The 142,933-nt window shown below is 48.1% G+C and overlaps 1 protein-coding gene across 13 annotated transcripts; it reads left to right on the forward strand.

The window, feature by feature from the left end:
• The first annotated feature begins 20,529 nt into the window (after positions 1-20,529).
• Positions 20,530-89,853, forward strand: BIN1 (bridging integrator 1). 13 transcript variants are annotated; one of them, XM_064287356.1, is made up of 19 exons: positions 20,530-20,666; positions 60,779-60,859; positions 66,032-66,086; positions 66,364-66,458; positions 66,896-66,991; positions 68,440-68,547; positions 69,317-69,409; positions 72,898-72,983; positions 73,841-73,916; positions 75,512-75,594; positions 79,276-79,423; positions 80,350-80,478; positions 83,632-83,739; positions 84,226-84,249; positions 85,403-85,504; positions 86,435-86,524; positions 86,755-86,865; positions 87,009-87,110; positions 89,203-89,853. In XM_064287356.1, the coding sequence occupies exons 1-19, from the start codon at positions 20,583-20,585 to the stop codon at positions 89,308-89,310; spliced, it is 1,779 nt and encodes a 592-aa protein (XP_064143426.1). In that variant the 5' UTR covers positions 20,530-20,582; the 3' UTR covers positions 89,311-89,853. The 13 variants fall into 13 exon arrangements, with proteins under 13 accessions (XP_064143426.1, XP_064143428.1, XP_064143429.1 ...); XM_064287357.1 differs by lacking the exon at positions 69,317-69,409 and having other exon boundaries at positions 20,533-20,666; XM_064287358.1 differs by lacking the exons at positions 83,632-83,739; positions 84,226-84,249; positions 85,403-85,504 and having other exon boundaries at positions 20,532-20,666.
• The last annotated feature ends 53,080 nt before the right edge of the window (positions 89,854-142,933 follow it).

Below are 142,933 nucleotides of genomic sequence, written 5' to 3' on the forward strand. Positions count from 1 at the left end.
TTCCTTACGTCTGCCCACCACCTGAGAGAACCACCAGGGCTGAGTATCCTAAAGCCGAACTCATGAGGGACATAAACTGTTTCTTTCATGCCCTGGAACAGATTTAGGTGCAGCTGTCACTGCCCTGAGCCCAGACCGAAGAGAGGAAGGAAGGAGCATGCCGTCGCATATGAACCGGCTGGAAGACAAAGCCAAGGACCAGATCCCCTCCTTCACAGAGCTGTGGTCTCTGGGAGTCTGGAGAGATGGGAGGAGGGGCAGGAGGGTCCTGCTGGTGAGAGAAGTGAGGGGAGTCAAGTATTCCTTGCACACCTAGGACTGTGGATTGAGACCTGTCCCCATACCTACGAACGCACGTATTTTCAGCCTTTTTTTTAAGGAAGTCTTGTTGTGTTTTGGAGGCAGAATCCATTGAATTGGACATTGTCAGATGTTTACTTAGAATGAACAAAAACTGTTATGTTCTGTGTCCTACTCTGTAAAATAGCAAATGCAAGAACATGAGTTCATTGGGAGAGTGGTGCTGGCCACCTGCATTTAGTGAATGTGCGTCAGTGTCTGCATGGCCGCCTGAGGCCTGAGACCATCCCATCAACTCAGCCAAATCCTGGGGCCAGCAACCGGGCTGGGGTGGCTGCAGCTGGCTTTAGAAGAAACATGGGTCAGCAGAAAAAAATGAATCACGCACGGCCAATAACTTATAACACCATAAGGCCATGCCCATTACTAACACAGCAAATATCACTAAGAGAGGAAGAAAAAAAAGCCATTTGCCATCAAGTCATCTCTGACCCCTGGCGACCCCATGTGTGTCAAAGTAGAACTGTGTTCCATAAGGCTTTCAATGGCTGATTTTTCAGAAGTAGATTGCCAGGCCTTTTTTCTGAGGTGTCTCTGGGTGGACTCGAATCTCCAGTCTTTCAGTTAGCAGCCGAGCATGTTAATCCCATTTGCACTACCCAGGGACTTCAAGAGAGACAGAAAAGTACATATGAAAAGACAAAAAGGCAGGTGACTTTGGGTGACCACAGCTTGCCCATTTATGAGTCACAGTTCCAGGTAGGTCTCCACCCTCCCAGTACTGAGTGCCGGCCCTGATTCATGGGTGGACCACACCATAGCCAGGCTTGGTGCAATCTCTCCTACACATTTGTTGAGTACCTGATTTGTGCCCGGCCTTGTAGAGGGCAGTGGAGGGATCAGCGCTAACAGACCCAGTCCCTGCTCCCCAGGAGGCCACAGTTGAAGGCCATGGTTCTGAAACTTGAGTATCGCATTTACTTAGGGAGCAACTAAATTCTGCACAGACGGCTATCATTTCTTCAATTAGAGTTTGAGCAGGTAATTATTCTTCCCCCCACAATGAATGCACCCTCCTCCTCCATCTCTGACCATTACAAGGCATAGGGCATCACAGATTTCCGGACTCAGTGAGCCCTCAGTAGCTGTCAGAGTTAAGAATTGGCTCCCAGAGTGGCATTATCCCCCTCTGGGTGTGTGAGAAAGGCAAGCAAAGGCGTATTCTGGAGGAGTACAGAGGAGGGTCACTTAACCCTGCTGAGTCAGATGACTCAAGGAAGGCTCCCTGGAGGAAATGACACCTGAGCTGAGTCTTTAAGGGTGAATAAGGGTGCAATGAGTAGAGGGGTCGCCAAATAGCCAGGTAAAGAAATGAGGGGAGAAGAGTTAGTTATGCCAGATACAGGTCTTCAGGAAGGAGATTTAAAGCCTTTGTTGTATGTATTGAGGGCCTATCTGGGCAAAGATGAGATATACCTCCTCTGAACTTGGGCAACCCCTCTCCTCCCAGGTATCTATTTGCAGCCATAAAGGATTCAGGGGGTAAAACACTCAACTGGGCTCACAATTAGTTTTCAGATGTATGTGGAGCCTGGGTGGCAAAGTGGTTAAGAGCTCAGGCAGCTAACCAAAATATCAGCAGCTCAAATCCACCAGCCACTCCTTGGGAGCCCTATGGGGGCAGTTCTACTCTGTCCTATAGGGTTGCTATGAGTCAGAATCAGCACACAACAACAACATCATGACAAACTTAGAATAGAAGAGATGAGAGAAAAAGGTAAAGCTAAAAAAAAAAAAAATTGCAAGGAGCCTCTGAGAAAGAATTCATCATAAGGAAGGAGGAGGAATCTGGTATGAAGGGAGAAGTTGCTCTAGGTAGAGTTCCAGTTGCTCCAAATTCTCGCCAACATTTCGTGTTGTCAGTCTTCTTAATTTTAGCCATTTTTGTGTGTGTGTGTATGTATGTAGTGTTAGCTCATTGTGGTTAAGTGTCTTCCCGTGTGTGTGTTGAGTATTCATAAATCTTCTTTGGCAAAGGGTCTCTTTAAATCATTTGCCTGTTTTCTTTTTTTTCTTATTATTTTTTAATTGGATTCTCTGTGGATTGCCTCTTCATTTCATAATTGTGCTTTTGGAAGAGTACACTTTTTAAATTTTGAAGAAGTCCTTTATTAGTTTTTAATGGTAGTGTCATATTTTCCAAGAAATTTGGAAGACAGCTACCCAGCCAACAGACTGGAAGAGATCCATATTTATGCCTATTCCCAAGAAAGGTGATCCATCCGAATGCAGAAATTATTGAATATCATTAATATCACACACAAGCAAAATTTTGCTGAAGATCATTCAAAAGTGGCTACAGCAGTATATTGACAGGGAACTGCCAGAAGTTCAGGCTGGTTTCAGAAGAGGACGTCGAACCAGTTATATCATTGCTGATGTCAGATGGATCCTGGCTGAAAGCAGAGAATATCAGAAAGATGTTTACCTGTGTTTTATTGACTATGCAAAGGCATTTGACTGTGTGGATCATAACAAATTGTGGGTAAAATTGCAAAGAATGGGAATTCCAGAACACTTAATTGTGCTCATAAGGAACCTGTACATAGATCAAAAGGCAGTTATTTGGACAGAACAAGGAGATACTGATTGTTTTAAAGTCAGGAAAGGTGTGCATCAGTGTTGTATCCTTTTGCCATACCTGTTCAGTCTGTATGCTAAGAAAATAAGAAGCTGGACTATATGAAGAATAATGCGGCATCAGGACTGGAGGAAGACTCATTAACAACCTGTGTTATGCAAATTACACAACCTTGCTTGCTGAAAGTGAAAAGGACTTGAAGCACTTCTGAAGATCAAAGACTATAGCCTTCACTATGGATTACACCTCAACATAAAGAAAACAAAAGTCCTCACAAGTGGACCAGTAAACCACAGCATGATAAATGGAGAAAAGATTGAAGTTGTCCAGGATTTCATTTTACTTGGATCCACAATCAACACTCACAGAAGCAGCAGTCAAGAAATCAAAAGACGCATTGCATTGGACAAATCTGCTGCAGAGGACCTCTTTAAAGTGTTGAAAAGCACAGAAGTCACCTTGAAGACTAAGGTGTGCCTGATCCAAGCTGTGGTATTTTCAATCGTATCATATACATGTGAAAGCTGGACAATGAATAAGGAAGACCGAAGAAGAATTGATGCCTTTGAATTGTGGTGTTGGCGAAGAATATTGAATATACTATGGACTGCCCCAAAAGAATGAACAAATCTGTCTTTGAAGCAGTACAACCAGAATGCTCCTTAGAAGCAAGGATGGCGAGACTTGGTCTTATACACTTTCGACATGTTATCAGGAGAGATCAGTCCCTGGAGAAGGACATCAAGCTTGGTAAAATACAGGGTCAGTGGAAAAGAGGAAGACTCTCAACAAGATGGATTGACATGGCGGCTGCAACAATGGGCTGAAGCATAACAAGGAATTTAAGGATGGTGCAGAACTGGGCAGTGTTTCGTTCTGTGGTACATAGGGTCGCTATGCGTTGGAACCAATTCGATGGCACCTAACAACAACAACAACATTTGACATATACACAATATAGGTACACCAAAATCTAGAAACTCATGTACCTAATCAACCCATGCTTGGACATTTGGGCTGTTTCCAGCTTTTCAGTATTTCATGCACTGTTGTGAAGAGCATGATTGTACTCACGACAGTGTTCTAAGTAGAGAGTCTCAGAGGCATCTGAGGATGCAAAGGTTTGTAGGGCTTTCGTGCACACCACGGAATTCTTTGTTTCCTAAGCGCCCTGGTTGTACGTCTGCACGGCCTTCAGCAACGGTCTACAGTAACTTGCAAATGAAGTCCAGTTTCAAGAAACCAACCAGTTCTCTTAGCAGTGCCCATAGCCTGTTAAAGGAAGCTTAGAGATGCCTAAAAATGTACATGTGCGATCTTGTTTAGTAAACCCTTTTTTTCATAGATAATTATAGTAATTTCCCAGTGAGCAAGTCCCAAGAATGGAATCTTACTTCTTTAGGAACTCAGCAGTGACTGGTGGGAGTGCTAGGCAAAGGGCTGTTTGCTTTTCTGCACCTTGACCCATCTGTGACACTTGTCTCCTGTGTCTCACCAGCAATGAGGGGTGCTGTTACAGATCGAACTGGATCCTCTCAAAATATATCTTGGTGTCCTAACCCCTATACCGCTGGATGGTATCCTGTTTGGAAATAGGGGTTTCTTTGTAATGTCAGTAAGGCCATATCAGCATAGGGTGTGTCCTAAACCTAATCACATCTGAGTTACAAAAAAAGCAGATTAGGCACAGAAGAAAAACAGGAATTCCAAGGATTCTGGGCTATTAGAAGCTAAAATAGACAAAGGTGTCCAGAGCTACACTCTGAATTTGGACGTCTAGACTCCTGAATTGTGAGGAAATAAACTTCTGTTCTTTCAAACCACCTACTCGTGGTATTTCTGTTACAGCAGCACTAGCTAAGACAGGCACATGCCAGATTAACTAAGAAAGACTGTTCCTGATCATCAGGACTACCATTTACCGAGACCAGCGCATATGAAGCCTTGGGCCAGTGGCTTCCCTATGTTACCTCTAATCCTCAACAGCAAGGACTGGTGAGTATTACTGCTCCATTTAAAAGATGATGGGCAGTGGCTGGTCCAAGGTCATACAGCTAATAATGACAGAGACAGGGCCTTCAGGATCCAAAGCCTATGTTGTTTTCTCTGCCTACTATCTTCTAGTCAAGTCATTGACCAGACAGAGGTCAACATGGGTTTAAATATGTAGAGGAGAAGCACAAGAAAGCTGATTAACTTAAGAAAACAAAACAAAACAAAAAACTGCTCTCTAAGACTTTAGTTGGTGGCAAAAGGGAGTAACTGGTTTACCTATTGCTGGAAGCCTTGTTTCCTGGAAGCCTCTGAAATACCTTGGGGCTAGTTGGGGTAGGACCATTAACTGGCCTAGCCACAGGCCTCTCCCCTGGAGGCTGGTCAGATTGGATCAAGATTGGAGCTGAACACCTGGGTCAGTAGGTTTGGAGGTCAGGAGGTGATGACTAGGGAGAGATCTCCTTTCAGAAGGTCCTTTGGAGGGTTGCCTTCCCATGTCTCCAAGGATTGCCTCAAGGAAAGGTAGACCTGTCTGGGAAAGACAGAAATTAGTGTTCAGCACAGATTGTGAACTGCATTCCATTTGCCCTTAGCGTTCTTTGCCAACTTGCAACTTAACTTCTACACCTTAACCCAGGGCACTGGTGGTTCAGTGGTAGCATACTCACCCGGGTTCGAGTTCTGGCCAACGCACCATATGTGCAGCCATCACCTGTCTGTCAGTGGAGGCCTGTGTGTTGCTTTGATGCAACAAGTTTCAGCAGAGCTTCTAGCCGATGAAAGAAGCCCTATGGATCACAACGGTCAGATCTGCAAGAGAGCATGGGGGGAGAGGGTGTCGGGCACAGGAGTGAGCAGTATCTTGTTCCATTCCTTTGTGTATGGGGTTTCCATGACATGAGTCTGGGGCCAATTCAGCACCAGCTAACATGAACAACAACAGCAACATGCCCTAACCTAGGTACTCCTATGGCCTGGCTTATGCCTACTGTTCAGGGGTAATTACCTCCCCACCCCCTTTCACTCTCAAAGCTGTCCAGGTATAGACACATTCTATTGTCATTCCAATGAACAGGTAAAATGCACTCAACAGAGACTCTAAGCTGAAGAAACCTGTAGCACTAGGAATTCATTAGGGTTGTCTCTCAGAGAACATTATTATTTTGAGGGCTTTTTAGTCTTGGCTCTTTTGGTTGAAAGTGATCTCAAACTGGCTTCAGCAAGAAGAGAATGTATTGGTTCATGTAGGTAGATAGTGGTGAGGGGTGAAGGTGGGGTGCCAGGATTCAGGCCTGGTTGGAACCACGTTCCCAAATAATATTATTAACTCTCTCTTTTCCTCTTTGTCCCTATCTCTCCATCTCTCAACTGTTGTTGACTTCATCTTCTAGGCAGGATTTTTCCAAGTGGTGGGCAAGCTGGCCACTGGCAACTCTAGACTCACAGCCTCCCAACATAACAAGCCTAGAAGAAAGAAGAACTTGCGCCTCCTGCAAGCATATATCAGTCCAGAGAAGACGCTTATGGGCTCTGCTTGGGTCAGGTGCTCATCCCTGAACCACGTGCTATGGCCTGGGTGAATGGTCCACCTGGGGTATGTGCACATCTTGTGGCAGGGGACAAAGCATCAAAATGACTGCCTCATAAAACCATACCAAATATACCTAAAGAAGCCAGGGTAATCAGCTGGGCAGACCAATTTACAGTGTCTGCCATCCACTGTATAGCCCCCATATACAGTCACTTCTAATATTCCAGGGACTTTGTATATTAAAAAAAAAAAAAAATTTTTTTTTTTATCATATATATTATTCATAACCTCTGCAGTAACTCAAAGATTGCAATTTATCCCCGTAGCACGGATGAGGCTTGAGCACTGCAAGTAACATACCCAAGGATGGAAAAGTAGTAAGCAGAGGAGATGATTTTTTTTTATTGTGGTAAAATATATATAATAGAACATTTGTCATTTCAACCATTTTTTAGGTGTACAGTTCGGTGACATCAGTTACATTCACCATGTTGTATAACCAACACCACTATCTGTTTCCAATTTTTTTCATCACCTTTGACAGAAAGTCAGCGCCCCTAAGCAATGATTCCCCCTCCCCAGCCCCTCTGCTCCTGGTAATCACCAGTAAACTTTGGTCTCTGTGCCATTGCCTATTCTGGGTATTTCATATAAGTGGGATCATATAATATTTGTTCTTTTGTGTCTGGCTTATTTTACTCAGCATCATGTTTTCAAGGTTCATCCATGTGGTGGCATGTGTCAGAGCTTCATTTCTCTTTACAATTGAGTGAAATTCCATTGTATGTATCATATTTTGTTTATCCAATTATTTCTACATTTTGGCTGTCGTGAATAATATTTTCCATACAGGCTGCATCCTTTTACGATCCCACCAACAATGGATAAGGGTTTCATTTTCTCCACATCCTCATCAAAACTTGTTTTCCATTTCTTCTGGTAATAGCTGTCCTAACAGGTAGGAAATGATATCTCATTGTGGTTTTGATTTGCATTTCCCCAAGGACTAAGGGGAGCCCTGGTTTCCCAGTGGTTAAGAGTTCAGCTGCTAAAGAAAAGGTCAGCAGTTTGAATCTACCAGCTGCTCCTTGGAAACCCTATGGGGCAGACTCAACGGCTATGGGTTTGGTTTTTTTTTTTTTTTGAATGACTAATGTGATTGAGCATCTTTTCATGTACTTTTTGGTCATTTGTATATTTCTTTCATGAAATGCCTATTCAAGCCCTTTGCCCTTTTTTTAATTGGGTTGTTTGTCTTTTTGTTGTTCAGTTGTACGTGTTGTTTATATATTTTGGATATTAAGCTCTTACTGGATGTATGGTTCCCAAGTATTTTCTCCCATTTTGTGGGTTTTCTTTTTGCTTTGTTAGTAAAATTCTTTGATGCACAGAAGTTTTTAATTTTCATGAAGTCCAATTCATTTATTTTGTCTTTTGTTGTTTGTGCTTTTGGTGACATATCAAAGAATCCCTGAAGATTTTTTTTTTAATAACTTTTATTGAGCTCCAAGTGAACATTTACAAATCAAGTCAGACTGTCACATATAAGTTTATATACCCTTACTCCGTACTCCCACTTGCTCTCCCCCTAATGAGTCAACCCTTCCAGTCTCTCCTTTCATGACAATTTTACCAGCTTCCCACTCTCTCTATCCTCCCATCCCCTCTCCAGACAGGAGATGCCAACACAGTCTGAAGTGACCACTTGATATAATTAGCTCACTCTTCATCAGCATCTCTCTCCTACCCACTGTCCAGTCCCTTTCATGTCTGATGAGTTGTCTTTGGGGATGGTTCCTGTCCTGTGCCAACAGAAGGTTTGGGGACCATGACCGCCAGGATTCCTCTAGTCTCAGTCAGACCATTAAGTATGGTCTTTTTATGAGAATTTGGGATCTGCATCCCACTGATCTCCTGCTCCCTCAGGGGTTCTCTGTTGTGCTCCCTGTCAGGGCAGTCATCGATTGTGGCCAGGCACCAACTAGTTCTTCTGGTCTGAGGATGATGTAGGTCTCTGGTTCATGTGGCCCTTTCTGTCTTTTGGGCTCTTAGTTGTCGTGTGACCTTGGTGTTCTTCATTCTCCTTTGATCCAGGTGGGTTGAGACCAATTGATGCATCTTAGATGGCCGCTTGTTAGCATTTAAGACCCCAGACGCCGCATTTCAAAGTGGGATGCAGAATGTTTTCATAATAGAATTATTTTGCCAACTGACTTAGAAGTCCCCTTAAACCATGGTCCCCAAACCCCCGCCCTTGCTCCGCTGACCTTTGAAGCATTCAGTTTACCCCGGAAACTTCTTTGCTTTTGGTCCAGTCCAGTTGAGCTGACCTTCCATGTATTGAGTATTGTCCTTCCCTTCACCTAAAGCAGTTCTTATCTACTAATTCATCAGTAAAAAACCCTCTCCCACCTTCCCTCCCTCCCCTCCTCGTAACCGCAAAAGTATGTGTTCTTCTCAGTTTATACTGTTTCTCAAGATCTTATAATAGTGGTCTTATACAATAATTGTCCTTTTGCCTCTGACTAATTTCACTCAGCATAATGCCTTCCAGGTTCCTCCATGTTATGAAATGTTTCACAGATTCGTCACTGTTCTTTATCGATGCGTAGTATTCCATTGTGTGAATATACTACAATTTATCCATTCATCCGTTGATGGACACCTTGGTTGCTTCCAGCTTTTTGCTATTGGAAACAGAGCTGCAATAAACATGGGTGTGCATATATCTGTTTGTGTGAAGGCTCTTATTTCTCTAGGGTATATTCCGAGGAGTGGGATTTCTGGGTTGTATGGTAGTTCTATTTCTAACTGTTTAAGATAATGCCAGATAGATTTCCAAAGTGGTTGTACCATTTTACATTCCCACCAGCAGTGTATAAGAGTTCCAATCTCTCCGCAGCCTCTCCAACATTTATCATTTTGTGTTTTTTGGATTAATGCCAGCCTTGTCGGAGTGAGATGGAATCTAATCGTGGTTTTAATTTGCATTTCTCTAATGGCTAATGATCGAGAGCATTTTCTCATGTATCTGTTAGCTGCCTGAATATCTTCTTTAGTGAAGTGTGTGTTCATATCCTTTGCCCAGTTCTTGATTGGCTTGTTTGTCTTTTTGTGGTTGAGTTTTGACAGAATCATATAGATTTTAGAGATCAGGCGCTGGTCGGAGATGTCATAGCTGAAAATTCTTTCCCAGTCTGTAGGTGGTCTTTTTACTCTTTTGGTGAAGTCTTTAGATGAGCATAGGTGTTTGATTTTTAGGAGCTCCCAGTTATCTGGTTTCTCTTCATCATTTTTGGTAATGTTTTGTATTCTGTTTATGCCTTGTATTAGGGCTCCTAGGGTTGTCCCTATTTTTTCTTCCATGATCTTTATCGTTTTAGTCTTTATGTTTAGGTCTTTGATCCACTTGGAGTTAGTTTTTGTGCTTGGTGTGAGGTATGGGTCCTGTTTCATTTTTTTTGCAAATGGATATCCAGTTATGCCCGCACCATTTGTTAAAAAGACTATCTTTTCCCCAATTAACTGACACTGGGCCTTTGTCAAATATCAGCTGCTCATATGTGGATGGATTTATATCTGGGTTCTCAATTCTGTTCCACTGGTCTATGTGCCTGTTGTTGTACCAATACCAGGCTGTTTTGACTACTGTGGCTGTATAATAGGTTCTGAAATCAGGTAGAGTGAGGCCTCCCACTTTCTTCTTCTTTTTCAGTAATGCTTTGCTTATCCGAGGCTTCTTTCCCTTCCATATGAAGTTGGTGATTTGTTTCTCTATCACCTTAAAAAATGACATTGGAATTTGGATCGGAAGTGCATCGGCTTTTGGTAGAATAGACGTTTTTACTATGTTAAGTCTTCCTATCCATGAGCAAGGTATGTTTTTCCACTTAAGTATGTCCTTTTGAATTTCTTGTAGTAGAGCTTTGTAGTTTTCTTTGTATAGGTCTTTTACATCCTTGGTAAGATTTATTCCTAAGTATTTTATCTTCTTGGGGGCTACTGTGAATGGTATTGATTTGTTTATTTCTTCTTCGATGTTCTTTTTGTTGATGTAGAGGAATCCAAGTGATTTTTGTATGTTTATCTTATAACCTAAGACTCTGCCAAACTCTCCTATTAGTTTCAGTAGTTTTCTGGAGGATTCCTTAGGGTTTTCTGTGTATAAGATCATGTCATCTGCAAATAGAGATAATTTTACTTCCTCTTTGCCAATCCGAATGCCCTTTATTTCTTTGTCTGGCCTAATTGCTCTGGCTAGGACTTCTAGCACAATGTTGAATAAGAGTGGTGATAAAGGGCATCCTTGTCTGGTTCCCGTTTTCAAGGGAAATGCTTTCAGGTTCTCTCCATTTAGAGTGATGTTTGCTGTTGGCTTTGCATAGATGGCCTTTATTATGTTGAGGAATTTTCCTTCAATTCCTATTTTGGTTAGAGTTTTTATCATGAATGGGTGTTGGACTGTGTCAAATGCATTTTCTGCATCAATTGATAAGATCATGTGGTTTTTGTCTTTTGTTTTATTTATGTGGTGGATTACATTAATGGTTTTTCTAATATTAAACCAGCCTTGCATACCTGGTATAAATCCCACTTGGTCATGGTGAATTATTTTTTTGATATGTTGTTGAATTCTATTGGCTAGAATTTTGTTGAGGATTTTTGCATCTATGTTCATGAGGGATATAGGTCTGTAATTTTCTTTTTTTGTAATGTCCTTACCTGGTTTTGGTATCAGGGAGATGGTGGCTTCATAGAATGAGTTGGGTAGTATTCAGTCATTTTCTATGCTTTGAAGTACCTTTAGTAGTAGTGGTGTTAACTCTTCTCTGAAAGTTTGGTAGAACTCTGCAGTGAAGCCGTCCGGGCCAGGGCTTTTTTTTGTTGGGAGTTTTTTGATTAGCGTTTCAATCTCTTTCACTTCTGAATGTGTTAGTTTAGGTAGGTAGTGTTTTTCCAGGAATTCATCCATTTCTTCTAGGTTTGCAAATTTGTTAGAGTACAATTTTTCGTAATAATCTGATATGATTCTTTTAATTTCAGTTGGGTCTGTTGTGATGTGGTCCTTCTTGTTTCTTATTCGGGTTATTTGTTTCCTTTCCTGTATTTCTTTAGTCAGTCTAGCCAATGGTTTATCAATTTTGTTAATTTTTTCAAAGAACCAGCTTTTCGTTTTGTTAATTCTTTCAATTGTTTTTCTGTTCTCTAATTCATTTAGTTGAACTGCTCTAATTTTTATTAATTGTTTTCTTCTGGTGCCTGATGGATTCTTTTGTTGCTCACTTTCTATTTGTTCAAGTTGTAGGGACAGTTCTCTGATTTTGGCTCTTTCTTCTTTTTGTATGTGTGCATTTATCGATATAAATTGACCTCTGAGCACTGCTTTTGCTGTGTCCCAGAGGTTTTGATAGGAAGTATTTTCATTCTCGTTGCAGTCTATGAATTTCCTTATTCCCTCCTTGATGTCTTCTATAACCCAGTCTTTTTTCAGGGGGGTATTATTCATTTTCCAAGTATTTGATTTCTTTTCCCTAGTTTTTCTGTTATTGATTTCTAGTTTTATTGCCTTGTGGTCTGAGAAGATGCTTTGCAATATTTCGATGTTTTGGACTCTGCAAAGGTTTGTTTTATGACCTAATATGTGGTCTATTCTAGAGAATGTTCCATGTGCACTAGAAAAAAAAGTATACTTTGCAGCAGTTGGGTGGAGAGTTCTGTATAAGTCAATGAGGTCAAGTTGGTTGATTGTTGTAAGTAGGTCTTCCGTGTCTCTATTGAGCTTCTTACTGGATGTCCTGTCCTTCTCCGAAAGTGGTGTGTTGAAGTCTCCTACTATAATTGTGGAGGTGTCTATCTCACTTTTCAGTTCTGTTAAAATTTGGTTTATGTATCTTGCAGCCCTGTCATTGGGTGCATAAATATTTAATATGGTTATATCTTCCTGATCAATTGTCCCTTTTATCATTATGTAGTGTCCTTCTTTATCCTTTGTGGTGGATTTAAGTCTAAAGTCTATTTTGTCAGAAATTAATATTGCTACTCCTCTTATTTTTTGCTTATTGTTTGCTTGATATGTTTTTTTCCATCCTTTGAGTTTTAGTTTGTTTGTGTCTCTAAGTCTAATGTGTGTCTCTTGTAGGCAGCATATAGACGGATCGTGTTTCTTTATCCAGTCCGAGACTCTCTGTCTCTTTATTGGTGCATTTAGTCCATTTACATTCAGCGTAATTATAGATAAATAAGTGTTTAGTGTAGTCATTTTGATGCCTTTTTATGTCTGTTGTTGACAATTTCATTTTTCCACTTACTTTTTTGTGCTGAGACGTTTTTCTTAGTAAATTGTGAGATCCTCATTTTCATAGTGTTTGACTTTATGTTTGTTGAGTTGTTATGTTTTTCTTGGCTTTTATCTTGAGTTATGGAGTTGTTATACCTCTTTGTGGTTACCTTAATATTTACCCCGATTTTTCTAAGTAAAAACCTTACTTGTATTGTCCTATATCACCTTGTATCACTCTCCATATGGCAGTTCTGTGCCACCTGTATTTAGTCCGTCTTTTTGCTTATTGTGATCTTTTACGTATTGACTTCAATGATTCCCTGTTATGAGCATTTTTTTTTAATTAATCTTAATTTGTTTTTGTGATTTCCCTATTTGAGCTGATATCAGGATGTTTTGTTTCGTGACCTTGTGTTGTGCTGGTATCTGATATTATTGGTTTTCTGACCAATTTCCTTTAGTATTTCTTGTAGCTTTGGTTTGGTTTTTGCAAATTCTCTAAGCTTGTGTTTATCTGTAAATATCTTAATTTCGCCTTCATATTTCAGAGAGAGTTTTGCTGGATATATGATCCTTGGCTGGCCGTTTTTCTCCTTCAGTGCTCTGTATATGTCATCCCATTGCCTTCTTGCCTGCATGGTTTCTGCTGCGTAGTCTGAACTTATTCTTATTGATTCTCCCTTGAAGGAGACCTTTCTTTTATCCCTGGCTGCTTTTAAAATTTTCTGTTTATCTTTGGTTTTGGCAAGTTTGATGATAATATGTCTTGGTGTTTTTCTTTTTGGATCAGTCTTAAATGGGGTTCGATGAGCATCTTGGATAGATATCCTTTCGTCTTTCATGATGTCAGGGAAGTTTTCTGTCAGGAGTTCTTCAACTATTTTCTCTGTGTTTTCTGTCCTCCCTCCCTGTTCTGGGACTCCAATCACACGTAAGTTATCCTTCTTGATAGAGTCCCACATGATTCTTAGGGTTTCTTCATTTTTTTTAATTCTTTTATCTGATTTTTTTTCAGCTATGTTAGTGTTAATTCCCTGGTCCTCCAGATTTCCCAGTCTGCATTCTAATTGCTCGAGTCTGCTCCTCTGACTTCCTATTGCGTTGTCTAATTCTGTAATTTTATTGTTAATCTTTTGGATTTCTACATGCTGTCTCTCTATGGATTCTTGCAACTTATTAATTTTTCCACTATGTTCTTGAATAATCTTTTTGAGTTCTTCAACAGTTTTATCAGTGTGTTCCTTGGCTTTTTCTGCAGTTTGCCTTATTTTGTTTCTGAGGTCGTCCCTGATGTCTTGAAGCATTCTGTAAATTAGTTTTTTATATTCTGTATCTGATAATTCCTGGATTGTATCTTCATTTGGGAAAGATTTTGATTCTTTTGTTTGGGGGGTTATAGAAGCTGTCATGGTCTGCTTCTTTATGTGGTTTGATATCGACTGCTGTCTCCGAGCCATCGCTAAGATATTTCTAGTGTGGTTTATTCTATAATTGCTCACTGAGTCTTATCTTGTTTTGTTTTCTTTCAATATACGTGGATGGGCTACTAGATTGTGCTGTCTTGTTTGTTGTAGCCCTTGACTTACTTATGACCTATTACCAGCTGGTTTAGGCTGTTGCCAGATATATATGCCTGAGTCTATTCACTATTCTTGAGTAGAATCTGATTTTGGGTCATCAAGTGTGTGCTGCACCCTAACACCTATCCACCTTGAGAAGTAGTGGTGATAGTTGTGTGCACCAGAGAATCCCTGAAGATTTTTATGGTTTTAGTTCTTACATTTAGGTCCCCGATTCATTTGGAGTTAAGTTTTCGTATACAGGGTGAGGTATGGGTCCAGCTTCATTCTTCTGCATGTAGAAATCCAGCTGTCCCAATACCATTTGTTGAAGAGACTATTCCTTCTCCGTTGAATGGACTTAGCACGGTTGTTGAAAAATCAGTTGACCATAGATGTATGGGTTTATGTCTGGACTCACAATTCTAGCCCATTGGTTTATATGTGTATCATTATCCCTGTACCAGACTATTTTGGTTACTGTAGCTTTATAATACCTTTTGAAATTGAGAAGGTGAGTGCCCCTACTTGGTTTTCTTTTTCCAGGTTGCTTTGGCTGTCTGGGGTCCCTTGCAATTCCATATAAATTTGAGGTTTGGCTTTCCTATAACTGCAAAGAAGGCTGTTGGAATTTTCATAGGGATTTCATCAAATCTATAGATTGCTTTGGGTAGTATTGACATTTTAACAGTATTGTCTTCTAATCCATGGACCTGGAATGTCCTTGTATTTATTTAGGACTTCATTGATTTCTTTCAGCAATGCTTTACAGTTGTCCATGCACAAGTCTTTTACTCCCTGGTTAAATTTATTCTTAGGTAATTTATGGGGCTGACTTCTGACCCCAGGTCTGTCTGCTCCCCACCCACCTCTCCCACCCGCTCCCCCCCCCCAAATGTGATTAGTGGAGCAAGATTAGAGTCAGGGACCTTTCCTAGATACCATATCACATGCATATTGTCTTGAAATGATGCCTCTGGAAAGTCAAATTTCTCCTGGTTCTGTCTGTAGATGTTTCTGGATCCTGAGCAAGACAGTCCCCTGCCTGTCTCTGTAGCTGAAGTTGCTGTCCCAGGAGGGAGGTAGGAAGCCTGTCTGTTCTAGACATGGGTGATGGCTGGGCGCTATCTGATCTCAGTGTGAGCCTTTGGGTAAGCCTATCTTCTTTGAGTCTCACTTTTTCCACCAATAAAAGGATGGCAAAAATTAAAGAGAAAAAGTAAAATCTCACTTTGTAAGATAAAATGCTGATGAGGGTGAAGATAGTCATGAAGATAAGAATGCTAGCCCAGGGCCTCTTTTGTGTCTTGAATTACTGAAGGAAAACCTGGGGGCATGCCTTTTTTTTTTCTCTCTCACGGGAAAAGGACTGCCTCTTTGCTTGTCTGTGTTCTTCATGGTTCAAAAATCATTTCTTCAAAACCTCTTTCAAATGTGACAGGTCAGCGGCACAGCTGGGGGCTTGCTCTGCCTCTGTGCCTTCTTTCTACTCTCCCATATTGTGGTTTCCCAACTCTCCTCATTCCAATTAGTATTCCTAATAGCATTTCCTTCGGATTACAAAAATAGTACCTGTACAAAATTTGGAAATCAAAAAAGGAGCAGGAAAAAACCCGGAAAACCAAAACCCTGAATTGCTCCAACCAGAGATATCAGCCTCGCTTTGGAGAGCAGTAGGCATCATCCTGCGTATATAATTTAATATCCTTTAATTTTTTTTTTTTAATATCTATCAGCATCACATTACAGGCATTTCCCCAACCACAAAAACTTAATGTGCATTATTATTTCAGTAAGAAACCCTGGTGGCATAGTGGTTAAGAGCTCCGCTGCTAGACAAAAGGTGGGCAGTTCGAATCCACCAGCTGCCCCTTGGAAACCCTATGGGGCAGTTCTACTCTTGTCCTATAGGGCCCCTATGAGTCAGAACTGACTCAACTGCAGTGGGGTTGGGTTTTTGGTATTATCCTGGTCAACATTTAATGTATGGCTATATCAGAGTTTAGTTTATCATTTAGGTGGTAGTTTTTAGGATGTTCTCAGTTTTGCACTATTATGAGATGAACATCTGAAGCTTTGTTAAAATTTTGAATTATTTCCTTGACTTGCAATTATAGAGTTGAAGAATATGAATATTTTGGTGATTCTTAATGCATATTGCAAGACTGTTTTCCAGAAATTTTGTATACATTTATGCTCCTAATAGCAGTACGTGAGAGTGTCTGTCTCTCTGGTTTCATGAAGTAACAGAATTTAAAAATCGATTTGCTGATTGATGAGAGTGGGAGTAGGTACAGTATCTCATTGATTTAATAAACATTTCTTTTACTTCCGGTAATAACGAACTTCTCAAAGTTGTTTGTCTACCATTTGCATGTCCAATTTTGTGAATTGTTCATTTATGCCATTTGCCTGTTTATATACAGGGATCTTAATGTTCTCCTTATGAATATATGAGAATTTTGTCTTATTTTTGACCTATTTTCCCCCGTTTCTTACACTTTAATTTTACGTGTCAATTTTCTTTTAAAAATGGAAATAGCTTTATTTTTTTTTTCTGATAATAATGCACTATCTTGGTTAAAAAAATCAACTACTATAGAAAATTAAAAAGAAGAAAGTAAAAATTCAATTGCACTTAACTTGTATTACCATTTTTGGAGCATTTTCTTTCAAATTTTATCTTATGTGTTTATGGTATTTTTTGATGTTCAAAAAAATATTTTAATTTTTGTGCCCCATTAAACTAGTGCTTTTTATTTCAATCTATCCTTCAATGCTTAGAAGTCTTTCTTGTCTAGAGATTGGATAGACTTACCTTCTTGTTGTTAGTTGCAATGTCTGACCACTTCTAACTTCGAGAAAAGGAGATGGAAAATCAAGAGCAACAGCCCAAGGCTGTTTCCTATGAGGCAGGGATCAGACATGCCTCCTCTCTCTGCTATCTTTACCAATTCTGACACCAACCGTCCCTCCCACAGCATTCTCTAGTTCTCCACTCGGTTTGATAATTCATTGCTATGGCTGCAGAGAACTCACGGACAATACTCACGATTATGGGGTTTATTAGGGAAGTAACAGGTTACAATTCAGGCACAGGAACACTCAGGATACAGTTCGTCCATCAGGACAGCCTCTTTTCAGCTGTGCTCGCAGGCACCCCTCTCTCTCGCCCTAGGTCTCTGCCCTGCTCAGGCAGGTGTTACAAAGCTCTTTTAGCCTCTGGCAAGAAGTCACCAGAGGCACCCCAGGCACTCAACTTTCTTGCTCTGTGGGCCGGGAAGCCCACTGTGCAGTCTTCTGCCACCGAGTCTTATCATCTTCAGGGTTACAGCTCAGTCTCCTGGTTCCAGGAGCTTCTCAGTGCAGAGATCCTGGGTCTAAAGGACACGCTTTCTGCTCCTGGCAATTCTTCCTTGGTGGTGGTGGAATCTTCTCTCTCTCACCTCTGGGATGGCTCACCTCAAGCCCAGCGGAATGGCAAAACTGACCAATCCCGTTGGTAGGCCACAGACCCACCCAGTCACTTGGTGAGAAAGGCCACACAAAAGCGATCCATTGATCCATCGTACTGCAGGTGCCACTGAGTCAATATAGTGATCCCATGTGACAGAATAGAGCTGCTCCATAGGATTTTCTAGGCTATAATCTTTATGGGGAGGCCTGGTGGTACAGTGGTTAGAAGCTTCGCTGCTAACCAAAAGGTTTGCAGTTTGAATCCACCAGCCACTCCTTGGAAGCCCCATGGGGTAGTTCTACTCTCTCCTATAGGGTTGCTGTGAGCCAGAATTGGCTTGACAGCAGTTTTTTTTTTTTTTTTTTTTTAATCTTTGCAGGAGCAGATTGCCAGGTCTTTCTCCTGAGGAGCTGCTGGGTGGGCTCGAACTGCCAACCTTATGGTTAACAGTCAAGCGCTTAACCATTGTACCACAAGGGCTCCTTCCCTGGAGCCTAACAAATCTGTTCTCCTTTATGCATTGTTCTTTCCAGCCCCGCATCATGAGCATTTGCATTTATTTTTATGTGGTTACCACTACAGTGCATGCACAGTTTCCCTCCTTTTCCTTTTCACTCATGACTATACCATAAGCATTATTTTCGTATTGTTACATAATCTCTGGAACGGTTGTCAAAATCCTTGCCAAAAGCCCCTCCTACCACTGTGCTGTCACACAGCTGACCCTGTCCTGCTGATGAACATTTAAGTTCCTTCCAATTTTTTTTGTCAAGCAATACTTTAAAACACCAATGTCCAGCACAGCAGAATCTCCCACTGTTCCCAGAGGCTGACTCTAAAAGGATTTGACTTCTTGCTTTCTCCTTTCCTCTGAGGAAGAAATCACTCCTAGAGGATGCTCAGAAAGACGGCAAACACAAAAACAGGGGGAAAGGGGCCAGGAAGTGAAAGCATGTTGAGCTTTTAGGAAGGAAAGTGCTTGAGAAACTCAAGCCGCTGCTGTTTAGGTTTTGTTTTTGTAACTCATGAATTGGGCATGAGTTTACAGTAATAACTATGACAAAACACTCTCCCCTCGCGCAGTGCTTGGTGCTTTGTTCTGGGAGACACTTCAGTGCAGCTCTGAGGATTTCGCGCAGGAGTGCCTGTGTCTGGATCTTTGCTGTTATTTGCTTTCTGTGTGACCTGTCGTATGAATGAAGCAGCTGCTGAACCTCAGCCTGTCTGCAAAATTGGGACAATAATAGACCAAGAGGGAGGACTGAACAAGAGCACAGCACTGGGCGCTGAGTGGTGACAAGAAGAGCCAGTAAGAATAGCCAAAGAAAGCACAGAAAGACGTCCTAAGCAGAGAGAGGAGAGGACTGGCTATGCGAACCCAGGCTGAACCTTGTTTTCCCAGGCCTCTGTTTCCCTACTTTCTTGATGGGCTTGGTGTGTGGTCTCCAAGAGCCCTTCTTATTCTGGATTTTGGGGCTGAAGGCCTCCTCCAGGAAGCCTCCAGGGAAACCCTCTCCCAGGAGAGGGCTGTGTGGTCCTGCAGGTACCACCCTGGCTTCTGTACCCACAGTGAACATGCGTCTGGGTCTCCTCGGCAGGGCCTTGACTGCTCAACTCAGCCCACATCGCTGAGAGAGCTTCGAGGGCCAGGCCTGTGCCGGGCATGAATCAGCCATGCCGGTGGCTTCCGGGGCAGCAGTATAGCATCCTTCATGTTGGGAGGGGGGAGGAATCAGCAGACTCAAAACATAGTCATTAATTTAGAATCTCGAGATAGGTCTCTGGACAAAGCCAGTTAACAATAATCTCATCTTGACTATGAATAGTGATCACCGATCTTTTTTCTTCTAGCACCCAATAGGAGAACACCCAGTGTGTAGTGATTAAGGGCCTGGAATGTGGAGTCAGAGACCTGGTTCCAGGCCACTTGGAGCCTCATTTGTAAAGTGGGAATAATAATAGTATCTGCCTCATAGGACTGTTGTGAGGAAGCAAAAGACAGTGCTCATCAAGGCACTTAGCACAATGCCTAGCACATACTAAGCGCTCAGTAATGCTATTGTTATTTTAACAATTATTACCAAACTGAAGATGCATGCCTGGCTGCACAAGACTAGGCGCCAGGGGCAGAAACGTTACGATGTCCCAGAGAGCCCAGAAAACCCAGGTGAAGACCGGTGAGTACATAGGCCGGGAGGAGGCGGAGCGACGCGCGCAGGGCCAGAGGTGAGCAGGGAAGGTGAGGGGCCCCGGCAGCCCCCCCACCCCGGCCCCGGCACCCGATTGCAGGGGTGCGTACCAACCGCCGCTCTGTATCTTTGATTTTTAAAAGCCCGCCGCTAGCCCCAACCTGTTTACTTTCCTGGGCTGCGGGAAGGGCTTGTGAGGACGAAGGCGCCAGGCCCACGGCGGCGCTGGACCGAGGACTGTCGTGTTAATCCCCGCCCCGGGGCGGTGTCACCGGGGCGTCGCAGGAGTCCCGCTCGCCGCAGCCCCCCGGCTCCAGTGCCAGCCGCCGCCTCCTGGCCGAGCGTGAGGCTCCTGCGCGGGCGGTGGCCCTTTAAAAGGCCGTGTCTTGTCCGGAGGGGGCGGGCGGGGGGCGCCGACCGTCGCCCGAGGCCCGGCCCCTCCCCAGCGCCCCTCCCCCGGTCCTCGCGTCGCTCGCGGGCGGGCGCACGTTCAGCCTCCGTCAGTCCGGGTGCTCGCCGAGTGCGCGGCGTGGAGCGGAGCCCGAGCCCGACGCGCGGTTGGGGCTGCGGCGCGGCGCTCACGGCCTCCCTGCGAGTGAAGGGCCCGCCACGGGCGAGGCCCGCGCGGCGATGGCAGAGCTGGGCAGCAAGGGGGTGACGGCAGGGAAGATCGCCAGCAACGTGCAGAAGAAGCTCACCCGCGCGCAGGAGAAGGTGAGCGAGCAGGAACCCCGGCCACCTGCCCTTCACCGCCGCCCACCTGACTGGTCTTCACCCGGGTTTGGGCACTGTCACGCTCGGGCGACCGCGGACGAGGCCTTTGGGGACCCCCAGGCTGCACCCCCTGCGTTCTGGGCGCCCTCTCTTGCCCGCGTCGTCCGTCTCCCCACTCCCTGCGGGGGTGGGAGAGGGAGCAGCTGTCCCTCCCCACCCCCCGGCTCCTTCCCCTCCCATTGCTTTATGCTTTCTCCGCACCTGGGTGGAGAAGGGGCTCTTCCCGCCGGCCCGAGCTCCCGCCTCACCCTCCCCCGGAGGTCGAGGGCTGTGAGCTGGAGACGACGTGGGACCCCAGCGCTCCAGGCCTACGCCGGAGCCGGACGGAGCCGGCGCGGTGGAGGGGGAAAGCCCTGCTCCCCACCCCGACCACTTTACCCGGGACTTAAGGGCTGCCTCCGGGGCCTGCGGGTCGCCGGCGCGCGAGGTTCCCGGCTCCCAGTTGCTCCCTGCGCCCGCGGTCCCCCTCCTTTACACCCGCCTCTCCACCTTCTCTCCCCGCGGGCCGAAGGAGGGATCGGGTTTCGTCTCTGGAGCGGCGCTGGCGGCCTGGAGCTCCGGCCCGGCCGGGTCGGGTGCAGAGGGCCGCGCGCCCTTCGGGGAGGTGCCCGCGACAGAGCAGGGGCTTCGGGTTTCCAACGCCCGAGGATCCGGTGGCGGCCCCGGCGTTGGGAGCTGGCCCAGGGGAGGGCGGCGGGCCGGGGAGGGGTGCGGAGGGCTCCACGGGCCCCTCTCGGCATCGCCGCCCTTCGACCCTGGGTCCGCAGGAAACCCTACCCCTCCGCGCCGATCGTGACTCCGGGCTGGCGGAACGTGCAGCCGGGGGCTTCCTGGGGCACTTGGATAGTGCAGGAAATGCAGGGACTGGGGGCGGGGGTCGCCTGCCTTGCCTTCTCTCCCTAGCCGCTTCTGGCTTATTGAATTGGATCACACTAGCTGCTGACGCCACTTCCCCTGCTGGCTCTGACTGAAATCTGAGATTGCAGGACCTGGTGCTTCAGCCTGTGTGGCCCCCCAGTGCCGTGCGGCGGGGCCTGCTGCCTCCCCCGCGCGGCCAAGAGGGGATCCGGGAACGCCAGGCCTTCCTCAGTCAGGCCTGTGGCTGTTTATAAACAATGACTTTTGCAGCTGGGACCTGCGGGCTCCCTGAGGATGCAACCTCGTGATGGTGGTGGTGGTGGTGGTGGTGGGGGCGGCAAGAGGTTCTCTTGCACCTCCCTGAGTCCCGCCGCTCATCCCTGTGGTTGCCCATAAGGAGGTGGGGGTATGCGGTGGAGGGAAGGGCCTTCAGCCAAACTCCAGATCTGGTCAGCACCAATTCTCTTCCCCAGGGGAGAGGGCGGAATTAGAGCCCCCAGGATGCCTGGCTGGTGGCTGGGAAGACTGGGAAGCGCCAGGTGGGGGTAGTGGTGCCTGTCTTGGGCTCTTGCCCTCTTGGCCAGGTGCGGCTCCCTGGTCTCCCATGACTGGGCCATCCCTGTAGGTGCCTGGAGCAGGCAGCCCCTGGGACCAAGGCTTCCTCCTACTTCTCAGGGGCCTAGGACAATGAATGGGAGGCCAAGGAGACAAATGTCTTGCCACTACCACTGATGTCTTGTGCCTCCCTGGCTCCTGATTGATCTTTTTGTGTCCCCTTTGGCCTAGCTGCCTTTTCTAGGCAGCATCATCTTTGATGTTGTTCTGGGGGCAGCAGGCATGAGCTGTGTCCCCTCCATGTAAACGGCCTTGTGTCATCACTGACCCCACTGAACTGCTATCTCTCCTCAGCTCCCATTCTGTTGCCACAGGTGGTTGGCTGACAGCCACTTAGCTATGGATACTGGCTTTGGCCAAGGGCTGGCCCTGCCTGAGCCTCCTGGCTGAGTCCCTTAACAGTAACCTTCTTTCCATCCTCTCTCTTCTTGGCCCAGTTGCAGGCACCCCTCCCAGGAAGCCTGATACCTCAACCCGCACCAGCCTCTCCCCTTTGCCCACTAACTGGGCTGCTGGCTCATGTCTAACTTGGGCATTGTTCATGTAACTGTGATCCCCTGTGTTGTCCCAGCATCCCCCACAGTGCACCCAGCTTGCCCTGTCAATTCCAGTTTCCCTGGGGCCATTGGAGGCATTTCCTGACAGACAAGCAGGATCTTTGATAGAGGGCCTAACCTCTCATCTTCCCCTCTTCCGCTCTCAGGGCAATCATCCACAGAGACACAGGGCAGCAGTGGGGTCAAGGGACGCCTACCCTCTGGTGCTGTTCCCCAGCTCAAGTGGCGTCTCTCCATGGAATCCTGGATCACACTTCTTTGTTACTACCTTTTGACCGTCCTGTCTCTGTCTGGGTACTCCTGGGCAGGGGCAGATCCTTTGTGTCCACCACCAGCATTCACCTAACCCCCAGTAGGTGCTTAGCATCTTGGGGCTTGGCTTATGAGCCTTCATGCAGGCCTGTAGGTAGGCTAGTTGGTGCTGTGAGCTACTTCCACCTTCATTCAAGTGTTGCTTGGACATGTGCTGTATGCCTGTTTTGTGCCAAGTCTTATGATGCCTTACGATAGCCTGTGTGTAGCTGATTGTTATAGGCCCTGCGGCCTCTGGCCCGGGTGTGAGTTGGATATAAGGATGAATTAGAAGGGTCACCTGGGCCTGCCAGCACTGCTCTGCTCAGTCCCTGCCTCCAGCCACTGCCATGGTGCTGAGCACAGAGTGGTGCCTATAGCCAGCGAGTGGGCGCCATGAGGTCATCTTCTCATTGCATCGGGCTAGTCGGACTCTCTATAAATGACTGTGTCCATTTTTGGACCTCAGAAGTGTGGCTGGGCAGAGCAGACTTAGGGTGGAGCTGGGGTCAGATGACAGAGAGGATTAGAGGTTGGCGGGCTGAGCACCTTGGGGGATGGGGTGGCTGGGGAGAAGGAACAGCTGGCAGGGGGGTGGCTGGAGTCTGGCCTGCTCGCCTCTGAAGGTCCACCACCGAGAAGTGCTAATGGAGCATGCAGAGAAGGCTGAGCCTTGTTCAGGCAGAGCCTTGTTCAGGCAGAGCCTTGTTCAGGCAGAGCCTTGTTCAGGCAGAGCCTTGTTCAGGCTGAGCCTTGTTCAGGCAGAGCCTTGTTCAGGCAGAGCCTTGTTCAGGCAGAGCCTTGTTCAGGCAGAGCCTTGTTCAGGCAGAGCCTTGTTCAGGCAGAGCTTGGACAGTGATGAGCACAAGAAGGCCCTGGCCAACGGTGGGAGTGTGCACGTTGTCTGTTCCTCCTGGCCAGCCCTGGAGCACGCGGCGAGGAGTATAGAGAGGGTTGTGGTGGGGACCAGCTGGGCAGGACAGGGGCCTGGGGCTGCCTGTGAACAGCACAGTGCCTCGCTCACGGAAGGGAAGGTGAAAGGGTAATTATTTATAGAACCTTGACAAGCGGTCATGTATCTCACAGAATTGCACGATTATCATTTGGGTGGGCACCGTTCCTTCTGCAGGAGCCATATTAGCTGTGCATCTGGGAGGCTGACATGGCCTAGAATGAGCCAGACCTCTCCTTGAGCCAACTTTTATCTTCAGCTATAAGAGTAGCCCCGCTCCACCTAGAAGGAGGTGCTCTCATCAGCTTTAACAGAAGAGGGATGGGGTCTTGGGTAGGCCTACCACTTGCCTAAGTTGCAGAGTGCTAAGTGACAGAGCTGGGGTCCCAGCAGGTTGGCTGGAGGTTCTGGGAAGCCCCAGGTTACTTCTACCTTGTCCTTAGCCCCTGGCGCTTCTCTCCGCCTAGAAGCTCTGTCCCCTGATTTTTGCGTGTGGGACCTCCTCCCCATTCCCAGGCGGGATTCAGAAGCTGCTCCTTTCGCTTGCATTCTCTGACCTCCACCTGTCTCTCTTTATCTGTGTCTCTGGGTGTCTGCAGTGGTTGTCCTACTCCTCTCCCTTATAACCACCCCCATGGCGTTCCTTCCTTCTGTCCCTCTCTGTGTCTCGCTGCTCTGTCTCTCTCTCCTCTGACCTTGCACAGGCTTTCACTGTACATTTCTCCAGCTTCAGACAAGGGCCAGCTTCCCCCAAACCCAGTGATTTATGTGGTGGCCCCTCTCGCCTGCTGGAGGAAGGCCCTCGAGTTGGCTTCATCTTGGGTGGGTGTTTGTGGGTGCTTGTGGACATTGACTAAGGAATGTGGGCATGGAGAAGTGGAAACGTGACCCCCAGGCTTCTCTGAGCCCCAGTGGGCCCTGGGGGCAGATGGGCCTGGGGATGAGCTGTGTCCCTGCTCAGTGGCCTGCTGGCTCAGACCAAAGCTGCAAGTGAGGAAAGACTGTTTTGCTCAGGGCATCACAGGAAGGTGAGCCGCTGGGCTGCACGGGGCATGGTGGAAGGATAAGGTGTTCTAAGGAGGGCCAGGGAGTGGGCCACGGTGCGTTGGTGGGACTGAGGGCAGTGAGGACACCACATTAGCTCAAGAGAAGGGGTGGTGAGGTGTAGCTGGGGCAGTCAATTGAATGCTGTGGAAATCTTCGAGCCATATGGCTTCATGGAGAAGCCGAGGCGTCTCCTCCCTCTCTTCATAGATAACCTGCCAGAGTCACCTTCACTCTTTTCTTACTTCACTCTCTGGGCCTCTGACTGTGTTCTTGCCCCCTGGACTAGGAGGCATGTCACACCTCATGAGGTGTGTGACTTGGACAAAGTGAGGAGATGCTTCTGTTCTGCCCTAACCCAGGGCCACACCTTGGATGGTTCTTCCATGTGGTTCTAGAATCCCTGGGTTCCGCCACGTGAGAGAAGGCCACAAAGGCCCACCGCTACTATGAGGGACAGCAGAGGGGACATGGGCTCTGCAGGCAGACAGCCATGGTTTCCCTGGCCCGCTGCGGGGCCCTGGGCAGTGGCAGGACCTTCCTGAGCACAGTTTCTTCATGAATAAAATGTATAATTCCTCTGCACAGTTGTTGTGAGGAGTAAGCCCTTGACAAAGACCTGTTACATAGTAAACCCAAAAGAACCAAACCCACTGCTGTTGAGTTGATTCCAACTCATAGCGACCTTATAGGACAGAGTAGAACTGCTCCATAGAGTTTCCAAGGAGTGCCTGGCGGATTTGAACTGCCAACCTCTTGGTTAGCAGCTGTAGCACTTAACCACTGCGCCACCAGGGTTTCCGTAAGTGCTCATTAAATGCCGACTCTGTGGGCAGGAATATGGTGAGCCCACACTGGGATTCCCCCTCTGTCCTCCTTCCTCCCAACCCTGCTCCCTGGGAGTGTCTGTTACAGGCCTCTGTAGACCACTAATCCCTGCTGAGCCTGAGCTGATCAGAGTCTATGATGTTGTCACACCCCGTGTGTGTGTGTGTGTGTGTGTGTATGCGTGCGTGCATGTGTGCGCGCGTGTGCATGCGTACCTGTGGGAGGGGGAGGACTTGGACTCTGGAATCGGACGGTTTTGGGGTGAATCTTGATTCTCTTACACACAAACTGCACGACCCAGGTAAGACCTGTCTGGCCTTAACTTTCACCATTAGTGAAATAACAGGGTTTGTTCATTCATTCATTCACTCACTCATGTAACAGATGTTGAGCACCCACTATGTGCTAGGCATGTGTAGGGACTGAGGGTATGGGGGTGAGCAAAACCCAGCTCCTGGGTTCTAGCTTGTCAAGACAGGCAGTAAACAAGCCAACCACCATAGTTTTTCCTCAGTGGAGACTGACTGACTGACTGACCGACCGGTGCAGCATTTACTCAGCAGCTCCTGGATGTGAGCCCTCTGCTGGTGTGGAGGATTCAGGACTGCCGTTAGGTCACAGAGGTGGATTGGGTGTGGCTGGTCTCCAGGTGAGAGGGCACCTAGGGAAGGAGTGCATCTTCTTGGATGCTACCCTGGTATGCTGGGTTTTTCTAAGCTGCCTCTTTGGCAGATCTGTTTTGGGGATTCAAAGTACAAAGAAAAGAAGACCAACCCTAAAAGACTCAGTAGGGCTATGGCAGCAGGCAGGCCTGGGCACACATGCAGCGCTGGTAGCTGTCTGTGCAGGGCCAGGTGGGCAGGGACTCTCGGGCTCACTGTTACCTTCTCGCCCCAGATCTGCAGATGGGGAAGCAGGAGGGCCTGCTAAAACAGGAGGAAGGCACCAGAGATGCCCCCAGACTCTAAGGTTTTCATGCACTTAGCCCTCCTTGTCGTGGAAACCATCAGGCTGGGCCTGAGTCCCTCCCTACTCATCACTACCAGCTTGTGCCCTTGGAAAGTCATGCTGACTTCTTAGCCTCAATTTAGGCTGAAATACAGGGTGATGATTCCTGCAGGTTAAATGGACAGGATGGAGCTCCAAGCACGGGCAGGGCTCATGGTTGTCTGCCCACTAGTAGGGTTTATCGTTCTTCTTGTGCCATGAAATCCTTTTGCCTCCTGGGAACTGGCTGACCCCAGGCTCCTGAGGCCATCTCCTGAAGAATCCACAGGGTCTGTCTGGACTAGGCAGTGGAGCTGGCCTCATACCAAGGGCTGAAAAGGGGTCAGGGCTGGGGAGTTGAGGAAGTCTGGCTTTTCCTGCCCCAAGGGGAGCCTTTGTCAAATATTACTGATAACAGACACGGTTTATTGCTCACCTGCTGATCGCCAGGCGGTTGGTGAGATTTCTCAAGCCCCTGAAACCCTGGGAGGTGGTTATGGTTCCCAAGCAGCAAATGGAGGATCTGAGGCTCAGAGCAGTGATGTGCCTTGACCAGCGGTCACCCAGGCCTGACTTTGTAACTTGGGCTGTCTTGGTCAAAGTTCTGGGCTGCCTCCTCTACAGGGGTCAGTGAGTGGGCCAGGCATGTGGGAGGCTGTGGAGAGATCCAAATGTACAGCAGGGCGCAATGGGAGAATGTGACAGGGCATCATTTTTGGCAGACTGTGGTCCCTAAGACCCTTTCAATCCTCCATTAAACTGGAAAGCCCTTGTCTTCTCCCAGCAGTCTTAGTTGGGTGTCTAAGCCTACTCTTGGTGATGTGGTCTGTCTACTTTTGGGTATGTGGTGGGCTCGGGGCTACAGTTTTCAGATGCAGGTCCATAGACTGGGGTTCATGTGTTCAGATGAGGGTGAACAAGCACAGTGTGTGTATTTATGCTGTGTGTGTGCCTGCGTTTCAAAGAGCTATATGCAGTATTAAGATACTGTCCTTATTCAGAGATTATATCCTACTTTTGTAATTGCTAAAGTGCTTTTTTTGTGAAACAATAGTAATACTAATATTCTTGGGGGGGATAGTCAAGGCTACACACACATCCCACATATGCCCCACACTGGGAAAACTTCCTGATGTGGAATTCAGAAGTCTGGGGCCCACTGTACTGATTCCTGGTTGCCCACCCGGTAGGGCCGTGGGGAGTAGGGACTGGACAGGCAGCTCTCCTGGTGCGCAGGCTTCAGGCAGGCCTATGACGGCAAGGGGCAAGGTCTCTGTGATGTCTGCTCCCTGAGGGCGGGGTCACTGTGACACCCCCAGCTTGGCATACCTCCTATGGCCTCGATCTTGTACCCCTTGCCTCAGCCCAGAGCTGCAGGCCCACCTCACAGAGGCAGGCTGGGACAGGGTTCTGGGAGGCCCTTCTGTTGGCACTGATAGCTGGCAGATACCCGGGAGGCTCGCTGTGGGTTTTGGGATGCAGATCTCGCCCCACCATCAGCCGGGAGAGGTATGGCCCAGATATCACTTCACCACCTTGTCCCACAGTAACTGTCGGTGAGAAAACTGCTCGGGGCTTTTGTAAGGCTTATCCTGAGCCAGTGGCTGCAGCGCTTGGTGCCTGGGGACTGGGGATTCTCCAGAGTTGGGGGGCCATGTGGGGATTCCTGCCAGCTCTACCCACGATGCCCAGTGTGGCTTGGCTTTGAGCCCCTGCCAAAGGGTGCTCACGGGAATCCACACGGCACCTGAGAAGGTTTTGAGGTGACCGGGGTTGGGGAGTGCTGGCCTGGGCCAGTGTGATTTGGGGAATATGGGACTTCACAGTTAGGGCCAGCCAGGCTCAGACCTCTTGCTGCCGTTCTCAGACACATTTATGCTCGCTCTTTCCCAGGCCTCTTCCTGGCTTCTGGGACCTGCACTGGCTGCAGTCTGACCTAGACCCCAAGGGAGGTAGAAGATGGGGTGGGATTGAGGTCACAGCATGGGGCTGGGATTTGGGCTGTGATCCTGGGGGTGCAGTGGTGCCCCGGGAGTGGGCATTCAAGCCCCCATGCTGTGGCCCAAGCCCGAGGCCACGGCCTTGATGGCTGCCTCCGCTTCTTGGAAAGGTGGCCGCTGCAGGCCCCGCTGCCCCTGCAGTGTGTGTACCATGGAGGGTGGCTGGCTGAGCAGGTGCACAGGGAGGGGGCAGTGACTGGTGGCGCAGCAGCTGCCATAGTCCTTGGGGTGGGGAGGGACTCATCACTGCCAGGCCTCCCCTCCCCAGAGCTCCTAGGGTACCTCTGTCAGGACACCCCTCTGGCTGAGTCTGCCTGATGGGATTGTGGCTCGCTTAGGGGACGGGCTGCGATGACCTTTCTGTTTGTCAGCTGTAGCTCTTCATTTATGGTGTGCCTGTTGTGGGGGAGCTCTCCACTGGCCTGGGCAGTCAGGGAAGGCTCCTTGGAGGAGGGGGTGCCAGAGCCAAGTTCTGAGGGTGAAGGAGGCAGGTTGTGGGTAGGAGGAATGCTTCTGGCGGTGGGAACAGCCCTTGCAAAGGCCTGCTCAGGGTGGCTGGAGTGTGGAGGTGTGGGTGGGGTGAGTCTTGAGTTGGAAAGACAGGTGGGGCAGGCCTGGGGAGGGCCCTGAAGGCTGGTGCAGCCATGGGCTCTGGAAGAGGCTGCCTTTGCCCGGAGACCCGTAAGTGCTCTCGGCTGGTCAGGCTCCTTCCTTGGGTGTTGTTTGGGCTCACAGGAGCCCCGAGATCTGTCCCCCATCTTCCTGGGTGGCTGGTATACAACATCCTGTGCCCCCCATCATATTTTAGGCCCCAGACTCTTGGTGACATGAGGAGGGGACACTGGCCATACGGGACTGGAGAGCTCAAGCAGTTTTCCTGACTGCCCAGGAGGTAACCCTGTCAGGGCCCTGCTGTAGGCACTGCCATGCAGGGCTGGGCCTTTGACCCAGCTGCCACATGGGGCCCACAGCCTTGTGCCTGGGCTGGAGCGGGGGAGGTCGTCAGAGGAGACGCCGTGGCGGATGGCTGCCATAACAGTGACAACACCAGCAGCCGCTGTGTGTGGGTGGAGGCTCAGGGGAGAAGCTTTGCTGAGGCTGCTGTACTGGAAGAGGAGATGGAGTGATGGAGGGGCATTTGCCAGCCCTCTCCCGGTCTCCCTCCCCCGGACCCCTTTTCCAACAGCTGCTGCTGCTTTCTTTGGATGTTTGCTCAACTCACCCTCTCCCTGGGACTATAGCCAAGATGCCTGGGCCCTGGGTGGGCCTGGACCTACCATTGGGCACTGGAGGGACCTAGCCTGGAGAGGTCCCCCTCCCCCAGCCAGCTGTGGCTCCTCACTTCTGTGAGGTGGCATCAGTTAAGATCATGTCATCCAGCCCCAGCCCATCAATAACAATCTCAAGGGGCAGATGCATGCAATGGGGTGGTTGGGGGCTAACCTGGGCCCAGGCAGGCAAGGAGAGACAAGGGATCGAATGGGGAAGGGGCACGAAGAAAATCCGGGGATGTGGAAGGAGGAACATAGATGGGAACAGGGGCTTTAATCTGCAGAGAGGGGAAGGGGCTTGGCCCAGGACGGCCCCTTGCCTGCTCTGTGGCCCTGGGCAAGTCAGTTGCCCTATCTGAGCCTGTTTCCTCCTTGGTAAAATGGGGTCCAAGTACTCCTGTACCACAGGCCTGCAGAGGGCCCAGGAGAATGTGAATGCCTGCAGTGCTGTGCCTGCTCCCTGGCAGGAGCACCTCGGGAATGCCCAGAAGAGCCCACTGCGTTGGCAGTTCTGGCTTTTGCATTTTGAGCTGTTTGTCTTTGCTGTAAAGGGACTCTTGGAGGTGACTGCAGTGCACATTTTTTTCCGGTATAGGCTGCCAGAGCTAAATTGGGAGATGGTGGTATCACCTCCTCAAGGAGAGAAGTCAGAACTCCCCACCCCAGAGCCAGAGCCTGACTGAATGAGGGGGTGAGATGAGGGGCCAGGGCTGGAGGCAGAGGTGTGAGGTCTCCCATCATTCATTCATTCATTCCCTCAGTAGAGGAACCTGATGTATAGCAGAAGAGCACAGGCTTGAGAGGCCTGGGCCAGTCCTGGCTTGGCCACGGAGCCTCAGTGTTTGCCGCCTGGGAACGGGGAAGCCTGAGTTGTCCCCCACCTCCCCTGCCCCCAGTGAAATCTGGTGAACTCACACATCCTGTAAGTGATAGTAGGGGCACCCGGTCCAGGCCCAGCCTGGATGCTCAGGAGGGGAGGTCAGTCTTAGATCTCTGTTGTGTTTAGTAATTTACTTGGAGCTGCCGTCACACCCAGCATTTCTCATTTGTTTCTTCTAGTGACCTATGAGGTTGGCGGGACTGGGTTGTAGTCCCATTTGACAGATGGGAACACTGAGGCTTAGGGAAGCCCTGAGAGTTCCTCCCTCTTTGGTCCTCAAAGATGTTTCCTGGGAAGTAGCACTTGACCCCAGGTGACTTTTCCCAGGTGCTGCCCCTCCTCCAGCCAGGTCAAGCCAGAGTGGTGGTGAGGGGTGCTGGTGTGACTATTGAAGTGCAAACATGAGCTCTAAAGTGCTTACAAATGAAAATCAGTGTGGGAGCACCTTTGTCAGACATGCACATAGGTGTGTGTGGGAGACTGCAAAGGAGATGAGAAAGCTATGGAACTGGGGCTTTCCTTCCATGTGGCCCAGGACCCTCCAATGATTCCTGGAGGGTGACCAGGAGCATCAAGGGGCCCCAGAAAGCAAGGGGTCTGACTTGAACGAAGCTGGCCTGGCCCCAAAGCCCTGGGGTCCTCAGGATGGGAGACAGCTGGGTACAGATACCATACCTCCCACAAAGAAAGAGCTGGAGGGACCAAGAGGATGGCAGGGGCATTGGGGGAGACTCAAGGACGAGTTAACGGCAGGGAATGAGCCGAGTCGTGATCTAAACTGGGAAACAGAATCCCCAATTAATTGGATGCATTTGTTGAACCTGGGACAGGACCCAAATATTGCTATATATATATTTTTTTCCTCCTGAAATATAAACTAAGTCAGAAGTTGTTTTGTTTTGATCTATTGCGTGTCCCTTCCTTAAGGACTCAGTGTCTGTCCTGGAAGCAGGCCTGGCAGGGCTGGAGTGTCACCACCTTCTCCAAGTTCACAGCCTGCCCGTCCCTCCTGTTGGGGTGGACCATGGGGCTGGTGGAGGCTGCTGAAGGGCCTGGGCCCTTCCTGAGGATGTGGGGGCAGCGTTGCCCTGCCTCTGCTGGCCTGGGCACACTGGGGGCAGGCTGGCAGGGAAAGCTGAGTCAGCGTGTGGATGGAACCTGATGCCACGGCCTGACTTTGTGCTGATCTTCTTGCCGCCACCCTGCCGGCTGTGGGCCGGGGCTAAGGGAGGCCATCCCTAACCTGTGTGGCAGGCTCAGTGCCCTTCCTGTGTGAGTGTGACCTGGCCTCCTGGAGTTCCTCAGGCACACCCAGGAGACCCTGAGACCCTCGTTCCTTCTTCTTGTCCCCTTCCGTACGGGACCTTGGCTCACCCCTCAAATCCCAGCTCTGCTCCTCCTAAGCCCTTTGACCTTGGGGAAGTTACTATGCTCACTGAGCCTGGGTCATCTTGTTTGTGAAGTGGGTACAGCATCCTACATGGAAGGGTTGTCATGAGGATGAAGTGAAAGAGCAGGTGTCTCCACTTCAGATGAGAAACTGAAGGCTGGGTGCCAGCTCATGGACCCCAGCCTTGCCCCAGGGTGGGGGTGGCTGAGGTGCTGTAGCTGTATGCTTGTGTGTGTCCCAGCTGGGCCATGCTGCCCATCCAGGTATGTGGTCCAGGCCTGGCCCACCAGCTTGGGATCTAGTTGGTGGGGCCTGAGGCTTCGGGGAGGGGGGCGGTAAAGGAGAGGACTGTGAGGAACACCATGTTCCCTTCCACTTCCCATCCCCCTCAGCCCTCCTACCCTAACCCTTCTCCCTGGAGCAGGAGGGACCCCTCCCAGCTTCTATACATCTCAGTTTTCAGGGCCCCAGAGTTGGATGGGCTTCCCCTACCCCCACCAGGATCTCTGGGTCAGACAGGGTGTCCACGCCTTGCTCGCATTCCACTCCTTTCTGCCCCTCCTTGGGTGCATCCCAGCATTTAGTTCCTTCCTCCCTTCCTCCTTCCCTCTTTCCTCCCTACTTCCTTCCCTCTCTGGCTAACTGGCTGCTCATCTTCCTCTTACAGCTCTGTTTGTCTGGGTGAGGAGAGGCAGGAGGGTCCTTGGAGGATTGTTGGGCATGAGCCCAGGAGGGGCCAGCCTGTCATAACTCTGCAGAACCTGGGAGGGCATGCTGGTGTTTGCTGGGATTTCTGGGGACCTCTGCCCTCTCATGGGGGATCCCTGCAGAGTGCCCCTTCTGCCGCTTGTCATTGCTACCTCGTCTCTTCTGGAACTTTTGGAGGAAGCCTGGGTGTACTGAGTGGAAGGTGGGAGTTGGACGCCTGGGGAGCCTGGGACAGGGCTCCTTGTGGAGTGTTCTTCAGGAGCTGGGAAAGCAGAGCCAAGTGCTTACCTGTTTGCACCCCCCAGGAACTCCTTAGAGAGGAACATACGCAAAGGGCTGAGGGCTTCCAGAGGGACAAGCCTGTCCTCTGCCTGGGGTAGACCCTGGGAGGTGGTGTGGGGGCCAGCATGGCAGGGCACTGATAGGGAAGCAGTGCTCTTGATGAAGGACTGGGGGTGCCTGTGGCCCTGCTGGCCCTTGTAGCCACTGCCCCAGCCCCCAGTGCTCTCTGGCTTGGGTGTGGCTGGGCCCATGCTCAGCTCCTCCCACCCCTCAGAGGTTGTTCCAGCCACCTAGCTCAGGAAGCAGGTGATGAGAGGCTGGCAGGGGGCCTTCGGGCTGCAGGAGCTGAGATTTCACCCTTTGTTTATGGCTGGTGTCCTGGAGCCCTGGGCTGAGAATAGCACCCACACTTGTGTGGAGGGGACAGGTGTTGGGTGGGCGGAATTGGGGCCTCCGGGGTCCTGGTGTAGTCATGCTGACATCTCTGAACAGGTGGTGAGAGGCCAGGCTGGGGTGGGGTACATGCCTGCAGAAAAGGGCTGGCCTCAGTGCCCCGCCCAAGAGAGGAGGGAGAGACATCTTGACCTGGCCTCTCTGAACTTCTCCTTGGGTGGGCTTGCAGCACGGACCCCCCCCTCCCCTGCCCCCGGCTCCTTGCTGGTGTGTCATGCAAAGGTTGTGGGGCTGAAGTCCCTGAGAGGTTCAGCTACTGTTTGATTTCTACCTGGCTTTCTCCTCTGTGCCATTTCACCCTTTTATCAGTGGTGACCAGGGCAATGGGGGCTGGGGGGCCTGTAGGGTCCCTGCAGAGCTGTGGTGCGAGGGGGCTACTGAGAGGGGCTTGGCTTAGGAAAGGACGGTGGCTGGGCTGGTGTTTGCTCTCCATGAGGAATGCGTGTGTGCTTGTGAATGAGTCATGTGGAGCAGGTGCGCTGGGCGGCTGGCACCAGCAAAGGTGTGTCTGTGCTGGGGGGGTGGGGCCCCGGGGGGAGTAAGTGGGAGAGCTTGTCAGAGTTTTCTGGCCTGGGTACGTGGAATACCCAGATCAGGTTAGGGGTAAGGGGCCAGGAAGAACACCAGCTACTACTTTTGGGTTGGGCCCTCTTTTCTACACAGTCCCATCTTGTCCTTAAAACCACCTTGGCTCTATTTTACTGATGAGGCTTAGGCATAGAGAGGTTAAGTTACCTGCCCAGGGTTGCACAGCCTGGGCTGCTCCTTGCTCCTCCCCCCGCCCGTGGGGCCTCTCCCACAAGAAGACCCCCAGCAGGAATTGTGCTCCTCCCTCTGTCGCCTCTCAGCCAGCCCTCCAGACCAGAAGCCCCAAGCCGATCATCCTTCTGTGCTGCCACCACCCTGACCTGTCATCGGCTTGAGCTGTCACCATCCTGAGCTGCTCACCAGGAGTGGGAGGGACTGCAGGTGTGTGTGGGGGGAGGGTGGGGAGTGGCAGGAGCCCCATGATGGGGTCTTCCTGCCCAAGTATCTCACGTGCCTCCTGACATCTCCCTTAGGTGTCTAAGGACACCTCAGACTCAGTGTGACACTCTGTTGCTCTCCCACAGGCCCCACATCTCGGGTGGTGGCTCCTTCCCTCTGGTTGCTCAGGCCCTGGGGTCCCTTTACTCTCCTCTGTGTCACCCTGTGTTTTGGTCATTTCTCACAATTTCCTTTGCCGCCGCCCCGCCCAAGCCACCAGCATCTCTCACCTGGGTCCTTGCAGTCACCTGCTACACACCCCCTGCCCCAAGGCTCCTGCAGTCTGTCCTTGTCTTTTTTTTTTTTTTTTTTTAACATGTTATTGTTTCGGTGAAAGTCTACGGAGCAAATCAATTTCCCATTCAACAGTTTATACACAGCTGGTTTTGTGATGTTGGTTGCAAACCCCTGAATGTGTCAGCACTCTCCCCGCTTCCTCCCTGGGTTTCCCATGCCCACTTGCCCAGTTTTCCTGTTCCTGCCCAGCTTTCCTGGTCCTACTATCCTCCCCGACATGTTTGTCAGTTTGTTGTACTGTGGGGGCTTGCGCGTTGCTGTGGTGCTGGAAGCTATGCCACCAGTATTCAGATACCAGCAGGGTCACCCATGCTGGACAGGTTTCAGCTGAGCTTCCAGACTAAGACAGACTAGGAAGAAGAACCCGGTAGTCTACTTCTGAAAAGCATTAGCCAGTGAAAACCTTATGAATAGCAGTGGAACATTGTCTGATACAGTGCTGGAAGATGAGCCCCCCAGGTTGGAAGGCACCCAAAAGACGACTAGGGAAGAGCTGCCTCCTCAAAGTAGAGTTGACCTTAATGACATGGATGGAGTCATGCTTTCAGGACCTTTATTTGCTGATGTGGCACGACTCAAAATGAGAAGAAACAGCTGCAAACATCCATTAATAATTAGAACCCGGAACGTACGAAGTATGAATCTAGGGAAATCGGAAATCATCAGAAATGAAATGGAATGCATAAACATTGATATCCTAGTGTCTTAGGCTTGGTTCTCTAGAGAAGCAAAACCAGTAAAGTGTATAAATATATCAGGATAGAGGCTTCTCTCAATTCACGTAGCCCCAGGGGCTGGAGAACCCGAGATTGGCAGTTCGGAGAGCGGGGAGAGGGGGGCCCTGCTCTCAGGCTGTGAAGATCGACAGATTCCAAGGTCTGCAGATAAGCTGATAAACTCAAGTCCCAAGAGCCAGAGGTCATATGACGAGGAAGCAGCATAGGATCCAGAGTGAGCAAAAAAGCCAGAACGTCTGCTTATATTTGAATGCAGGCCACACCTCCAAGGAAACTCCCTTTCAACTGATTGGCTACTCACAGCAGATTCAATAATGGGAGTGATCACACACAAACACTGAGAATCATGGCCCAGCCAAGTTGACACACAGTCTTAACCATCACAGTCCACCCTTTGTCAACCTGGCACATGTACACATCTCCTTGAACCATACATAATCTGTGAATAAAAACAATTATAAAGTTATACTTGTGCCTAATGTGATACAACTAAACTAACATGTACAACAGAAAACATACTAGCCCTGTTTATATCTTATATTTTATAAGTGAAGAAGACAAAAATATTTGATGTACACCTACAAAGCAGAAATGTGCATAACAGTTACAGTCCTCGTTTCTGCAACTGGGCATGTGGCTGTAACTGATACTTAGAACTACCTTCTTCCACCACCCATTCCGTATTCCCTTTCACCTCAGGAAGCACCTTAGCTCGTCGTGGTTCTTTGCCTGGTGAGGTGACCCAAACCATTCCTGAAAGGTCTGGATCATTAGTAGTCATGTCGGAATTGGGTTGCTGTAATATTCCATTGACTTTAATCACAGGGCATGGCAGTATGCTAAGTGATCTCCTGCATTCCAGACATACGCTTCTTTACCACCGTTATGTAATATCAATTGGATTTCCGCTTGGTAATCAGGATCAATCACACCAGCCAGTATGGTAACTCCCTTCCTTGCCTGTTGATCCAGAGGCATAAGGAGCCCAAAGTGGCCAGGCGGCATTCTTAGCTTCCCGTTCAATGGAATCAGTGATGTGTCTCCAGGTGGGAGCATTCCCCCCCTCGGAGCTAAGATCCTACTCTTGGTACCAAATTCTGTGTTGGTCAACTAGTGCTGCTATAACAGAAATACCACAAGTGGATGGCTTTAACAAAGAAAAATTAGTTTCTCACAGTCTAGTAGGTTACACGTCCAAATTCAGGGTGTCAGCTCCAGGGGAAGGCTTTCTCTCTCTGTCGGCTCTAGAGGAAGATTCCTTCATCAGTCTTCCCTTGATCAAGGAACTTCTCAGGCACAGGGACCCGCTCTACTCCTGGTGCTGCTTTCTTGGTGGTATGAGGTCCCCTCATCCCTCTGCTCACTTCTCTCTTTTGTATCTCAAAAGAGATTGGCTTAAGACACTATTTAATCTTGTAGACCTCATCAATATAATTGCTGTTAATCCATCTTATTACATCATAGTGATGGGATTTATAACACATAGGGAAATCACATCAGATGATAAAATGGTAGGCAATCATACAATCAACAAGAGAATCACGATCTAGCCAAGCTGACAGATATTTTTGGGGGACACAATTCGATCCATGACATTCTACCCTTTGGCCCCCAAATTCATGTCCTTCCCACATGTAAAACTTATTCACCCCATCGTATTATAGCAGAAGTCTTAAATCAACTCGAAGTCCAAAATCCAAAAGTTCTTCTTCATCTGTGAAACCCAGAATACAAGTTATCTGCTTTCAAAGGTACAATGGCAGAATAGGCACAAGCTAGACATTTCCATTACAAATGGGAGAAATTGGAGGGAAAGAAGGAGCAACAGGCACCAAGCAAGTTAGCAGAACACATTACATTAGCCCTCAAGGCATGAAAGTAATCCTTTGTTTTCTGAGGCCCTTTACACAATAGCCCTGCCCTCCAGACTCTAGGTATTGGCCACACTCTCTGGATTCTGAGTGGAGGCCCCTCGGCCCTGGGCTTTAGCTCTGCCTTCCAGGCCCGATGGGACAGCAACTCTGCTCCCTTGGCTTTACTTTAGGTGCACCAGTCTCCTAGTCCATCTGAGTGGCAACTCCACCCTTAGGAACCCCAGAGGTCATGGCTATACCTTTTGAGATTGAGGCAGCACAGCTTCCTCTGTTCCTTGTCTCTTCAGCTTCTGCTTCCTGGTTTCTTGGCCTCTTGGCTCTCGGACCTCATGCCCACATTTGCCCTGCTGAGGCAAGTGTTCCAAAGCTCTGTAGCTCCACTGATAAGTGCCTGTAGGCACCTCACTCTGCCGGGAAGCCTGTACACAGGCACTCAGCTCTCTTGCTCCATGGGTCAGCAAGTCTAGCTCCACTGATAAGTTCCTGTAGGCACCCCACTCCGCCAGGAAGCCTCCTGCACACAGGCACTCTGCTTTTTCACTCTGTGGGTCAGCTTCAATGCCATCTGACACAGGTCTCCTGGTTCTGCTGCTGCCAGTCCGCCGCTGGTTCTCTGCCACTGCCGATTCTCTACCATTGCAGGTTCTCTGCTGCTGCTGGTCCTCTGCCGCTGCTGCAACTCTATCTGTTCATGGTTTGAAAACTGCTTCCACATTTTAGGTATCTGTTAGAGCAGCACCCGACTCTTGGTACCAAATGTCTTAGGCTAGTTTCTCCAGAGAAGCAAAACCAGTAAAGCATATAAATATATATAGACAGAGATTTATATCAAGGAAACAGCTCACAAAATTGTAGAGGCTGAAACATCCCAAGTCCACGGATCAGGATAGAGGCTTCTCTCAATTCACATACCTGCAGGGGCCGGTGAACCCAAGATTGGCAGGGTAGAGAGCGGAGCTCCTGCTCTCAGGCTGTGAAGATCTATGAATTCCAAGATCTGCAGATAAGCTGATAACTGAAGTCTCAAGAGCCAGAGGTCATATGAACAGGAGGCAGCACGGGAGCCAGAGTGAGCAATAAAGCAAGAACATCTGCTTATATTTGGGTGCAGGCCACACCCCAAGGAAACTTCCTTTCAACTGATTGGCTACTCACAGCAGATTTAATTATGGGAGTGATCACATATGAACACTGAGAATCATGGCCCAGCCAAGTCGACACACAATCTTAACCATCACACCGAGGCATTAGTGAGCTGAAATGAACTGGTATTGGTCATTTCAAATTGAACAATCATATGGCCTACTATGCTGGGAATGACAACTTGAAGAGGAATTGCGTTGCATTCATTGTCAGAAAGAACATTTCAAGATTTCTCCTAAAGTACAAGGCTGTCAGTGATAGGATAGTGTCCATACGCCTACAAGGAAGACCAGCTAATATGACTACTATTCAGATTTACTCACCAACCACTAGGGTCACAGATGAAGAAACTGAAGATTTTTATCAGCTTCTGCAGTCTGAAATTGATTATACAGGTGATTGGAATGCGAAAGTTGGAAACAAAGCAGAAGGATTGGTAGTTGGAAAATATGGCCTTGGTGATAGAAACAATGCCAGAGATTGCATGATGGAATTTTGCAAGGCCAACAACTTCATTGCAAGTACCTTTTTTCACCAACATAAATGGTGACAATACGTATGGCCCTTGCCAGATGGAATACATAGGAGTCAAATTGACTACATCTGTGGAAAGAGAGGAGGGAAAAGCCCAATATCATCAGTCAGAACAAGGCCAGGGTCTGACTGGGGAACAGACTATCAATTGCTCACATGCAAGTTCAAGTTGAAACTGAAGAAAATTAGAACGAGTCCACGAGAGCCAAAGTATGACCTTGAGTATATCCCGTCTGAATTTAGAGACCATCTTAAGAATAGATTAGACACGTTGAACACTGATGACTGAAGACCAGCCAAGTTGTGGAATGACATCAAGGACATCATCCATGGAGAGAGCAAAAGGTCATTAAAAATTACAAGAAAGAAAGAAAAGACCAAAATGGTTGTCAGAAGAGAATTGTCTGAAAATTGCTTTTGAACATCGAGTAGCTAAAGCAAAAGGAAGAAATGATGAAGTAAAAGAACTGAATGGAAGATTTCAAAAGATGACTTGAGAAGACAAAGTAAAGTATTATAATGACATGTGCAAAGAGCTGAAGATAGAAAACCAAAATGGAAGAACACACTTGGCATTTCTCAAGCTGAAAGAACTGAGGAAAAAATTCAAGCCTCGAGTTGCAGCAGTGAAGGATTCCATGGGAAAAATATTAAGCAACACAGGAAGCATCAGAAGAAGAGGGAAGGAACACACAGAGTCATTTTACTGAAAAGACTTGGTTGATGTTCAACCATTTCAAGAGGTAGGATATGATTAAGAACTGATGATACTGAAGGAAGAAGCCCAAGCTGCACTGAAGGCATTGGCAAAAAACAAGGCTCCAGGAATTGATGGGATACCAATTGAGATGTTTCAACAAACGGATGCAGCGCTGGAAACACTTACTCTTCTATGCCAGGAGATTTGGAAGACAGCTACCTGGCCAACTGACTGGAAGACATCCGTATTTATGCCTATTCTCAAGTGTCATGGATTGAATTATGTCCCCCCAAAAATGTGTTTATCAATTGGGTTGGGACATTATTCCTGGTATTGTATGATTTTCCTATGTCATAAATCCTGCCTCCAGGATGTTAATGAGGGAGGAAGGGCAAAGTTGTATTAGTGAGGCAGGACTCAACCTACAGGATTAGATTGTGTCTTGAGGCACTCTCTTGAGATATAAAAGATAAAAGCAAGTAGAGAGACAAGGGGATCTCATACCACCAAGAAAGAAGCACCGGGAGCAGAGCGGTGAATCCTTTGGACTCAGGGTCCCCTGCATGAAGAAGCTCCTCGTCTGGGGGAACGTTGATGAGAAGGCTGACAGAGAATGTCTTCCTTTGGAGCTGACACGCTGAATTTGGACTTGTAACCTACTAGACTATGAGAGAATAAACTTCTCTTCGTTGAAGCCATCCACTTGTGGTATTTTTGTTATAGCAGCACTAGATGACTAACACATTCCAGCCAAATGTGGAAATATTGAACAATATCATTAATGTCACATGCAAGTAAAATTTTGCTGAAGATCATTCAAAAGCAGCTGCAGCAGTATATTGACAAGGAACTGCCAAAAATTCAAGCTGGATTCAGAAGAGGACATGGAACCAGGAATATCATTGCTGAATGTAAGATGGATTCTGGCTGAAAGCAGAGAATACCAGAAGGATGTTTACCTGTGTTTTATTGACCATGCAAAGGCATTCAACTGTGTGGATCATAACAAATTGTGGATAACATTGTGAAGAATGGGAGTTCCAGGACACTTAATTGTGCTCCTGAAGAACCTGTACGTAGATCAAGAGGCAGTTGTTCGGACAGAACAAGGGGATATTGTGTGGTTTAAAGTCAGGAAAGGTGTGCGTCAGTGTTGTATCCTTTCACCATACCTATTCAATCTGTATGCTGAGCAGATGATCTGAGAGGCTGGACTGTATGAAGAAGAACATAACAGCAGGATTGGAGGAAGACTCATTAACAACCTGCATTATGCAGATGACACAACCTTGCCTGCTGAAAGTGAAGAGGACTTGAAGAACTTACTGATGAAGATCAAAGACCACAGCCTTCAGTATGGATTATAGCTCAACATAAAGAAAACAAAAACCCTCACAACTGGACCAATAAGCAGCATCATGATAAATGGGGAGAATATTGAATTTGTCAAGGATTTCATTTTACTTGGATCTACAATCAATGCCCATGGAAGCAGCAGTCAGGAAATCAAGAGACCCTTTGCGTTGGGCAAATCTGCTGCGAAAGACCTCTTTAGAGTGTTGAAAAGCAAAGATTTCACCTTGAAGACTAAGGTGCACCTGACCCAAGCCATGGTATTTTCAGTTGCATCTTATGCATGTGAAAGCTGGACAATGAATAAGGAAGACCGAAGAAGAATTGATGCCTTTGAATTGTGGTATTGGCAAAGAGTATTAAATATACTGTCAACTGCCGAAAGAATGAACAAATGTGTCTTGGAAGAAGTACAAGCAGAATATTCCTTAGAAGCAAGGATGGCGTGACTGTGTCTTAAATACCTTGGACATGTTATCAGGAGGGACTAGTCCCTGAAGGAGGACATCATGCTTGGTAGAGTACAGGGTCAGCGAAAAAGAGGAAGACCCTCAATGAGATGGATTGACACAGTGGCTGCAACAGTGGGCTTAAGCATAACAATAATTGTGAGCATGGTTTTGTTTTGTTTTGTTCTGTAGTATGTAGGGTCGCTATGAGCCAGAACTGACTTGATGGCACCTGACAATAACAACAACAAGAGCACTGTCCTTCTGAACTTTGCTTTTGGGCAAGTACTGCCCTATTAGTTAGTTGTTAGGTGCCGTCGAGTCAGTTCCAACTCATAGCGACCCTATGTACGACAGAACGAAACACTGCCCTGTCCTGAGCCATCCTTACGATCATTGTTATGCTTGAGCTCATTGTTGCAGCCACTGTGTCAATCCAACTCGTTGAGGGTCTTCCTCTCTTCTGCTGACCCTCTACTCTACCAAGCATGATGTCCTTCTCCAGGGACCGATCCCTCCTGATAACATGTCCAAAGTATGTAAGACACAGTCTCGCCATCCTTGCTTCTAAGGAGCATTCTGGTTGTACTTCTTCTAAGACAGACTTGTTTGTTCTTTTGGCAGTCCATGGTATATTCAATATTCTTCCCCAGCACCACAATTCAAAGGTGTCAATTCTTCTTCGGTCTTCCTTATTCATTGTCCAGTTTTCACATGGGTATGATGCGATTCAAAATACCGTGGCATGGGTCAGGTGCACCTTAGTCTTCAGGGTGACATCTTTGCTCTTCAACACTTTGAAGAGGTCCTTTGCAGCAGATTTACCCAATGCAATGCATCATTTGATTTCTTGACTGCTGCTTCCATGGGTGTTGATTGTGGATCCAATTAAAATGAAATCCTTGACAACTTCAATCTTTTCTCTGTTTATCATGATTGTTGCTCATTGGTCCAGTTGTGAGGATTTTTGTTTTCTTTATGTTGAGGTGCAATCCATACTGAAGGCTGTGGTCTTTGATCTTTATTAGCAAGTGCTTCAAGTCCTCTTCACTTTCAGCAAGCAAGATTGTGTCATCTGCATTAACGCAGGTTGCTAATGAGCCTTCCTCCAAAGCTGCTGTTACGTTCTTCTTCATATAGTCCAGCTTCTCGTATAATTTGCTCAGCATACAGATTAAATAGGTATGGTGAAAGAATACAACCCTGACACACACCTTTCCTGACTTTAAACCAATCAGTATCCCCTTGTTCTGTCCGAAAGACTGCCTCTTGATCTATGTAAACGTTCCTCGTGAGCACAATTAAGTGTTCTGGAATTCCCATTCTTCTCAATGTTATCCGTAGTTTGTTATCATCCACACAGTCGAATGCCTTTGCATAGTCAATAAAACAGAGGTAAACATCCTTCTGGTCTTCTCTGCTTTCAGCCAGGATCCATCTGACATCAGCAATGATATCCCTGGTTCCACATTCTCTTCTGAAACTGGCCTGAATTTCTGGCAGTTCCCTGTCAATATACTGCTGCAGCCATTTTGGAATGATCTTCAGCACAATTTCGCTTGCTTGTGATATTAATGATAATGTTCTATAATTTCCACATTTTGTTGGATCACCTTTCTTGGGAAAAGGCATAAATATGGATCTCTTCCAGTGAGTCGGCCAGGAAGCTGTCTTCCATATTTCTTGGCATAGACGAGTGAGCACCTCCAGCGCTGCATCTGTTTGTTGAAACATCTCAATTGATATTCCTTTAATTCCTGGAGCCTTGTTTTTCACCAATGCCTTCAGAGCAGCTTGGACTTCTTCCTTCAGTACCATCAGTTCTGATCATATGCCACCTCTGGAAATGGTTGAACATCGAATAATTCTTCTTGGTATAACAACTGTGTATTCCTTCCATCTTCTTTTGATGTTTCCTGCGTCATTTAATATTTTCCCCATGGAATCCTTCACTACTGCAACTTGAGGCTTGAATTTTTTCTTCAGTTCTTGCAGCTCGAGAAACGCCGAGTGTGCTCTCCCCTTTTGGTTTTCCATCTCCAGCTCTTTGCACATGTCGTTATAATACTTTACTTTGTCTTCTTGAGCTTTCCTTTGAAATCTTCCATTCAGTTCTTTCACTTCATCAGTTCTTCCTTTTGCTTTAGCTGCTTGACGTTCGAGAGCAAGTTTCAGAGTCTCCTGTGACATCCATCTTGGTCTTTTCTTTCTTTCCTGTCTTTTCAGTGACCTCTTGCTTTCTTCATGTATGATATCCTTGCACAACTTGTTTGGTCTTCGGTCACTAGTGTTCAATGCATCAAATCTATTCTTGAGATGGTCTCTAAATTCAGGTGGGAAGTACTCAAGGTCATATTTTGGCTCTCGTGGACTTGCTCTGATTTTCTTCAGTTTCAGCTTGAACTTGCATGTGAGTGATTGTTCCACAATCGGCCCTTGGCCTTGTTCTGACTGATGATATTGAGCTTTTCCATCATCTCTTTCCACAGATGTACTCAATTTGATTTCTTTGTGTTCCATCGGGCGAGGTCCATGTGTATAGTTGCCGTTCATGTTGGTGAAGGAAGGTATTTGTAATGAAGAAGTCGTTGGTCTTGCAAAATTCTGTCATTCGATCTCCAGTGTTGTTTCTATCACCAAGGCCATACTTTCCAACTACCAGTCCTTCTTCTTTGTTTCTAACTTTCATGTTCCAATTGCCAGTAATTATCAATGCATCTCGATTGCATGTTTGATCAATTTCAGACTGCAGCAGCTGATAAAAATCTTCTGTTTCTTCATCTTTAGCCCTAGTGGTTGGTGTGTAAATTTGCCCTATAGGTCTGGTATAATTGATTGTTCTGAGGGCTACGTTCGTCACTGGTGCTATTGTTTTCTTAATAGGCCTGTCTATCATATGGCTATAATGTGATCTCTGGGAGCAATTTCAGTTCCAAGTTTCAAGGGTTGTCCTCATCTTTTAAAAGTCTAAGTCATATCAAAATTCTGCTGGAAGCTCTCCAGTGGTTTCTACCCCATCTGTTTCCCAGTTTTCGTCAAATTGACTCCAACCCGTGCAATCCCATGTGTGTCAGAGTAGAAACTGTGCTCCGGAGGATTTTCAGTGGTTCAGTTTTGGGATGTAGATCGCCAGTCCTTTCTTCTGAGGTGTGTCTGGGGTACTCGAACTCCAATCTTTTGGTTAGCAGCTGAGCACATTAACCATTTGCAGCACCCAGGGGTTTTAGAAGCCTGAGTCTTCCAGGGGATGGTCTGGCCCTGGCTGCCAAGACAGTCTAGCTGGTGGTTAAAACACTAGACTCTGGAGTCAGACCTGGGGTTTGGATCCTGGTCACTCCACCTGCTGGCTCCATGACCCTGGGAGTTTCTTAATGCCTCAGTTTCCTCATCTGCAAAGTGGGTGTGATAATAGTATCTCCCTGGTGAGGTTACTGAGGGCATTGATTAATTACTCATGCCAAGGGCTCAGCACAGAACCTGGCACGCGGTGTTTCAGGGCATCCTCCTATACCCACCCTCCAGCCGTCTCTTCAGCCACAGTGGTCTCCTCGCTGTTCTGTGGAATCCCCAGCCTGTGTCCACCTCAGAGCCTTTGCACAAGCTGCACCTTCTCTCCTCCAGGTGGCCTGCTTCTTGTTTCTTCATCAGGTCGCTCCTCCCCGCTCCTGTGTCCTGCTGTCTTTTTTGTTCAGAGACTGACATCATTAAGCACATGGCTGCTTGAGGGCAGGGAGCAGGGCCTGGCCCATGGCAGTGCTGAGCTACATCTGCTGCATCACTGAATGCCTGTCGCGGGTGAGGGAGCAGGGCCTGACCCATGGCAGCGCTGAGGCTCCATGTGCTGTGTCACCGAATGTCCATTGTGAGGGCAGGGAGCAGGGCCTGGCCCGTGGCAGCGCTGAGGCTCCCTGTGCTGTGTCACCGAATGTCCATTGTGAGGGCAGGGACCAGGGCCTGGCCCGTGGCAGTGCTGAGCTACATCTGCGGCGTCACTGAACGTCCTTCTTGAGGGCAGGGAGCAGGGCAGGGAAGGAGCACAGGTGGGAGCTGGGCTGGGCAATCCCTGGTTTGGCCCCTGGCCTCTGACCTGATCTTAGACTTCTTCCTGGGAGCCTGAGTTTTGGGGGAATTTGGTCAGCTCACCCAGAATGTGCCAAGCCTGGGGGGGGGGGGCAACGATGAGCTGGATCCCCCACCTGTAGCCCTCCCAGGCCAGGGGTCTGAGTCCGGCTGGTAGAGGTGGGTCTTCTTGCTGTGGAGGGTGGTGTGAGCATGACGTCAAGTGGGGCCACTGAGGATGGAGCAGCTTGGACCTAGGTGGGAGGTTGTGGAAAGACTCCTCTCACCCATTGAAGTGTTGGCTGGGTGGGGTGGAGGGGCGAGTGGGGGTCTGGATAGTGGGTGGTTTCCTGATTGTGGAATGGGGACACCAACCTGGGTCTGGCAGTCCTGGCCTGTCCAGAAGCCTTCCCCCAAATGTCTCCTTTTAGCTTTCACACCTCTTTCGTGATGTCCCTCCTTTCCCCCATACCTTTGAAGGCCCTTGAGGAAGGTGACTGGGTGGCCGTTAGGAGCCATGGGTTTGGGAGCGGTTGGACCCAAAATCAAATTCCAGCTCCCTGCTTCCTTAATGATGAGGCGTTGAGCCTCAGCTTCCTCACCTGTGAATGCCTCACTCTCCTCACTGGATTTTGACGACACTTGCGAAGCTTCAGAGGCAAGGTGCGCAATCCAGAATGAGCGGCTGCAGCGCTCTATCCTCTCGGTCCTCCCCCGAGCCTAGCCCAGCCCAGCTGGGCCCCCTGAGCGGGGCCCAGACACCCTCCTCCCTCATTCCCGCCCCTGCTTCTTTTCACTCTGTCCTGGTTCTGGGCTGTCCGGGCTCCCTGTACTGGCTTCCAGCCACTGGCTTATCTGCTGAATTGGGCTGGAATTTTAGGCACTTGCAGGGACGGATTATCCAATGGGAAAGGTAAGCACGGTGCTTACCTTGTTTACCAGATGATCTGTAGGGAACAATTTCACATTTTTTTTCACCACATCAAAGATTCTGCTTCTAGGTATGGCTGGGGTCTGTCTCCCAGCCCTACAGAACCTTCCTAGAGAATCAAAGCCTCTTTTCAGTTTACAGTCCCTGACAGGTGAATGACACAGTAAGCAAGGTAAGCATGGGCTTACTTGTGCTTGCTTATTAATCTGTAGTGAACAATTTCACATCTTTGATGTGAAGCCCATGTGAAAATTTTCACTACAGATTAGTACGTAAGTACAAGTAAGCCCATGCTTACCTTGCTTGTTGGATAATCCACCCCTGGGCTCCTGGGAGGGAAGAGGGAAGGAGATCACAGAGGGGAGGCAGGTATGGCTTCGTAGCCTGGGAGCCCACTGGAAACACTTTACCTGGGGCTGAGGCTTTCCTTCCACCTGGAGGAAGGGGCTGAGGCCTTTTTCAGGCTGGGATTAGGCTTCCAGCCCCAGGGAGCCCACTGGAAACACCTTACCTGGGGCTGAGGCTTTCCTTCCACCTGGAGGAAGGGGCTGAGGCCTTTTTCAGGCTGGGATTAGGCTTCCAGCCCCAGGACAGGGTGGTCAGGGCAGAAAGGGCTGTCAGGGCTAGGCTGGTGGGGGAGGGCTGGGCTGGTCTGGGGGGGCTGCCTGGTCTCTCTGCCTTGGATTTAACCGGCTAGTCACACTTCAAGGCATTGTTTTGGGGCTGATACAGGTGGCCAACATTTTATTTAGCCAATTGTTGTTGTTAAAAAAAAGTTGTTGTTAGGTGCCATCAAGTCAGTTCTGACTCATAGTGACTATGCACAGCAGAACAAAACACTACCTGGTCCCGTGTCATCCTCATGAGCATTGTTATGCCTGAGCCCATTGTTGCAGCCACTGTGTCGAGCCATCTCATTGAGGGTTTTCCCCTTTTTTGCTGACCCTCTACTTTACCAAGCATGATGTCCTTCTCCAGGGATTGATCTCTCCTGATAACATGTCCAAAGTATGTGAGAAGTAGTCTCCCATCCTTGCCTCTAAGGAGCATTCCGGCTATACTTCTTCCAAGACAGATTTGGCAGTCCGTGGTGTGTATCAGTATTCTTCGCCAACACCATAATTCAAAGGCGTCAATTCTTCTGTCTTCCTTATTCATTGCCCAGCTTCCACATTCATATGAGGTGATTGAAAAAACCATGACTTGGGTCAGGTTCACCTTAGTCCTTAGAGTGATGTCTTTGCTTTTTAACACTTCAAAGAGGTCTTTTGGAGCAGATTTGCCCAATGCAGTTCGTCATTCGATTTCTTGACTGCTGCTTCCACAGGCATTGATTGTGAATCCAAGTAAAATGAAATCCTTGACAACTTCGGTCTTTTCTCCATTTATCGTGATGTTGCTTATCGGTAGAGTTGTGAGGATTTTTGTTTTCTTTACGTTGAGCTGTAATCCATACTGAAGGCTGTAGTCTCTGATCTTCATTAGTAAGTGCTTCAAGTCCTCTTCATTTTCAGCAAGCAAGGTTGTGTCATCTACATAACGCAGGTTGTTACTGAGTCTTCCTTCAATCCTGATGCCCCATTCTTCTTAAGCTTCTTGGATTATTTGCTCAGCAAACAGATTGAAAAGGTATGGTAAAAGAATACAACCCTGATGTATACCTTTCCTGACTTTAAACCACGGAGTAACCCCTTGTTCTGTCCGAACAACTGCCTCTTGATCTATGTACAGGTTCCTTATGAGGACAATTAAGCATTCGTGAATTCCCATCCTTCGTAATGTTATCCATAATTTGTTATGATCCACACAGTCGAATGCCTTTGCATAGTCGATAAAACACAGGTAAACATTTTTCCGGAATTCTCTCCTTTCAGCCAGGATCCATCTGACATCAGCAAGGATATCCCTCATTTTGCGTCCTTTTCTGAATCCAGCTTGAATTTCTGGCAGTTCCCTGTCGATGTACTATCTTCCTGTTATACAAGTCCTTGACCCGTGGCCCAGTCCACAAAACTCAGTATACTTTTCCATGGGTCCCTGAGGAAGCTACTGGCCTCTCTTGGTGTTTTCGTTGGTTTTTATGTCTTTAATTGGCTAAAAAGTCATAAAAAATAAAACCAAGGATTTTTTTACCCTCACCAGTATTTCATAAGCAAAAGGGAAAATCACTAGAAGCAGAAGGCACTGACCGTTTCAGAGTGAGAAGCTTCCCCGAAAGGCCAGTGGCTTCCTCAGGGACCCATGGAAAAGTATAGTGAGTTTTGTGACTGGGTCAGGGGTCAGGGACTTCTACAACAGGAAGACGTGTTCAAGATAGCGCGCCAGGCTTCCTTGTAGACTAACTGGTGAATCATTTATTGGGTGGGTAGGCAGTGGGGGTGAGGCTTGGGAGCTTTCTGGGACGAGGAACCTGGAAATGCTTTTCTAGTTTTGTATTTCATTGCAAAAATCCTCTTAGCCTTAGCATTCTCATCCACAATCTATATTAGTTATATTACAGAAGTGTTTTATTTACTGGTGAAATCGTTGGAACACAGCAAAATGCAGGGTGAATCTTCTGCAGTAACCTCCAAGCCTGCTCACTGCCCATTACTCCAATTTGAAAATCGTAAATTAAATTTGGGCTTTGGAAACAGTCTGGTTTGGGGTCCTGGCTCTGCCAGTCGTTAGCCGAATGACCTCTCTGAACCTCAGTTTCTTTATCTGTAAAATGGAACAGTTATCACCTCAAGGAGTCATAGTGATATGAGCCCAAGTGTGAGAGGTATCAAGGGTTGTAGGGCTCCCTCAAGGTGGGTCCTTGGTCCAGCGGCTCCCTGATATTTGTGGAACTTGGAGGGGCTGATGCAGTGCCCTCAGCTGAATCGGTGGGGCAGTTTGGTTAGGTGGGCGCAAGGTATGAAATCACCTTGCAGAAAGCCATCTGGTCTTTGGTCTTGGTTCCTGAGAGCTGTACCAACACCTGAGGCCAATGAGTGGGGACTGAGCCGCTCAAGAGGGACCGCCTGAGGGCCCGATGCGAAGCCTTGTGGGGCATGATGTAAGGCCAGTGAAAGCACTGAGCCCTAAGGCTCAGATGAGGCTTCCTAGTTGTGACTGTGTACAGGAGAGGGCAGTGTGTCCCTCTTCGGGATGTGGAAACTCTGTGCTGTGACCGCTCCAGGCCTCACCCATGTGTCTCTTGTTTGTATCCATTTCTGTTATATTAAAGTTGTTATGGCAGACATGGAGTCTCCCATGAGCTCAGATCCAAAGGAGCAGGAGGAGCTGGCTGGCCTGAACTGGAAGGAGCCAGGTAGATGCCTGGGCTTGTGGCTGGTACCCTGAGCCAGTAGAGGAAAACCCTAAATATGGGGCTGGCTGTTCTGAAGCAGGGGTGTCATCTGGACTGCCAAGTTTGTGGCTAGTACCTTTTACCCACTGATCCATCCCTGGGTGGCAAGGGAAGGGAAGGGCTGTGTGGGCAACTGGGGTCTGAACTGAAAGGGAAGCTGAGATCTCCACAGGATGCAGTTGGTGTATGGAGTGGGATTTGTTATCCACCATACAATTTTGTGTCAGAAGTGGGAAATCTTAGTCTCCCGGGGTTGGTTTGCACAATTGGCATAGCTGGCAGGATTCACTAGGGCAGCCCTGACTTCACAGTGGGCGTGTGGCTGAAAGAGGGAAATCTGTTGGATTTGTGAGTCAAGTACAGCACCTCCCTTGAGGAGGAAGGCAGATAGGTAGCCAGCCCCACCCCCAGAGCCAGTCCCTCCAGCCAGGGCCTGGGGAAATGGAGGTCCTGAGGAAGGAGGGCAGAGAGGCCCAGGGAAGTGAGAGGGAGAGAGTGTGTGTGTGTGCGCACGCGTGCGCGCACTGGGCAGGGACAGGAAGCTGCAGTAGGGAGGCCCAGTCTTCTCTCAAGAGCCCAGCCTGCTGCCCGGGGCTCTGTTGGTTTTCTTCCTTGGTTTCTCTGTCTCTCTCCCTCTGGTTCTTTCCCTAGCTCCTTCCTCCTGGGTTCTTCACGGTCTTTCTGGCCTCTACTCTGCCTCTTTCCTGGCTCCTTTGGCTTCCTCGTGGGAAAGTGACTGAAGGGCGGTGGGCAGGGAGTTCCTGGTTGTCTGAGGCATGTCAGGGAGGGTGTGTGAGCGTGTGCACAAATAGGTAAGCATCAGCAGAGGCCACATGACCACAGGGTGAGTGTGTGTGCCACTGACACCTGTGAGCACATGCTGTGTGTGTGTGGGCGTGTGTGCACGCAAGTGTGGATGGTGGCTAAGCTGGCTCCCCAGGGGGAGGCTGAGAGCTCAGCTGTTTCTCGCCCCCTCGGTGTGGAATGCTGTCCCTGGCTCCTGCCCAAGGCCAGAGTTTCAAGATTTCTCTTTCTTAAAATGTCATCATGCCTTTGCGTAAGGCAGAGCCTGTGTGTGGCCAGCCTGGCGCTATGGGAGGCATGAGGCGCTCTGGACTTGAGCAGAGAAAGTGTGAGATGAACCTGGAGTGCCTTGCTGTGCAGAAAGCAAGGAAGTGCTTACAGACTAACGGACACATTCAGAAGGGTCCCACTGGCCAAATGTGGGACAATTTGAGTGTCAAAAAGAAGAATGGCAGTAACAAATCATAACCTGTTGAATAAAAACGAGCCACGAGTCCACGGTGATCCCTTTTCCCAAAAAGGCAGGACTGGGGAGAGCTCTTCTTGGTAGAAGGAAAAAAACCCAGTGTTGTCGAGTCGATTCTGACTCATAGTGACCCCATAGGGTTTCCGAGGCTGTAAATCAGTATGGAAGTAGACTGCCACATCTTTCTCCCGCAGAGCTGCTGGTGGTTTTGAACTGCCGACCTTTCAGTTCGCAGTCCGTTGCTTTAACCACTGCGCCACCAGGGCTCCTTTTCTTCATAGAAGAATGCCAGGGAATGAAAATGAGAGGACTATGGAGGTCACAATTTAGTAAGCCCTAAAGGTGGCATAGTGGTTAATTGCTATAGCTGCTAATCAAAGGGTCAGCAGTTCAAATCCACCAGGCTGTCCTTGGAAACTATGGGGCAGTTCTACTCTGTCCTATAGGGTCGCTATGAGTCGGAATCGATTCTATGGCACTGGGTTTTTAAGCCCTGGTGGCACAGTGGTGAAGAGCTCAGGCCGCTAACCAAAAGGTCAGCAGTTTGAATTCACCAGTCACTCCTTAGAAGCCCTATGGGACAGTTCTGCTCTGTCCTGTAGGGTCGCTATGAGTCGGAATTGACTTGAGGGCACCGGGTTTGGTTTTTTTTTTTTGTTTTTGGTGGAATAGTTGGTTCCTCAGTGACCACAGAGGAGTATCTCAGACCTCTGTGTTCATACAGAGGACCTGGGGCGTTGTCCTGATGCGAAGTCTGATTCGAGGGTCTAAGACAGCAGGCTCAGAGCAGGGCCAGAAGTTCTTCATTTCTACCAGGCTTCCAGATGACCACGGGCCTGGTCTTCTGTGGCTAGCAAAGTATTAACGGATGCTAAAAGCACTGATGAGTTCCTGCCTGGTGCAAATGGCTAACATGTTCAAGAGGCTGGCGGTTCCAGTCCACCCAGAGGTGCTTTGGAAGAAAGGCCTGGGGGTCTGCTTCTGAAAAATCAGCTACTGAAGACCATATGAAGTGCAGGTCTACCGTGACACACGTGGGGTTGCCTTGAGTCGAAGCTGACTCCGTGACAGCTGGCTAAAAGTGCTGGTAAGAAGTTGGTGGACATTTACACAGTAACAAAACGTACAAAGTAATCACCAAGGAAAACATTACTGCAGAGGTCTGCACTCATTTCTCTGACCAAGTGATCAACCAATAACGGGGCAAAATGACCTCACATCCCTCCAGTGTCATGCAGTTGGAAGAATTCAACACACTTTCTGTAGCACTTTTGCAAAATAATGTATAACCTGAATTTAATCACAAGGAAAATGTGAATCAGATGAATTCAGAATGTGGGACATTCTCTAAGGTTTGCATTTAAAAAAATGTCAATGTCATGAAAGACCAAAAATAAATAAATTAAAAAATACAAAAATAAATAATTTGGGGGGCAGGGGGATATTCTGGATTAAAGGAGAGAAGAGCTACAACAAAAGCAATGTGTGAACCATGACGACTGTAGATTAAAAACAACCAACCCAGACATAAGGGACATTTTGGGGACAACTAGGGATATTTGAATATGCAATGTATCTTAGATAATATTATCAAATATTAAGTATTACTGGTATTTAGTAGAATTTTCTTGTTCTTAGGGAAAATGCTGAAGTATTTAGGGGTGGAGTATTTTGGGGTAAAGGGCCATGATATCTATAACTTGCTTTCCAGTGGTTTGGCAAGACATAAAGCAAATATGACAAGTGGTAACAATTGGGGTATACCAGTGAAAGGTATGTGGCAATTTGTCATGTTATTCTTTCAACCTTTTTTGAAGTTTACGGTTTCAAAATAAGGAATTGGGAGAGGCATGTTAAACAAGGCACCGAGGAGTGCTGGGCCTGGAGGGACTGATTTTCTTCTGTCCCTCTCCTCTGGCCTGGGCTACTGTGGCGCTGCCTGCATGGTGCTTAGCACATTGGAGGCCACCCGGACCCTCTACATGGCTGTGTGGAGCAGGCTGAGATAGCTCAGTGTGGGACACCTCACAGAGGGAGCAGCCCCTCATTGCCCAGGGCAGGGAGGGTAGCACCAGCAGCCAGGAGAGAAGGCTTCTTTTCTCTGGGAGCAGGGGCAGCTGGCATTTGGAAGAGGAGCCTGGAGGAGGGCTGGGAACTTGAGGGGTAGTCTGGGCCCTCACGAAGTGCCTGCAGGACTGTCCCAGGCCAGAGGCCCCTTCTGTCCCCAGTGATTCCAGACTTCCCTTGCTCAGTGATGGCACCATCTTCCCCCATGCTTGTGGTCCGGACAGTGGGAGGCCACTGGGCAGGACAGGAAGGTGGGCGGGCCTCTAACCCCTTCCTCTGCCTGGGTGCCCACCTCTGCCTCCCCAACCGGACCCTGGTCTTGGTACAGGCTTGCCTCCCAGGGGTGGGGTCCTCGAGACCTCCAGTGTCACCAGAACGTCCAGGAGTCTCCTTGCCTCCAGTGGCGGCTGCAGGTCTCTGGAGCTCCGTGATGAGGCCAGGCCAAGGCTGGTCCCCTTCCTCTCTGTTCCTGGGCACTGCAGATGAGGCCACCCAGGGCCATTAGGCATCAGGGCAGGAAGAGCAGGGAGGTTGTCTGCTGTCAGCCACAGCTTTCTCAGCCCTGTGGAAGAGAAGGTAGAAGGAGGCGGATGGAGGGCGCCAGTGAAGAGAACGCAGTCAGCCAGTCAGCCAGTCTGCCAGCCAGAGACACAGGGCAGGTGGGCAGAGGGGGCTGTAGGGACACAGGGGCTGCACTCTGGGTTCCCCCTCCTCACTGTGACCTCTTGGGCTGTCTCCCTCAGAGCAGGGCCAGCTGCCTGGTCCATGGGAAAGCCTGGCTGAGTGTCTCATGGTGGCCTCTGCCTGTGTGTTTTGTGTGCCCCCGCCCACCTGGGGAGCACAGGCCGAGGGTGCTCGTGCTTGCATCCTGTCTCCCCCAGCCGCAGGCTGTGCTGGGGAGGAAGAGGTGGGGTGATGACACTCAGCCAGCCTGCGGAGCTCCACCGCTTCTGACCCTTCCTGAGCCAGCTGGGCAGGTGCTGAGGAGATGCTGAGGAAGGTGAAGGTGAGATGCACTGTCTGGGGTCTCAGTGTCTGGGGGGTGAGTACCTTGAGAGGGATGAGGTAGATGCGGCCGTCTGGGTTCAGGCCAGGGTCTGTGTGAGGGGTATGGTGGTGGGAGTGCTGGGCACTGAGCTGAGTGGAGGGTGGGGTGGGTCCTGCCGCCCAGGGCAGAGCCATGGCCGGCACTCGGGCCCTGGTGGAGAAGCCCCCAGTGCATCTTGCTGTCCCGGGCTACTGGGAATGTGGGTCTTTGTGGTCAATACTGAGGCCCAAGCTTAGGGGAGTGGCTGTGGTGGGTGGGCTCCCAGGACCCTTGTCCTTGGCCTCCTATGTGACCCTGCACAGCTCCCCCCTCTCCCCATCCTCTCTTTGTTAACAAAGGCATTTCCATTCTGGTCAAGAGCCCCTTTTTGAGGCCCAAAGAAATGAAGTTAGTGCTGGAATCAGGCCTGGGGTGGCGGGGGGTGGTCTTTGGGCCAGTCAGTTTTCCCACTGCCTCTCACATCCATCCTGGGCCCATGCCCACCTGGCCCCTGCCTCCCTTGGAGCTCCACCCTGGGCCCTAGTCTTGGCTCTTCCTGAAGGCTGGCGCCCAACAGGATTGGTCCTGGGTTCTAGAAAGTGCTTATCCCTGCCCTGTGTAGTACCGATGTGCAGGTGTGTGGTCACAGATGCAGGGGGGCTGCAGGGGCCCCCAGGAGGGCATTGTCCTGAGCTCAGGGTCAGGAAGGTGAACACACGCTGGCCTCCTTTCCTGATGTGGGGCTGCTCAGAGCAGGCACTCCTCACCACGTGGTCTTAGGGTCAGGGTCCTGATTCACCTGGGCTCACCTGCCTCCTGCCACATGTGACACCTCATGTCTGTAAAGTGCCGGAACTCCAAGTGGTAACAACTCTTGGTTCAAACAAGACTGCTTGGGGTGGGGGTGGGGTATTTCCTACCGCTTGAGTTGGCCAGCTGCACCCACGCAGGCTGTACCTGTATAAAAAACCCCTTGCTGTTGAGCCAGTTCCGACTCATAGTGACCCTATAGGACAGCGTAGAACTGCCCCATTGGGTTTCCAAGGAGTGCCTGGTGGATTTGAACTACCGACCTTTTGGTTAGCAGCCATAGCTCTTAACCACTATGCCACCAAGGTTTCCAGTATGAGAGGTCCTGGGTGTTCTGCCCCGGGGGCTTGCCTGGCCCATCCTTACATCTGTAGTGAGCTGGGCTGACTCCAGAGCCTTCCCCTAGGGCTCTGGGGCTGTGAGAGGCAGGCATCCTGAGAGGCAGGGAAGGGCACTCTTCCTCCTCGCCCCCAGCCATGGGAAGCTCTCTGCCAGCATCCCTCAACCCAAGTCTCTCTCTTGCAGTAAGAGGCCTAATGTGGTCCCCCCCGCCATCCTTCCAGGGAGGGGCTGTCATCACACCTGAGGCTCAGAGAGGCTGAACTGTGGCACTGCTTAGGAGGCTCTGGAGCCTGCCAGGTGGGCAGACACGTTGTCACTCCTGCCACCAGACAGACGCTCCTCTCTGCCCTGCCCTGGAAATATCCCCTTCTGAGGCACTTCAGCCTGCTCAGATCTGGCCACTCTTGGAGGATGTGGTGAGAGGAAACTGATAGGATTGACCCCAAGTGGCACTGATAAGGCTTCCTGGACTGTTGGCTATGTGGGCCTGCCCAACCCACCTGCCTGGCGGCCCCACCCCAGGCCTGCCTTGGCCTCCTGCACTGACACAGATGTGGTGGGACTTGTGCTTGTCCTCTGGCTGTGTGGCTAGAAAGCCTGCTCTTTGTTACAAAGTGATACGTGCACGATAAGTGTGAGTGTCTTGGCTTCTCCTTCCCGTCCCCTGCCCCCAGAGTAACCTGGACAGACAGTGCTAATCCTGTCCCTGTGCCACCAGGCTCTCCTCCTCACCCAGCTCTTGCTCACCCTTCAGAACCCAGCTTGCTGTCCTGCCTCCCATGACCCTGCTGGGCCAGGCTCCTCCTGGATACCCAGAGGCCCCATCCCTCTGTGGCCGTCTGTGATCTCATCCTGCCCAGAGCTCAGCACAGAGCAGGCCACTGCCGACTGTGCTCTGAGTGGGTGCTCTGCAAGTAGACAACTCTGTGTGTGTGTGTGTGTGTGTGTGTGTGTGTGTGTGTATGAGTGCATGTGTCTGCTCCTAGGTAAGTTGGCTGCTCTGAGAAGACACTGGTGGGAGCTGAGAGAACAGCCTGTCACCTCCCCTGGAGGTGGGGACAGACCCCTGTGTGGCTGACAGCCCCTAGGTAACAGGGAGGGTAACTCCAGGGCCTCAGAAAGGCCTCTTCTCCACCCAGCAGGCATTCTCCTCCAGAGTGCAGGCAGAGTGCCTTGTCCTGGTCCCCTGTGCAGGGGCAGGCAGCACCTGGAGCCTGCTTGTTTTCCTGCTCTCAGGAGCTCCTGGGGACCAGCTTGGACCTCGCATCCTCATCACGTCCTGTGTTTGTGCAGTCCCGTGTATGTGACATGCAGGCTAGCTGAGGCCAAGGCTGACACCAACTTACTGAGCGCTCCTCTGAGCCTGCACGACAGTGGTTTCAGAATAAGGAGTTGAGAGGGGGCAGGTTAAACAAGGCAGCGAGCAGTGCTGGGCCTGGAGGGACTGACTTTTCTCCTGCACCTCTCCTCTGGCCTGGGCTGCTGTGGCTCTGCCTGCGTGGTACTTTTACTTGGACACCCAGAGGCGCACCCTCTTATCATCCCATTTCCAAGGTGGGGACACTGAGGCACAGGGAGGCTAAGCAGTTAGCCCAAGGTCACACAGCTGGTAAGTCATAGGCTGGATACTCACTGCCTTCTCAGGGCTGGGGAAGTCTTTAAAAGGGACCCAGCCCTTATGTTAGTGGTATACTAGCTCTAACCCTAATTCTGATGACTCAGGCTTACAGAATGCTTCCTGTGTGCCAGGCACTCTGCTAAGTACTTTAGGCTCATAACCAAAAACCAAACCCATTGCCGTTGAGTTGGTTCCGACTCAGCAACCCTATAGGACAGAGTAGAACTGCCACAAAGGGTTTCCAAGGAGCAGCTGGTGGATTTAAACTGCCGACCTTTTGGCTAGCAGCCGAACTCTTAACCACTATGCCACCAGGGCTCCTTTAGGCCACTAGTTTTCCCATTTTGCCTAAGAGGAGACTGAGGCTGAGAGACGGGGCGTTCCTCAAGCCCATGGCTGTAATGAGCCCCCGACCACCAGGAATATTCTGTGTATCTGCCCTGTGCCCAGCCCTCTGTGGAGCTGGGGACACAGAAATGGCTGGGATGTTGTTCTGACCACAGGCTGTCATGGGTGGAGCAGGGTGAGAGGCAGACACTCACACATATCACACAGCAATGAGGAAATTAGGTCCCAGGCCCTAAGTTGTACAGAGTGGTTTGTGGAGAGATCAGAGAACTTCACAGAGGAGGTGTCCCTTGAGCAAGGTTTCGAAGGATGAATAGGAGTTTGCTGTGTGCACGTGCACACCTTGTATAGTGTGTGTACATGGCTTCTGTCTTGTGTCTTGACCAGGCCCAGCTCCCAGCTGTGTGAAAGTTGCTCTGAAGGCCTTTTAGGGCATCGACGTTATCTGAGTACCTCTGCCGGGTGCTAGTATTATCTTCATTTGCAGACAAGAAGCTTGAGGCTCCAAGAGGTAGGAGAGGTTAAGAGGCTGATGAGAGTGGGAGTCCCGTTTCTCAGGGGCCTTCCCACTGCCTGGAGGGGTCTCCTTCCCAGGCCACTCTCACACTGGGCTGGCCTCTCTTTCTCAGGACCTGGGGATCTCCTCAGCGGCTTCAGCTGTCAGGGAACAGGTGTTCAGCTGGGCGCCCTGGCGACAGGGCGGGGACTGGGGACCTCTGCTCTCGGAGCCCACCTCCTCAGGAAGAAGACATGGTCATGCTTTGAGGCCCTGCCCTGCCCTCTGGTGGACTCTGGCTCCTTTGGGTGGCCCCTGCTGTCTGGTCGTGGGCCCACAGCTCCCCCCACAGACTTCTGGAGTTCTTTCCCACCTAGTGGTCCATTCGTCTGTGGAGGAGGGCTGGAAGCGGGGGAGGCTGTGGGATGGTGTCTGGCATGTGGGGGTGAGTCACCCACCCAAGCTTAGTGCTGAGCCGGGCCAGTACCTCCCAGGCTTCACCTCCTTCCGCAGACCCAGCGGACATGGCCATCAGGGGGTGAGGTCTGAGGAGGGGTGTGGATTGAGGGAAGTGCTGATACTCTGCACTTGGTTCCCTCCTCTCACCCCAGTGTCCTGGAGTGTCAGCCTTTGCCAGCTGCGCTTGCCTGGACAGATGTGTCCTGACCATTGCAGCTCACCATTGTTTGTGGGTCCGCCTCTCCTGTGCCCAGCCCACCCCTCCCACTGTTCTCACCCTCCCTCAACATTCTGTATGACCTCTGGTCACCTGGAGCAATTCAGAATCCCCTACTCTGGTCTCCTCACCTTTGCTGCAAGCTCTCCCCTCCGTCTGGGCAACCACCTCCCCCAGGAAGTCTTCCCAGGTCAGGTCTGAGGCCACAGTTCCAGGAACTTCCCTCTGTCTCTGGGCTGGGCCTGTGTCTGGTTCATTGCTTGGGGGCCAGGGTGAACACAGAGCGGGCGCCTGGTGAGAGAGGGCCAGATGCCCTGAAAGGTGAGAAAGAGGTCCTGAGAGGGGCTGGCCACACCGTGCATCTGGGCTGGGCTTCCCAGAGGAGTCATGGATGGGAAGGGTCTGGGCATCCCTCACACAGGAGCTGGATGCGCCTCAGGGGCTTTAAAAGGCGGACGTATCTGAGGGCGGTACTGGTGATGACCCGGGGCCTTGGGCAGCCACTGGGTATCCCTATTGCTCATGGGTTGTCTGTGCACTGGGCCCAGCCCCACCTATACCGCCTTGCCCTGGGCCTACCGCCCCCTTCCACCCCTCACCTATTTCCTTCATCCTTCATGTTGGGTTTTGACCACTTCCTCTGGAGAGACCTCTGACAGTCTTGCAGCTGTACCTTCTGCTTCCCCATGGGAGATGGCTCTGTGTCTCTACCCTCGTCTCCGCCCCCCTCTGTATGACCCCACTCCATCTCTGCTTTAGCATTCCTTTTCTGTGAGCCCCCCATCTCTTTGTCTTTCTCTCCTCTGTTCTCACTGTCACCCTCGCCTCCATCATCTCTATTTTACTGCCCCACCGCTCTCTCCTCATATATTGCTATGGGGCTGGAGGGGCAGAGAGAGGGAAACCTGGGAGGACCTGGTGGGCCAGCCCATCTGGTTAGGGCTCTGGCTACTGGTCCAGCTCCTCCTTTTTTCTAGCCCTTTCCCCCCTTCTGGTTTCGGGTCTCCCTCTCTGCCTTTACTTACCCATCTCCCCCTCCTGCCCTCTGTTCCTTCTCCCTGCCACAGCTGAGAAGGGACAGCTGTGACCCATCAGAGGGGAGAGTCCACCTCTGAGAGTTCCAGTTGGGAGTAAGCGCGTGTGGCTGTGAGTCCATGTGTATGCCTTTATTTGCCTGAGTGTCTATGTGTACGCTTGTGTGAGTGTGCTGAAGGGTGGGCTCAGGATTGTCTGCTGGACCGTGGAAGGTGAGAGAAGGTGGCTAAACAGGTCACATCTGAAAAATCAGATTGCTGGATTGGGAGCTGCCCCTTGGGCTCTGCTGTCTGTGTCCTTGTTGTGGAGTGTTCCCTCCAAGGCTAGGACTGCTCTGCTTTTCTCTGTGGTAACACGGGCCTTGGGCCCAGAAGATGGAGTCATGTAGGGAGGTGTGGCTCCCCCAGCCTGGCCCCCTCTCATGCTCAGATTGCTCTCAGCAGCCAGAGTAGGGGTGGAGCCCCATGAGTGCAGTGTGAGATCAGCAAGGAGGGGCACCCTTGCCCCTCATGCTGTCTTGGAAGCCTCCCTCCTCCTGGTTTCAGTCCCACATCGAGCCTGTCCTAAGTGCCTCCTCTTGGCTGAGCCCTGGATAGAGGGCAGGGGTTTCAAGACTTGGTGTACTCAGCCTTGCCCTTGGGGATGCCAGCAGCCAGGAGACTTACTGATGGTTGGGATGATACTGGCTGTAGGCCTCCCAGGCCCTGGGTTAGGGGGTGGGGAGGGGTCTGTGGTCTGGTGAGTGGCCACTCAGTTTTGACACTCCTTCCCTCAAGGTAATGTTCTCTCCTCTTACCTCTGCCGCGGCAGGTCCTCCAGAAGCTGGGCAAGGCGGATGAGACTAAGGATGAGCAGTTTGAACAGTGTGTCCAGAATTTCAACAAGCAGCTGGTGAGTGTGGGCAGCCCCGGGCCTTAGGGAACTTGGGAAAATGGAACAGTGGTGGCCAGATGGGTGATGTCAAGAGCCAGCCTTATGGAGTTGGGAGACTAGAGAAGAGAGGGGTCAGTGTACGCTGTTGAGGTCATGGAAGTCTTCTTGGAGGAGGGGTACTGACATAAAAAGGGGAAATGGGAGGTGCACTTTAGGTCCTTGTAGGACATAGGAGGGGTGGCAGTGGGCGGGAGCAGGCAGTTGATGGTGGCCAGCCCCTGGAAAGCTTCGTGTCAAGGCAGGGGGGCTGCAGGAGTTCTAGCCAGGAGAGTGGCCTCTGTGGGGTTTAGGATGGGGTGGGCTGCTGGGTTGGCTTGGGCATCATCCCCATCTGTGACTGACCGTGTGGAGGCTCAAGGCCAGGCCATTTGTAGATGGTCTTTAGACACCTCCCTACTCCACTGTAAGGCAGACGGTATCATCGTTCCTCTTTTGTAGATGAAGCAGTTGAGACTCAGGGAAGTTGGGTAATTTTCCCATTGCCATTCAGCCTAGGAAGTGGATTCAGGCCCATAATTGTCTGACTTCAGGTCCTGGAAGGGACTTTAAGGGCATTGTTACCAAGACCAGGGGCCAGTGGCAGAAGGAGCTTGCTCATGGTGGCAGCCTGGGGGCAGTGGTTAGATACAAGGGAGGGCTTCCAAGCCAAAGGACTCCGAGTACACTGCCTGGGCTGCCCCTGAAGCCTTTCCCCACAGAGATCGCTAAGTCTGGAATGATCCACTTCTGTGGCCGTGTCTGAGCACAGTGGAAGGGGGAGTGAGATGACCCTGGAATTCCCCCTCCTGGGAAGCGCCAAGGTAGCAGGGAGCGAGGGGTTACTTGGCCACTGGCTTTGGGCCTTTTGCAGGCCAGCCCTGGTGAGGGTGAGTAAACGATGGGGAGCAAGGCCAGAGGAGGAGCCATAGGAATGGGAACAGGGAAGGGAGTGAGGCCAGGTTCTAAGCTCTGCTCGGAAACAGGACGGGGAAGGCCCAGGCCGGGGGCTGGGTGAGACTAGGCTTCTGTACTCGTCCATATTGGAGGCCTCAGCAAGCACGGAAGTGCCCACCAAAGCCTCTGCCACTGAACTGGAACCTGGGGCAGAGCCCGTGGTAAACCTTGAGAGTACACTGGCTAGGGCTGGGAGCCGTGCTGGGAAAGGGCCAGGGGGCATGCTGGGAAAGGGCCAGGGGGCATGCTGGGAAAGGGCCAGGGGGCATGCTGGGAAAGGCCCAGGGGGCAAGCTGGGAAAGGCCCAGGGGGCATGCTGGGAAAGTCCACCTGGCCTGCCAGAAGGACTTAGCCAGAGACGCTCCCAGGGCAGGGGTGGGGCCACCAATGCTCCTTGTCCTGCAGGCCAGTAACAGGAGACATTTCCAGGCCTAGGTAATGGCAGGACATCTGCCTTGGTGGCCCTGGGCAAGCCCCTGCCCCTTGGGCCTCAGCTTCCTCACCTGGAAAATGATGGAAACCCAAAATCTTGGCTTCTGATCTGTCCCTTGGAAGCCCCGGGGTGTGTACCTCCCCCAGCTGGCTTCTGTGGGCTGAAGGCTGCTCTGAGAGCCTTCTAGGGCATTGGTATTACTTATACTCGTTTCACAGACATGATCCTGTAGTGCTGGAGGTGGGTGCTAATAGGGTCTTCATTTTGCAGATGAGGACCTTGAGACTTAGAGTTAAGTGACTCTTCGAAGGCCACTCAGCTGGTGCAGGGGTTTGAGTATTTAAATCCAATCTGCCTTCTCTAGTTCCCTCATGGAGCTAACTCCCTGGTCCTGAGGGTGGCTCTCTGGGCTGGGGAGAGACCTGAGCAGCAGTCCTTCCTGGTCCTGGGCTCCAGCCCTTGGATGGTGGTGGTGGACCTCCCCAGAGCACCTGGCTGTTTGGAGTAGGGTGAGGAATGCAGGGGCATGAGAGTGAAGTTCCCTGTGGCCTGGCCTCAGGGAGTGCTCTGCTTGCTTGTCCATCAGAATCACCCCCTGGGGCCCTGTCTGTGAACAGGGAATCACTCACTCATTGATCCTTTGTCAGAGGGGCCTGGGCTGAAGATAGCCGTTGCTGCTGGCTGCTAGCTGTGGGCAGGGCGTGGGTTCTTGAGCTGGGGCTCTGCCTCCAGGTTGAGTGGGCTGGCCGGCTTTTCAGGGGCCGAGGGTGGTAGTGAGGGTAGGCAGTTCTGAGGTCTCATTTGAGGCTCTGGGGTACTCCTTCCCTGGGTCCCCCCGCTCTGGGGGCAGTTCTGGATGTGATGGTGTGGAGGGATGCCTGGGGCCTGAGGCGTCTTTCTGGGTTGGGAAGGGTGTGAGGGCTGCTGTTCTTGAGGGCATGAATTCAGGGAGCTACAGTGAGCATGGCCTCAGCCAACTTGCAGAGCATGGGGGACCCTGGGAAAGGTGAGCTGGTTTGGCATGGGATGCTCTGGAAGCGCAGGTTTCTCCTGCATCCTTACCTGTGAACACCAAGCGTGGTGGGCCCAGCACCAGTCAGGGGCAGGAATGACCAGGAATTTTGTCTCCAAGGGAATGGATCTCCCACACCTTCCTATGGGACTGGGCCTAGGAGAGGGTATAGGTTGCCCACCCAGCCTGCCCCAGACCCTCTCAATGCTGGTAACAGGTAGCACTTGCCCTCTGTCCTGGTGCTGAGAAAGCCTGGAGGGCCTGCTTGTACCCCCGGCACCTCAAGACCCAGCTAGGGCCCTCCTGGAAACCTCCCAGGGCCTCCCAGGCCAGCCAGGCCCCTTTCTCTGGAGGCTGCTGGGGCCTACAGGTGCCTGGGCTCATCATTGCTGCTTGCCTGTCATTGAGGTGGGGCAGGTCTTCGTCCCTTCTGTCCCCAGGGCTCGCCCAGATCGGTGTTTGCTAAAAGTGGGTATCAGTGGGTATTATGTGGAGATACCATGGCACTGATTGCAGAGGGGCAGGAGTCAGAGCTGGAGCCAGAAGGCGGTCCATACAGGAGACTCCCTGGGAAGGTTGGGGGCCCTGGTCCTCCAGGTCTGGTGGGGCTGACGTTGAGGAGGGGGACGCGGAGGGCCCTTTGCAGGTGGTACGTCTGGGGCGGGGAGTGCTGGCCGAGCCCATCCCACCGCGGAGGATGCAGCAGGTGTTGGTCCTGGGCTGGCCATGTGCTGTGGCTCCCGAGTGCGGAGCTAGAGAGCCAGCCAAAGTGGGTAGTGGCTCCAGAATCCTATCCTGCTCCCAATTGGCTCTGCAAGGGGCATGATAGGGCCCCAGGGAACCTCCAGAGTTGTTTCTCAGACTTCAAAGTCCTGTTTGGGGGGCCAGGGGCCACTTTGGAAGCCAACACACACCATCTGGGCTGACTGGCCTGGGTGCTGGCCTGCAGGAGGCAGCTGAGGGGGTCCTGGCGGGGAGGGCGGCCTGGAAATGTGGCACATTGTTCTGCGGGCCTGCTACAGTGCAGCCTTGTCTGGGAGGCACAAGGGGCCCTGGTACGGCCTGGGCCCGCAGGAACACGGCCGCCTGCACCGCGGGATCCCTCACTGGGGCGCAGCACGGGCAGGTGCTAGGGTCCAAGGGGGTGGAGAAGGCTTGGTTGGCTGGCGTGATGGATGTCAGGCAGGGAGGGAAGCTGAATCTGAAAGATTCCATGACATCAGGTGAGTACAACAGCATCACATCAGGAATTCTTCAGTCTTCATCTCAACCAGCAGAACAGCGAATCGTCCTGTGCTCTGCGCGGCTGTGTCAGGACTGGGATGTTCTTTCCTCATCCCATTCCCACAGACACCAGCACAACGCACCCCCACCCCCGCCCGCCACCCCATGGAGTTCCTGAGAGGTTGAATGCTTGTAGGCTGCACTTTGTTTCTTCCTCTTATCATTTTAAATTTTTTATTGTGGTGAAAATATACACAACAGGACATATGCCAATTCAACAGTTGCTACAGTGGCATCCATTATATCCTCCAAGTTGTGCACCCACTCTCAGTGTCCTTCTCCAAGTCATTCTGCCACCACTGACATAACCTCAGTGAGCCCGAAGCAGAAACTCCCCGTCTCTTTCTCTCTTCCACCCCTGGTAACCACTAATAGTCTTTGGTTTCTATCTGTTTGCTTATCCCATATAAGTGAGATCCTACAGTATTTGGCCTTTTGTGACTGACTGATTTTACTCAGCATGATGTTTTCAAGGTTCATCCATGTTGTGGCATATATCGCAACTTCATTTCCCCTCATGGCTGAGTAATATTCCATTGTACATATATACCACATGGTGGACATTTAGATTGTTTCTACCTTTTGGCTATTATGAAAAGTGCCACAGTGAACATTGGTGTACCAGTTTCTGTTTGTGTTCCTGCTTTCACCTCTTCTGGGTATTTACCTAGGTTGGGATTGCTGGGTCATGGTAGTTCTGTGTTCACCTTTTTGAAGAACCACCAAACCGTTTTCCACAGTGGCTGCACCATTTTACATTCCCACCAGCAATAGATGAGGGTTTCAGTTTCTCCATACCCTCTCCGACACCTTGTTTTCTGGTTTTTTTGGTCATTGCCATTCTAATGGGGTGAGGTGGTATCTCATTGTGTCTTCCTCTGATGCTTGTATCAACGGACCTCAAACTTGACGTTCATAAGAATTACGTGCGCCCAGGGCTACGTTCTTTACTCTGGCAGACTCAAGACATTTCTCTTAGAGATTTTTGCTCTCTGCAGCCCCATGCCCCCATTTTTTTTTTTTTATATGACATCTTTTGTGCTGACCTTAAGCCCTCCACACACAACCTCTCTGCTGCCACGTGGAAGCATCCAGCATGGTCGGTAGGCAGGTAGCATCTTCTTGTGGGAGTAACCCCAGGAGACCAGTCCCTGGGCAGGGGTGGTGCTTGTCTGCAGTTTCCTGCCCCATGCCAAGAGCACAGTCAGGCCTGTGTTTGTGAACAGAGGGGAGAGCTGTGTCCTCCAGGCACTGGTGCCACGTCTGACCAGGCACTTTCACATGTTCATCTTTCTGATCCCCCAGTAACCTGATGAGGTGTGTCTTATTATCATTGGAGGACAGCCACCCCATGGAGCTGTCAGGAGACCAGCCTGGGCTTGTCCCTGGGGGGTGCCGCAGGAAGGACAGGGTCCGGAGTGGGGCGAGCGGCCTGGCCTGACTGTGTCCTCCTCTTTCCCTTTTGCAGACTGAGGGCACCCGGCTGCAGAAGGACCTTCGTACCTACCTGGCCTCTGTCAAAGGTAAGAGGAAGACAGGGCTCTGGAGCAGACCTGACCTGGGGCCCTCCCCACCCCTGTAGGCCTGGGTGCGGTGACGGTCCCTGCCCAACTCAGAGCTGAAGGCTGCAGGGCTGGGAGGAAGTGGCAGGACTGGGAGGAAGTGGCAGGCCAGGTCTGTGCTGGATGGACAAGGGTTGCAACCCCCACCCCGGCCTCTGGGAGTAGGGTGGGTGGGAAGGGTGGCTCCCCTTTCCAGCCCCCCACAGCCCTGGCTACGATGTGGCCCCTCTGTCCACAGCCATGCACGAGGCCTCCAAGAAGCTGAACGAATGTCTACAGGAGGTGTACGAGCCTGACTGGCCTGGCAGGGACGAGGCGAGCAAGATCGCCGAAGTGCGTGTGGGTAGTGGGCTCTGCCTCGTCACAGAGCTCTTCCTGGGCTGTCCCACCCCCACACCCACCACTCCCCACAATTCACTGCCCGTACCTGAGGGTCCTTCTCCTCTGAAGGCCTTGGCACTCAGCTGGGCTGTTGTGAGGATGCATTGGAGGGCATAGCGTGCTGTGATGCCCTTGTCTGTGTGTTGTGTCTCATGACTTGTAAAGCCCCTACCAGACCTGGGTTTATCTGATCCTCACAGTCACCCACAGAAACTCATGAAGGCAGGAGTTGTCACTGCATTTTACAGGGAGGAAACAAGCTCTGGGAAGCCACGGAGCTGTGAAGCGATAGGCTGGAGCTGACCCCCAGGTCTCAACTCCTCTGCTTCCAGGCCCCTGGGAAGTGAAGGCTCCTTAGGGGCCCAGCTCACTGCTCTTGGCTCTTTCAGAACAACGACCTGCTCTGGATGGATTTCCACCAGAAGTTGGTGGACCAGGCGCTGCTGACCATGGACACGTACCTGGGCCAGTTCCCTGACATCAAGGTGAGAGGCCTCTCTTTACAGCCACCCTGCTTTTGGCCTGCAGCTAGTGTTCAGCGCTGGAGAGGGAGAGAAGGGTTGAGGGGTGCAGCCTGGGGTGGGCCAGGGACTAAGGTAGCTGTGCCCTGAGACAGGCACCTCTGTTGGGCTGGTATTTCCCTCCTCCTAGAGGCCATTCCCTCTGAGGACAGCCCTCTTGGCCCTGACTCCCCAGACCTAGGCCTTCCTGCATGGGGAGCTTCAGGCCCTGTTTCTTTGAGCCTGAGGCCTGTGGGAGGAGACCCCATTGGTGTGAGTGCGTATGTATGCATGGTGTGTATGGCATGTGTGTAGTATGTGTATATATGTATGTGTGTATGGTGTGTGTATGTGGTGTGTGTGTAGTGTATGTGTATATATGTCTGGTACGTTGTGTGTGTATGGTATATGTGTAGTATATGTGTATGTATGGTGTGTGTGTAGTGTGTGTGTATATGTGTGTGTATGGTATGTGTGTATGGCACATGTGTAATATATGTGTATGGTGTGTGTGTAATGTGTGTGGTATATGGTGTGTGTGTAGTGTGTGTACGGTGTATGTGCAGTGTATATGTATATATGTGTATGGTGTGTGCGTGGTGTGTGTGTGTATACGTATTGTGTGTGTGTAGTGTATGTGTATATATGTGTGTGGTGTGTGTGTGTATGTATTGTGTGTGTGTATGGTGTGTGTGTAGTGGATGTGTGTATATGTGTATGTTGTGTGTGTTGTGGGATGACTGTGATTGCCTGAGGTGTGTCAGGCATGCCTGTGTGTGTGCCCACAGCTACCCAGGCTTGTGCTCCACGTGCTGAAGAAGGGTGTGTCACCTCTTACCCGGGGTGCCTGTCTCTGGTATAGTAGTATGGGTTGTGTGTTCAGAGAGCCAGCTGCCCCTTTTCAGTTTGGGCCCTGGGTACTTGTAGGAATTGTCAGTGTACAAGGCCTCCACTAGGTGAGTGGGACCCCAGAGGCTGCATCCCAGAGCAGAAGGGGTCTGGAGCCAGAGGGTGACCACTGTGCTGGGCCTGTGGTCAGGTCCCCTTGACAGGCCCCAGAGCCCAACCACGAAGATCCCCAACGGAGAGGCTGAGGTGCCTGAGGGGGATGGGGAAGAGAGGATGGGCACAAGGACGTCTTTCAGGTGCTAAGAGGAGAGGCTAGCTCCGCACAGCACTGGCTGTTGGTGCTGACAGATGGGGTGATGTCCCATGGAAATGATTTGACTTCTTGGGGTGAGCTCCTGGCCACCGAAGGAATCAGGCATCAGGTGCTCATATGTGTGTCAGAAGGGAGTGTTGAGCCCCAGGGTCTGAAGGCTCTGGGCCCCTTGGACTTTCCTGTGCCCTCCTTGGCAGTTTCTCTGGGCCTAGTCGGGGCTCAGCATGGGTGTCAGGCCCTGTTCAGTCTCTTACCCTGTCTGTCCCCCCAGTCACGCATTGCCAAGAGGGGGCGGAAGCTAGTGGACTATGACAGTGCCCGGCACCATTACGAGTCCCTCCAAACCGCCAAAAAGAAGGATGAAGCCAAAATTGCCAAGGTAAGGTGGAGGGCCGGGCAGGGGGCGAGTAGAGTCCAGGGAACCAGGGTTGTCCACCTCCCCTTTCTTTTCCCCACTCACCTGCTCCATTTGCTCATCTGGTTCTCCTGCTCCCTGGGCCATGGGCCTGTAGGAGTCATCAGCCCTATTGACAGAGATGGGCTTACTAGTCCAAGGTCGTAGAGCCTGGGAGAAAGTGCCAGTGTGAATACAGGGTTGGGGTGGTGCTGCAACCCAGGGTGGGAAGTGAGAGAGTCCACCTGTGGTATTGCCCTGCCTCTGGCCCCTCTCTCCCCTCTGAGGTCACTTTCTAGAATGAACAAGGCCTCACTTGGGTTTTGGTGGAATTGTGCCTGCTCCACCTGGTGTGTGGTGTTGCTGTGTGCCATCAAGTCGGTTTCGACTCATAGCAACCCTATAGGACAGAGCAGAACTGCCCCATAGGGTTTGTCGCGGGTAACCCCGTCTCAGCTGGAACACCGCACATCACCCTGGGGCAGGACCGTGCTTGCTGAGTCCCTCTGCCCTACTAATGAGTCTCACATTTTGCCTTTGCAGCTGGAATTCGCCGTGCCCCCCTGCCCCTTTGGGCTCTCCATTAATTCTTTCACCCTCCTAGGCCACCTCACAGGAAGGTGTCTTGCTTGTCTGTCACTGCATCAGGGCGTTTGGACTTCGCGTTTAATATCTGTGTCTCTGTTCTCTCTCCCCGTCTCCCTCCTGTCTCTCCACCCTCCTTTGCCTTGACCTCTCCCCTACCGGCTTTCAGCCTGTCTCGCTGCTTGAGAAAGCTGCCCCCCAGTGGTGCCAAGGCAAACTGCAGGCTCATCTCGTAGCTCAAACTAACCTGCTCCGAAATCAGGTGACTGGCTTCTAACCCTGCACGTGCTGGCGCCTTCCGGTCTGTTGTCCTGTCCTCTGCACTCGGGTGTGCCTGTCTACCCACCTGGCTACTCTGGCCTGGAGGGGGTTCAGCCCCTTCCCTGGGCTGGGTGGTTGGGCTGGGTTTCAACCTGGATCTGGGGGCTTGCCGCTGCTGAAGAGCAGCCTGGTAGCCTCTGCCTGAGGGCAGATGTGTAAGGCAGATAGAAGCTGAGGGGCTCTGGGTGACATGGGGAGGGGCCCAGGGTTCCTCCATGAGATCCTAGTCCTCCAGGAACACAGGCTGGCTTTGAGTCCCTGTTCTCTGTGAGAGCTCCTGAGAGCAGGGCGGGATTGCAGCATGTCTCCAGGGACTTCCACTGTGCCTTTGCTGAGGGGATGTTAGGAAGGCCTTCAGTCTGGCTGGGATGCTGAGACCTGGAAGGCCTCTCTGGGAATTCTTAGGGGGCAAGGACTCTGTGCCACTGTAGCCTGGGAGAGCTTCCTGGAGGAGGCACCCTGGCTATTCTGAGCTCTTCTCAGGCCCCTGCCCTAGAAGCAGGCCAGGTTCTGGGCAAGCACTGTGTGAGGTACTGCTGGGCACAGGGCCCCTGGGAGCAGTAGGACTGGTGTTTTTCTCTCCAGTGACACTGACTCAGGTTTCAGGCCAGCAGAGACACAGCCTAACAGACTTGAGCACCCTTCCTACCCGGGCGGGGAGGGGTGGCCAGCTGGGGAGGTCAGGTTTCTCTGGGCAGCTGCTCCCGTTTTCTGGGCTGCCTCTTGATTTAATCATCTTTACCCCGCACCTATTGCACTCAGAGAGCTCTGGGCTAGGTCCAGGCTCGCAGCCAAATTTCCTACCTCACCTGCTGGCTGATTTCTTCTAGGCTGAGGCTGTAGGCTGACTCTGGAGGCACTGAGCCATTGACAGCTTCACCCTGAGGTTGGGCTGACCCTGGGTCTCCAGGGTCTGGGGGAATTGGCTTGGCGGGGGTGTGGGGTCTTTGATAGACCCAAGTCCTCCTCTGCCTCAAGAGGTGAAGGAAGAATGAGGGGCTGGAGTGGGTGTCTCCTGGCTCTGGAGTTTGGATTTCTAGCTGGAAAGGAAATGGGGCTACTAGGCCCAAGCCAGGGTTTTTGTAGATTTTCTCCGGTGTAACAGGCTTGGCAGGAGGCAAGGTGACTGTTTATAGTAGGTGGGAGAGGACTGCTGTGTTAGGCCCCCTCGGATGAGTGTAGCCCCTCGCCCTCCCTTGGCAGAGCAGAGGAGAGGCTCAGGTGGACCATGCCACCTTGGACGTTGGGCTGTAGGTGTTTTGCCTTTCTGCCAAGCTGGCTTTGGAAGTTGGACCCAGGTTTTATTCGAGCATCTCCTCCTCAGGCCCCTGGCCCTGCCTCATGCCTGCCTGGAACCTAAAAAGCCATAGGTGCCTGGGGTGCCCTGCAGGTCTGACCTGACTTGGAGGAGACAGTGCCTCCCCTTGAGGCTGTGCTCACAGGAGCTGGCCTCCCTCTGCCCTCTCCACAACCTCCTGGACCCTGCGGCCAGTGGGCTGGCTTCGGGTGTACCCGCCCTGCCCCTCAGCCTGCAGCACAGCCACAGGGGTGCCAAAGCCTCCCCCGCAAGTGAACAGCTCTCCCCTCACTCCCTGCCACCCCAAGTGCTTCTGGAAATAGCTGGAACGTGAGGAATAAAAGGCAGGTCCTGACTTCCAGGAACTCTGAAGTGGGGCTGCCCCCTCTTTGCAGCCTGGCTGGGACGTGTGGCCAGGTGGCACGTGGAGGTGCTTGATCCATTGTCACCTCCGTTCTCAGGGTCATTCATCTGGGGAGATGAGACAGCATCTGTGAGGCGGTGGCTGCATGCAGCAGAGACCTCTCCTCACAGGAGGTGGTCTCAGCTCTGCCAGGAGTGAGTGGTCCAGGCAGGTGCCTGGAGGAGGTGGTGTTTGCCAGACACTGAGCAATGGAGGGCGGGGCAACGTGCAGTGTGGAGAGACTCCTGTGGCTTGGCCAGTTGGAGTCACTCATTTTGTTGGTTCAACAAGCCTCTGTTAGCAGCCCACTCCCCTTGCCAGGCTCTGGGGTCCCCCAGAGGAGTAGGGCAGGGATGGCTTGGCCAGGGCGTGGGGACGGGCAGGAAAAGTCAACGTTCCCAGCCCAGACTGGGGGCGGGACAGTGTTCTTCAAGGGCCCCCAGGTCTGATCCCTCCCGAGAGGCTGAGGCATGCATGTTTAGATAGACGAATTTCTCCCTGTTCTGTCTTTACATTCTTATTAGGTTTTGCTGTTAGGCAAGGCCCTCATGCTCATTCTAGCAAATCCCAACCACCTGGAGGTGACTTCAGTCAAGCACTGGTGCCCTTACTGGCAGTCCCACCCCCACAGTCAGCACAGCCCAGGCTTGGGTCCCTGAGGCATGGCCCGAGGGAGCTGGCCCAGGGGCCTGCAGCTGGACTGAACAGTGGGTGGGCTGGGGGAGTGATGTGCTTGTGGCAAATGGGTGTTGGGGCCAGCTGGCTGCCTTTGCCGAAGGTGGCCCTGCCACATCCCAAGAACATGAGGCCAAGGCCGTTGGCAGGAAGTTTTCTCCCCTTGGGCCCGGCACGGCATGTTCCTGGGCTGTGACTCAGACCCTGAGGCCAAGTCACCTCCCTGAGTCACTGTTCCCAGCGTCACCCTCCAGAGGTGAGCTGTCAGAGCCCCTTCCCCAGCTCAGGTCTGTGCTCGGCCCACAAAGCTCACACTCTATGCTCATAGCTCTGCAGTGGTGGCCTTGGTCCCATGGCCTGGTTGGGTGTGAACAGGAGGGGAGGATGCAACCTACGCCTGGGGAGGCCTGTCTTATGCCGGGGGAGGTGTCGGGAGTGGTCATAGCCCTGGCCCAGCCTTCTGCTCCTACCTCTCCACTGCCTTTCCTGGATGGACCCGAGGTACTGCCTCTGGCCTCGGTCTAGAAGGGACAGGGTCACAAAGAGGGGCCCTGGGAAGGGGTAGGACTGGGCGGGGGTGAGCGCACGCTGCGGCTGAGGCTGTGCAGGAGCAGCTAAGAAGGGGGAGGAACACTCGAGATGGGACAGAGGAACACGGGCCCAGAGAGCAAGGTGACAGGGCTGACTGCCGGAGAGAGGGCTAAGTGTAAGTGGGAAGTCACCTCATGGCTGGGTCTGGGGGTCTGCCTGGGCACCCTCCTCGTGCCCCAGCCTCCTGGGCCTTTGGCCAGCACCCTTCTGCACACACCCTTCTCCCACATCACCTCCCTCCCAGACCACTTGGGCCTCCCCATTCCAGAGCAGGCCCCAGGGGATTGGCTGCAGAGCTCCTGAGGGACTGTGGCCGAGGTCAGCCTGGGTGTCCATGTTCTCTTCAGCCTCTGTCTGCCCCAGAAAGCTGAGCAGAAGTGGGGGTGTAGGCCTTGGGGGAGGGCTGGGCTGGGCTGGCTGGGACAGAGGTCTGGCAAGGGGAATGACCTGCCCTGCCCCCCAGGCTGAGGAGGAGCTTGTCAAAGCCCAGAAGGTGTTTGAGGAGATGAATGTGGACTTGCAGGAGGAGCTGCCATCCTTGTGGAACAGGTGAGGGCCGGGAGGGGAGCTTCAGGAGCTTGTCAGGGCTGGGTGAGAGGCAGGCCCAGAGTGCCTGCCTGCTCATTTCTGCTCCCGTGCGGTCCTGTAACCCTCAGCATCTGGATGCTTCAGGTGTGTCTGTGTGTAAGAGCAGGTGTGTGAGTGGGTGGCCATGTGTCTGAGCTGACAGCGTGGCTTTCCGAGTGGGTGTATGAGTGGGTAGTCACGTGTGGGTGAGGGTGCCCCTGAGTTGGCTATGTGGCTTCCCTGGTGGGTGTGTGAGCAGGCAGCCGAGTGTGTCTGAGGGTGCTCCTCTGAGCCGACCATGTGGCTCTCCTGGCAGGTGTGTGAGTGGGTGGCCTCGTGTGGGTGAGGGTGCCCCTGAGTTGGCTATGTGGCTTTCCTGGTGGGTGTGTGAGCAGGCAGCCGAGTGTGTCTGAGGGTGCTCCTCTGAGCCGACCATGTGGCTCTCCTGGCAGGTGTGTGAGTGGGTGGTGGCCTCGTGTGGGTGAGGGTGCTCCTGAGTTGGCCGTGTGGCTCTCGGGTGGGTGTGTGAGTGGGTGAGGGTGCCCCTCTGAGCTGGCTGTGTGGCTTTCAGGGGCAGGTTTGTGGGTGGGTGGTGCCCCTCTGAGCTGGCCGCGTGGCTCTTGGGTGGGTGTGTGAGTGGGTGAAGGTGCCCCTCTGAGCTGGCCGTGTGACTCGGGTGGGTGTGTGAGTGGGTGAGGGTGCCTCTCTGAGCTGGCTGCATGGCTCTTAGGGGCGGGTATGTGAGAGGGTGAGGGTGCCTCTCTGAGCTGGCCGTGTGGCTCTCAGGGGCGGCCTGGCTGGCCTGTGTGATCACGTGTCCTCCCTTCTGTCCCCTGCAGTCGTGTGGGTTTCTATGTCAACACATTTCAGAGCATTGCGGGCCTGGAGGAAAACTTCCACAAGGAGATGAGTAAGGTAGGGCCTGGCAATGACCCCTGTGGGCTTCTTGACCATGTCCAGTCTGGCCAAGGGTCTAGGGTCAGAAGGCATGGAAGCATAGGTGGGCACCACCTGCCCTTGAGAACTGCCTCTTCTACCTGAAATTCAGTGTATGCTAGTGACCATGTGCCCTTCTGGGCCAGGGGAGGAGAGACTCACCCTGCCCTGGAAGAATCCATGCTCCACAGAGTGCCCTGCCCAGTGGGAGCTGGCTGTATCCAGCCCTTCCCCCTGCCCTACCTAGTCCTCTACTCTCTCTGGACTGATGGTGGGAAGGTGGAAGCCAGCCCCTTTCTGACTGTAACTGAGTTCTCAGGAGATCGCGGACCAGGGAACTCAGCGCCAGAAAACCGTGGCAGTTTCCTAATTTGTTAAATTAGTAGGATTTTCTCAATTTTCGGTTGTTCTCCCATATTTCTTCAGATGTTGACACAGGCCTTACTGTATCTGCCAGAGCCTGCTGTAGGAAAGGGCTGTGATTAGCTTAAATTCGTACACTGTGTTACTTTCATTTTAACTGGATTGCCATTTAGATGGAAACCTTGGTGGTGTAGTGGTTAGGGGGCTTGCTAACTAAAAGGTTGACAGTTTGAACCCACCAGGCTGTCTTTGGAAGCTCTCTGGGGCAGTTCCACTCTGTCCTATAAGGTTGCAATGAGTTGGAATCGACTCAATGGCAATGAATTTTTTTTTTTTAAGTTTGGTCAGTTAAATGAGGAAGTCAGGTTGGAGACACCCAGTGTTGGCAGCTCCATCCTCTGGGCGGTGGCTGGGTCTGTCTGTCTGTTAGGTGAGAGGAATGAAGTGGTGATGATTAGGTTTCAGACCAAGGGGCAGTAGGAGGAAAAGCCAGTTTGGGGTCTCTCCTGACTCACCACCTTTAGTGTGGTTTCCTGCCTTTTAGGCCTTCTCCTTCTTTCCTGCTTTTCTCCCTTCCCTTCCAAGATTCAAGACAACTTAAGAAGTGTTTAAGAAACAAACAGAAAGAGGTTTTATGGGAAGGAAATATTTATGTAAAGTTAGTCCACAGGAGCATATGCCACAAGACACAGTGCTTATAAACAGGAGGCAATTTCAGCTTGAGCTTCATACTGGCCAAAGCAAAGAGGGAAATATCAGTAACGAGAATCATTACATGCATGTGGTAAACCTTCCTCTCTTGGCTGTGCTTTGGCTGAAATTGCTGGCAGTTGTGGTGTGGCCTGACAGCATCTTTGTAAAACACAATTAGGATCAACAGTTACCCTTTGAAAACATTTTTTCTTTTTTAATTTAAAAACAGTACAGGCTTTAGGTGGCATTTTAGGAAATCGGTACAAGTAGAAAAAAGAGAAAAGATGGTCACCAGTATTTATAGCTGTCAATAATGGCCCACTTTGCTGTGTTTCTCCCTGTGGGTTTGTGGATTTGGGGGTGCTGCTCCCAGCTCCGCCTGATGGGAATGAGGAGCTTGTTCCTGGTGGGGGCAAGGGCCCAGGGAGGATCTGGTGGGGAGGGAGGAGGGGTGCTCCTGGGGATGTGAGGCAGTCGTGGCCCTGCCTGCCCCCACCCCCTGCTGTTGCTCCCTGCAGCTCAACCAGAACCTCAATGATGTGCTGGTCAGCCTGGAGAAGCAGCACGGGAGCAACACCTTCACAGTCAAGGCCCAGCCCAGGTCAGTGGACATGAGGGTGCGTGTGGTCTGGGGGTCTCGCTGACTGGGTGGGAGGCTGGGCAGGCCTCGTTCCCGAGTAGGCCGGCCCTGGGGGCCTGGGACCTTCTTGGCCGGCCCACCTGTGCTCAGGGAAGCAATGAGGGCAGCCGCTGTCCTTCTCACACCCCTGGTTCTCAGCTGGGCTCCATCGTGGGAGGATCTCTCCCTGGCGTCTCTGCAGGTCGCCTGGGCCTCTGGGCCCAGTCCTCACCTGGTGGAGCAGGAGCAGCAAAGGTGGGATAGAGATTCCTGCTCAGCTTTGCAGGTGGGAGGTGCTCATAAGTGTGGAACCTCCTGGAAAGTAAGCTGTCATTTCAAAATGGAGGCAGTGCCACCCTTTCCCTCTCATGACTCCTGGGAGATCCCGGGTCCCTTGATGGTGGCATTCCACACACCTGTGAAGGCTCCCTTGTTCTGTGCTGTAGCCCTGGCCCAGCCTCAGTGCAGATCCATATTTCCTGAGGGGAAACCATGAGTGGGGAAGGGGGATGCCTTGCTCTTCTCTGGATGTGGGTCATGGGGACATTGGCAGAGTCTGGGATTTCCCATTCTCTCTGGCTGTGTGTGTGTGCATGCCTGTGTGTGCGCCCATGTCTGTGCAAATGTGTGTGTGCCCATGTCTGTGCAGATGTGTGTGTGTGCCCATGTCTGTGTAAATGTGTGTGTGCCTGTCTGTGCAAATGTCTGTGTGCCTGTGTCTGTGCAAATGTGTGCCCGTGTCTGTGCAAATGTGTGTGTGTGTGCGCCCATATCTGTGCAGATATGTGTGTGTGTGCCCATGCCTATCTCTGCAGGTGTGTGTGTGTGCATGCCTGTGTGTGTGTGCCCATCCGTGTGTGTGTGCGCCCATGTCTGTGCAGATATGTGTGTGTGTGCCCATGCCTATCTGTGCAGGTGTGTGTGTGTGCATGCCTCTGTGTGTGTGCCCATCTATGTGTGTGTGTGCCCATGTCTGCGCAGATGCGCGTGTGTTGCACCAAAGTTTGGAGACCACTGATGGACTTGGCTTTCCTCACCTGTAAACCAGATGACCCTATCTGCTTCTTAGGGCGTTCAGGGCTATTGCCTAGGACTAAGAAGGCATTCAGTGACTGTTACTGGCCCTTCTCCTCTCCTAAAAATATGTGTGACTGAGAGAGGGCCCCCATGGTGCCCCCTGCTCAGCAGAGTTCCCGAGGTCAGTGCTGGTGGGGGTCCCGTGCCACCCCCTGCCCTCCTGGGTGGTGGTGGGCATGTGCAGACTGGGTGAGGAGAGTGATGAGTGGCAGCTGTTCTGGCAGTGCAGATCCTTGGGCTGGTTCTTGGGTCTGGGCTCCCCTGGGACAGCATCAGGGGTCTGGGAGACGGAGTGGAAGTGGAGGCTCCCGAGCCCAGGGCAGGGGTCGGGTGCTGGACGCACAGCTAGCCTGTGCCTGGCTGTCTCCTGTCCCGGGTCCCCTACTGGTGACTAACCTTCGCCCCTTCCTGGCACACGCCCACCGAAGTGCCTATGGGCTGGAGCCGTAGGTCCCCCAACCCCCGAGCTCAGGCCTGACTTGGGAAGCTACCTCGTCTTTCTGTTGCTCTGTCAGCACCGCCTGAGGGCACCCATGGCTGGGCAGTGTCTGCCTGCTCCCTAACGGGCTGAGGGCAGGGCCAGGCCTCTTCACAGCCTCGTGGCTGGGGAGGCCTTTGCCCCTTTGCCCTCCTCTGAGCAGAGGAGCTGCTGGTTGGGAAAGGGGACAGGCCAGCCTGCATCTGACATTTCCCCATAATGAAGGCCTCCACACCCCGTCCATCCCACAGAAAGAAAACTAAACTGTTCTCCAGGCTGCGCAGGAAGAAGAACAGGTACCAGCAATGAGTGCTGCATTGTGGTGGCCCGGCCGGCCCCTGTGCATGTGCCTGGTGCCCTGCTCTGAGGGCACGACTAACCACACCCGCCTTGTGTGGAGGCTGCGCTGGGCAGGGCCAGCAGGAGGGCGGCCAGCAGGACTGCGGCGCCAGGGCTGCGCTGGGTGTGGAGTGTGTGCCAGGGGGAGGACGAGAGGGGGCTGCTGGGTGGGAGCGAGGTGGCAGGAGGGCCAGTCTGAGGGACCTCTGTGCCCATGGTGTGTCCAGCAGGCTGGGACCAGGAGTGCCATTTTCAGGTATATAGCACAGTGAGGAAGGAGGCCTGGGAAGGGCCCAGGGAAAGGGACGCTGCGGCAGCGTTGTTTCTGAATAATTGTGTGTACGTGTGTTATCTTTAATCGTAAACATATATTTGTATATATACATTCCCATGAAACACACATTTATAGAAGACCAACAGGAGCACAGAGATGTTCCTCCCATGCCTGTCCATCCATCTAGTCCCCACCCTCCCCAGCAGGTAACCTTATGACCGTTCTCTTTTGTGTCCTCTGTACCTGCGCTGTCCCGTGTGGTAGCTGGTGGCCGCGTGTGGCTATTGAGCACTTGAAATATGGTTAGTTTAATTTAAATGTAAGCAGCCACCTGTGGTTAGTGGCTGCTTTACTGGAAAGCGCTGCTCTAGAGCTTCTTTGTGCAGGTACACGGAGCTTGTCCTTCTCTGCTTCTGTGGCACAGAAGTGCCCATCTGACCCTCGTTTTGGCACTGAGCAGTGTGGGCTTTGGGGGCTTCCCCTCTTGACTCCTACCTGCTGCCACTCCACTCTAGAAGGCACCAGGCTGTGCCGGCTTGTGAGAGGCCCCATCTTTTCAGCCGGGAAGGGGATGGAGAGGTGCAGGGAGTTGAGGAACATGCTGAAGGCTGTGGGAGCAAAGGTGTGGAGAGCAGTTGTGGGGGTGGACAGGGGGACTCTACGTGTGAATGGGGAGGTGCATTGTGTTGGGGCGTGGGGCCTGTCCTGAGCAGGGGATGCTGTGTGAGGTGTGTGGTAGAATAGAACTCACCGCCCTTTAGGAGCTCTGGCTTCTAGTGCAGCCCAGTGGGACCCCGTGGGGAGGCTGGGCTGGAACACCCTTTGGTGGCAGTTCCCAGGGACCTTCCTCTCTCCTCCAGGGCTTTCAGGCCTCCACTTTGGTATTCTGTCATGTGCTGTCACTGTCTCCAAGGCAGGACCCACACTGTGGACATGTGGAGTCTCACACCATGTCCCCTCATTCTCCACCCCACACACACAGCTTCACATGTGGATATCTGGGTATACTGTCAACACACATGTGTACATACAACTCCACATGAGGATACATAGGGTACACATGCACACACAACTTCACACAGGGCACACTGTCAACAATGCATACATGTACACACATGTACACACAGCCTCACACATGGTACATGAGGCACACACTTGTGCACGTGTACACAATTTCATACCTGGACACACACTCAGTAGATGTGTACACACATACATACTCATACATGTTTACACACATGTGCACCCAGAGGGGCAGACACACAGTCATATACCTGTGCACACACATTGCTTATATGGACTCCCAGAGGTACACAGTCATGTACATCTATATATACCTGGCTCTGTACATGTGTATATATATATATGTATACGTATGCGTATGTGTACGTGAGTCCATGTGCACACACAGCTTCACGCACATACCCATGTATCTGCGCCCCACCTCTTATGCCGTGGCCTCCTTCCATCGGGCCACTCTCTTTTGCCTTCACAGCGATGGCACCCCTGCCAAAGGGAACAAGAGCCCTTCACCTCCACCAGATGGCTCCCCTGCCGCCACTCCAGAGATGAGAGTCAATCATGAGCCAGAGCCAGCTGGCATGGCTGCGCCTGGGGCCACCCTCCCCAAGTCCCCATCTCAGGTAGGTGGTATCTCAGCAACCTGTCCCCCCCCTTCTTCCCTGTACCCCTGCCTTGCCATAGTTTCCCCTCCCTCCATTCAGGCCTGGGCCTGAGCAGATTTAGAGCCAGAGGCTTTGCCCAGCAGGGGCTGGAGCAGAGGCTGGGCTGAACCTCCATTTCCCTTGGGCTTGGTCACCTCTCCCTGTGTCCCTACACCCCCCATCATGGCACTGTCCCCTCTCTCCTTGGCCTCTGGCTGCTTAACTCTTTCTCCATCTTCCTTTCCTTCCTAGCAGAGGCACTGAGCTCTCCGGCCCCGGGAGTGTCTGAGTCTCCTAGGTGGCTGCCTTTCCTGGTCCCTCACCTCTCTCTTGCAGGAGCTGAGGGAGCGGCCCCAACCCCCTGGCCATGAGGACCTCTTTTAAAGGACAGAAAGGGCTCAGGCAGGGAGTACAAAGTGGCTGGGTGGGCAGGCCCTGGGCTTCTGAGCCCAAGCTCCCCTGGGAGATAAGGAGAGACCCACAGGGCTGACCTAGATACGGAGGAAGAGGGAGGGTCTGCAGGAAGAGTGGACGGGGTGCAGGGAGAGGCTGAGCCCTGGGCCGTGCCTCAGCTACCCTTCCTTGCTCAGCACCTCATTCAGCATGTAGGAGCCAAGACTCCTTACACTGGCAGCCTGGGCTGCCTCCTGCCCCACCTTATTTGTCCTGCCTCCTCTTCTTGTCTCTCCTCTTCTCTCCCCTCTTCTCCCTCCTTCCCTCCCAGGCCCCCTGCCTCATCTCCCTCAGATGGTACTGTGCTCCAAATTTGTGGCTGCTTCCTCAGCTGCCCGGGTAGGGCCGTGGCCCTGGTGTGACTAACCATGGCTTTATCTGTCTGTCTGTCTCCCCATCCCCTCGCTCTACTGTGCCTCCCTGTGCGGCCCCTCACCTGCTGCCAACCACAGCTCCGGAAAGGCCCACCAGTCCCTCCACCTCCCAAACATACCCCGTCCAAGGAGGTCAAGCAGGAGCAGATCCTCAGCCTGTTTGACGACACGTTTGTCCCTGAGATCAGCGTGACCACCCCCTCCCAGGTCAGCCGCGGCTGCTGCGGCCCAGCTCCTCCTCTTGCTTGCTCAGGACGTGCACAGCCTTGCCCTCATCCCACGCCTGTGCCTGTCTCAAGGGCCAGGAACCTGGCAGAGATGGGCCCTGAGCCTGCCTTGTTGTCATCCACCCTCCCTTCATGCCTGTCTCTCATCTCATCCCATCCATCCATCTACCTGCCCACCCGCCCGTCCGTCCATGCATCCCTCCATCCCTCCATCCCTCCCTTCAGCCATCCATTTCTGAGCATGTTCTATGGCAGACACAGTGGTGAAAGTTGCCCGCCCCACCCTCTCAGAGGAGATATTCAGACCAATGATGGCCTCACAGCATGACAGAGGCTGTGGCAGAGGGGAGCATGGCGGACAATTGAGGGAGTGCGGAGGAGCTGGGGATGGTTAGGGAAGCCTCCTGGAGCAGGTAGATAAGAGCAGAGAGAGAGCTTTAGACAGAAGAGCCTGTATGTTGGCCTAGGGGATGAGAGACTGGGGTTCAGAAAGTTGCAGTAGTTCGGGTGGCTGAGCGTGTCACTGGGTGGTAGTGAGAGGTGTTGGGAGGACCGCAGTTGGGAAGACCTCCATGTTTGGCTGATGGTGCTGGGCCTCAGCTCCCAGAGCTGGTGACAGAAGCTTGGGTGGTGGCAGTGACTGGGCTGCAAAGCAGAGTTGCTGATTGTAAATGCCCTGAGAAGGCATTTAATGCCGGTTTCACAGACTGACAGAAAGAGGGCCCGAGCAAGGGAGAGTCCTTTGTGGTAGAATCCCGCCTACTGGCACTGGGATGGGCTGATGCATCGGCAGTGTCAGCTTGAGAGAGGGCCTAGCTTGGCCAGCCTCCCGCAGCAGGCTGACTCCTAGTCTGGGTCTGCAGACATCAGGTCCTCCTTCCAGGGGTGGAGCTTGGACATGGGGCCTGAGCATCAGGGGTGGTGATGGCCCTGCCTGGAGCTGGCTATTGGAGTCTGGGCACTGTACCCCCACACTCCTCTGCATGAACCTGAAGGCCTGGGGGAGGCCCAGGCTCAGGGTGTCAGTGTGGAGGGAAGAGGTGTTGTGGCTGGAGCACAGTGATCTCTGCTAAGATGGGCCTCTGGGAAAGTGGGCTTCATGCCAACTTTAAATATGGGACTGCTAGGTGGTGGGTGGTAGGTGATCCCTCACTCAGGGGCCTCCTTCTGTAAGGTGGCAGAGGCAGTATTGGAATGGGGTTGAATTGCCTCCAAGGTTGCTTTCTGCTCTCCCGCTCCACTCCAGCCAGCCCACCTCTGCTCTAGGGCGCCAGTGGGTGCGCAGGTGAAGGAGAGGGTCATGTGAGTGTGAGCAAATGCTTAACCTACTTGGTTGTGTTTGGTTTAACTGTCCCTTGGAAGGGTTCACTGTCCCCATTTAATGGGGAAGAACCTGGGGCCAGACCTGCACCTCCCCGTGTGGCAGCCCAAGTTTGTGGCAGGGTTGGGTGGGGCCATGTGTGCTGGGCCCTGCGTGCTCACCGCATGTCTCCCTGGCTGCTTCCTCCCACCATCTCAGGGGCCTGGGTCTCTGCCTTATTGCGGGGTGGTGTGCATGGGGTCAGAGCTCACCCTCCATTGTGGCACTGCTCATGGGGCATTGCCTGGGGTGGCAAGTAGCCTGTGTCCCTGCTTGGAGTGGGGGGTACTGCTCTTTGGACTGATGACCTGTCCCTTGGCAGCATAACAGGGAGTGGCAGTCTGGGCCTGGCACTTCTGGAAAGAACTTGGTTGGGACAGAGTCAGTGGCAGGGGCAGCGTGGTGGGTGGCCTGGGGAGAGAAGCTGGCTGCCCCTGTGCCATGATGCCCAGCGGCTGCCATGGGGGCTCACCGGACAGGGTCCTAAAGGAAAGCCAGTTGCTGGGAACCAGACTAGGGCAGGTCCTTGAGGTTCAGGCTCTCCTGGCTCAGGGAATTGGGTCCTTTGGCCTGGGCTCCCGGGGCTTGGCCCAGTGTGGGGCCTTTTCTTGTCCCCCTGAGCTTTGAGTCAGCAGGTACCTGTCTTCTCAGCTTTGAAGGCCCCTCTGGGAGCCTGTTCCTCCTGCCCCAGGTCTTAGGCCCTTCAAGAGGAGGCTGTGGATGAGCAGGGCTGGGTGCCTGGCAGAAGCGAAAGGAGAGGGAGGTGGGCTGGCCTGCAGCCTGTGAGGCTGGGCTGACAGCCTCTCCAGCACCTAGTTCTTTAAATTTGTGCCCCTTTTGGCACTGAGGAAGGTGGGTGGAAGGACCCCAGGTCAAGCCTGATCTCTCTGTTGGACCTGGGCAGAGTCCCTTCTGTCCCCAAAGGGGAAAGGCCTACATGGCGAGGTAGAGGCCCAAGATTAAGCAGCCCCCCTCCTTGGAAGGTGTTTGTGCTGCTGCCCCTGGACAGGCCTGCGCCAAGGGGCATCTGAGAGAGACCCTTTCTCTGAGGATGTTTGGGCTCCTCCCACGGTGGGTTTCTCCCAGCGTGGCCAAGGCCACTGTGCCGCAACCTCCTGGGCTGCTCCCTAGCCACCGGGTGGGAATATGGGAGGGAAGCAGTGGGTGAGGGTAGGGTGGAGGTGGTGATCTGCAGTTTGAAGACAGGTGCTAGGTGGTTCTGAAGGCCCCTGGCATTCGGGACCTACATTTTGAAGACCAGCCTCCTTTGCTGGTATAGCCCTTGCTGTCTTCTGCCGCTGGCTCAGGGTGGGCCTTGCCCAAGGGTGCCCTCTCTGCATGGGGTGATGGACAAAAGCCAGCTAGAGGCCCTGTCCTGGGGCCCTCTCTGCCAGCCCACTGCTGTGGCCTGGGGCTGCTACCTGGGGGTGGGGGCAGGGGAGCAGAGTGAAGGCACAGGCACCGGTGGCCTCCACCACCCTGCAGAGGGGCCTTGGCATCGAGTCTGGTGAGATGACTGTCCTAGAGAATAGGAGGATGCTGAAGCGGTGTCCATGAGGCTCCAGGTGGCATTGCTATGAGGCTGGGAGCCTGTACAGGCTGAGTGGCCTTCTACAGTGCTCCTGTGTGTATATTTGTGTGTGTCTGTGTCCGTGTGTGTGTCCACGTGTGTGCGTGTGTACTCTGAGCCTTGGACATGTGTCTGTGCTCCTGCCGTCCAGTGTGCCTGGTCTCTGTCACTAACTGCCTTCCTCCTCTGCCGCTGCTGCCAAGTTTGAGGCCCCAGGGCCCTTCTCGGAGCAGGCCAGCCTGCTGGACCTGGACTTCGACCCCCTCCCACCTGTGGCCAGCCCTGTGAAAGCACCCACGCCCTCTGGTCAGGTTGGTCTGGGCCCACTGCCCCTGGGCCCTCCTGGCCTTCTGGGGCTCGAGCCTGCCTACTGACCATCCAGGCCTAGTCTGTGGGTTTCCAGGGTCATCAGGCACCCCCCCCGCCCACTGCCCTGAGTGCCTCCACACCACCCCTTGTTTGCCTGCTCCTGTCCTGGCCCTGGAGGAGGGACGTAGCAGAGACACGAAGCCAGCCTGGGAGGGCCTTCTGGAGGAGGGATTTGCTAACATGTCGCTGGCAGTTATTGTTGCTCTCTCCAGCACGTGGCACTCTCCTCTGGGGTCTTGCAGGCTCCTGGGAGGTGTCCAGGACTCAGCCTTTCGGAGGTCTCAGAGCCTAGGCTGACTGTGCCACCATGCCTGCTGGGATGGTGGACCCTGGGGTGGGTGGGGGGTTACTGGAGACCGCTTGCCTGCCGCCCTTGTCTCTAACCTCTGTGCTAACTCTGTCCTTCTCCCCAACACTGCTGTGCTCAGCCAATCCCGTGGGATCTCTGGGAGGTAAGCCTGTGTTTGCTGTGTGCAGGGCCGCCTGCCCTCCTCCACCGGCCTGCTCCCTGGGACATAAACGACACGCACACAGGTGCCTGTGCTCGCACACACAGGCAGCCTTCCCAGCCAGCTGCTTCACTGCCCTCCCCCTGTGGACAAGCCTGGTCCTCAGCCAGGGCCTGTGATAGGGTTCTGTGACCCAGGCCGCAGTGTCAGGCCTAAAAGTGTGTTCACCCAGAGGGATGAGGGTGGGCCAGGGCTTTCTGTCAGCTGGGAGCCCACAGGGAGGTGGCGTCACGTGCTGAGGAGAGGGGGTGGCGTAGGAGAAGCAGGAAAGGCAGGTGAGGCTTGATGCCCTTCAGGAGTAGGGCTGGCCTGGCAGGAGCAGAGCTGGCTGATGCAGGGCAGCACCGTCATCACCTGACAGCTCAGGAAGCAGAGGCGCAGGAAGAGGCCACATACTGCTGAGGTGTGGCCTGGCCACTTAGTCTGGGTTACACCTCTGCCGGGCCACTGCAGCCACGCCTTCCCTGAGCCCTGTGGGGGCTGCTGGGCTCTGGAAGCACAGGCTGTGTCACTTTTAGACCTTGGGGGCTATGGGGAGGCCGCCCTTTCCCTTCCAGAGAAACTCCCAGGCCCCTGGGGTAGGGAGCCTGCAGCCACACCTCTGGATCCTGAGAAAGGCTTGACTGTAGGGAACAAACATGAGCTCTGGTGAGCCTGGGAGGAGCCCGCCCTGGCCGCTGTTCCAGCTGTGGATATGGAGGACTGGGACTGCGGGGCGTGAGCCAGAGCAGGGAGAGCCGCAAGTCAGCGGCTGGAAGTGCGAACGTTTGGCAGGGGGCACCACTATCACCATAGTGCTGTAGTGAGGAGGAGGCCCCATGAGAGATGGCACGGCTGTCTTGGTGGTGGGTCTCAGTGGGGGTTGGCTGTGTGCAGCACCTTCCTGTCCCCCTGTGATGACAGGAAAGAGGGGGCAAGGGGTGGGCATCCCTCTGAGGCCATACCTGCCTCAGACAGGCCCCTTGGCCCTGTAGGTACCCACACTTCCCTCTGCCAGCACTGGGTCTTTCATGATTATTTTTGTCTCACACCCCCGCCCAACACTTTCCCTGGCCTCCCCTGCCTCCTCCCGTTCTCTCCTCGTGGCCGTCGCTAGCCCACAGAGAGTCCTGCTGGCAGCCTGCCTTCCGGGGAGCCCAGCATGGCCGAGGGCACCTTTGCTGTGTCCTGGCCCAGCCAGACAGCCGAGCCTGCTCAAGTAAGTGCCCGCCCACCCCCTCTGGCATGTTCCTGGTCTCCGAGAGTGTATCCTGGACAAGAGCTCAGAGGATGGGCACAGGACGGACAAAGCCGCTCTGGGCCTGAGGGTGAGGACAGGGCTGTGAGCTGGAGGCTCCAGGAGGGCTCGCTTCTCAGGCTGGTGACCATGAGTTCTGGGCAAGTGACTGCTCAGTTCTCTGGGAGCTGGGTCGATTCAGCCTCTCCCACCCATCCACCCTGAGGAGTATTTAGAGCATCTGCGGGTTTATGCTGTGCGCCTTTCAGAATTTCCTTGTTTAATGCCTTGTGAGCTAGGCATTGCCCCTTTGACAGATGAGGAGGAGGCTAGGAAGGTTGAGTAACTTGCCTGAGGTTCCAGAGCTTGGAAGTGAGTGGCTGTGAATGTCACTGCAGGCCAGCCTGTCTCTGCAGCCTGGCAGTGTCCACACTACCTTGCTGGGGTCTCTGCTGAGGTGGCCCGCCCTGTGCCACACTTCCTTGGGCCTGGGGGAGGGCTCGGCTTATGGGCAGAGTTGTGTTAGGGCCAGACAGGCACATGCTGCCATCCCAGAGCCTGGGTCAGGGCCAGGCAGGGCAGAGTGGGCAGGAGGGGCTGGGGCTTGGCGGGTCGAGGGCTTTGAGGTCAGGGCCTACCGAGGGTGGCTGGGGGTGGCATTTTGGGACCTGCACCAGTCTCCTCCACAGCATACCAGTCGGCCTCTGTTCCTGTCAGCACCTTCTCTTCAGCTGCCTCCTGTACCCAGGCCTGACCCTCTCCCCCGGGAGCTTCCGGGATTGGGTAGACCCCCGCTCCCAGCTGTGGCCAGTGCTCTTGTCCTGGCATTCCAGAGGCTGCCCTCTGGTGGCCTGGCTCCATGTCCTGGCAATGTCCTGGCAGTGTCTGACCTGTGCGGCATTTATGTTACAGCCAGGCGAGGCCTCGGAGGTGGCGGGTGGGACCGAACCTGTGGCTGGCGCCCAGGAGCCCGGGGAGACGGCGGCAAGTGAAGCAGCTTCCGTAAGACTCCAGGGACCAAGGCCCTGCCTTTCTTTCCTGCTATCTGTCTGTCTGCCCACAGCTCCCCCTGCGTGGTGTTTGTGCTCCTGGTCCCATGCTGACCCCATTCACAGCCCTGTCCTGGAACCTAGAGGCAGGCTGGTCTGGCATTAGGCACGGCCTCCTGCCCCCAGTGCCCGGCCCTCCCTTGCTGCCTCCTCACCCTCTAACCCTGCACTGTCTGCCCGCAGAGCTCCCTTCCAGCTGTCGTGGTGGAGACCTTCTCAGCAACTGTGAATGGTGCCGTGGAGGGGAGCAGTGGGGCTGGGCGCTTGGACTTGCCCCCAGGATTCATGTTCAAGGTCAGTGGAGGGCAGAGGGTCTGCTCTGTGATGCGTCCTTCTCCACCCCCCAGGAGGTGGGTCACCCCCCTATGCAGTGTGGACACTGAGCCCTGGCTGGTGGTGTGGTTGTCCCCTGCTACAGTCTCACCCCAACTCTGCAGGTGCAGGCCCAGCACGATTACACAGCCACTGACACGGACGAGCTTCAGCTCAAGGCTGGTGACGTGGTGCTGGTGATCCCGTTCCAGAATCCCGAGGAGCAGGTAAGGGCTGGGGGGGGGGGGGGCCCGGCAGGGGGCTCTGGGGTGCCCACAGAGGTGCCACCCTGGACTCCGCGGCTGCAGACCATGGCTAGTGGTGGCGGGGTGGGCCAGCAGGGGGCATCAGAGACCTGCCAGTGAAGGTTGGGCCAGTCGCAGGTGCTTCTCCCCTTTCTGTCTGTCTAGCTCCTTGTCCCTGCTTTTGTGCTTTTCTTCTCTCATCTTAACATTTCCTCCCGTAGCTCCTCCTTTCTTTCTCATCCTCCCATAGGCTGCCTCACCGGTGTAGCCACATTTTCTTCTTTGATCGCTCTCTCTCTCTGCCTCCGCTTTGCTCAGGTCTCGCAATTTCCTTTCCTTCTTGAGCTTCTCTCTGCTTTTCTTTTTGTCCCACTACCCTACCCCAGGTCCTGTCTGTCTTCCTCTGTGCTCTGTACCTGAATTTCTTTCTCCCTTTCTTGCCTCCCTGCCTCATGCCACCCTCTGCAAGGCCCACCTTCCTCCCAGGCCAGGGCACCTGTGCAGTCATTGCCTAAACGGGTCCCTCCTTTGGCTGGCCCTGTTCTCTGTCTACACAGCATCTTGCTGTTCCCTGTCTGGGGGGACGGGCCCCTGCTGGCCCCTGAGCACCCCAGTGGAGTTCCCAGATGCTTCCAGACCCTGCTTCTGCTAAAGTTTCTCCTCCTCAGTGAGTCTTTTCAAAGTGAGGGCTTCCGCTGAGCCTGGGCTAGCTCTGAGCTGGCCCCTTCCAGGTTTGGATGTGGTGCTCTTACTCACGTGGCTGCAGACCCTCAGCATAAGTCTTGCTGTTGGCAGGGCGAGCGTGTGGTGCCTGGGTTGTTTGTGGGGTGTGTTGGTGGTGGGGTGCTGGCCATGATGATATCAAGTAAACATCCAATTCAGTTCCCTGAGCACCTGCTGAGCCTGCACAGGGGTCCTGGTTGTACTGTTTCTGCTTTCAGAGAGTCCAGTCAGTCATCAGCATGTTAGTGTGAATTAGTTGTCAGAGTGAGGGTAGGAGAAGGGTCTTGCTGGGTTTGGGTTGTGGCCAGTCTGGGTGAGGGATGCTGGGCTGGGACTGGAGGGCATAAGGGGAGGGAGGCCTGAACCTATTGCTGAATTGGAAACCCTGGTTGCTTAGTGGTTAAGAGCTACTGCTGCTAACCAGAAGGTCGGCAGTTCAAATCCACCAGGTGCTCCTTGGAAACTCTGTGGGGCAGTTCTACTCTGTCCTATAGGGTCACTATGAGCTGGAATTGACTCGACAGCAATGGGTTTAACAGGTTTGTTGCTGAATTGCCCAGTTCTCCTAAATCCACTATCTGCACTGGTCTCCCCCGTGAGTGGGGTTTCAAGAAGCAGAATCCTGGCCCTTGGTGGGAGTAGTTCAGGGATGGGTGGGGGCTCAGATGGGATATAACTAGGGACTGTGACAAGGCAGGTAATGATGCCGAGTTTAATGACAAAGACCCAGATAGGTGCTAGGCCTGGCTGGGCTAAACCCTAGGAGGCACAGTCCAGCTTCAGGGGCAGCCATGGCCATAGGACAGGGGTTTATGGCTTCTGTGGTCCCAGGGGTCAGGACTTGGGCAGCAGACACTCTGTAGGGGTCAGTTTTGAAGCCAAAGTCAAGGCCAAGTCCATGCTGTTGGAGTGCCTGGTGTGGTGGCCTTGAGCCATCCCTGATGCTTTTAACTGGTCAAGGCTTGCTAGAACTTTCTGGTATTGTTTGTAGAAAGCCTGGAAGGACAGCTGGTCTTCTCCTCAAAGGCTTGTCCTCCGTGGGTGCCAGGTGGCAGGAAGCTCCTTGATGTGGTGTGGAGGGGGTTGTTTAGGCAATGTCAGACCCACATGGCAGTCAGCCCACAAGGACTTAACCAGGCAGGCACAAAGGGTTAAGTCCATCTGCCAAGGGCTGGTGGCTGGGGTGGGTGGGTGTGGGCCTAGGCACATATCAGCAGCTCTGCCTGGAAGAAAACCTTCGTCAGGTGGCTCCGCAGGCTCAGAAATGAACAGGCAGTGAGATCCCCAGTGAGGTGCACATGCTGTGGGGTTGGGAGCCTGTGTCATGACCTGGGCTGCTTGGCCCCTACAGGATGAAGGCTGGCTGATGGGTGTCAAGGAGAGTGACTGGAACCAGCACAAAGAGCTGGAGAAGTGCCGGGGCGTCTTCCCTGAGAACTTCACTGAGCGGGTCCCGTGAGGCAGCCCGTGTGCTCTGGGCATGCAGAGATGAACCTCTTCCCGAAAATGTGTGTTTCTTTTTTTTTTTTTTTTCTCGTTTTTGTTTTTAAACTTTGAAAAGCAAAGGGGGACTCGCGAGGAGAGCCTGAAGCTGAGAAGTGCTCTCCCGAAGGTGAGGCTGTCTGCTGAGACCGGTGTGGCCGCCCGGCAGAGCTCACCAGCGTCCCTGAAGCTGCTGTGCCCTGTGACGGAGCTTCCTGTGCCGCTGCCCCGGGGTGCTGCCCTCATGTGCGCCCCGCGGCTGCTCGGCACGCAGGGCTGGGCCGGGGCGGCTCGCTGGGCTGGCCACCGAGCTCTCACGCTTGCCTGAAGCTTCAGCTGCACCCCTGAGCACAGGTCTCCTGTCCTGGCAGCTGCTGTGGGGGGCCAGTCTGCCCAGGGGCTATGGGGCCTAACACCATCCCACCTGGCCCTGCCCTGCAGACGTCCGTGTGCTGTTTGAAGTAAATCTTAGTGTTCAAAAGAAAATGAAACAACAACAATAACAAAATGACAAAAAACAGAGCGCCTGCTTATCTTTATTTTCCCTCATCTTCTGTCAGCAGGGGCAGATGCAGCATGGTGGTTTGTGGTTTTTGTTCTGGAAGAGTTGGGGGAAAGGAGGCCCAGGTTGGGTGTGAGAGCCCACAGGAGGGGTGGATCACCAGTGCGGTGGGGCCTCCCGAGACAGAGTTGACTGACAGAGGGGCAGGGCTTCCAGAAAGGGAGGCAGAACTGGCGGGCAAGAGGCTGGTTTCCCTGCAGGGCCCCCACAGCATTAGAACCACTTTGAGTCCCTGTCAGTGCTGACCTGACCAAGGGCTTTATCCCTGTCCCCTGGCTTCTTCCTGGTGGCTGGGTGGGATGCAGGTGAGGGGAGTTGGTGTATGTATGGGTGGCAGATGAGTGACTTAAGATCCAACTGTGCCAAGACCCCTCTGGGTGCTGGCTAGGTGAGAACTCTGAGAGTCAGGTACCAGGACTCCCATTTCATAGATGAGAAAACTGAGGCCCAGGGAGGTCCAGTGACTTGCTGGTTAGTGAGGGTGGAACTAGGACTTGAACCTGCGCAGTGTGACTCCAAATGCATGGTGAGTTCCTGAGTCTGGCAGGTCCTGGGCACCAGTGCTGAGGGCCAGCTTGGCGGCCCAGGGCTCTTTCCTCTTTCTGCCACCCTTTCTAATGCCAAGGCCACCACTGTGGCAGCTCACCTCTCCTGCTCCCTGCAGCAGGCTCCTGCTGGTCCAAGTGGCCTGCCAGCAGCAGCCTGGATCAGACCCGGGGCTCGGGGGCTGGGAAGTCAGCCTGGAGTACAGATGGGAGAAGTTTCTCTCTACATGAATCTACACTACGGTAGAAGCAAGTGAGTGAATGTATGTCAGAACCTCAGCTGTATTTTTGGGTAGAAGCCATGAGCTTTGCTTTAGGGGCAGGATCCTAGTGGCCCCTGTCTAATAGTGTAGGCTCTGCCAACTGTTGTCTTCAATTCCTGTGACGATAGAATTTACAACATTGGGTCCCGGGGAGCCCATTTATAGCTGCCTCTGCTTTGAAAGCTGTACCTTTTCTTTCGTTCACTCATTCATTCCTTCAGCTTAGATTGAGGGTAAGTCCCCTGCCCAAGACCACACAGTTAATTGCTGAGGACCATGGTTGGCTAGCTCAGCTGCTTCTGAGCCAGGGCTCGTGTGCCCTGGGGCTAGGGTGGCGGGGGGTGTGCAGCCCCTGTGCCAGCATGAGACGGCCGTACTTTTTTTCATAAGGAAATAGTTTAAACATCTTCATGTGAGACACATCATCAAGGAGAAAGCATTTGTGATAGGTTTTATCTCAGTGATGCCTGAGCTTTACTCCCTGACCTTCAAGGGGTCACTGGTGGGAAAAGTCCTGCTCTGGACCCCACAGTTTCCTTTGCCTTCTAAGAACCGAGGGGCCTGCAGGGAGCTCAGTATGGGCAGGTGGGAGGGACGGGGGTTGGGAACTGGGCACCAGGGTGGTAGGCCTGCCCGGTGTGGGTAAAGGCATCCTGGCCTTAGGCCTGAGCTGGGCTGTATATCTGGGAGCCGGGTGCACCAGGCTTGCGTCGGGCTGAGCGGAGCTCAGAGCGGGCAGCCTGAGAAGCCAGGTCAGTGAGTAGGACAAAGAACCAAGGCCAAGGCTGGCATGGCCTGAGGCAGGGTGTGAGAGGTGCTGGCTGGTCTATGCAGCAGCTGGAACGACAGAGCCTTGGAGGCTTGGTGGGCCCTGGCTCGATTTAGGCTGATGTGTGGCCATGGAGGCCTGGCCCTCACAGAGCAGGGTTCCCGTGGGCAGACTGTCCCCAGGTAGCAGCAGTTGCTAATGGTAGGCCCGGGCCAAGGGCTCTGGGAGAACTGGACCACATGGTGCCTGGTGGCTCTCAGACCCCAAGCCCTAGGTGAGGGGCTGGAGCTGGGGCTCGTGAGAGGCCCTGCTTATCTTAGCAGGTCCCACCCCCAGCCACAGCGACTGGTTCAGAAATGAGGACCTAACCCAATTCTGACCAATGGGACAAAGGAGAGAATTGCTGGGGCTTCTGGGAAGAAAGATTCCCTGTTCCTCTGCAGTGTGCAGATGTAAACCTAGAACGGCTACGGACATCCCTCCAAAGACAAGGATGACGACACCCTAAAGGCAGGAGAGTAAAGGCATCGCCCTGGGACTGGGCTGCAGCCTGACACCCCCCACCTCGGACCCTGAGGGGTGCACAGAGGGGGCTTGCAGGGTGAATGAACCAATGTTGGGCCATCCTTCACAACAGTCCTGCACACAGCCTGGTGTTAGGAGCGGGTAAGGGGGCGGAGTATAGATTCTTAAATTCCCAGAAACGGGGTAGAGGGTCACCAGGCCAGAGGGACCAACAGAAGCAACACCAAACCAAAAAACCAAACCTGTTACTATCAAGTCAATTCTGGTTCATAGCAACCCTACAGGACAGAGAGAGTAGAACTTCCCCACAGGGTTCCCAAGGCTGTAATCTTTACAGAAGCAGACTGCCACATCTTTCTTCTCCAGAGCAGCTCCTGTGGGTTTGAACCGCCAACCTTTCCATTAGCAGCCAAGTGCTTAACCACTGTACCACCAGGGTTCCTTAGATGCAACACCAGGTGGTTACAAATCCAACTGCGAATGAGGCACCAAGGGGCCAAGGCAGTGGGCAGTCAAAACTGCTGTGTGGTCTGGGAGCTGGCCGAGAGAGGGGCCAGGGAGCCCCTGAGCTGAGCTGAGACTTCTGAGCTGGTGGCTACTTGTGCAGAGTCCAGACATACACTGGGAGGGAAGTGGGCATTTTTGAGCTGCCAACTCCCACAACTTAAAGTACTGTATAAAAAAATTAAGTAGTGTATCCCGCCAGCAAATTGGTTGACTCTCGGGGAAGTTATACATAAGTCATTCAATTTGCTAAAGTTTATCGTGGGGTTCCAAGAAACCCTCACCTTCCAGGTAGGCCCTCCTCCATAGAGGCCACCTCAGACCCCTGGAGATCTTGCACACATGCTCCCCACCCCCTGCCCCGAGTGAGGAGGGAGGAAGGCCCCAGGTGGTAGCTGGTGTTCACCAGCATTCACAGGAGGGAGGACGAAGGGATTTGATGGTGCAGGGGACTCCTGAGGAGCTACTAAGTGCCTTTAAGAAGAGTGCCCACCTCAAGGAAATGTGTGTGGTCAGTCGCGCCTAGGAGAAAGAAGACATTAAAGACAGTGGCCTTGCATGTCCTGCTTTGTGTCCCCAGACCCCATGGAAGGGGCACTGTGGGCCTGTCTGAGGACAAAACAGCCTGCATCAAACACTATTCTAGGCCCTGTTTTGATAATGTGGAAGAGTGCCTCACTGAGCGGAGGCCCTTCTCACATGTAATTAAAAAGGATAATTAACAGTGCGCAGGGAAGTTGCCTTCCTGATTGTGGCTGACTAGAGATCAGGATCCAGGCTGCTGGAGGGAGAAGAGGAGGAGAGACATTTCCCCTCCCAGGCTGAGGTCAGTGCGCAGTGGCAAAGATGGACATCGAGTTTTGCTCAAGGAAAGGACTTTGAATCCCGGGGTGATTCCCAGTGATATGGAAGGCCTTCTCTGTCCTAGCCAGTCAGTCCCCAGACTTAGGCCATCCCTAAAGTACACTGCCATGGGCTCCCTGCCAGTGGTGGCCAGATGACAAGCTCGTGGTGGCCACGGTGTACACACAGGAACACAATGTTGAAACAGGTTCTTTCTCTGGAAGCCTGGTACTCGCACCCTATTCTTATTTTGTTATGTCTAGCGGATATGTAATTTCTAGGTAGTGGAGCTGGGGAGCTTCTGAAAGGTCATCCTCAACTCTGTGCTGACCCTGAATCTATGGTTTCAGGTCAATGTTCTTACCCAAGCTTTGGGCAATTGCATGTAACTGCCCACTGAATTCCATCACCCCAATGCCATGGGCGTGTTAAGCTTTATGTACCTCTAAGTTGGCCTTGTGATATCTGAGGGACTCCCTGGACTCCTCCTCCCCCTCTCCGGCGGCATACACTGCTAGATGCCTACCCCATAGTTACCTCTGCTGCCTTTCTAATTGAACTCTGATTTTTTTCAGGGTAGCAATTGTCTTAGGCTGGGTTCTCTAGAGAAGCAAAACCAGTAAAGCATATAAACATATGTGTGTGTGTGTGTATGTATATATATATAGAGAGAGAGAGAGAGATTTATATCAAGGAAACAACTAGCTTGACTGTAAAGGCTGGAACGTCCCAAGTCCACGGATCGGAATAGAGGTTTCTCCTGATTCACACAGCCGCAGGGGCTGGTGAACCCAAGATTGGCAGGTTGGAGAGGAGGGCTCTTACTCACAGGCTGTGAAGGTTGATGAACCCCAAGATCAGCAGGTAAGCTGCTAGCTCAAGTCCGAAGAACTGGAGGTCAGACAAGAGGCAGCTGCAGGATCCAGAATGAGTCAAAAGCCTTGGCAAGGCAAGCAGGAATGAAGTAGGCAGTGGAGGATGGAGATGAAGGCTGAGGGGGCAGTGAGTCACCACAGGCCCTGCCCCTCGCTGGTACCACTCAGCAGATTCCATCATGTAGGTGATCACATACCAAATTTCAGCAGGGAAGTGATCACAACATTATACAACTGCCAAAACACTGAGAATCATGGCGCAGCCAAGCTGACACACAATCTTAACCATCACAGCAATGTACTCCACTAAAGTCACTCATCTTCCCATTCTTCCTTGCAGCTAGAGGTGGCCTTATGACACAGTCTTGGCCAGTAAGGCAAGGGAGGGCGTTCCTTCTCAAATGAAAACCCAAAGCCTTGCTAAAAGAAAGGCCTTAGCCTCCTTACTCTACCTGGGATGAGGGCAAGTGGTGCAACAGCCATGTTGTGACCCTGAGTCGCACAGGAGGACAAAGCAGAGTGGAAAGATGGAAAGAGGATCACACAGCTGTGTTCACACCAACCCGGACAGCTTTCCTTGTTACTATTTTTTTTAACCGTTTATTTCAAAATAATACCCTGGCTTATTTTTGTGTGAAACAACAAAGCCATTACATTGTAGGGTTTGTAGGGTTTTCTGCTTCTTGCAGCATCCCTGACTCTTGCATCTAGTCACCACGACCTGCTTGTCTGACCTCTTACAGAGGCCTGAATCTGTTTCTCCCTCCCATTCCCTCATGTCTTCCTAGTTCAGGTCCCGCTGTCTTTTCTCTGCACTAAAGCAATAGCCTCCTGACAGCACAGCCTGCCTCCATCCCATCATCATCCCTAGTCCACCTTTTGCAGGGTGCTGACCATACTGCTCCTGCATTTAAACACTTCAGTGGTCTCTATCTCCCCCAAACCTGTTAGTCTTGTCATCTGAACCTGTCTCTGGCCCATCTCTCAGCTCTCCCTTCCTGGACCTATGCCCCAGTGACCCAGAGCCTGTGTGCCCTCTTTCTATGGGTTGGTTTCTCTCCCTGCTTTTGTCATACCTCCCTCAGAAATATGCCCTTCTCTTCACCCAGCTGATTTTCACTTTGGTGGCCTCTGTGTTCATACCCGCTTGTCCATCTGTACAGCAAGTCTGTCTCCCATCTGGTCATCAACTTCTTGTTGGCCTGTGTGTGCCCTCCCTGGCTCTACACTCAGAGGAGGCTCCATGAGAGAACATAGGGGTTGGCCACCTTCCTCATGTGCCCCTGTCCGTGGTTTTCCATCACATGTTTTTCTCTTTAAAAGTGTCCTCATTGTAGAAGCAACAGGACACTGCTTACTAAAAACTGGAAAAGATGAGTAATAATCCGATCACTCTAAACTAGTACTTTCATTTTTGCCCACTTTACTGGAGTTATTTTGTTGTGGAGAATATACACAGCAAAACATACACCAATTCAACAGTTTCTACATATACAATTCAGTAACATCAATCATAGTCTTCAAGTTGTGCAATCATTCTCACCATTTCTGAGTTGTTCCTCGCTATTATTAGCATAAACTCACTGCCTTCTAAGTTTCCTATCTAATCTTTCAAGTTGCTATTGTCAATGTGATCCCATATAGATAGATATGAAAGAGCACAATGCTCAAGGCAGGCATTCTTTACTAGTTAAGCTGAACTATTGTTTCATTTTCAGGAAGACTTCAGGGGATATTTTTGGTTTAAGGTTTAAAGATTATCTCAGGGCAATAGTCTCAGATTCATCTAGCCCCCATGGCTCCAGGAAGTCTGTAGTCCATGAGAATTTGAAATTCTGTTCTGCATTTTCCCCCTTTTGATCAGAATTCTTCTATGGAATCTTTGATCAAAATGTTCGGTAATGGTAGCCAGCCATTATCCAGTTTTTTTGGTCTGAGAGCAAAGAAGGCAGTTGCTCAAGGGAGCAATTAGCCACACATTCCATATTCTCCTCCCATTCCTAAGTCTCCTTCCTCTATTCCTCCAGGTGAGTAGAAGCCTTGGTTGGCTGCTTGCAAGCTTATAAGACCCCCGATACTACACAACAAAGTAGGAGGTAGAACAGAAGCACTAGACAGGTTATTAGACCAATTAACTGGGATGTCCCCTGAAACCATGACCTAAACCTCCAAACTAGCGAACAAAATCTCTTAAGGTTTTTGATTGTATATAAGCAACCTCAGCAGCTACTGTCTCTCTCTCTTTTTGTCGTTGTTGTAAGTATAGCAATCACACAACTTTTGCCAATTCAACTTTTTATGGGCGTACACCTTATTGACAGTAATTATAATAATCGGCTGAGCAAGCCTGCCCTTATTCAATGGGATTTTTCCATCACTGTTAATCCTCCCTTTCTCCCTCCCTCCCACCCCTGGCCACCGCTAATAAACCTTGGTCTGTATACGTTTTCTTTTTCCTGTCTTTTTAGATAAGTGAGGTCATACAGTATTTGTCCTTTTGTGATTGACTTTTTTTGCTCAGCATAATGTTTTCAAGCTCCATCCATACTGTAGCTTGCATCAAGACTTCATTTCTCCTAGTCAGAACAGCCTGGTACTGGTACAACAATAGACACACTGACCAAAGGAACAGAATTGAGAACGCAGATGTAAATCCATTCACCTGTGGGTCACCTGATCTTCGACAAAAGCCCAAAGTTCATTAAATGGGGGAAAAGGCAGTCTTTTTACCAAATGGTGCTGGCAAAACTGAATGTCCATCTGTAAAAAAATGAAACAGGACCCATACATCACAGCATACACAAAAACCAATCCAAAATGGGTCAAAGACCTAAATATAAAACCAAAAACTGTAAAGATCACAGAAGAAAAAATAGGGTCAACACTAGAGGCTGTAATACAAGGCATAAATAGGATACGAACCATAACTAACAATACACAAACACCAGAAGATAAGCTAGATAACTGGGATCTTCTAAAAATTAGCACTTAAACGCTCATCAAAAGACTTCACCAAAGAGTAAAAAGAGAACCTACAGACTGGGAAAAATTTTATGACTATGACAAATCCAACAGAGGTCTAATCTCTAAAATCTATAGGAAAATCTAACATCTCTACAAGAAAAGGATAAATAATCCAATTAAAAAATTGATAAAGGATATGAACAGACACTTCACCAAAGAAGACATTCAGGCAGCTAACAGACACATGAAGAAATGCTTGTGATCGTTAGCCATTAGAGAATGCAAATCAAAACTACAATGAGGTACCATCTCACCCCGACATTTGGCACTAATCAAAACAACAGAAAATAACAAATGTTTGAGTTGTGGGGATATTGTACTGCTATGTGGGAATGTAAAATAGTAGAACCACTATGGAAAATATGGCTGCTCCTTAAAAAACTAGAAATAGAAATACTATACTATCCCGTAATCCCATTCTAGGAATATTCTAGAGAAATAAGAGCCATTACAGGAATAGACATATGCTCATTGCGGCATTATTCACAAGAGCCAAAAAATGGAAATAACCTAAGTGCCCAAGAGTAGATGAATGGATAAACTATCTTGTGGTACATACATGCACTGGAATACTAAGAACAAGGAAGAATCCGTGAAACATCTCTCCACATAGACGAATCTGGAGGGCACTACACTGAGGGAAATCAGTCAATCACAAAAGGACAAATACCGTATGAGACTGCTATTATAAAAACTCATGAAAAGCTTTCCACACAGAAAGAAATAATCTTTGATTGTTACAAGGGAGGAGAGGGGTGGGGAGGGAAAAATACTGAATAGACAATAGATAAGTGGTAACTTTGGTGAAGGGTAGGACAGTACACAATACTGGAGAAGCCAGTACAACCTGTACAAGGTCATGGTCGCTCCGTAGACACATCCAAACTTCCTGAGAGACCGAATTACTGAGCTGAGGGCTGGGAACCATGGTCTCAGAGGACATCTAGCTCAACTGGCATAACACAGTTTATAAAGAAAATGTTCCACATCCTCCTTTAAAACCAAAAAAACCAAAACCACTGCCATCAATTCTGACTCACAGTGACCCTACAGGACAGAGTAGAACTGCACCATACAGTTTCCAAGGAGCGCCTGGTGGACTCAAACTGCTGACCTCTTGGTTAGCAGCTGTAGCACTTAACCACTTCGCCACCAGGGCTTCCCATCCACCTTTAGTGAGTCTCAAAAGCTTGTGAGCCACCATGTAAAATACTCCACTGGTCACACCCTGTCTGGAGCAAGGGAGGATGGAGAAAATCAAAGACACCAGGGAAATATTAGTTCAAAGAACTAATGGACCACAACTACCACAGCTTCCACCAGACTGAGTCCAGCACAACTAGATGGTACCCAGCTACCACCACCGACTACTCTGACAGGGATCACAATAGAGGGTTCCAGGCAGAGCTGGAGAAAAATGTGGAACAAAATTCTAACTCACGAAAAAAGACCAGACTTAATAGTCTGACAGAGACTGGACATTTAGGTTGTTTCCACTTTTTGGCTATTGTGAATAGTGCTTCGGTGAACATTGGTGTACAAGTCTCTTTTTGAGTCTCTGCTTTCAAGTCTTTAAGGTATATATCTAGGTGAAATTGCTGGGTCATAGGTAGTTCTATTTTGAGATTTTTGAGGAACATTGTTTTCCACAGTGACTGTACCATTTTGCATTCCCGCCAGCAGTGGATAAGTGTTCTTGATATTTTCTTTTTTTTCAATCTTAGCCATCCTAGTGAGAGTGAAATGGTACCTTATTATGCTTTTGATTTGCATCTCTCTGATGTTTTTTGACATTGACCATCTTTTCACACATTCAGTGGCCATTTTAATGTCCTCTGTGGTGAAATGTTTTTTGACATCCCTTGCTCATTTTAGGACCCAGTTGTCTTTTTGTTATTAAGTTGTTGAGGTTTTATATATATTTTTGTTATTAGATTCTTATCAGATATATGGCTTCCAAATATATTCTTCTAGTCAGTAGCTTGCCTTTTCAATTTTTTGGTAAAATCTTTTGATGAAAAAAAGTTTTTTTTTATTTTATTTATTTTGTCTTTTGCTGTTTGTGCTTTTGCTATTATATTAGATAATCCATTGTTAAATCTAGGCTAGACAGCCTTGCCCCTGCATTTTTTTCTAAGAATTTTATGATTTTAGTTTACACATTTAGGTCCTTAATCCATTTTGAATTTGATTTTGCATGTGGTGTGAGGCATGGACCCTATTTCTTTTTTCTGCATGTGGAAATCCAGTTTTCCCAACATCATTTATTGAAGAGACTCTTCTTTCCGCATCTAATGGACTTTGTACCCTTTTTAAAAATCAGTTGACCTTAGGTATGTGGGTTTATTTTTGGACTCTCACTTCCATTTCCCACACGTGTCTGTCAGTTTGTCATACTGTGGGGGCTTGCATGTTGCTGTGGTGCTAGAAGCTATGCCACTGGTATTCAGATACCAGCAGGGTCACCCATGCAGGACAGGTTTCAGTTGAGCTTCCAGACTAAGACAGACTAGGAAGAAGGGCCAGGCAGTCTACTTCTGAAAAGCATTAGCCATTGAAAACCTTATGAATAGCAGCGGAACATTGTCTGATATAGTGCTGGAAGATGAGCCCCCCAGGTTAGAAGGCACTCAAAAGATGACTGGGGCAGAGCTGCCTCCTCACAGTAAAGTCGACCTTAATGACGTGGATGGAGTAAAGCTTTCATGACCTTCATTTGATCATGTGGCACGACTCAAAATGAGAACAGCTGCAAACATCCCTTAATAATCAGAACATGGAATGTACAAAGTATGAATCTAGGAAAATTGGAAATCATCAGAAATGAAATGGAATGCATAAACATCAATATCCTAGGCATTAGTGAGCTGAAATGGACTGGTGTTCGCCATTTTGAACCAGACAATCATATAGTCTACTATGCTGGGAATGACAACTTGAACAGGAATGGTGTTGCATTCATCGTCAAAAAGAACATTTCAAAATCTATCCTGAAGTACAACGCTGTCAGGGATAGGATAATATCCATACTCCTACAAGAAAGACCAGTAAATATGACTATTATTCAAATTTACACACCAACCACTAGGGCCAAAGATGAAGAAATAGAAGATTTTTATCAGCTGCTGCAGTCTGAAGTTGATCAAACATGCAATCAAAATGCATTGATAATTACTGGTGACTGGAATGCAAGAGTTGGAAACGAAGAAGAGGGATCAGTGATTGGAAAATATGGCCTTGGTGATAGAAACAATGCCAGGGATCGAATGATAGAATTTTGCAAGACCAACGACTTCTTCATTGCAAATACCTTCTTTCACCAACATAAACGGTGACTATACACATGGACCTTGCCAGGTGGAACACACAGAAATCAAATTGACTACATCTTTGGAAAGAGATGATGGAAAAGCTCAATATCATCAGTCAGAACAAGGCCAGGGCTGACTGTGGAACACACCGTCAATTGCTCATATGCAAGTTCAAGCTGAAACTGAAGAAAATCAGAGCAAGTCCATGAGAGCCAAAATATAACCTTGAGTACATCCCACCTAAATTTAGAGACCATCTGAAGAACAAATTTGACGCATCGAACACTAGTGGCTGAAGACCAGATGAGTTGTGGAATGACATCGAGGACATCATCCATGAAGAAAGCAAGAGGTCATTGAAAAGACAGGAAAGAAAGAAGAGACCAAGATGGATGTCAGAGGAGACTCTGAAACTTGCTTTCGAACATCAAGCAGCTAAAGCAAAAGAAAGGATTAATGACGTAAAAGAACTGAACAGAAGATTTCAAAGGGTAGCTCAAGAAGACAAAGTAAAGTATTATAAAAAAAAAAAAAAATTTTTTTTTTAGGACATGTGTAAAGAGCTGGAAATGGAAAACCAAAAGGGGAGGACATACTCGGTGTTTCTCAGGCTGAAAGAAATGAAGAAAAAATTCAAGGCTCGAGTTGCAATAGTGAAGGATTCTATGGGGAAAATATTAAAAGACGCAGGAAGCATCAAAAGAAGATGGAAGGAATACACAGAATCATTATACCAAAAAGCCATTTCAAGAGGTAGCATATGATCAGGAACCAATGGTACTGAAGGAAGAAGTCCAAGCTGCTCGGAAGGCATTGGTGAAAAACAAGGCTCCAGGAATTGATGGAATATCAACTGAGATGTTTCAACAAACAGATGCAGCACTGGAGGTGCTCACTCGTCTATGCCAAGAAATATGAAAGACAGCTTCCTGGCCAACTGACTGGAAGAGACTCATATTTATGCCTATTCCCGAGAAAGGTGATCCAACTGAATGTGGAAATTATAGAACAATATCATTAATATCACATGCAAGCAAAATTGTGCTGAAGATCATTCAAAAATGACTGCAATAGTATATTGACAGGGAACTACCAGAAATTCAGGCTGGTTTCAGAAGAGGATGTGGAACCAGGGATATCATTGCTGATGTCACATGGGTCCTGGCTGAAAGCAGAGAATACCAGAAGGATGTTTTATTGACTATGCAAAGGCATTCGACTGTGGGGATTGTAACAAATTATGGATAACATTGCGAAGAATGGGAATTCCAGAACACTTAATTGTGCTCATGAGGAACCTTTACATAGATCAAGAGGCAGTTGTTCGGACAGAACAAAGGGATACTGATTGGTTTAAAGTCAGGAAAGGTGTGGTTCAGGGTTGTATTCTTTCACCATACCTATTCAATCTGTATGGTGAGCAAATAATCCGAGAAGCTGGACTATACAAAGAGGAACGGGGCATCAGGATTGGAGGAAGACTCATTAACAACCTGCGTTATGCAGATGACACAACCTTGCTTGCTGAAAGTGAAGAGGACTTGAAGCACTTACTAATGAACACCAAAGTCCACAGCCTTCAGTATGGATTGCACCTCAACATAAAGAAAACAAAAATCCTCACAACTGGACCCATGAGCAACATCATGATAAACAGAGAAAAGATTGAAGTTGCCAAGGATTTCATTTTACTTGCATCCACAATCAACACCCATGGAAGCAGCAGTCGAGAAATCAAAAGACGCCTTGCATTGGGTAAATCTGCTGCAAAGGACCTCTTTCAAGTGTTGAAGAGGAAAGATGTCACCTTGAAGACTAAGGTGACCTGACCCAAGCCATGGTATTTTCAATCGCATCATATGCATGTGAAAACTGGACAATGAATAAGGAAGACTGAAGAAGAATTGACGCCTTTGAATTGTGGTGTTGGCAGAGAATATTGGATATACCATGGACTGCCAAAAGAAGAAACAAATATGTCTTAGAAGAAGTACATTCAAAATGCTCCTTAGAGGCAAGGATGGAGATACTGCGTCTTACATACTTTGGACATGTTGTCTGGAGAGATCAGTTCCTGGAGAAGGACATCATGTTTGGCAAAGCACAAGGTCAGCGGAAAAGAGGAAGTTCCTCCAGGAGGCGAACTGACATACAGTGGCTGCAACAATGAGCTCAAGCATAACAATGATTGTAAGGATGGCTCAGGACCAGGCAGTGTTTCGTTCTGTTGTGCATAGGGTCACTATGAATTGGAACCAACTCGACAGCACCTATCAACAAACAACAACAACAACTTCTATTCCATTGATCTATGTGTTTATTGTTATACCAATACCAGTCTGTCTTAATTACTGTAGCTGTATATAAAAAAAAAAAAAGTATAGTATGTTTTAAAATCAGGAAGTGTGAGTCTCCTACTTTGTTCTTCACTTTCAACATTGCTTTAGCTATTCAGGGTCTCTTGTCATTCCATATAAGATTAAGTATTGGTTTTCCAGTTTTGTAAATAAGGCTGCTGAAATTCTGTTCGGGCTTGTATTGAATCTATAGATTGCTTTGGGTAGTATTGCCATCTTAAAATATGAAGTCTTCCAATCCATGAAGATGGAACATCTTTCCATTTATTTAAGTTTCTTTAATCTCTTTCAGCAGTGTTTTATAGTTTTCATTGTATAGGTCCTTCTTGTCCCTGGTTAGATTTATTCACAGGTATTTTATTCTCTTGGATGCTATTTTAAGTGAAATTTTTTCTTTAGTTTTCCTTTCATATTTCTCAGTGCTGGTGTGTAGAAACTCAACTGATTTTTGTTTGTCGACCTTGTACTCTGCAACTTTGCTAAATTCCTCTATTAGCTCCAGAAGTTTTCTTGTGGCCTCTTTGGGATTTTGTATATATAGGATCATATCCTCTGTTAATAGAGATAATTTTACTTCTTTTCAAATATGTACACCTTTTATTTCTTTTTCTTGTCTTATTGCTCTGGCTAGAACTTCTAATACAATATGTTTTTTTTAAGGTTTTAGTTTTTATTTTGCTTTTTTTTTTAACAGTAGAAAGTATGGAGATTTTGAAAGAACTAGGCAATTGTTAAAACATAAACCAACTGATTATTATTCCACCTAGAAATACTTAGCCCTTTCTGTATATATTGTATTAAGTAATTTAATAAGCAATATTATTATTGTGCCTTAAGTGAAAGTTTACAAACCAAGTCAGTCTCTCATACAAAAACTTATATACACCTTGCTGTATACTCCTAGTTGCTCTCCCCCTAATGAGACGGCACACTCCTCTCCACCCTGTATTTCTGTGTCCATTCAGCCAGCTTCTGTCCCCTTCAGCCTTCACATCTCCCTTCCAGACAGTAGCTGCCCACATAGTCTCATGTGCCTACTTGATCCAAGGACTCCTCACCGGTATCATTTTCTATCTTATAATCCAGTCCAATCCCTGTCTGAAGAGTTGGCTTTGGGAATGGTTCCTGTCTTGGGCTAACAGAAGGTCTGGGGACCATGACCTCCAGGGTCCTTCTAGTCTCAGTCAGACCATTAAGCCTGGTATTCTTATGAGAATTTGAAGTCTGCATTCCACTGCTCTGCTCCTTCTAGATTCTCTATTGTGTTTCCTGTCATGGCAGTCATCAGTTGTAGCTGGGCACCATCTAGTTCTTCTGGTCTGAGGATGATGGATTCTCTGATTTATGTAGCTCTTTCTGCTATGAGTCGGAATCAACTAGACTGCAGTGGGTTTGGTTTTTTGGGGGGTTTTCTGCCCCTTGGGCTCATAATTACCTTGTGTCTTTGGTGTTCTTTGTTCTCCTTTGCTCCAGGTGGGTTGAGACCAACTGATGCATCTTAGATGGACGTGTGCTAGTGTTTAGGACTCCAGATGCCACTCTCCAAAGTGGGATGCAGAATTTTTTCTTAATAGATTTTATTATGCCAATTGACCTAGATGTCTCCTGAAACCATGATCCCCAAACCCCTGCCTCTGCTACACTGGCCTTTGAAGCAATCGGTTTATTCAGGAAACTTCTTTGCCTTTGGTTTAGTCCAGTTGTGCTGACCTCTCCTATATTGTGTGTTGTCTTTCCCTTCACCGAAATTAGTTCTTGTCTACTATCTAATTAGTGAATCCCCCCTCCCTCCCTCACTCCCTCCCCCCACCGTAACCATCAAATAATATTTTCTTCTCTGTTTAAACTATTTCTTGAGTTCTTATAATAGTGGTCTTATACAATATTTGTCCTTTTGCAAATGACTAACGTCACTCAGCATAATAACTTCCAGATTCCTCCATGTTATGAAATGTTTCACGGATTCATCATTGTTCTTTATCTATGAGTAGTATTCCATTATGTGAATATACCATAATTTATTTATCCATTCATCCGTTGAGGGGCACCTTGGTTGCTTCCATCTTTTTGCTGTTGTAAACAGTGCTGCAGTGAACATGGGTGTGCATATATCTGTCCGTGTAAAGGCTCTTATTTCTGTAGGATATATTCCAAGGAGTGGGATTGCAGGATTGTATGGTAGTTCTCTTTCTAGTTTTTCAAGGAAACGCCAAATTGATTTCCAAAGTGGTTGTACCATTTTACATTCCCACCAGCAATGTATAAGCGTTCTAGTCTCTCCAGAGCCTCTCCAACATTTATTATTTTGTGTTTTTTGGATTAATGCCAGCCTTGCTGGAGTGAAATGGAATCTCATTGTAGTTTTGATTTGCATTTCTCTAGTGGCTAATGATCATGAGCATTTCCTCATGTATCTGTTAGCTACCCAAATGTCTTCTTTAGTGAAGTGCCTGTTCATATCCTTTGCCCATTTCTTAATCGGGTTATTTATCTTTTTGTTGTTGAGTTTTTGCAGTATCATGTAGATTTTAGAGATCAGATGCTGATCAGAAATGTCATAGCTAAAAACTTTTCCCAGAGTGTAGGTAATCTTTTTACACTTTTAGTGAAGTCTTTGGATTAGCATAGGCGTTTGACTTTAGGAGCTCCCAGTTATCTAATTTCTCTTTTGGTGTTTGTGCATTGTTAGTAATGTTTTGTATACTGTTTATGGCATGTATTAGGACTCCTAGCCTTTCCCTATTTTTTTTTCCATGATCTTTATTGTTTTAGATTTTATATTTAGGTCTTTGACCCGTTTTGAGTTGGTTTTTGTGCACGGTGTGAGGAATGGGTCTTGTTTCATTTTTTTTTGCAGATGGATATCCAGTTATGCCAGCACCATTTGTTAACTAGACTGTCTTTTCCCCATTTAACTGACTTTGGGCCTTTGTCATATATCAGCTGCTCATATGTGGATGGATTTGTGTCTGGATTCTCAATTCTGTTCCATTGGTCTATGTATCTGTTGTTGTACCAGTACCAGGCTGTTTTGACTACTGTGGTGGTTTAATAGTTTCTAAAATCAGGTAGTGTGAGGCCTCCCACTTTGTTTTTCATTTTCAGTAATGCTTTACTTATCTGGGGCCTCTTTCCCTTCCATATAAAGTTGGTGATTTGTTTCCCCATCTCATTAAATAATTTCGTTGGAATTTGGATCAGAATTGCATTGTATCTATAGATGGCTTTTGGTAGAATAGACATTTTTACAATGTTGTCTTCCTATCCATGAGCAAGGTATGTTTTTCCACTTATGTTAGGTCTCTTCTGGTTTCTGTCAGTAGTATCTTGTAGTTTTCTTTGTATAGGTCTTTTATGTCTCTGGTAAGATTTATTCCTATGTGTTTTTATCTTCTTGGGGGCTACTGTAAATGGCATTGATTTGGTGATTTCCTCGTCTATGTTCTTTTTGTTGGTGTAGAGGAATCCAACTGATTTTTGTGTGTTTATCTTGTATCCTGATCCTGTGCTGAACTCTTCTATTAGATTCGGGAGTTTTCTTAAGGATTGTTTAGGGTTTTCTGTGTATAAGGTCATGTCATCTGCAAACAGAGATACTTTGACTTCTTCCTTGCCAATCTGGATGCCCTTTATTTCTTTATCTAGCCTAATTGCTCTGGCTAGGACCTCCAGCACAATGTTGAATTAGAGTGGTGATAAAAGCCATCCTTGCCTGGTTCCTGATATCAAGGGGAATGCCTTCAGACTCTCTCCATTTAGGATGATTTTGGCTATTGGCTTTGTATAAATTCCCTTTATTATGCTGAGGAATTTTCCTTCTATTCCTATTTTGCTGAGAGTTTTTATCATGAATCGGTGTCGAACTTTGTCAAATGCCTTTTCGACATCAATTGATAAGATCATGTGGTTCTTGTCTTTTGTTTTATTTATATGATGGATTATATTAATTGGTTTTCTAATGTTGAACCATCCCTGCATACCGGGTATGAATCCCATTTGGTCATGGCAAATTCTTTTTTTGATATGTTGTTGAATTCTATTGGCTAGAATTTTGTTGAGGGTTTTTGCATCTACGTTCTTGAGGGATATAGGTCTGTAATTTCCTTTTTTGTGGTGTCTTTACCTAGTTTTGGTATCAGGGATATGCTAGCTTCATAGAATGAGTTTGGGAGTATCCTGTCCTTTTCTATGCTTTGAAATACCTTTAGTAGTAGTGGTGTTAAATGTTCTCTGAAAGTTTGGTAGAACTGTGCAGTGAAGCTGTCTGGGCCAGGGCGTTTTTTTTGTTGGGAGTTTTTTGATTACCTTTTCAATCTCTTCTTTTGTTATGAGTTTATTTAGTCGTGTTAGTTTAGGCAGGTAGTGTGTAGAAATTCATCCATTTTTCTAGGTTTTCAGATTTGTTGGAGTACAATTTTTTGTAGTAATCTGATATGATTCTTTTAATTTCAGTTGGGTCAGTTGTGATATCGCCCATCTCATTTCTTATCTGGGTTATTTCCTTCGTTTCCTGTTTTTCTTTTGTCAGTTTGGCCAATGGTTTATCAATTTTGTTAATTTTTTCAAGGAACCAGCTTTTGGTCTTGTTAATTCTTTCAATTGTTTTTCTGTTCTCTATTTCGTGTAATTCTGCTCTAATTTTTATTATTTGCTTTCCTTGATGCTTCAGGGTTCCTTTTGTTGCTCACTTTCTATTTGTTCTAGTTGTAGGGATAATTCTTTGAGTTTGGCCCTTTCTTTTTTTGGATCTTTTTTGGATGTGTGCATTTATTGGTATAAATTGACCTCTGAGCACTGCTTTTGCTGTGTCCGAAAGGTTCTGATAGGAAGGGCTTTCATTTTCGTTGGATTCTATAAATTTCTTTTTTCCATCCTTCATGTCTTCTATAACCCAGGCATTTTTGAGCAGGGTATTGTTCAGTTTCCAAGTGTTTGATTTCTTTTCCCTGATTTTTCTATTACTGATTTCTACTATTATGGCCTTATGGGCAGAGAAGATGCTTCATAATATTTCGATGTTTTGGATTCTGGTAAGGCTTGCTTTATGACCTAATATGTGGTCTATTCTAGAGAATGTTTCATGTGCATTGGAAAAGAAAGTATGCTTGGCTGCTGTTGGGTGGAGTGTTCTGTATATGTCTATGAGGTCAAGTTGGTTGATTGTGACATTTAGATCTTCCATGACTGTAATGAGCTTCTTTCTGGATGTTCTGTCCTTCATCGAAAGTGGTGTATTGAAGTCTCCTAGTATAATTGTGGAGCTGTCTATCTCACTTTCAATGCTGTTAGAGTTTGTTTTGCGTATCTTGCAGCCCTGCCATTGGGTGCATAACTATTTAATATGGTTATTTCCTCCTGGTATATTGTCCCTTTAATCAATGTATGGTGTCCTTCCTTATCCTTTGTGGTGGATTTAACTTTAAAATCTATTTTGTTAGAAATTATTATTGCCACTTCTGCTCTTTTTTGATTGTTGTTTGCTTGATATATTTTTTCCATCCTTTGAGTTTTAGTTTGTGTCTCTGAGTCTAAGATGTGTTTCTTGTAGGCAGCATAGATGGATTGTGTTTTCTTTAATCCATTCTGCCATTCTCTGTCTCTTTACTGGTGCATTTAGTCCATTTGCTTTCAGCATAATTATGGATAGGTATGAGTTTAGTGTTGTCATTTTGAGATCTTTTTGGTGTGTTGTTGACAGTTTCTTTTTCCCACTTAGTTTTTTGTGCTGAGTAGTTTTTCTTTATATATTGTCTTCTCCTCTTATTCGGTGTTCTTGATTTTGTTTCTGCTGAATATCTTTTTTTTTTCTTGTATTTTATTTTGATGAGTAAGATTGTTAGTCTCGTTTGTGGTTACCTTAATATTTACCCCTAGTTTTCTAAGTTTAAACCTAACTTTTATTCCTTTATATCCCCTTGTCTCCCTCTCCATATGAAAGATCTATGACTACATTTCTTAGTCTCTCTGTATTATTTTAATGTTGTCTTCTTTTACACAATGACATTGCTGTTTCCCTGTTTTGAGTGTTTTTTTTTAAATCTTGATTTATTTTTGTGATTTCCCTATCTGCGTTGACATCTGGTTCCTCTGTCCTGTGTTCTAGTCTTGGGTTGGTATCCACTATTATTGATTTTCTAACCAGAGAACTCTCTTTAGTATTTCTTGTAGTTATGGTTTAGTTTTTATGAATTCCCTAAACTTCTGTTATCCGGAAATGTCCTAATTTCACCTTCATATTGGAGAGACAGTTTTGCTGGATATATGATTCTTGGCTGGCAATGTTTTTCCTTCAATGCTTTATACAAGTCATCCCATTGCCTTCTTGCCTGCATGGTTGTCTACTGAGGAGCCCAAACTTCTTCTTATTGACTCTACTTTGTAGGTGACTTTTTATTTATCCCTAACTACTCTTAAAATTCTCTCTTTATCTTTGGTTTTGGCAAGTTTGATTATAATATGTCTTGGCGACTTTTTAAAAATATCTACCTTATGTGGAGTTTGATGAGCATCTTGCATAGATATCTTCTCATCTTTCATGATATCAGGGACATTTTCTGCCAATAAATCTTCAAATTCTCTCTGTATTTTCTGTTATCTCTCCCTGTTCTGGTACTCCAATCACTCATAAATTATTTCTCTTGATACAGTCCCACATGATTATTAGGGTTTCTTCATTTTTTAAAATTCTTTTATCTGATTTTTCTTAGAATATATTGTTACCAAGTGTTTTATCTTCATTCTCACTAATTCTGCCTTCCACTTCCACAATTCTGCTCCTCTGACTTTCTATTGAGTTGTCTAGTCCTGTAATTTTATTGTTAATCTTCTGAATCTCTGATTACTGTCTCTGTATAGATTCTTGCAGCTTATTAAATTTTTCGTTATGTTCTTGAATAACCATTTTAATTTTGTCATCTGCTTTATCTGTGTGTTCCTTGGCTTGCTCTGCGTATTGCCTGATCTCCTTCCTGATCTCGTTCCTTACGTCTTAAAGAGTTCTGTATATTAATTTTTTATATTCTGCATCTGGTAATTCCAGGAATCCACCTTCATTCTGAAGATCCCTTGATTCTTTGTTTTGAGAGCTTGTTGAAGTGATCATGGTCTGCTTCTTTATGTGATTTGATATTGACTGTTGTCTCCAAGCCAACTGTAAGTTATTTATTAGTTTATGTTTGCTTACTGTATCCTAGCCTCTTGCTTTGTTATGTTTTGATATGCTCAAATAGGTTGCTTTAGTGAGCTAGCTTGATTATTTTTGCCTTTGAAGTTTTAACGTCCTGTCACCAGAGGGCTAGTGCTGTTATCAGTTATATGAGTCCATTCACTTTTCTTGTATGGATTCAGCTCAGGTGTCCAGGTAGCTGGTCATCAAGTGTGTAGTACAGGCTCTGTCCTACAGTCTTAGAGGGGAAGGGGTGATTGGTGTAGGTACAGGTATCTAGTTGCCACTGTGGGTCATGCTTTGAACAAGCCAGGGGGCTGACAACCACCTCCTGAGTGTCTGTGATGAAATCATGTCCCTGTTCCATAGAAAGCACAGGTGGGTGGGTTCTGCAGATGGACTGTGGGCAGCCAATGCTTTTGGTTGCAAGGACTGGGTCAAGCCACTGGTAGTTAGGCCCCTGATATGGGTAGGTGAGGACCCTGTTTAATAGGCAAAGCGGTGTTAAACACCAAACACCCACCTCTTTACCCCACAGCTGAAACAGTTGCAGTCTGCCAACAAGGGCCTAGTCTCCTGAAATAGGCCCACACAGGTCCATGCATTGGGGAAAGGTATTCAAAGACAACAGACCATTTACTACTGGACAGAAGCCACTTCTGTCCTGAGCTCCTCAGGTTAGTGGAGCTGGCAGATTACCTTTTCCCCCAATTGTGAATTTACTCTTTCTCCAAGGCCGGGAAAATGGCTCAGGGCACTCAGCAGGGCCTATCTCAGGCCCAGGGAAATCAACAGCCACTGAAGCCAGCTTGTGGGCTAGGGCACGGTAAAATATATGCAAGTACTTAGCTTTAGCTGAGAGTGCTGTTATTTTCTGGTTCCAGAGGCGTGAGTAGGCTGTGCGACTGGCTGTTTCTTCCTGAGGAAACTGCGGCCGAACAGTACCACCAGCCTGCTGCAGTCGCTCCTGGGAATGGTGCCTGAATGTTCCCAGCGATTCAGGTCTGGCAACTCGTCTCCATTTCTGAACCATCTCTCTCTCCCTCTGCTGTTCAGTCTGTTATATAACTTTGCTTTCAGAGCTCCTAGCTTGTCATAAATATAATTGTTTCACATGTTTTTCAGGTCTCTTTTGTAAGAGTGTTCACCAGAAGTGTCTGACTAGTCTGCCATCTTGGCCCCGGCTCTCCATTTTCCACCTTTTAATTGGTATTCTTCTATGGAATCTTTGATCAAAGTGTTCACTAAGGTTAGCCAGACACCATCCATTTCTTCTGGTCTCATGGCAAAGGAGGCAGTTGTTCATGGAGGCAATTAGCCAAACATTCCATATACTCGCACTATTCCTAACTCTTCCTCTGTTGCTCCAGCTCAATACAGACCAATTGTTTGCTTTGAATGGTCACTTGCAACCTTTTAAGACCTCAGGCACTATGTAACAAACTAGGAGGTAGAACAGAAGCATTAAACATATTAGGTCAGTTATTTTGGATGCCCCATGAAACCATGACCCTAAACCTCCAAACTAAGAAACAAAATCTTTTGAGGTTTTTGGTTGTACATAAGCAGCCTCAGAAGCTCCTTTTTTTTTTTTTTTTTAAATTTTCATGGTTGTAGATACATCTATCACACAACTTTTGCCAACTCAACTTTTTACAGGTGTACAACTTATTGACAGCAATTATGATAATTGACTGTGCTGCACTACCCTTAATCAATGCAATTTTTCCATCATCATTAACCTCCTCCTTCCCCCCCCCCCCACCTCTGGTAACCACTAATAAACTTTGGTCTCCGTACATTTGCCTTTTTAGATAAGCAAGGTCACACAACACTTGTTTTGTGATTGGGTTATTTGGCTCAGCAGAATGTCTACAAGCTCCATCCATGTTGTACCATGTGTTAAGACTTCATTTCTCCTACTGACTGAGTAGTATTTCATTGCATGTATGTACCACATTTTGTTTATCCACTCATCTGTTGATGGGCATTTAGGTTGTTTCCACTTTTTGACTGTTTTGAATAGTACTGCAATGAATATTGGCGTATAAGTTTCTGTTTGAGTCTCTGCTTTCAAGTCTTTAGGTTATATTTCTAGGAGCGGAATTGCTGTGTCATATGGTAGTTCTATTTCTAGTTTCTTGAGGAACTGCCACACTGTTTTCCACAATGGTTGTGCCATTTTGCATTCCCACTAGCAGTAGATAAGGGTTCGAATTTCCCCACATCCTCAGCAACATTTATCATTTTCTTTTTTTTTAACCATCCTAGTGGGAATGAAGTGGTATCTCATTGTGGTTTTGAGTTGCATCTTTCTGATGGCTTATGACACTGAGCATCTTTTCATGTGTTTGATGGCCATTTGAATGTCCTCTTTGGTGAAATGTCTATTCAACTCCTAGTTGCTAGCTTTTTCATGATGTCCTCTTAAGTCTCAGTTCTTTTCTCTTCCAAGAAAAACTGTTTCTTGCATCTGTCTTATGACTTGGGCTTTCAGTAATACTTTGAGAAACTTTCATGTAAATTGGTCTATTTGAAAAGTGCACTGAAAAAGGATGGACTGTTTATTTTGATTGGCATAACAAAACCTTATAAATGACAAATTATTCTAAATTACTTCTCTGACAGATTTTTTAAAGTGTGCAGAATATAGGGTTATGGCAGTGTAATAATTTCCTACCTCCAGAGGTATTATTAAATTAGATTATGATATTCCTTCAAAAAAACTTTATTTTGACTGGTTTAGTGATAAATAAGCACCCATATTAATTAATTTTTAATGGGTACTGGGTTTATTTATTTTTTTACTGGGTTTATTAATTAAATCATCCTAATATGAAACTCCGGTGGCATAGTGGTTAAGTGCTACGGCTGCTAACCAAAGTGTTGGCAGTTCGAATCCTCCAGGCACTCCTTGGAAACTCTATGGGGCAGTTCTACTCTGTCCTGTAGGGTCGTTATGAGTCGGAATTGACTCGATGGCACTGGGTTTGGTTTTTGTTTTTTTTAATATTCCCAGATAGTAATGAAAATTAATTTGCTCTGACGAAGATTTTTATGTTTTGTAGCAGTTTCTTAAAAAGCAAAATCTTTCTAAGCAACTTAAACTAGATTTTGTATGGAATATGTTTTATTTTTGGGAAAAAGGAGTAATTTTGTACAACTAGTAGTTCCAGAATGATAAAAGTGAAGGCATGAGACAAACCTAGATGGAAAATAAAAAAGGTTAAAAAATTAGCTAAGATTTGATGGATTTATCTATAAAGAAACATTATGTTAAAGAGGTGTAGGCTAAACTGCTTACCAAGAGAATAGTAGAGAAAAAAGTGTCAAGGGACCCCTTCCAACAAGGTGGAGATCTTTTAATGATATTATAAAATAAGATAAATAAAGTGGACATTGAATAAAAAAGAAAAAAAAATGCTGTCTTAATAGAGTTATCAGAACTTGGGTGGATCCCCAACATAAAAGAACCATAAACAAGAACTCTCTATTGTAGAGGAATTTTAAAAAGCCAAAGGATAAAAATCACCATGAGACACACCTGAAAATGCCTGGGAAAATGTTTCCACCCTAGCCATAGATTTAAAGTTACAAGCATATCAATGAAATGGTAGGGTGAAATAGAGGCATTTTTGATTCCAAAAATTAGTAGATAAAATCTTTTAGGGAACATGGTTACAGCTTTATTTCTTTTGAATCCAGCAGCATAAGAGCCAATAGTTTAACTGGGGAATTCACATAGTTTACCTATGGAGTTTTATTACTATTCAGATGTTTAGAGACTTGATAATCTTTGTATATTCTTGATATATCCTGTTTATATGATATTATGTCTCAAGATTATATGTTATAGCTGAAGTTCTTTGCAAATGGTTTTAATCATTATGTTTAGAGACATTTTATCTAAAGATTTTTCACTGACTTTATTTTTCTTTGCATTATTTTGTAATAACTTCTCATGAGGGTTTATTATTAGTAGTAAGTTAACCATGGTCAGTTTTAAATTTTGTCATCTGCAGATAGTTTTCTACTTTGCTGACTCCCTGAAAATGCTTGATGAGAGTGTTCAAAAAAAACCCAAATAGACTATATTGAACTTATGAAAGGGACTGTGATAGATGTTTTGAAAGTGGATATTATTGAACTGAATCAAGGTTTCCAGAAGTCTTGTGTAGAAGCTGACGGATTTACAGACTGCTATTGATCCAGAATCATGTTAGCTACATAGGACTGAGTGAACTAAAAGATATTGGGTTTTATGTGGGGATATTGCTGATGTTTTAATGTTCTATTTTCTGGATATAAGAAAACATTTTCTTCTTTCTCCTAAACTATCTAACTAATGGGTTTGTTTTTTAACCAGCAGATCTGGACTGACTCTTGTTATGCTTTTTGTATGTGTTTATATATAACCAATTAATCAAGACGAAATAGGAGAGGAATGAAAAACTGAGACCAGAAAAAAACTTTAACAAAGAAGGATTAGGAGATGAGAAAAACTCTTACCATAGGTTACTTTATAGTCAGTGTAGTGCTACTGGTTATTGAAAAAGCTAGTTCTTGCATTAAAGGAAGTAATCAGACTATAAATGAGTTTAGATATTGTAACTCTCCAATTAGAAATTTCTGTTGATAAATTCAGCAAAGTTGTAAAGACAATAACTAGAAAAATAGCTGAAGTTTGGGCTATGGCTTTACAAAATAGAATAGCCTTAGATTTCCTGTTAGTTTCTTAAGGAGAAACTTGTGCTATAGTTAAACTGAATAGTGTACTTATATCACTGAAGAATCTAATAATGTTACTCAATACATGTCACATGGAGAATGTTATTAACCAAATGTCTGGTCCTATTCCCAGTGTAGGTGAGCTGTTTCAGCAATGGTTTTCAAGTTGGGGAGTCTGGAAGAAATCTGTATTTATCATTGTCTGCATAGTCATCGCCTTATTATGCTTGTGCTGTTGTTCACCATGTTGTTCTTTTACTTAGACTGTACAACAATTTTACTGCAAATCAACCATTCCCAGACCTATGCAACATTTGATGTACCTCAAGGAATCTTCCCTGAGTTTTTGACTGTCATTTTTTCTGTTAAAGCCAGCACTGTTTCTACAATTTTGCCCAAGTCTGCACTAGGCCCCACTCCAGAGTGTAAATCTATGACATAGTGAAGATTTGAATGTGTGTAAAAGCTCAATGAGTCAATAACGCTGGACTGCCAGTGAATGACGAAGCTTATGACTAGAAGTCTATGCAGGAGAAACATTCACCAAGCTTAAAGTGATCATAAGTCTCATTTGAAATAATGATCAGAAGGGAAAAGTGTAGACACCTCAAAATTCTAAGCAGGCTGTGCCAGGCCCTAGCTAAAAAAGGCTGAATCAAGGTCAGGAACAAGAAGCCTTCCTTATACCAAATTACTTGGTGATTAAATTTCCAGATGTCCTTTGATATATGGCATGTCCCTAATGACTCTGTTTTTACAACTGGCTGACCCTGAAGTCTTGTTTGTACTTTGATTCTATCTCCTGAAAAACCAACATGAAAGGAATTTACAATGACCTTCAAGAGACTACCCTGCCTGGACCCTGCCTATATAATCTGCTTTCACTATTCCCTCTTCAGAGCACCTTCCCAGTACTTTTGTTTCGAAGCTACCTGATTCGAATCACATCTATTGACAATAAATATATTCTGTTACACTAACTTCTGGTGTTTCTCTGCACATTTAGGCTTTTAACAGATTAAGTCTGGCAAATCTCTGTATATTTTGAATCTGCCATCCCAGATTTCTATCTCAGCCTGTGTCCTAATGCATGCTAAATATGCCATCCAGATAAGCCCAAGGGGGTTGGAGGGTAGAGGGACAGGAAGACAAGCTGTGACTCTGCTGTGACCCTCTGTGTGACCCCCCAGCAGCCCACTCAAAAGACTGTGACCCAGCTTTGCCATCTTTGGATAAGGAGGTTGGGTGATGCAGTCTGTTGTAATGAAAACACTAAACCCCACCGAGCAAACCACATGCAGAGCACCGAGCCTGCCACTGACTCTTACCTGGAAGCCTGCTTTTGGACTGTTGATTTACCCAGCCTTCATGACCCTCATCAACGTGCAGTCTCCTAATCTTTCTCTACTTTGCTCACGAGCATTTCATAAGATGCCAAGGCAGGGATCACATGTTCACATGTGTATTGTGTTAGTGTCCTGGGCTGCCATAACAAAGGACCACAAACTGGGTGGCTTAAAAAAAACAGAAATGTATTGTCTCACAGCTAGAAGACTGGAATCAGAGTGTCAGCAGGGTCGTGCTGTCTTTGGAGGCTCTAGGGGAAGATCCTTCTTTTCTCTTCCAGCTTCTGGTAGCCCTAGGACTTCCTTGATTAGTGGCAGCATCATCCCAATCTCTGTTTCCCTCCTCACATGGCTGTCTTCTTTCTGGGTCTTTCCTTTTCTTATAGAACATCAACATATTGGATTTCAGACCCACCCTTCTCTGAGATGACCTTATGTTAACTTGATCACATCTGCAAAGACCTTACTTCCAAATGAGGTCACATTCACTGGAGTTTAGGGCTTCATCGTATCTTTTGGGGGGATGCAATTCAACCCACAATAGGCATCTGTAATTTTGTGAGCCTGCAGAAAGCATCCATCCAAATGAACATTTACCTTTCAAAACAACTGCTGTGTGTGTATGTTCTTATTCTAACAAGAGACTGCAGTTGCTGAGCACATTCTAGAATTTCCTGTCTGGGAAATATCTTCAGGCTGGTGGCAAAGCTTGAATGCATTCCATCTTGACAAATTGTCATCTTCAGTCAGGGAATTTGATTTTTGTGTGTAGGAAGAAAACAATTTATATTTGAAATGTTGCCTACAGTTCGAGGTTTGAACAGATTGAACGAGGAAGAAGCAAAAAATTCCTCTAAGGGCATAAAAAGGTCATTTGTGGGAAAAATAAAATGCTTTAAACAGTATCTTTGGTTCTGAAAGATAACCCACCCCTCCACTTCCCCTGCCAGCCTCCAACATGGCCTGGATGGGAGAAACCACAGAAGAGACAAATTTTTCTGCACAAGAAGAAATGGTAATTCTGCCTCTGCCTTTGGGGAGATGAGTATGGGCCCCCCCAAAAGGGCAAGGATGGAGACACAGGGGCATGGGGCCAATGCCAGGTAGATATTTGGGTTATACTCAGGCACCTGCAAGCAGGAGTGGTAAAGAGGTGGGCTCTAGGGCTAGAGCATCATGCCTATGACACTAGCCCTGCCCTTTACAAGTGGGACAACACTGTCTTGGTCCTCAGTTTCCCTGCCTGTAAAATAGTGCTGATGGAACCTAATTCACAGGGTTGTGTGAATTAAGACATGTTAAAAGATCATCTTCAAAAAACTACAGTCATAGATAGCATACAAATGGAAAATGAGCACATTTTATTTGACTAATTAATGAGAAAGCAGTAAGATGCTACTGCCAGTTCAAAAGAGACCTGGATTTACAGGAATTTATATTCTCTCTCTCTCTTTTTTTTTTTTTTATATTCTCTACCAGACAAGAGTTGCATTGAGCAGGAATTATATGCATAGCAGGGGCAGGAAACATCTGTGTCTTCTGATGTCCTTCCACGGTTTACCTGTCTCTGTTGTTGAGTGCTGTGGAGTCAATGCCAACTCATAGTGACCCTATAGGACAAAAGGAAACTGAAGGGTTTCCTAGGCTGTAATCTTTACCGGAGCAGATGGCCGTGTTTATTCTCCCGTGGAGTCGTGGAGTGGAGTGACTGCTGGGTTTGAACTGCTGACCTTTTGGTTAGCACCACTAGTGTCTCTACAGAATTGCAAACTAGCTCAGCCCAAGAAAATCAATGACGTACTCTCCCTCCCCCACCAAAACCCCAAGACCAAACCCATTGTCTTGAGTTGATTCTGACCCATAGCGACCCTTTAAGACAGAGTAGAACTGCCCTTTGGTTAGCAACCAAACTCTTAACCACTACCAGGGTTTCCATATTCCATAATTAACTCCATTCAATATCTGTTCAAAGTTTTAAGTTATCTAAATTTCTTAGAAATTTATTTAATCTATTACATTACAAAACAGGTTGATGATATGATAAATTTATCTGGACAGTGATTCAATTTAGCTGAACAGCAATTTACACTTTTCACCATCTTAACATTATATAACAAATTATGGATAACATTGCAAAGGATGGGAATTTCAGAACACTTAATTGTGCTCATGTGAAACCTGCACATAGACCAAGAGGCAGCCATGCAAACAAAACAAGGGGATACTACATGATTTCAAATCAGGAAAGATGTGCATCAAGGTTATATCCTTTCACCATACTTACTCAATCTGCGTGCTGAGCAAATAATCGGAGAAGCCAGCCTATATGAAGAAGAACATGGCATCAGGTTTGGACGAAGACTCACAAACAACCTGTGATATGCAGGTGACACAACCTCGCTTGCTGAAAGTGAAGAGGACTTGAAGCACACATTGATGAAGATCAAAGACCACAGCCTTCAGTGTGGATTACACCTGAACATCAATAAAGCAAAAATCCTCACAACTAGACCAAAAAGCAACATCATGATAAATGGAGAAAACATTGAAATGGTCAAGGATTTCATCTTACTTGGACACGGAATCAACACCCATGGAAGCAGCAGTCGAGAAATCAAACGACACGCTGCATTGGGCAAATTTGCTGCAAAAGGTCTCTTAAAAGTGTTAAAAAGTAGAGATACCACCTTGAGGACAAAGGTACGCTGGACCCAAGTTATGGTAGTTTCAGTTGCCTCATATGCATGCGAAAGCCGGACAATAGATAAGGAAGACCAAAGAAGAGTTGATGCATTTGGTGTTGGTGAAGAATATTGAGTATAGCCAAGTCTGCCAGAAAAGTCAGCAGATTTGTCTTGGTAGAAGTACAGCCAGAATGCTCCTTAGAAGTGAGGATGGAGAGACCTCGTTTCATGTACATTGGACATGTTATCAGGAGGGACCAGTCCCTGGAAAAGGACATCATGCTTGGTAAAGTAGAGGGTCAGTGAAAAGAGGAAGACCCTCATAGAGATGGACTGACCCAGTGGCTGCAACACTGGGTGTAACAATTGTGAGGATGGAGCAGAACCAGGCAGTGTTTGGTTCTGTTGTACATGGTCGCTATGAGTTGGAACAGACTCAACAGCACCTAACAATAACAACATTAAGTTCTTGATCTGTAAACCTATTTCAGGAGTTCGGATGGACTATTGTCTTCATCAGAATCAAACCAAATAAAAGGTGCACTTGTATTATACTTAACACTGATAAATAAAAGATCTAGTTGTTTTAAAACAAAAATTACTAAACTGAGGCGGGGCCAAGATGGCGGACTAGGTGGACGCTACCGCGGATGCCTCTTGCAACAAAGACTCGGAAAAACAAGTGAATCGATCACATACATAACAATCTACGAACTCTGAACAACAAACACAGACTTAGAGACGGAGAACGAACAAATACGGGCAGACAGCGATCGTTTTCAGAACCAGGAGCCAGCGTACCAGGCAGGTGACCTTCGGAGCCTGATTTGGGGCAGAGCCCAGGGGGGCAGACAGCACAGACAAGGGGCCCAGCCCTACCCCCCGAACTCATCCCAGGAGAGGGCCTAGCCAGTTGGCGCGGGCGGCATGGCGGCGTGGCCGGTGGGAGAGGCACCCGGGAGGCAGTGACTGATCTTGGAGCGGGGAGAGCAGCGTCCCAGCCAGGGAGCTGTTCTGCCGGGAGTTTGGCGGAAAGCGGGCGTGGCGCAAGCGTGGGGATCAGCTATATTTTCCTAAAGCGACCCCGGCGGTGGGCCCAGCCATTTGTGCGGGTGACGCCAACCCAGTTCTCGCGAGCGGTGCGGCGCACTGCAGGGAGAAGTCCCCGGGAGGAAGTGACTGGTCTCGGAGCGGGGAGAGCAGCGTCCCAGCCGGGGAGCAGTCTGCTGGGATTTTGGCGGGTGCGGGCGGAGTGTGAGCACGTTCCCCTGAATAGACCCCGGGGGCGGGGCCCAGCTGTTCGTGAGGGCGACGCCCACCCAGTTCGCGCGAGCAGAGCAGTGCGCTGGAGGGAGAAGTCCCCGAGAGGAAGTGACTGGTCTTGGAGCGGGGAGAGCAGCATCCCAGCCGGGGAGCCGTCCCGCCGGGATTTTGGCGGGCGCGGGCGGAGCGTGAACGCGGGGATCAGCTCTATATTCTGAGGTGCTACCCTCCTATCTCTCTGATCCCTCCCCCACCCTCCCCAGGCTGCTCCATTAACATCCGAATACCCTGAGCCAGAGGGAGAATTCAGATAGGGATCTGACTGCATTTTTTTTTAGCTGATTACCTGGAAAAACTAGTTTCCCAGTGATGGCTCGGAGACAGCAGTCCATATCAAACCACTTAAAGAAACAGACCATGACAGCTTCTCCAACCCCCCAAACAAAAGAATCAAAATCTTTCCCAAATGAAGATACAATCCTGGAATTATCAGATACAGAATATAAAAAACTAATTTACAGAATGCTTAAAGACATCACAAATGAAATTAGGCTAACTGCAGAAAAAGCCAAGGAACACACCGATAAAACTGTTGAAGAACTCAAAAAGATTATTCAAGAACATAGTGGAAAAATTAATAAGTTGCAAGAATCCATAGAGAGACAGCATGTAGAAATCCAAAAGATTAACAATAAAATTACAGAATTAGACAATGCAATAGGAAGTCAGAGGAGCAGACTCGAGCAATTAGAATGTAGACTGGGACTTCTGGAGGACCAGGGAATCAACACCAACATAGATGAAAAAAAATCAGATAAAAGAATTTAAAAAAATGAAGAAACCCTAAGAATCATGTGGGACTCTATCAAGAAGGATAACTTGTGAGTGATTGGAGTCCCAGAACAGGGAGGGGGGGACAGAAAACACAGAGAAAATAGTTGAAGAACTCCTGACAGAAAACTTCCCTGACATCATGAAAGACGAAAGGATATCTATCCAAGATGCTCATCGAACCCCATTTAAGACTGATCCAAAAAGAAAAACACCAAGACATATTATCATCAAACTTGCCCAAAACAAAGACAAACAGAAAATTTTAAAAGCAGCCAGGGAGAAAAGAAAGGTTTCCTTCAAGGGAGAATCAATAAGAATAAGTTCAGACTACTCAGCAGAAACCATGCAGGCAAGAAGGGAATGGGACGACATATACAGAACACTGAAGGAGAAAAACTGCCAGCCAAGGATCATATATCCAGCAAAACTCTCTCTGAAATGTGAAGGTGGAATTAAGATATTTACAGATAAACACAAGTTTAGAGAATTTGCAAAAACCAAACCAAAGCTAGAAGAAATACTAAAGGATATAGTTTGGTCAGAAACCCAATAATATCAGATACCAGCACAATACAAGGTCACAAAACAGAACGTCCTGATATCAACTCAAATAGGGAAATCACAAAAACAAACAAATTAAGATTAATTAAAAAATAATAATAATACACATAACGGGGAATCATGGAAGTCAATAGGTAAAAGATCACAATAATCAAAAAGAGGGACTAAATACAGGAGGCATTGAACTGCCAGATGGAGAGTGATACAAGGTGATATAGAATGATACAAGTTAGGTTTTTACTTAGAAACATAGGGGTAAATAATAAGGTAACCACGAAAAGGTATAACAACTCCATAACTCAAGATAAAAGCCAAGAAAAACGTAACAACTCAACTAACATAAAGTCAAACACTATGAAAATGAGGATCTCACAATTTACTAAGAAAAACATCTCAGCACAAAAAAGTATGTGGAAAAATGAAATTGTCAACAACACACATGAAAAGGCATCAAAATGACAGCACTAAAAACTTATTTATCTATAATACGCTGAATGTAAATGGACTAAATGCACCAATAAAGAGACAGAGAGTCACGGACTGGATAAAGAAACACGATCCATCTATATGCTGCCTACAAGAGACGCACCTTAGACTTAGAGACACAAACAAACTAAAACTCAAAGGATGGAAAACAAGCAAACAATAAGCAAAAAAGAAGAGGAGTAGCAATATTAATTTCTGACAAAATAGACTTTAGACTTAAATCCACCACAAAGGATAAAGAAGGACACTATATAATGATAAAAGGGACAATTGACCAGGAAGACATAACCATATTAAATATTTATGCACCCAATGACAGGGCTGCAAGATACATAAATCAAATTTTAACAGAATTGAAAAGTGAGATAGACACCTCCACATTTATAGTAGGAGACTTCAACACACCACTTTCGGAGAAGGACAGGACATCCAGTAAGAAGCTCAATAGAGACACGGAAGACCTACTTACAACAATTAACCAACTTGACCTCATTGACTTATACAGAACTCTCCACCTAACTGCTGCAAAGTATACCTTTTTTTTCTAGTGCACATGGAACATTCTCTAGAATATGCCACATATTAGGTCATAAAACAAATCTTTGCAGAATCCAAAACATCGAAATATTACAAAGCATCTTCTCAGACCACAAGGCAATGAAGCTAGAAATCAATAACAGAAAAACTAGGGAAAAGAAATCAAATACTTGGAAACTGAACAATACCCTCCTGAAAAAAGACTGGGTTATAGAAGACATGAAGGAGGGAATAAGGAAATTCTTAGAAAGCAACGAGAATGAAAATACTTCCTATCAAAACCTCTGGGACACAGCAAAAGCAGTGCTCAGAGGCCAATTTATATCGATAAATGCACACATACAAAAAGAAGAAAGAGCCAAAATCAGAGAACTGTCCCGACAACTTGAACAAATAGAAAGTGAGCAACAAAAGAATCCATCAGGCACCAGAAGAAAACAAATAATAAAAATTAGAGCTGAACTAAATGAATTAAAGAACAGAAAAACAATTGAAAGAATCAACAAAGCCAAAAGCTGGTTCTTTGAAAAAATTAACAAAATTGATAAACCATTGGCTAGACTGACTAAAGAAATACAGGAAAGGAAACAAATAACCCGAATAAGAAACGAGAAGGACCACATCACAACAGAGCCAAATGAAATTAAAAGAATCATTTCAGATTATTATGAAAAATTGTACTCTAACAAATTTGAAAACCTAGAAGAAATGGATAAATTCTTGGAACAATACTACCTACCTAAACTAACACATTCAGAAGTAGAACAACTAAATAGACCCATAACAAAAGAAGAGATTGAAACGGTAATCAAAAAACTTCCAACAAAAAAAAGTTCTGGCCCGGACGGCTTCACTGCAGAGTTCTACCAAACCTTCAGAGAAGACTTAACACCACTACTACTGAAGGTATTTCAAAGCATAGAAAAAGACGGAATGCTACCCAACTCATTCTATGAAGCTACCATCTCCCTGATACCAAAACCAGGTAAAGACATTACAAAAAAAGAAAATTATAGACCTATATCCCTCATGAACATAGATGCAAAAATCCTCAACAAAATTCTAGCCAATAGAATCCAACAATACATCAAAAAAATAATTCACCCTGATCAAGTGGGATTTATACCAAGTATGCAAGGCTGGTTTAATATCAGAAAAACCATTAATGTAATCCATCACATAAATAAAACAAAAGATAAAAACCACATGATCTTATCAATAGATGCAGAAAAGGCATTTGACAAAGTTCAACACCCATTTATGATAAAAACTCTCACCAAAATAGGAATTGAAGGAAAATTCCTCAACATAATAAAGGGCATCTATGCCCTTTTTTTTTTTTTTTTTTTAATGCAAAGCCAACAGCCAATATCACTCTAAATGGAGAGAAACTGAAAGCATTTCCCTTGAGAACGGGAACCAGACAAGGATGCCCTTTATCACCGCTCTTATTCAACATCGTACTTGAAGTCCTAGCCAGGGCAATTAGGCTAGACAAAGAAATAAAGGGTATCCAGATTGGCAAGGAGGAACTAAAGCTATCACTATTTGCAGATGACATGATCGTATACATGGAAAACCCTAAGGAATCCTCCAGAAAACTACTGAAACTAATAGAAGAGTTTGGAAGAGTCTCAGGTTATAAAATAAACATACAAAAATCACTTGGATTCCTCTACATCAACAAAAAGAACATCGAAGAGGAAATAACCAAATCAATACCATTCACAGTAGCCCCCAAGAAGATAAAATACTTAGGAATAAATCTTACCTAGGATGTAAAAGACCTATACAAAGAAAACTATAAAACTCTGCTACAAGAAATTCAAAAGGACATACTTAAGTGGAAAAACATACCCTGCTCATGGATAGGAAGACTTAACATAGTAAAAATGTCTATTCTACCAAAAGCCATCTATACATATAACGCACTTCCAATCCAAATACCAATGTCATATTTTAAGGGGTTAGAGAAACAAATCACCAATTTCATATGGAAGGGAAAGAACCCCCGGATAAGTAAAGCATTACTGAAAAAGAAGAAGAAAGTGGGAGGCCTCACTCTACCTGATTTCAGAACCTATTATACAGCTACAGTAGTCAAAACAGCCTGGTACTGGTACAACAACAGGCACATAGACCAATGGAACAGAATTGAGAACCCAGATATAAATCCATCCATGTATGAGCAGCTGATATTTGACAAAGGACCAGTGTCAATCAATTGGGGAAATGACAGTCTTTTTAACAAATGGTGCTGGCATAACTGGATATCCATTTGCAAAAGAATGAAACAGGACCCATACCTCACACCATGCACAAAAACTAACTCCAAGTGGATCAAAGACCTAAACATAAAGACTAAAACGATAAAGATCATGGAAGAAAAAATAGGGACAACCCTAGGAGCCCTAATACAGGGCATAAACAGAATACAAAACATTACCAAAAATGATGAAGAGGAACCCGATAACTGGGAGCTCCTAAAAATCAAACACCTATGCTCATCTAAAGACTTCACCAAAAGAGTAAAAAGACCACCTACAGACTGGGAAAGAATATTCAGCTATGACATCTCAGACCAGCGCCTGATCTCTAAAATCTACATGATTCCGTCAAAACTCAACCACAAAGACAAACAACCCAATCAAGAAGTGGGCAAAGGATATGAACACACATTTCACTAAAGAAGATATTCAGGCAGCCAACAGACACATGAGAAAATGCTCCCGATGATTAGCCATTAGAGAAATGCAAATTAAAACCACGATGAGATTCCGTCTCACACCAACTAGACTGGCATTAATCCAAAAAACACAAAATAATAAATGTTGGAGAGGCTGCGGAGAGATTGGAACTCTCATACACTGCTGGTGGGATTGTAAAATGGTACAACCACTTTGGAAATCCATCTGGCGTTACCTTAAACAGTTAGAAATAGAACTACCATACAACCCAGAAATCCTACTCCTTGGAATATACCCTAGAGATACAAGAGCCTTCACACAAACAGACATATGCACACCCATGTTTATTGCAGCTCTGTTTACAATAGCAAAAAGCTGGAAGCAACCAAGATGTCCGTCAACGGATGAATGGGTAAATAAATTGTGGTATGTTCACACAATGGAATGCTACGCATCGATAAAGAACAGTGACGAATCTCTGAAACATTTCATAACATGGAGGAATCTGGAAGGCATTATGCTGAGCGAAATGAGTCAGAGGCAAAAGGACAAATATTGTATAAGACCACTATTATAAGATCTTGAGAAATAGAAAAAACGGAGAACACATACTTTTGTGGTTACAAAGAGGGGAGGGAGGGAGGGAGGGAGAGGGTTTTTTATTGATCAATCAGTAGATAAGAACTGCTTTGGGTGAAGGCAAAGACAACACTCAATACAAGGAAGGTCAGTCTAATTGGACTGGACTAAAAGCAAAGAGGTTTCCGGGATAAAATGAAAGCTTCAAAGATCAGCGGAGCAGGGGCTGGGGTCTGGGGAACATGGTTTGAGGGGACTTCTAAGTCAATGGGCAAAATAATTCTATTATGAAAACATTCTGCATCCCACTTTGAAATGTGGCGTCTGGGGTCCTAAATGCCAACAAGCGGCCATCTAAGATACATCAATTGGTCTCAACCCACCTGGAGCAAAGGCAAAGGAAGAACACCAAGGTCACACGACAACTAAGAGCCCAAGAGACAGAAAGGGCCACATGAACCAGAGACCTAAATTATCCTGAGACCAGAAGAACTAGTTGGTGCCCGGCCACAATCGATGTCTGCCCTGTCAGGGAGCACAACAGACAACTCCTGAGGGAGCAGGAGACCAATGGGATACAGACCCCAAATTCTCATAAAAAGACCATACTTAATGGTATGACGGCGACTAGAGGAATCCCGGAGGCAATGCTCCCCAGACCTTCTGATGGCACAGGACAGGAACCATCCCCGAAGACAACTCATCAGGCATGAAAAGGACTGGTCAGCGAGGGGGAGAGAGATGCTGATGAAGAGTGAGCTAATTAAATCAGGTGGACACTGGAGAGTGTGTTGGCAACTCTTGACTGGAGGGGGGATGGGAAGATAGAGAAAGAGGGAAGACGGCAAAATTGGCACGAAACGAGAGACTGAAAGGGCTGACTCAATAGGGGGAGAGCAAGTGGGAGAAGGGAGCAAAATGTATGTAAACTTACATGTGACAGACTGATTGGAATGGTAAATGTTCACTTGAAGCTTAATAAAAATTAATTAAAAAAAATTACTAAACTAATTTGATTTGTCGAAGATTTATCTTAACTACTGAGCTTGGGGAAACCCTGGTAGCATAGTGGTTAAGTGCTACGGAGGCTAACCAATAGGTTGGCGGTTCGAATCCACCAGGTGCTCCTTGGAAATTCTATGGGGCAGTTCTACCCTGTCCTATAGGGTCACTATGAGTCTGAATCGACTCGACAGCAACGGGGTTGGCTTTTTTTTGGTATGTGAGCTTGGAGCTCTGGTGGCACAGTGGTTAAGAGGTTGGCTACTAACCAAAAAGGTCAGTAGTTCAAATCCATCAGCAGCTCCTTGGAAACCCTTTGGGGAAGTTCTACTCTGTTCTGTGGGGTCACTATGAGTTGAAATCGACTGGACAGCAACGGGTTTGGTTTTGGTTTTTTTATGTTTGTAGGGATCATAGTTTTTGAGCTAGCAGTTTCTGCATGAAGAATTTTGTTTTCAAAGTCTAGCATATTTAAAGTAGTAGAAGTTAGAAATACTAGATTTATGTAAGTGCTTATTTTTCTCTCTAAACTAATTAGAGCAGAGCTCCTTTAATTTATGAGACAAAATAATCTAATTTATTAATCTATTTCACACCCACACACCAAGAGATCCAAGTCTCTCTCGATTATAGATACACAGTCACAATGATACACAGGCACACACAGAGAGTTTGGCATTGGTGCTTCAACTTTAGCCGCAGGTCAAAAGTGAACACAGAAAAACAAAACTTTACCAATCCCAGATCTCAAAAAACTCTTCTTCCAGGTGGGCACAAAATTCTTAATTGATTTCAGCTAAAAATAGACAAACAAATAATCAAGAAAACACAAAAAAAGGACAAGATGGATTTTCTGTTGTCTCTCGCCCCAACAGGGAATAGATTTTTATCATCCATCTACCAAAACAAAGCAAAACAAAACAGAAACAAAAAAACCAAACTAGTTGCCATCGAGTCAATTCTGACTCATAGTAGCTGCATAGGACAGAGCAGAACTGCCTCATAGGGTTTCTAAGGAGTGGCTGGTGCATTTGAACTGCTAACCTTTTGGTTAGCAGCCAAGCTCTTAACAACTGTGCCACCAGGGCTCCATCAGCCATCTACAGAGGTCACCAGTTGGTCAGACCATAAAGTCAAATTCCCAAACATTGTTGCCAAAACCAGAAATAAAAACAAAGATATAAAGAGGAGAAAAATAAAACTAGAGAAACAGAGTGAGCAAAATTAAAGCTCTATTCTGCTTAGGGTTCACTCTGGGAGCCAAAAAGAAAAAGAAAAAAAAAAAAAAAAGATATGCCATACCTTCTGCAGTCCACTGCGTGGCTCTGCCAGGTGAATTCGCGGGGTTTATCAGCGGGACCTCTAAAACTGCTAAAGAATCGTTTTCAAGAAGTTAAAATCGTGACTCCTACAAACATAAAATGAACAAGTTAATTTGGGGAAAAAATATTTAGCTATTAATTAACATTTGCATTGCTATGAACACCTTTTTGCATTACTATGGACAGGAAACACCTGCTTCACCATCAGCCCTCCACAAGTTAACTTCCGTTTCTACAGCCAAAAGTGTGCATCTCCAAGTTGTTGTTAGCTACCTTTGAGTCAGACCCTGACTCATGGTAACCCCATGTACCCATGTACAGTGGAACAAAATGCTCAGTTTCAGAATCAGACCATTGTGATCCATGGGATTTCCACTGGCTGATTTTCAAAAGTAGGTTGCCAGGCCTTTCTTCCTAGTCTGTCTTAGTCTGGATGCTCTGCTGAACCTGTTTTTCATCATCGCAACATGAAAAGACCCATTAACAGATGAGTGGTGGCTGCACATGAGATGTGTGGGCTGGGAATGAAAGCTGGGTTTCTTGCATGGAAAGTGAGAATTCTACCACTGAACCACTAATGACCTCCTATGCACCCCCATAGAACCAGACAATTCTTGGAGGGTCTGCTAGACCACAGCCTCTAAATTCCACTAAAAGGCTACTCTTATTTTTTTCCCCAAATTATCTTGATGAAGGAAGCAGGAAGTACATCTGTCACAGACCGGATAAATGGTAACTGCTGTTACAAACTACAGGGACAAGGGCTGACCAGCTTAACCATTTTTCCTGGCAGGAAGGAGCTCTGGCTCCAGGGGGTTGTCCAGAGTTCTCTCACGCTCTGGATTGACTTCTTCCTTCCTGGGGAAAGAGGCTGAAGGCGTTGGTGAGGGTGGGGTCAAGGAGGAGGTGAAAATGGAGGACCATCACCTAGGACACAAGCTAACTGGCTTCCTGTGGGCGTGCACAGTAGTCCCCCCTCTTCTCCAATTTCTCTGGAAAGATGCACGGAATGTTCACAGAAGAAATCATGTCTCAAATGTGTTGGGAGAGTTTGTACAGAATTGAACACTAGATAACTTTTAGGAGATGAATATTCTTTTTCCTTATTAAGAAAGTGATTTTAACAACCAAAATGGCACACGCAACGACAAGCTCCAGCACTGACCTGCGAGAACAGGCAGACCTGTTCCTTCTTGCAGAACTTCAGCGTCCTTATTATAGAAAAATCAGAAAACCCCCTGAATAAGCTTAGCCTCAGTTAATACCTTGTGTACATTCTTCGAGGCCTTTCTATTTACCTGTATTTTACTATATGTATATCTGTATTCTCAAATATGGGTTAACACCATCTGTTATTTTGTAATTAAAAACAAGTATGAATATCAGCTGCAGGCATAGCTGAATGTGGTTTTTAAGGACTGATCTTTTCCACAGGCTGTGGGGACGCATCGGAACGCTCCCGTCTCACCCCTGTTGTTGGACTCTCATGCTGTTTTCCGTTTTTATTTTACGAACTTCACAATGGTAACTTATTTATTTCTTCAGGATAAATTTCTCAAATAGAAATTTCTAGGTCAAAGAGCATGCGTTTTCTTTTTTAAAACAAACTTTTTATTTTAGAAGAGTTTTAGATCTACAGAAAAATTGTGATGTTAGAACAGAGTTCCTAAATACCCTGTACCAGTTTTCCTGTATTATTAGTGTCTTCCATTAGCAGGCGTACTTGTGACAATTCACTAACCAATACTGAGACTTTATTATTCCTTAATGTCATTTTTCTGTTCCAGGATCCCATCTAGGATACATTACATTGAGTCATCACATCTCCTTAGGCTCCTCTTGGCTGTGGCAGGTTTTCAAACTTTCCCTGATAGTTTTGAGGAGCTGGGTATTTTATAGCATGTTCTTCAGTGAGGATTTGCCTGATGCTTTTCTCACAATTTGACTTGTGTCTTAGTCACCTAGTGCTGCTATAACAGAAATACCACAAGTGGATAGTTTTAACAAAGAGAAGTTTATTCCCTCACAGTCCAGTAAGCTGGAAGTCTAAACTCAGGGCACCAGTTCCAGGGAAAGTCTTTTTCTCTCTGTCAGCTTTGAAGGAAGGTCCTTGTCATCAGGCTTCCCTTGGTCTGGGAGCATTTCAGGGCAGGACCCTCAGGTCCAAAGGATGCTCTTGGCTCTTAGAGCTGCTTTCTTGGTGGTATGGAGTTCCCAACTCTCTGCTTGTTTCCCTTTCCTTTTATCTCTTGTAAGGTAAAAGGTAGTACAGGCCATACCCCAGGGAAACTTGCTTTACATTGGTTCATAGTAAGGGTGTTACCATCCCACCCTAATCCTTTTAACATAAAATTACAATTAAAAAAATGGAGGACAATCACACAATACTGGGAATCGTGGCCCAGCCAAATCGACACACACATTTTTTTGGGGGGGGGGCATAATTCAAGTCATGAAGACTTGGGTTAAGAGTTTTTGAGAGGAAGACCACAGAGGTGTCACACCAAGGGTGCATGCTATCAATATGCCTTTCACTCTTGGTGTTGACCTTGACCACCTGGCTGAGGTGTATTTGTGAAGTTACTCTTTTTTTCTGAGCTGTACTTTCTGGGAGGAAGTCACTATGTGCAGCCCACACTTAAAAGTTGGGGAGTTATGCTCTACTTCCTTTAGGGAGGAGTATTATATAAATTATGTGGAATTCTTCTGCATGGGATATTTGCTCTTTCTCCTTCATTGATTTATTCATTCAAACTTTTTTTTTAATATCAGAGCAGATTAATGGATATTGATTTTATACTCTGGGTTATAATCCAACTCTACTTTGTTCCAGCTTTGTTAGTTTGTTCAGTGTTTTTATTGAGATTGTTCCAGTTTTGGCCACTGGGCACTCTTCTAGTTGGTTCCTGTGTCCCTTTGACATACCTCCATCATAATGGGTTTTTTTAATTCCTCCTGAACACTTCCTTACTTTCTGGCACTACAAGATGCTCAAAGGCTCATCTTTCATATTTCTTTCCCCAGTCCTAGAATCAGTCTTTTCTCCGTAGAGCACATATTTTAGAGTTTTTTTTTAAAGTAATTGTTGACTGTTTGGTCTCATATAGGTGATTTTTTAAAGGAGCACAGTACTTATAGGTGGTAGTCATTATTTTTTGAGCCAATGTGTTATTTAGCTACAAGGTGTATTTCAGTGGTTAGTTTCAGTTCAAAGTCTGATTGAAGAACATTCCAGCTCAACAGTCTCAGGGAGTCTTCCAAGCCTCAGCTGCTTCAGTAGGCCTGTTTTTTTTGAGGAGGATTTGAGGTTCTGTTCTACATCCTATCAGGGTCCATCTATGTGGCCCTGATTAAAACAGTTGGTAGTGGTAGCCAGGCACCATCTAGTTATTCTGGTCTCAGTGTAGACAAGGCCTTGGTTCATGTAGACTATTTGTCCTAGAGACTAGTTTCTTCTTTGAGTCTTTGGTTTCCTTGTTTCTTTTTTGTTCCAGATGAGTAGAGACCAATAGTTGTATCTTAGGTGGCCACTCACAAACTTTTAAGTCTGCAGACACTACTCACCAAACTAAGATGTAGAACATAATTTTATGAACTATATTATGCCAACTGATTGAGATTTCCCACAAGACTATGGTCCTAATTCTTCAAACCCAGAAATCCAATCCCATGAGGTGTTTGGTTATCTCTAAGAAGTTTCTTGTGTAATTGTGCCTCCATATGTTTTATTATATATATATATATGAATGAGCATACTGTCAGATAGATGCATATACTTATGCATATATATATATATTTTTTGCATATATACACACACACACACACACACACACAAAGAGCCCTGGTTGCACAATGGCTAAGTGCTCAGCTGTTAGTCAAAAGGTTGGAGGCTGGAGCCCATCAGCTGCTCTGTGGGAGAAAGATGTGGCAGTTGGCTTCCATAAAGATTACAGCCTTGGAAACCCTATGGAGCAGGTCTACTTTGTCCTATAGGGTTGCTATGAGTCGGAATCAACTCGACTATAAAGGACTTGGTTTTTGGTTTTATGTGTGCATATATATAAAACATATACACATACCTATACACATATCAGATCCTAGTGGTGCAGTGATTAAGAGCTGATAGGAACTTAGGTTGTTTCCATCTTTGTGCTATTGTGAATAGTGCTGCAATGAATATAGGTGTGCTTATGTCTGTGTCACTTCTATTAGATTTTTAGGGTATATACCAATAAGTGGAATTGCTGGGTCATATGGAGGTCTACCACTAGTTTTTTGAGGAGCTGCCTGTCTTAGTTATTTTGTAGTGCTGTAACAGAAATGTCACAAGTGGACGGCTTTAACAAACAGAAACTTATTTTGTCACAGTTTAGGAGACTAGAAATCTGGATTCAGGGTGCTGGCTTTAGGGGAAGGTTTTCTCTCTCTGTCGGCTCTGGAGGAAGGTCTTTGTCTCTTCTGAGCTTCTGCTCCTGTGCAATCTTGTGGCTTGGCATCTCTGTTGCTAATTTGCCTTTAATCTCTTTTATATTTCAAAAGAGATTGACTCAAGATACACCCTACACCCAAGAGACAGAAAGGGCCACATAAATCAGAGACTATATCAGTCTGAGACCAGAAGAACTAGATGGTGCCTGGTTACAACCAACGACTGCCCTAACAGAGAACACAACAGAGAATCCCGGATGGAGCAGGACAGCAGTGGGATACAGACCTCAAATTCTCATAAAAAGACCAGGCTTAATGGTCTGACTGAAACTAGAAGGACCCTGGAGGTCATGGTCCCCAGACCTTCTGTTAGCCCAAGACTAGAACCATTCCAAAGCCAACTCTTCAGACAGGGATTGGACTGCACTATGATACTGGTGAGGCGTGAGCTTCTTGGCTCAAGTTGACACACGAGACTATGTGGGCAGCTCCTGTCTGGAGGGGAAACGAGAAGGCAGAGGGGGACAGAAGCTGGCTGAACGGACTCAGGGAATACAGGCTGGAGAGAAGGAGTGTGCTGTCTCAATAGTGGAAGAGCAACTAGGTATACATAGCAAGATGTATATAAATTTTTGTCTGAGAGGCTGACTTGATTTGTAAACTTTCACTTAAAGCACACACACGCACACAAAAATTTCTGGCACCCCAGTCTTAAAAGGGTCCCACACTCTTGCGAGTTTCACTTCCAGGAGTCCCTCCAGCTTATCAGGGTGAAGAGTGGAGAAAAAAATCTCTCCTTGCTTCTGGCAGGGGGAGGGGAAAAGTAATGATTGTGATATACACTCAGGTGTTCTCTTCTCCTTAGCAAAGTCCTGACCTCAAGGGAAACTATTTTACCGGGCCTAAATGACCTGGGGGAATAAAAATACCCAAAACTGCCCCCCTCTAGCCTTCAATGTGGGAAAAAGGAAATAACTCCTCTAAGCATCATCCAAAAAAAAAAAAAAACTCCTGAAACTAATAAGCCATTATAAAAAGATTGCAAGATAAAAGATTAGTATACAAAAGGCAATTGCTTTCCTGTATACCAGCAGTGAACAATTGGAATTTGAAATTAAAAACACAAAGTCGTTTACATTAGCACCAAAAGAAAAAAAAAATTAAAGGCTTAGGTATAAATCTAACAAAATATGTACAAGATATATGTAAGGAAAACTATAAAACTCTAATGAAAGGAATCAAAGAAGATCTAAATAAATGGAAAGATATTCCATGTTCAAGAATAGGGAGACTCAATATTGTTAAAATGTCAGTTCTTACAGATATGATCTATAGATTTAATATAACCCCAATTACAATCCCAGAAAGTTATTTTGTGAATATCGACAAACTGATTCTAAAGTTTATATGGAAAAGCAAAAGACCCAGAATAGTCAACACAATGCTGAAGAAGGACAAAGTTGGTGGGCGGACACTATCTGATTCCAAAACTTACTATAAAGCTCCAGTAACCCAGACAATGTGGTTTGGTGGAAGGATATGCAAATAGAGCAATGGAACAAAGAGCCCAGAAATAGGCCCACACAAACATGACCAACAGATCTTTGACAGTGGAGTAAAGGTAATTCATTGGAGAAATGATAGTCTTTTCAACAAATGGTGCTGGAACAACTGCAAAAAAAAAAAAAAAAAAAAGAATCTAGACACCAACTTTGTGCCTTTCACAAGAATTAACTCAAAATGGAGTATACAAAACTATACAACATCTAGAAGATAATATAGTAGAAAACCTAAATGACCTTGGGTTTGGTGATGACTTTTTAGATACACCAAAAGCACAATCCATGAAAGAAAAAAAATTGATAAGTTGGACTTTATTAAAAGGAAAAATTTCTGCTTTGTGGAAGACACTGTTAAGAGAAAGAAAAGACAAGTCACAGTGTGGGAGAAAAATATTTGGAAAATGCACATATGATAAAGGACTAGTATTCAAAATATACAAAGAACTCTTAAAACTTAACAATAAACAAAACAAAACAATCCAACTAAAAAGCAGCAAAGTATATGAACAGACACATCACCAAAGAAGATACACAGATGACAAATAAGCACGTGAAAAGATGTTCAACACTATATGTCATTAGGGAATTGCAAGTTAAAACAATAATGAGATACCACTCTACATCTATTGTTGTTAGCTGCCATTGAGTCAGCCCTGACTCCTGGCGACCCCATGTGTGTCAGAGTAGAACTATGCTCCATAGGGTTTTCAGTAGCTGATTGGTTAAGTGATTGCATTCCTCGGTATTTACCCAAGTGAACTGAAAACTTAGTCCACACGAAAATCTTCCCATGAATGTTTACAGCAGCCTTATTCATAACTGCCAAAAATTGGAAGCAGCTAAGATGTTCTTCAATTGGTAAATGGATAAACAAACTGTGGTACATCCATATCAAACCCAAAACACCCAGTGCCCTGGAGTCGATTCTCAAACACTAAAAAAAAAAAAAAGAGCTATCAGGCCATGAAGACACGAAGGAACCTTAAATGCATATTGCTAAGTGAAAGAGGCCAGTTGGAAAAGACTACATACTGTAAGCTTTCAACTATATGACATTCTGTAAAAGGGAAAACTGTAGAGACAGTAAAAAGATCAGTGGTTGTGAAGGGTTGGGGAGAGGAAAGGAAGGAGGAATAGGTGAAGCACAGGGAGGTGAAACTATTCTGTATGATACCGTAATGATAGATACATGACATCACGCATTTGTTGAAACCCATAGAAATAAACAACACAAAGAGGAACCTTAAATGTAAACTATGGACTTTAGCTAATAAGAATGTGTCAATATTGGCTATCAGTTGTAACAAATACACCACACAAATGCAAGATATTAATAATAGGGAAAACCGTGTGTAGAGGGGAAAAAGGGGATGTGTGGGAACTCTGTATTTTCTGCTCATTTTTTTCTGTCAGACTAAAACTGCTCTAAAAATTTGAGTCTATTAATTAAAAACAAGACATGGTCATAAAAAAAAAAGATACACGCTACACTAATCCTGTCTTATTAACGTAACAAAGACAACACATTCCCAAATGGGATTATAACCACAGGCGTTAGAGGCTGGGATTTACAACATATATTTTGGGGGACACGATTAAATCCATAACACGGCCAGACTGTTTTCCACAATGGCTGTACCATTTTGCATTCCCATTAGCAATGGCTGAGGGTTCCAGTTGCTCCACATACACCCCAATACTTGTTATTTATTTATTTTTATCTTGGCCATCCTAGAGAGAGTGAAACGGTATCTCATTGTGGTTTCGATTTGTAGTAGTCCGACGGCTAATGATGTTGAACATCTTTTAATGTGTCAGTTGGCCATTTGAATATCCTCTTTCCTGAAGTGTCTGTTTATGTCTTTTGCCCGGTTTTTGGTTGGGTTACTTATCTTTTTGTTGTTAAGTTGTAGACGTTTTCTATATCTATATAGATATATCTCTATATATTTCTATGTATTTTAGATATTAAGATGCTTATCGGTTGTGTTATTCCCAAAGATTTTATTCCAGTTTGTAGTTTGTCTCTTTACTTTTAATAAAGTCTTTTGATGAACATAAGTATTTAGCTTATATGAGGCCCCAGTTATCTATTTTGCTTTCTGTTGCTTGTGCCTTCGTCGTTGTGTTTAGTTCCTTGACTTCTTGGCACCTTAGGATTCTCATCTGTAGAATGGGGGTGACCCTGATCTCCCAGGGAGATAATGAGGATTATATGAGCTGATGATTTGAAACTCAGAGTAGTCGGCCTGGTACTGAGAAGCCCTTGCCCTTGATGATGAGAGCAGCTTCCTTAGGGAGAGATGCTGGGATGTGCTTTAAAAACAAAAGCCCAAATGAAGGAATTTCAAAGAGGACCTTAATTAGGGCTGGAGGAATCTAGATGATTGGGGGAGCGGGAAAGGTGGTCTGAGCAAATAGAAAGAAAGAGGAGACTATTTTGGTGAGTAAATATGTCTCTAACTTCCAAGCAATATAATTCCCCAGGGCCAGCTGTATTTTGGGCAAAGAACTGAGCCCAGACTCTAACCCCACTCCAACCCCCGGCAGAGGGTATCTCCTTGAGTGAACCGCACCCTGGGAGCTGCTATAAAACAAAATTACTGTGTATATGCAGATGACTTTCCATTAGTCTCCAGTCCAGACCACTCCTCGGAGCTTCAAAATAAATACTCAGCTGCTTACATGGCTGCTACCACAGATTTCTCAAAGGTAAGGCCCTAATACGACCCAGAATGTTTTCTCGTTTTCAAAATGGGCTACTGAAAGCTTGACATAACGAATGCCATGATGAACCTATAAGTTTTTGTCCTTCCCCGGCCTGCCTTCTCCTTTACACATAACTTTGTTAATGACTTTGTTTTGATCTGATGCAAATAACTTTGTTCTTTGTTTTGAACTAATGTTAATAACTTTGTTTTGTTCTGTCCTACTACCTGTGACTTATGACCCCCCATAGGGAGATTAGAGCCCAGAGGCCTGACATATATATCTTTAGCCTGGTAAGGAGATGTCCAGCACGTATCTCTTTAGTCTGATAGTCTCTTGTGATTATCTTGTAATGAATAACGTCTCTGACCATGCCATCTGCAGGCTACAAAGACACTTTCCAACCCTTGTAAAACTTGTATATAAGCTCTAATGTAAAATAGCCTTTTGGGATTCCATAGAGACAACCTGCATTGTTGTCAGATCCCCATTGGTGGACACTTCCTAAATAAACTTTCTCACTCTTTCCGACTTGGAGTACGTTTCATTGTCTCGACTGCTCCAGGGCATGGACACTAATCAGGCAACAAAGGCTCCTCAAACCTGTCCTACCCATCCAAAACAAACCTCATGGCTTGAGGCCCCCCAAACCTGTTCCTTCTTCAATGAAAGATGCCATTTTCCACCTAGAAACAGGAGTTATTTTGACCCCCTTCCCCCTCTCCTTTTCACTCCCAGAGCGAATCCTAATGGAGTCTGATCAGTTTCACCTCTATTATCAGTCTTCAAATATTCTTGCCCCATTTCCATCCCCTGCAATCTTCTAAAAACATGAGTTATTTATATTGCCCTTCTATTTACAGTTCTTCAACAGTTTCCCATTTCTCTTGGAATTAAAAACCAAATTTCAAGGCATTATGTAGTCTGACTCTTGCCCACTTCTCCTGCCTTAACTTGCCCTATTCTGTACTCTGACTTCAGTTCAACAGAGGATAGTGGGTTTGGACAGGAAGAGGGTTAATGAGCACTAGCCTGTGGAACACCCAAAACCCATTGCTGTTGAGTTGATTCCAACTCTTAGCGACCCTACAGGACAGAGTAGAACTGCCCCATAGTGTTTCCAAGGAGTGGCTCATGGATTCCAACTGCTGACCTTTTGGTTAGCAGCTGAGCTCTTAACCACTGTGTTACCAGGGCTCCACCAACAGAACTTAGTAAAATAGAGTTTGTCCTGGGTTAATTATCACAAATCTACCACTTGGAAAACAGCAGGGCTGCCATTAATGGACACCTTGGATTTAGAAAAACTAAATTGGCTCAGTTAGGTGCCAGTAGCCTCCTTTTTCTGGTTTGCAAAGCCCAGGGCCACAGATGTCATTGGTGTCTTAGGATAAATTTGTGGATTGTAACTAGCGACAGTACTGACCTGATTTTGAAGTCTACTCACTTTAAATTGTTCCTTGAACCTAGGTAGTAATTGTATGGCATGGTAGAAAATTCTTGGGTTTTGGAGTCAGTCTTCAAATTCTGGCTCTTCCACTTAGCAGTTCTATGACCTTGGACAGGGTCATAACCTCGCTGACCATCAGTTTCTTCATCTGCTAAATAGTGATAACCCTACCTACTCTGCTAGCTCCAAGAATTGCTGTCAGACTCAAAGAACTCATTCAGTAGTCGTGTATGGATAAGGGGACCACACAATTTACTGTCCAAACTGGGCCACTCTTGAGACTGACTGGGTGTGATATTCATAATTACACAGGGACAACAGGTGTAAACTGAAACAGTCCTGAGCAAACAGGGATACCTGGTCACCCTATGTATGGAAGACTATCTTATTCTACATGCTGGCCTTTGGTCTCACAGATCATCACAGAGTGAACAGACTGCCATTCATCTAGGCGGGAGGTGGGAGATTCATTTGTAAATGGATATGAGCCTTAAATCCCCAAGGAGATTATTTCAACTCCTTAGATAATCCAGGAAAAGCAGTAGATTTGTTTTTGGAAGCTGCTAAATTACCTACTTTAGGCCTGCTACTGTGTCTGGCAGATTTCAAATATTAGCTCTTTGAAGCTAAAACCTTCAAAACAAGGACACACTGAATCAGCCTGTGGGATGTCATTTGCACAAACTTCCACAGTCACTGACTTGGTCCCAGGTCGTTTCTTGTTCCCATTAATCTTTTTGTCTTCTCTCTGCAGTTCTCTCCCTGCCTTTGTCAGTCTTTGTTTTTCTGCCTCTCTTTTCTCTCTTTTCTTCACCTGAGATTTTCTCAGCTGCTCTTGGTTCAGGTTGATTTGTCATTCCCTCTTAGGCAGGAAGTGGCTTGGGCTGGAGTTATCCTTCACCAGAAGATAAACAGTCAAATACAATTGCGTTGGAAGAGGGCTGGAACAAGGGTGAGGAGATCGAGGCACTTGCCTGAGATGCAAGATTTAAAAGGGCACCAAAACCGTCATAATCAAGATATATAATATTTTAAAATGCAATGTTTAAAAAAGTACAAAATTTCCATGAAGAATAAAATGTTAAAATTTTAAGAAGATAGGATACCTTCCAAGTCGTACTGGAACCTGAGGCAAAAGGAAACATTAGTGACATTGACCCTGTTTTTATCTAAAATTTGGATATTGTATTTATTATGGATGTGTGTGTGTATTAAATCTGAAAACCCACAGCTCTGGAAACCACTTGGTGTGTTTCTCTGAAAGAGTTGGTCCAAGAATCAACCACCCACTGCAGGTTACAAAGTGCAGAGGGAGAACAAGGGCCTAGATGGGTGGGGTGGGAGGTGAGAGGGGCCTCCCTTAGGGATGGATGGTGAGAAGTGGGGTGCAATAGGGGAGACACCCCAGGCAGAGGGTGTGGACTTGCTCAGTGCTGCTTAAGAAGATAGATTGCTGCCCATTTGTGGAGAAGCTTGAACTTCCTTTGTGAAAGAGAAGAGTGAAAGTATTGTGTTCTGGTTGAGTGGTGTCATACCAGTAGAGGACCAGGAAAGGCTGCAGGCAGGGGAATGATAGAGACTGGTCCAGCCATTCCTGGGCTAAGATGCTCAGACCAGGGGCTAACACATGCCAGGTATGCTCTCCGTTCATGCCCATTTTACTCTGGAGAAGCTGAGGCTTGGGGAAGTGCCAGAGCTCACCCAAGTTTACCCATGGGAGACAAAGGAACCGGGACAGGGGTCAGACTCTGACTGTAGAGCTATGCCTTTGACCATTGCATGAACTGGGTGCAAGAAGATCCCCTGCAGCTCCATGGGGTGGTGGGTGGGAGCCTGGCGGGCAGAGGACACCTAAGAGGGCTCAGCTAGGGCTGGACCTGAGGGAAGGCAGAGGCCGAGAGGGAGCATCACAAGGGAAAAGCTGGAGCCATGGTGTTCCTGAAGACCCGAAGCTTCAGGCTGCTTCTGCACGTGGGGCTCCCAGGTGGACAGAAACACTTCTCATGTCTATGGGTCTGTGGCACTGGCGTCCCTGCACATGCGCCCATGCCCATGCCTGTGGGTTCCTGCCTGCAACCTTGCTTATTAGGGGCCTGTTGATACAAGGAAGAGACGGGACTGGATGAATTAAATAAGGGCCACATTTCAAGGCCCTGTGTGCTCTAACAGCTATAGTTAAATCTAAACCTAAGTGCAGACCACTATATAACTTAATGCTGGCACCTCAGAACTACTTATAACTAAGAAACTAGGTGCTTAGACAAGATAAGGGGATACATTTCAAAGTCCTGCGTGCTTGACCAGCTATAAATTACTGACAATCCTCCTGAGTTGTTTTTCAAGGCCTCACCAGGTGCAGAGCATGCGCAGTAAAGATCAACGTGGACTACGAATGACCTTCTACATGAAACAAATTTGAGCAGGGGCCCCTCACCAGGGCTTGAACCAAATCCAGAGGCATCATGCACGCACAACATCACAGAATAAGTCTTGTTTGACATTCCAGCAGCCTTTGTGACAGACTCCGTCTTGGTTCCAGCAATCTCTGTGAGAAAGTCCATCTTGAATTCTAACTGCGCATGCATTTGATTTTCATAATCCCTCCCCTTCTCCTGGAAATCTCCACCCATCTAATGAATAAAGATAATGCCTTTTTCCTGCCTAAAAGCTTTTATAAGCTCTGGGGAATCCTTTGTTCAGTGAGAAACTGGAGACTAGCATAAGTGGAAACCCCTCTCCCTTTCTCCCTTGCGAACCTTTTACTCTGTCCCTAATGAACCTTTGTTCATGTGGAATCTCTGAGCCTCTCCTGGTCATTCTTGGTCAGAAGAAGGTACGAAACTAGGCAGGGCTTAGTCCTGAGCTGGGAAGCCCTGTCCTGTGACACCGTGTCTTTCCAGAGGCCCAGGGAGCCCCTCTAGTGGCTATGCTTCCTAAGCTCCAACTGTGGTCCACATTCAGCTCCTTGTATTGTTAACTGGGATGAATGCTAATGAGAACCATTGTTCGCAAGGAATAATATTAGAATAAATCTTGTATGGGAGTCTGCAGTGTGACCAGCAGGGAGAGGCAGCAGAAAGAGCCCCCCTGCCCCTGACCTCACCAGCTGTCAGTCACCACTTAATTCTGAACTACTGAAGAGTGATTTCTTGAACGCTTCCTAAGCAACTGCCTAAACCCAGGTCATGGAAAACATTTTAGCTGTCAATAACAAAAATCTCAACTCTCGCAGGCTGACATGGCACAGGGGAAAAATAAACTCCTCAAGGTCTTGTCCATTCCTATGGGGTTCTCCCAGCTCTCCTTTCTCCCTTGGGCAGGAGCCAGCCCCAGGCTGGAGGCAGGTATGAGCCTCCACGTTTGCCCAGAGGAAGGAGAACCTGCCCATTTGTTCATTCAACACTGATTTATTGAGTGTCCACCATGTTCCAAATACTGTCCTAGGTGTACAAGACAGATGATATGCCTTCCCCATTGAAAGGCCATTGTACCAAGTCAATCCATTATGTGGAAAGTGGCAAGTGCTATGGGACAAGAGGGTGAAGGGAAGTGGAAATGCCAGGTGGGGCGGTTAGTAATGGCAAGATGCAGGATTAAATAGGGAGATCAGGGCAGGTCTCATGAGAAGCTTTCTAGGAAGACCTTCCAGGCAGAGGGGGCAGAGTTTGGAAATTGTGTGTGTGCCTGATATGCCCCCAGACAAGCGGGGGCCAGTGGGCTGGAAACAAATGAGCACAGGCCCTGAGCCTCAGGCCTCCACCAGGAAGAGTCAGGTAGAAGAGAAGACTCAGCAGCAAGGATGGAGAAGGAGTGGGTGCCAGCAAGTGAAGGCAGGAAGGAAGCGGATGTACTGTTGTGCCACAGGCTGCTCTGTAGGCAAGGGGAGGCCTGAGGCCTGGATTTGGCCCTACCAGGCGTCCTGAGAGTAACAAAAGCATCGTGACTGGAGTGATGGAGAGAGAAATCCCAACCAGAGAGGTTTACTAGACAATGAGGGGAGAGATATTGGAGAAGTGAGTATGAATAATTCTAAGAGTATTGTGACAAAAGAAGAAGAGAAACAGGTGGGGGAACACTAACTACAAAAAACTAGCAGGGCAAAAATGTCCAGAGAATTTCTTTAAGATGAGAGAAATAATATTATGTTTATTTACTGATGGAATCAATCTAGGAGAGAAGGAAAATCTTGATGTAGGACAGAGAAAGTAGAATTCCAGTAGCCCTTTCTTTCATTTGCTTTGAACTTTCCATCCTCCTGCCCAAGCCCCGGGTAACCACAATATTATTTGCCCCAGTGAATTTGCCTATACTATTTTTTATATATTTCAAATAAGTAGGAGCATACAATATTTATTCTTTCACGCCTGGCTTATTTCACTTAGCATTTTCTTAGGAAAAGACAACTTTCAGTGCAGTGAGAGAGAGGCATAATATGCTGACCATGCTATCTAATTTTAATCTGGATTCCTAGACTAACAGCTATGTTTTTGAGAAAAACGTGTTTTTCCCCAGTGGTCAAAACCATATGCCTCAAGGGGTCTTAATCAGGTGACTATTACCACTTCTTAAAATACACAGACTCAGGAAGAGTGCTACCTGAGTGTTGTTGCCAACAAGGTATTTTTGTGAGATAGACAAAGAAAACACATGTAAGCATCTTGTGACCATGATCTAGGCAT

This window comes from Loxodonta africana, chromosome 6 (assembly GCF_030014295.1).
Source record: "Loxodonta africana isolate mLoxAfr1 chromosome 6, mLoxAfr1.hap2, whole genome shotgun sequence".
In the NCBI taxonomy this organism is placed as follows: domain Eukaryota; kingdom Metazoa; phylum Chordata; class Mammalia; order Proboscidea; family Elephantidae; genus Loxodonta; species Loxodonta africana.

Excerpts from the sequence above, each read along its gene's own strand:
- BIN1 (XM_064287356.1), top strand. The coding sequence starts at position 20,583 with ATGGCAGAGCTGGGCAGCAAGGGGGTGACGGCAGGGAAGATCGCCAGC. Across the intron at positions 72,984-73,840 it reads CTGCCATCCTTGTGGAACAG|TCGTGTGGGTTTCTATGTCA; the intron begins GTGAGGGCCGGG and ends TGTCCCCTGCAG. Across the intron at positions 86,525-86,754 it reads CGGCAAGTGAAGCAGCTTCC|AGCTCCCTTCCAGCTGTCGT; the intron begins GTAAGACTCCAG and ends GTCTGCCCGCAG.